General features: G+C 32.5%; 2 protein-coding genes across 4 annotated transcripts; both read left to right on the forward strand.

Moving 5' to 3' along the window:
• Window positions 1-3,136: 3,136 nt before the first annotated feature.
• On the forward strand, window positions 3,137-9,118 carry LOC127721474 (UPF0184 protein-like). The gene is made up of 2 exons (XM_052228221.1): window positions 3,137-3,321; window positions 8,441-9,118. The coding sequence occupies exons 1-2, from the start codon at window positions 3,180-3,182 to the stop codon at window positions 8,635-8,637; spliced, it is 339 nt and encodes a 112-aa protein (XP_052084181.1). The 5' UTR covers window positions 3,137-3,179; the 3' UTR covers window positions 8,638-9,118.
• A 4,548-nt stretch (window positions 9,119-13,666) lies between these two features.
• LOC127721441 (cytosolic 10-formyltetrahydrofolate dehydrogenase-like) lies at window positions 13,667-75,064 on the forward strand. Of its 3 annotated transcripts, none has more exons than XM_052228182.1 (24): window positions 13,667-13,747; window positions 24,269-24,410; window positions 28,698-28,932; window positions 29,855-30,020; window positions 30,346-30,450; window positions 31,616-31,705; window positions 32,740-32,874; window positions 38,758-38,886; window positions 39,466-39,551; window positions 40,077-40,224; window positions 40,786-40,905; window positions 41,136-41,198; window positions 41,559-41,623; window positions 42,204-42,354; window positions 42,692-42,762; window positions 43,189-43,294; window positions 43,628-43,809; window positions 47,271-47,370; window positions 47,606-47,704; window positions 49,171-49,336; window positions 50,861-50,966; window positions 51,689-51,888; window positions 69,115-69,184; window positions 71,006-75,064. In XM_052228182.1, the coding sequence occupies exons 1-23, from the start codon at window positions 13,733-13,735 to the stop codon at window positions 69,177-69,179; spliced, it is 2,745 nt and encodes a 914-aa protein (XP_052084142.1). In that variant the 5' UTR covers window positions 13,667-13,732; the 3' UTR covers window positions 69,180-69,184; window positions 71,006-75,064. The 3 variants fall into 3 exon arrangements, with proteins under 3 accessions (XP_052084142.1, XP_052084152.1, XP_052084135.1); XM_052228192.1 differs by lacking the exon at window positions 13,667-13,747 and adding an exon at window positions 15,354-15,486; XM_052228175.1 differs by lacking the exon at window positions 13,667-13,747 and adding an exon at window positions 20,457-20,564.
• Window positions 75,065-144,179: the final 69,115 nt, after the last annotated feature.

The raw sequence follows: 144,179 nt of genomic DNA on the forward strand, positions 1-144,179 counted from the left end.
TTGGAGCTTCGCTTTCACCCCATATGGAATTTACTGACCCCATATATATCGTTTTAGGTCACTAACACAGCATGTAACTAATAATATACGAGCACGCAAGTTAAGATAGATCTGAATTTTTATCAGATTGGATTTCAGCTTCCCAATAATGTTTGTGAACTTCCCAATTATATGTAGCAACATTCCAGCAACGCCTGCGTATGGAGTATATATATCCCAGTTAATACGATATTCCGGTCCAGATCTCGCGTTTCCTATCTTGATTCCCTACATACATTGCTGCTTACAAAGAAGCTATTTATTGAAGAAACGGTTCCAACTAGTAAAGTTGAAGTCATTCCTTTAAAAGCTTTACGGACGGCTTCACGAGTTTGTTGACCGAACGTTATGGAATATCTGTGATTCAGATGACCACGAATATGTTCCAGTGGTTGTAACCACTATCCCGTCCTCTTTTCCTCGATTGTGACATCCCCGAAAGGGACTTACCACCGAATTTGTTCTTACAATTAGCAGCATAATGGGTGCCACAGATGTAGATCCCCGGAGCAGGGTCTGAGATCATCTCTTATCATTTGCCATAGCAACATAATGGATGCCACAGATGTGGATCCCCGGAGCAGGGTCTGAGATCACCTCTCATCATTTGCCATGGCGTTCTCAGTTTTTCTTCGACTTTTAAATTATTAGTGTTCTCTTGTATTTTCCACCTCTATTTTGCTTTTTTTTTATTTATATGTATCATGTGATGTTGCATACCCCTAAAAGGAATGTCCCAAAGGGAGTGTATAAGGCCCGTTGAAGTTTTTATAACATACGTTAACTATATAATAAAATTAAATTAAATGAATCTGATTGCTAAAATCTCGTCACATTCAGATGATACGAACATTTTGTTTTCAGCCTCTTTTAGTATGAGCATCACATGAGTGCGGTTAAAAATGTTATTGAAATACAGCAACGAGTTGTAAAACATTGCCTCTGTGTGTGAGAATAAAAAAGAAAGTTTACTTTTTTGTCATGATTGAAAATTATAAAACCTTCTATACTTGAACATTTAAGCATTTCCGGTAAATATGACGGTGATTATTAGCTGTTGAAGCCAACTGTTGAAGCCAAACAAAGAATGTATCCATTGACATCATGGATTTTGATAGTAAGACCTACTACCGGTATATAAAATCCTTGGTTATACCATTGGCTATTATACTAATGTCAGATTATTATGTCCCAGCCTTATCATATCTGAGACTCATTGCCATATGCTGTTTTAGGAGTCCCAGGTGATATGTCCTGTATATGTATAAATATGTATACAATCTCTACTTTATATAACATTTGAGATAACTATATTTATTTGAGATCCAGATTTCATGGTCTATCTCCATATATACAACTATAATACGAGTTTTCTACATTCTATGATTTTTGACAGAACTACATATATACTGTTCTATTTCCACACTTCCTATTTACTACTACACAATATTATTCATATAATTGGACACCAGAAGAGAATAAACAGCTGCGCCATGAGCGCATGATACGCCCGTCGTCTTGTGTGTGAATTTTTATGCAATAATCATAAATAGTTTCTGACATACGACGCGACATGCGAAAAACCCCCTTTTTTTACAAAAAAACTCAATATCTCTAAAATAAAATTTTCAATCAAACCCAAAAAGTATACAGATCGTTAGATTAATATAAGTAAGAAGAGTGTAAAATTTTATGCAATAATCATAAATCGTTTTTGAGATACGGCGCGACACGTGAACCCCCCCCCCCCTTTTTAAAAAAAAAATCAATATCTCTAAAATGAAATTTTGAATCAAAACCAAAAAATTTACAGATCTTTAGATTAATATAACTAAGAAGTGTGTAAAATTTTAAGCAATAATCATAAATCGTTTTTGAGATACGGTGCGACATGTGAAAAACCCCTCCCCCTTTTTTTTTTTACAAAATACTCAATAACTCAAAAATCAAATTTTGAATCATCACCAAAAAGTATACTAATCTTAAGATTAATATAACTAAGAAGTGTGTAAAGTTTTAAGCAATAATCATAAATCGTTTTTGAGATACGGCGCTAAATGTGAAAACCCCCCCTTTAAAAAAAATCAATATCTCTAAAATAAAATTTTGAATCAAAACCAAAAAGTATACATATCTTTAGATTAATATAACTAAGAAGTGTGTAAAATTTTAAGCAATAATCATAAATCGTTTTTGAGATACGGTGCGACATGTGAAAAACCCCTCCCCCTTTTTTTTTACAAAATACTCAATAACTCAAAAATAAAATTTTGAATCATCACCAAAAAGTATACTAATCTTAAGATTAATATAACTAAGAAGTGTGTAAAATTTAAAGCAATAATCATAAATCGTTTTTGAGATACGGCTCGACATGTGAAAAACCCCTCCCCCTTTTTTTACAAAATACTCAATAACTCAAAAATAAAATTTTGAATCATCACCAAAAAATATACAGATCTTAAGATTAATATAGCTAAGAAGTGTGTAAAGTTTTAAGCAATAATCATAAATTGTTTTTGAGAAACGGCGCGACATGTGAAAAAAAAACCACTCTTGTATTAGTTACTAAGTCCCGTAACTCAAAAAGTTTTAATCTTATTTTCACAAAAAAAAGTATACAGATCGTTTGACCATCATAAGAAACAACTATGTTAAGTTTCATGAAATTTGGATAAGTCGTTTTCAAGTTACGGTGCGACATGTTTACGCCGGACAGACAGACGGACAGACGAACAGACGGCATTTGTATACCATAATACGTCCCGTCAAAATTTTGACAGTCGTATAAAAATATGTTTAAATGTTTTATCTTCTCTGTTTTCAGATATTATTGCTCTAAAAATTTAATATTTATACTTTGCTTTTTGTATTATTCATGTTATTTGAACTCTATGACCTGGGTCGTTATATTTGTTTCTTTCTTAAATGACACTCACACGAAGTATAATACTATAAATGATCACTGAATAGCGGTTTAGCTGAATGGAAATGCGTACATCTGAGACACGATTTGCGTAAAATAATTTGTAACGCATTCTGATCCGATTCAACGCTGTTACTGGGTCCTGGTTAAGGGACGAAGGGAGATCATAATAGCACAATTATACCAGTTTTCTTAACTATCACATGACGTCAAAATGGCTGAAGGAGATTTAGGGAAATCTGAATCTGATCAAAATGACAAACATGACGATACAAACGATCCTATAGCAGAATTAGAAGAAATGAGCTTAAACCCTCATGCAGACATTGAATGTTTAGTAGAAGATGCAACAAATGGTATATTTTTGAATTAGAAACTGAGATTACTATAGGATATGCTATACACCTTATCGCTAATCCCGCTTGACCCGAGAATCAGTCCCGCTCGAACTTTTGACGTCATACAACAATCACTTTTCCATTGTGGCGTCAGATATTTTCTATTATGACGTCAAAATTTTACGGGAACTTGTGTGATGTCCAGTAATGGCGGACAAATAGCGATAAGGTATACACCTAATCGCTATTTATTCCATTCCGGATAAGTTCTAAAATAACACAACTTTTTCATCCAGTTGACACTATCTGGGACCCTGTTTAAACAATGCACCGTGCATGATACTTTTTAATGAGACCTGTTTAAAACATCGTAAATACTTCAAACACAATATTTTTTTTACTATAATTTGAGTTTGGAATAAGTGGATCATAATCTATCAAAGTTTCCTATTGATCGCTTTCTAAATTTTTCCCTCCCTCAGCTCGTTACTGATGACCTTTGTTTGCGGCCTGTTGACCCAAACAGGAAGTTGTCTAAATGACTGTTTTTTCCGGATTGGACTAAATAGCGATAAGGTGTATTTTGCCGGGTTCTTTGAAAAGAGTGAATTCTAATCTCGAGGGGGGCCACTTCCTATATACAAGGTGATAGGACGTGCTGCTGGAATAGGTCTTATTTCCGAGCTTGAAAATATGCAAATACTCAAAAAGGTGGGGAAAACTATCAGAAATATATGATAAGGTCAATAAAGTTTCCATTACTTGTGATATGAAAAGCTCTGTCTTTTTTTTCACATCCCAAAGTCTCGCTGTAAGTAACCATTACATGAGGAATCTTAGCCTCAAATATTCCACTTTCGAACATACTACACGAAACCCAACTAATATGGGAAAAGGGTACATTTTTACCTACGAAATATATGAAAAGGGCATACAGTTTTAAGATTAAATTATATGAAAAGGGTGGGATAACAGAACCCCAGCGGCACCCCCTATCAATTAAGTATTGGAGTATTACTCATACAGCAGTGTTCCCGCCTGCCCTTTCTTTCAGTTTCAGCACTCCATCATAATATTGATGACTATGTGCCGAACATGCGTGGGTAAAATTTACAAATATATATTTACATAAAAAAATAAATAAAGAAATAATAACCTGTTTTTAGCTCACCTGGCCCGAATGGCCAAGTGAGCTTTTCTCATCACTTGGCGTCCGTTGTCTGGCGTCGTCCAGCGTCGTCGGCGTTAACTTTATACATTTTGAACTTCTTCTAGAGAACCACTGAATGGAATGAAACCAAACATGGCATGAATGTTCCTTATGAGGTGCTGACCAAGTGTTGTTACTTTGTAGCGGATCCATCATCCAAGATGGCCGCCAGCGGGGGACTTAGTTTAACATAGGACCCTATGGGAAATACATACAAATGTCTTCTTTTAGAGAACCACTGAATGGAATGAAACCAAACATGGCATGAATGTTTCTTATGAGGTGCTGACCGAGTGTTGTTATTTGAAGCCGATCCATAATCTAAGATGGCCGCCAGCGGGGGACTTAGTTTAACATAGGACCCTATGGGAAATACATACAAATGTCTTCTTTTAGAGAACCACTGAATGGAATGAAACCAAACATGGTATGAATGTTCCTTATGAGGTGCTGACCGAGTGTTGTTACTTTGAAGCCGATCCATAATCCAAGATGGCCGCCAGCGGGGGACTTAGTTTAACATGGGACCCTATGGGAAATACATACAAATGTCTTCTTTTAGAGAACCACTGAATGGAATGAAACCAAACATGGTATGAATGTTCCTTATGAGGTCCTGACCGAGTGTTGTTTCTTTGAAGCCAATCCATAATCCAAGATGGCCGCCAGCGGGGGACTTAGTTTAACATGGGACCCAATGGGAAATACATACAAATGTCTTCTTTTAGAGAACCACTGAATGGAATGAAACCAAACATGGCATGAATGTTCCTTATGAGTTGCTGACCGAGTGTTGTTACTATGAAGCTGATCCATAATCCAAGATGGCCGCCAGCAGGGGACTTAGTTTAACATGGGACCCTATGGGAAATACATACAAATGTCTTCTTTTAGAGAACCACTGAATGGAATGAAACCAAACATGGCATGAATGTTTCTTATGAGGTGCTGACCGAGTGTTGTTACTTTGAAGCCGATCCATAATCCAAGATGGCCGCCTGCAGGGGACTTAGTTTAACATAGGACCCTATGGGAAATACATACAAATGTCTTCTTTTAGAGAACCACTGAATGCAATGAAACCAAACATGGCATGAATGTTCCTTATGAGGTGCTGACCAAGTGTTGTTACTATGAAGCCGATCAATAATCCAAGATGGCCGCCAGCGGAGGACTTAGTTTAACATAGGACCCTATGAGAAATACATACAAATGTTTTCTTTTAGAGAACCATTGAATGGAATGAAACCAAACATGGCATGCATGTTCCTTTTGAGGTGCTGACCAAGTGTTGTTACCTTTGAAGCTGATCCTTCATCCATGATGGCTGACAGATGGGGACAATGTTTAACAAAGGACCCTATGGACAATACATACAAATGTCTTCTTTTAGAGAACCACATACTGAATGGATTGAAACCAAACATGGCATGAATGTTCCTTATGAGGTGCTGACTAAGTTTTGTTACTTTGAAGCTGATCCTTCATCCATGATGGTCGCCAATGGGGGGACTTCCTTTAACATAAGACCCTATGGGAAATACATACAAATGCTTCTTCTAGAGGTGCACTGAATGGAATGAAACCAAAACATGGCATAAATGTTTCTTATAAGGTGCTGATTAAGTGTTGGTTGAGAACAGATGTAGGAATCTGTTCTCTGAAGGCTTCAACTGTGGTGCATTGGACAGCAGTAACTGGTAAAAGGTTCCATTGGATGATTGTCCTTGGATAGAATGAAAGTTTATACATGTGTTTGAGTCTTTTTTTGCCTATACGTGCCTGAATGAGTGACTGTGAGTGTATTGTCTTGTTCGACTGTCTGATGGTTCATTAACAAGTTCATCGGGTATATTGCTACTTGGTGGTGTATAATTTTGATGAAAAATATAAGTCTTGTTCTTATTCATCAAGTTCAAGTGTTGGCCAGTTGAGATGGTTAAGCATGTTTGTCACAGATTTGGTGTTATGGTAGCGATTGCATGTATACCTGGCTGCACGTCTTTAGACCATTTCTATTTGTGATTTTTGTGATTTTGTATGTGGGTCCTTAGATGCAGCTACCATACTCTAGCTTTGGTCTCACAAGTGAGATGTACATGTAGGCCTTTTCTTTAACTGACTGTGAGCTGACTTTAATGTTTCTTTTGATAAAATTAAGTTGTTTAGTTGCATTTGCTGTGATGTTATTTATGTGTTTTGTTAAACTTTAAATCAGTTTGTATTGTAAAGCCAAGATATTTAGTAGATGTTTCTTGTTGCAAAGTGTGCCCATGTAAGATGTAATCATATGGGAGAGGGGTTTTCTTTGTTGTTAATTGGAGGACTGAACACTTATCCGGATGAGGACATGAGCCAGTCCTCTTCCCACTTTGCTGCTGCTGTTCGGTCTTCTTGTAATTTTTCTGAGTCATGTTTATTTTTTATGGATTTGTAAATAATGCTGTCATCTGCGAAAAGTCTAAGAGTGCCATGTTTAATATATTCATTCAGATCGTTTATGTACACCTGGAATAGGATAGGACCTAGTTCCGTCCCTTGCAGTACTCTTGATGTGACATGTATTTGTTCAGATTTGGTGCCTTCCAGTAATACCGTTTGTGTGGGAAATGAGAGAAAGTCTTCTATCCAATTCAATGTTTTGTTGTCTACACCATAGTGTTTAAGTTTATAAAGTAGTCTTTTGTGAGGGACTTTGTCAAATGCTTTGGCCCTAAATAGAAGGGTGGTCCGCCCTTGGTGCCCTTACCCCCACCCTTCTGCCCTCAAAAGCTAAAAAAAGTGCACCCCTCTGCCTTTTCAAAAATAAAATTTCAAAATTTCATGCCTATCAGCATTTCTTCCGGTAAAATTGTTACCTGATTGTGTAACACTCTAATTAACTGACAATGGGATAAAGTTAAATACCTTGCCTTAGGCAGTTTTATCACCTCTGTTAATGATTGTTTACTGCTAATTAGGGGATTTAAGATAATTAAACAAATCCTAGATATTTAATACAGAATGAAAATGTCCACATGTTATCCATTTGTTTATGTACAGGATGTACACCTGAAAAACCTCAGACAACTAGCACCCTTCTGCCCTGAGATTCAAGCTGGAACACTGATACAGTAACATTATTTGAGTTACATGTACATATTATCGTTTACAAAAATTTATGAGTCCAAGTAAAAATAAGAATTTGTAAGAAGAAATTAAAAATATTTAGCATCCATTTGTAGCAATGAAATCATATCAAAACATGTAGTTGAAATAACTTCTAAAATCAGTCACAGTCTAATGCAACATGCATGCATAAGAATGAGATCTCTTGATGATTTCACAAAAACATTGTAATTTAACTGTATGTTGTAAAAAAATAAAGTTAAATATCATATTGCATATAAATTTGATAAAACATTAAACAAGCTAACAAAATCAATCCCATAGCTTCAAAATCAAAAATTAAAATAAATTTGCAGAAACATATATATTGTTCCCAGAAATTTGCATTTAAAATAATAGTCAGATCTGTAAATCCATATTTGTAAACAAAATCGTTTTTTTTACTAGCAAAATTGGCTTTTCCTTACCTAGAGCCGACACAATACTTAATAGCCACTACTGCCTTATAGTAAATTATACTGACCACTAGACTTTAGAAAATGTTGTTTTCTGAATTTGATTTCTTCCAGCCATGCATAATTCATCCTACAATCTAGTACAGATCTCTTCTCAAACTTGCTTGTACAACATGTACAATAATTTGGTTAGTCAAATAAGAAAAAATCACCTAGTTTTACTTGTGTGTCCTCCAATATGGGAACCAAGGGAAATACAAATGTGACTAAAACTATTAAAATTACATCATATTGAAAACTATATAATGATTTAAAATTCAATATTCTTTACCTCTTTATGACTATTTCTAAACTATATTTTCAGAATATGAACATCTAAACAACACACTGGATGAACTTGACTCATGGATGACCAATATAGAAAGTAAAAATGATTCACTGTACTCTCAACTACAAGAATTGCTGCAATCTAGCAGAGAAACACGATTAGAATTACAACAATTAAATGGATCTCAGGAAAAGAATTTAGATTCCAATGCTGAGGACAAGGCTAAATCTTGATAAATCATCAACCATAGAATTTAAACTTTATACAGCACCTCTGCTAGAATTAGTTATTGTCAGTAGTTATTGATATTCAGAATGTATTATTCAGGGGAAGGGGAAAAAAACTGATGGTGGGTTATTCCTAAGAATATTATCTAACTTGCAGTCTGATTTGAGATCACAGTAATTTAAAAACAAAAACAAATGTATGAAATATACAATTATTTGGAATTAATTTCATATAGGTAAAAAATAAAACAGCTGAAAAATCAGATGAGAAGTTAAAAAAAAATCATTCCAATTTACTGCAATGTTAATTGTGCAAAAATGTGCAAAAGACATACGTGACCAAGTCTGTTATGTGTACTTTTATTTGTGTACTTTTATTTTTGACTATTATTTTGTTTGCACAAGAGCAGTGTAATTTTTTAGTTATTCAAATTTACTATAGTTTTGTAATTTAAATGTTGAAGTTTCTTTAAAAACTAAAACCATATATGTGTCTTTTATCATTTCACAGAGCCCAAAACCAATATGAATAGATGGACTCCCAGATACATATAAGTTAAATTTTAATGAGTAACAACCAAACAACCTAAATTTATCAACTATAGAAATGTAGATGTCACCATTAATAATACATGTAATAGGTCTTTAAGAATAACCCATTGTCTACAACATAATTTTGCATATTCAAAATTATCATTAGTTGAGATAAGTTGTGAATGAAATTAAGAGACAATTAAAGATCTAAAATCGAACACCAAGTTATAAGTGGAAAAAATTACCATAGGGAGACAGTGAAACCATTAATAAAATATCAGTCAGGCCTTGGACAGGCAACCTTTGTGAATATGTGAACCTTTGTGAATACCCCCTCCCTCCCCTCTAAACAAAAAACACACAAGAAAAAACAAAACACATCTACAACTTTTCACTATATTTGTTGTTCGGGAACGATCATTGAACTTCAAGGAGGGGTTATGGTTTTTTCCTAAAAAAATATTATGATCCCCAATTTGATGAAAAAAATATTGTGGTCAAGCAGAGGACAAAAAAAAATATTCTGAATCCAGATTTTTCCCATACCTTATAGTGCTAAAATATGAAAAAAATAATTTGATTGATAGCGTTGAAAAACTAAAAAAAATGTTCGCGCTTTGAGTCAGACAAAAAACCATAACCCCCTTGAAGTTAAATGGTTGCTCCCTTAGTCCCCAAGGTTATCACCATCCCCAGTAGCTAGGACTTCTGCACTGGCATTAAAAACAGGCATTGCTTAAGTGAAAGCTGTTATAAAATTTTGCATATCTCTGATTCCTTGTCAGAATTTGGCTTTACCAACTTATAGTTTTATCTGCTCTTCAATGTTTGAATAAAGTTTTGGATTTTCAAATATTTTGGACTCCGGCATCACTGAAGAGACATTGGTTGTCAAAATGCTCAGCTGGTGCAGTAAATGAGAAAAACCCACACCGTATATTCGGCTATAAAAGGCCCCGACATGAAAAATATGAAACAATTCAACAGAAAAAAACCAATGGCCTAATTTATAACAAAAACAATTTACAAAAAACAAATATGACAGACATGAACCAACGACAACCACTGAATTACAGGCTCCTGATTTGGGACAGGCACATAAAGAATGTGGCGGGGTTAAACATGTTTGTGAGCGCTCAACCCCTCCTCCCCCTAACCTGGGACAGTGGTGTAACAGCACAACATAAGAACAAAATATAAAAATCAGTTGAAAAAGGCTGAACTCATCAGATCGATACAAGCAGAAAACATCAAAGAAAAACACAGACCGGACGTGGCAGGGTATTTATCCATTGAAGTCCATTTCCAGAATACACTATTTACATATGTACATGTAATATGTAAATTAAGGACGTTCGCTCAATCAATACTTTATATATGGACCTGATAGATTATATTGACACTCGGACTTCGTACTCGGTCAATATAATTTGAACAGGTCCATATATAACGTATTTACCTCGTCAAAAGTCCATAATTGATAAATATACATAGCTCTATTCCATGTGGTATTAAACGTTATATAATATATCAAATCGCGTGCACTTACACTCATATGAGGCTAACGAAATCAGAGGTCTATATCTTAATTAGATTGGACGACAAAAATTGTGATCCCTGAAGTAGAATCGAAGTTAAGACTCAACTGTTGCTGTAGGGGTTTATTGTCTTTGTGTAAGTACACCTTGAAATGTTGGCAGGTTTATTCATTGGAGATGCATCAACCATTTCTGGTATCAAGCATCTATGATCACAATCCTTATACGCCTCTCCATGTAATGTCGGCTTTTGACACTCTGGTGCTGATGATGTATTTTGGTAGATATAACTATGTTGAGCTTAACACTTGTAGTTCGTCAATAAAACTTGAAACTAGGTGGACAGTTGTCTCTTTGGCAATCATTCAATGAACAAGAAAGCAGGTTTAGATCTCACTAATCATGGTTTAAAATCATGCTTTTTTTTTATAAAATTAATGTATCAGCATTTGCTATTTTAGGATGTAAACTTTTCTTATATTTTTATAACTTATTCAAATTTTGTAGTTTTCCTTTAGTAGTATTCGAGCTTGTCATACGTTGTAGGCGATGGTCTAGAAGGAAATTGTGGTAACTTGTTTTGTTATCCCATTGTCATTTGATAACATTACCTTTTGTTTATAACCCTTTTCTTTGTTTAGTCATTGCAATGATTAAATACAAAATACAGTTTTTGGTTCTGACTTCGCCATTGTAGAAGGTCCTACACTGTGAGGCTCTTTACTCAGCTATCTCAATACTCGCTTTTGTATTCCTCATATCAAGTTATAATCCTTAAAGTTGGTCATTCCGAAATACATTTCAGACTAACTTTTTAATTCCAATTTCCTATACTTCCTGCTCCACTAGTGGAACCTTTGTGTTTTCATGGTAGTTACAAATCCAGTGATGAGTCTCATTCGGGTAAGTCACAACTGAAAAAAGAAGTCTGGATTGTGGTTTTGACAATTGGAACATATCCGTGGTAATCTGTGACACAGATATTCCATAGCGTCAACCAACTCATGATGGCGTCCGTAAAACTTTCGAAGAGATGACTTCAATTTTACCGTTTGTAACCATTGGTTCAAAGGCTTCTTTGTAAGCAGCAACACTCTATCAAGGAGGTCACAATAGGAAATGCTAACTCTGGAATATAGTATCAATTGGGGAATATATATAAGCCAATATGCAGGCACTTCTGCAATATTTATACTCCCATTCATAGTAAACTTTGTTCTCAACCGACCCTCGTGGTGTAAGTCAGGAAATAGGGCAGACTTAACTGCATATGCGGTATTCTTCATTTCAAGTTCAATGGGATAGCTGCGTTCAATACAGTCGTCCAAATATTCAATTATTCAGTGAGAGAACATCATGTATCTATATAGCGGAACGTGAAGTTTAGAACAATGCTATTTATGATAAAAGAGATGATTTTTCATTTCCTATCGTTAACTATCCATTTTCAGATGGTGACGTTCCCTTGTCACCATCTTATGGTGTTTATATATCTCAACTTGTACGATTCGCTCGTGTATGTAACAACGTATTAGATTTTAGCGAGAGAAATTTATATATTACTGAAAAATTATTACACCAGGGTTATCGATATCATAAACTAGTCAAAACATTTACTAAATTTTATCATCGGTATAAGGACATCATTCGTAAATATAACTCAACATGCAGACATCTTATACGTTCGGGTATTTCACATCCAATCTTTTATGGTAATATTCTTTACAAAGCACAAAAATGTCAGTATTCACCTCAAAAGCTAACGAAACCTTTAAACAGACTTATTAAGAAGGGATATAGTTACGATACTGTTGTCAGGTCATTAAAGATTGCATATTTTGGCTTTAATATTGATTCACATATAGGGTCTTTGCATCGGAATTAAACATATTTATTCTAAAACCAGTTGTTGGCATGACACGGGTTATGTTCTTCTCATATATTTTATGACGGTATAATACTAAACCCCTAACAGGAGGGATTGTGCCTGATATTCATATGATGAAGACATAATCTTTCAATCAGTTTAATTGAGGTCTGGAGCTGGCATGTCAGTAACTGCTAGTAGTCTGTTGTTATTTATGTATAATTGTCATTTTGTTTATTTTCTTTTGTTTCCTATTCTGACATCGGACTCGGACTTCCCTTAAACTGAGTTTTACTGTGCGTACTGTTGTACGTTTGTTTTTCTACATTGGCTAGAGGTATAGGGGGAGGGTTGAGATCTCATAAAACATGTTTAACCCCGCCGCATTTTTGCGCCTGTCCCAAGTCAGGAGCCTCTGGCCTATGTTAGTCTTGTATCCTTTTTAATTTTAGTTTCTTGTGTATAATTTGGAGTTTAGTATGACGTCCATTATCACTGAACTAGTATATATATTTGTTTAGGGGCCAGCTGAATGACGCCTAGCTCCGGGTGCGGGAGTTTCTCGCTGCATTGAAGACCCATTGGTGGCCTTCGGCTGTTGTCTGCTCTATGGTCGGGTTGTTGTCTCTTTGACACATTCCCCATTTCCATTCTCAATTTTAATTTTAGCTCCTCTTCATTCTCCCTGAGAAGCTCTTGTATGAAGTCTGTTGAATATGAAAAAGAACAAGTCGGCAAGGAAAGGCGCACAGTGGGCTCCCATAGGATTGTGGATTGCTTGTTGAAAAACACATCCTACAAAAGTATCAAATATGCTGTAAATAAAAAAATCAAGTATCTTGATGATATCAATTTCAGAGATTTTTTTTGGTCGAATCAGAGTTTTTATATACGAAGTATAATTTATTCTTTCTTACAACAAGATATTGTGTTTTATTTTTTAGTATCCACATCTGATTTTATAAAGAAGATTAATTGTTTCACAGTAACTCTGAAGCCCAGCTTTGATTGCTGATAAAAAAAAAATATGTTAATAATTTGGAAAGCAGTATAACGTTGTTTTTAATGACATTATGTAACTTTGGTATCCATTACAGTGAAGGATCTCCATCTTTGGTTGAAATTCCAAAGGAACATATATAGAACAGACCTTTGATTGTTCATGATTTCCTGTTTTGTAAGTGTCGTGAGATTATATTATGTTGAGTTTCGAAGTGAGTTGTCATGAAGCAGTTTGTATGTAATGTGATTTACACACAATAATTTCAATTTGCGGTGACCAACGTATATGTCATGGATCGATCGAGGTAGTACATGTGCTTTGCAACCATTGGCCTTTAAAGCATGAGTGTTCATAGATCCATTAAGTTTTTTATTCTAATTTGAATCAACGACCTCACAGCTTGAACCCATTCGGAAATGGTGGCACAGGCAAAAGGGCGGGGTGGGGTGGAGGGGGGAGTGTCCTTGCGATAAACTTTCATTGACAAACGTCACAGATATTGTGTCCGTTTTTGAGAAATGATGCGTTGTATCTCAGTGAAATAATTTTATCGATATATCTTTTCTCTACGATATGTAGGTGTAAAAAATGTTGAAAATAACCAATTGAAAGTCGCTTAAGGCACGAACTTTTTATGCTGTTTGTTTATTCATCTTTTGTTATCATATTATTTTACTTCTGTAATTGGAAAAAAAATAAGTTTATGTTTATCATTTAACCCATACATTTGCTCATAACAATGCATTTTACACTTTGTGTCGCTCCTTTGTATCACATGATAAAAAAAGTTGAGCAGGGGTACATAATATAAACTGATGTTACACGTTAAAATCTGGGACTATACTAAGTGTTGAAGACCGTACTTTGACCTATATTGGTTTACTTTTATAAATTTTGACTTGAATGGAGAGTTGTCTCATTGGCACTCATACCACATCTTCTTATATCTATTAACGTTAGTATAATAGTCCCAGTTAAAATATGATAAGTAGAATAATATTATACATGTTTACTGAAAATTATCTGTTATACGTGTGTTTTTATTAAGGATGCACATAGTTTGTGCTTAACCTTGACAATAGTATCTCCTTACTTCGACATTCTATATGTAATACATATTTACCTATTATCGTACTTGTTGCATGTATATTCTTAATTACATATTTGCGTATGTGCTTGTTCTTGGTGGATTTTGTATGTCTTGGTGACATATCTGCAATTGGATTTCACACCAATAAATATTAATTGATTTGGTTTTATTCGTTAGAATAAATTAAGGGCCCATGTCTAAATAAATTACATATATCTCCGCAATAATACAAAACTATAAAAAGAGGTATACGTACACATCATATGTCATGTCTTGGGTTATCATATTTCGCTAATCACAAAGCATTCAAATATTTGATTGTATTGAATGCATGAAAATAAATAAAATGCTGAAAAAAACTTTTTCACCGACTTAGAGTTTGATCAGTCATGATCCCTCTTCTAGCTTTTTATATGTAATTAACATGTCGCCTTTTTCAAAGTGTTTTTTGCCAGGGTATTACTCTTTTCTTTTGTTACAGCTGATAATTATCATGGTTTATATCTTGATAGATGACCACATTATCTTGAGGGATTACCACATTGTGTCTTTCGTCACCGCTTTTATAGGATTACACTTAGAACAAATTAAACCGGCGATTAAACGTACACTTATTACACTTAAAGGATGTACACCTCTGTTTTCCCTCCCTTGTTCTTCTGATAAATGATATATATAACCTAGCTGTGACGAAGAAGAGTTGAAAGTTGAAAATTGGGACGCATAGATAAATTGTTTACCGTACAATATATTAACCTCTGTTTGTACTGTTGTTTTGTGCAGGCTTTTGCCAGGACATTTACTTAAATAGGACAATTTCATTGTAAGTTTTGTCTTGTTTTATTTAGAGATTTAGTGAAATAAGAAGATTTAGAAACAAGTATATCTGTGCATGTTAATCGTGTTGAGCAAACGCTATTTTGTAATGGTAGTTTCGCTAACTAGGACTAAGGTTACAACCTGTCTATATTGATAATACTTTTTTACATGCATTAATTAAATCTAAAGTTGTCGATAGGATGGTGTGTTGTTCTAGATGTTCATATAACATTGTGACAATATGCTTATTGGACTTATTGCTCATACAACAAAGCAATTTACGGAATTTTTTTTTCAACGAATTATTTCTCAAGGTTCTCAAACTTTTTCATCAGATACAGATATTTCACATTCGGATCATATCATAATGCATTCTATATATAGCTGATCCAGTCTATTCTTCAATGATCGTCTTAGTCACGGTTTCTACCGTTGCATTCATAAGTTATAATGCGCAAACATATAGAGTGGGTTAGAAAAGAGGTCTCAGGAAAATAAACGTATCAACCTGACTAATATAAATTTTAGCTGGGACATAATGTATTGTTTTATTCCCAGATTTTAGTACTCAAATGGTTCCATATATTTGTTGTCCTGGAGGTGTGTCTCTTTCGACCAATCAAAACTTATATTCTCGGAATTGGTACACACAAATTGCGGATTAAGAATCAAACTCGGCATACAAAAATCTACGACAACTTGTTTGGGAATTAATTAAATTCTTAATTAGGTCTAGCTGAGAAAACAATTTCAATTCAATTCAATAATTTATTTACGTCTCGCCTTATGCATACAAATATATACAATACGATAAAAAAGGAAGCATTATTTTGTATACATAAAGCAATCAGTGCATGAACAAAAAATCCGAAAAAAAAAACTGTTCCGAGAAAGAAAAAAAACATTTAGAGTGTTTTGTTATAAAGACATATCCCATACTCTTCACACTTAACATCTTTTTGTACCTATTCTTTAAAGACCGATTTTAGTTCTTATTTTTTTTCCTGATAAGCATATTTTTTTTACATGTTAATCGATCTTAAAATCTGGCAAGATTGTATTATATAGAAACCAATAAGAATATTCGTATTCCAATCAGAATGTACGCGTATAGAGTTACACAAGACATTACACACAGATGTCAAGATTTACACACCCATCGATAAGTTGTCATTAATCACGCATGTTGTAGCTGTGGTTAATTAACGGCTAGTTTCAGAAGTCAAATCAAGGATTTGTATAGTACTATACAAATCTTTGGTCAAATCATGGAAGTATTATATTGACAGGAACTCCAACGAAAAATTAGCACATTCCCATCCCACTGATTTCTTGAAGAAAATAAAAGGTTCCGACTCAGTTTGTCAAGTACGTGATAACTCCTTTGTGGGGTATCTGCGATGCCGCCTTCGCCTGTTCTGTTAACTGAAGCTGGTCTTATCACGTGATTTGGTATCGAGTGTCTTATCTACCTACCAATGTAAATAAACACGGAAACTCCCGTGGTTATTTGCGAATCGCCAAAGTAATAACGACACCTGTTTCCGTTCAATAAATAAAGACAAAAGCTGGAAAGATCGAAAAAATCGGTCCATATTTAACAGAATGACATAAGAAAATTAACTGCATTCTGAAAGAGGGCAAGCTTATTTTTAGTTTTGTTTAATATGTTTTAATCATTGAAACTTGGAAATCGGGAAATATCCGATATAAAAAATTACATGTACTTAAAGTCGGGTGTTTGCAGAAAACAATGTGATGCACGTGTAGTGTGCCGGATGCTGCCGGATAGCTTAAATTTAAGTTTTAAGGTTGTTAATTTTTATCGAATGTTACAAAAAAATTTATTGTTTTCTCTATCGTCTCAATTTGAAAAATGTTATTAACGTACGTATTAAACAAATATGTTTTAAAGACTAAAAGAGCTTTATAATTACACGCACGTGATGACCTCTACATAGCAATATCAGGTTACGAGACAGATAAATTGTTACACCTTTTATAATAAGTCCAAAGTTGTAAACAAACCTTAAACATTCAACCTAGTCCGAGATTACTCTGACGTCTGACAGATTTTTTTTACGAATGGCATTTATTAATTCTGGATCGGCATTTAAAGAAATTTGGTTTTTTTGTTGTTTTTTTGTTGTTGTTGTGAAAACAGTCACGGGGATTTCGTTTCTTTGTATTTGTTTTTACGCAGTAAAACCGGAAAAACTGACATGGCCGGTTAATGTCGTTTCCTTGACAATTAGGTACACATCCTGTTATTTCGGTATGTTTTGTAATTACGATCAATCACGAGGTTCCAAAAATTTGATCGGAACCCATGCATCCATATGACATGTCGAGTAAATTAACAAATACTTAACGATTTTGCGGCATCGCACTATAAACGTTTGAAGTCCGCTTGTTGGAGTTCCTGTCAATATAATACTTCCATGGTCAAATCAAGCTGTGAACAAATTTCCGCTCTAGATAATCAGATTCAGTAGCAATAATATTGCTGGGGTTAATTAACGGCTAGTTTCAGAAGTCAAATCAAGCTTTGACTAAAATTCCGCTCTAGATAATCAGATTCAGTAGCAATAAAATTATGTTAAAAACTATTTTGGTGATTCCGACTATATAGGGGGCAAGTGCCCCCTGTGCCCTCCGGTAAATCCGCTACTGAACATATAACTAGCATTATAAGAACACGTGGAATTTAAAAAATAAGAATAAAGGGGCATCATAAATTAACTACTGTTATTATAATATAGTGTGGACAGATACATGTAATACATGCATGGGGAAATTGAAGATGAACAACATTTCTTATTACAATGTAATAAATATTAAGATAAAATAAATATTCTATTTAAAATACAGCGAAACATTAACACTAATGAAAACATATCTCTATTGGTAAACAATAGCACAGTATTATTACTTAGACCATGGAAGTAATATTTAAATATTACTTCCATGCTTAGACTGTCTTCCTCTTTCATATCAGAGTGTCTAAATATATAAGAAATAGTGTAATAATATGTTATATTGATATGTAACTTTTTGTTTTATCATGTCAATTAATATAATTATAAATGCAATAGGTCTTAACCATTTATTGTAAATGAGTTTCTGCTAATAAAATATTTGTCTGGTATGCCGGATAAGAGCAGTAATTAACACATTAAATAAGTGAAACAAGTTAACGTAAGGGTACCCAAATTCTGGTATTATCGTCTCGTATTGTGTTTTCGACCGTCTTACGTTTTCGACCTAATTCTACATTCACTTCCCGTATGCTGCGCATGTCCGCGTGACGTCATACTCGGCTGCTATAATTAGTAACAATATCAAATAATACCACGTGGTGGTTAAGATGTTCCAAGTAAAGTTAATGTAATTAAGTATTTACGTTTTATTATTTGATATCACATTTTTGTACCCTTTTACTAATACTATTTTTACCTTCAAAAAGAATCTATAAAAAATAAACAAATATTCTAAAAATATGGCAGGGGGACTTTTTGCACGTGAAGTTTACATCCAGGTCATTAAGTCATATGACTGTCAGGTGGTTAGTTGTAATACTTAAAGTTATTTCAGTTAATACGGAAATCTGCATGATCCTTACAGCTTTTTACTAAAAAAATAAAATATCGATTAATTTTAATTTACAGAAACAACAGTCTGTCAGTGGAAATTACAGACAATACTCACTCCACAATGCCTTCACTAAAGTATTGAACAAAAAAATTACTGTATACAAGATCAAACTTGCTTCCAAAGTGCCTCATGTGAAATGTGTACAACTAGTCAAATAAAGATATCAAAATAATATTTTTTATCTTAAAGTTGTATATGTAACCATTTAATTCATTAAGTCATAAGTTTGATCGCCTCCTAGCAATTTAAATAATTTGATATAGACATTGGCATCAAATTTTAACCAATTCCGTATTTGTACGACATGTCATTTCCGACTTTGGACCAGTTTCTTAGATAGGTCGAAAACACAAGACGCTAGTTTTTGTCAACAAACGTGCCATCGATCTAATGAACTCAAATAAAAAAATAATTTAAGATCGAATATATTTCAGATACAATTATTTTATGCACAAGTATACTAGTGACTCTCAAAATATTAGGCATGTCTATGTTCAAACATATAAAAGGGAAATTCGGAGAAATATGTTAGTAGGTCGAAAATACAATACACGAGGATACTATACGGGTTAATATAATAGCGCCAGCGGCCAAATTGCTCCTTCTTTTTTTCATTTTTTTTCCACCTACGTTTATTCAAGGATTTGTTTAGTAATACGTACTATTATACAAATCCTTGGTTTCCGTAAAGTTTACTTTTTTCACTAAAGGTCTCATCTGTTGATATATATAATGCGACCGTTGTTTTCTATACAATTAGCGACCCCCCCCCCCCCCCCCCAAACCCATTATCTATGTTGAATTAAAGACGCGTATATATATAATATATGATGTCAAATTACAAAATTACAAATTGTTTTGTCTGTAATTAAGCTGAGATTACTATAACACATGGGATCTCCTATTTTTTGCAAAAGTGGACAGGTGCAATATCTAGGACTAATACATTTAAATATGTTAGTGTAATAGTCCCAGGTCGTCAGGTACGTTAAAAAGAATATTGATCGGAAAAAAATAAATCACAAAATAAGATAGGAAAGGGGGTCCGTTCCCTCAAGGACGTATATTAGTTATACGTCCTTGGTTCCCTGTAGCAACTGAACACAATTGAAAAATATTGAGAATTTTAATTTACAATATTAGTAAGGAAAATTTAGAATAGACGTATCTTAAGACTGATCTTTGACTGTCATACTAGTTCTACCGACATGCCTAGTCCAATCATAGTTAGCATGTCCATAAAAGGTAATTTACTGGTACCATATAATATTGCGTAAGAGATAAGGCGAATAATCCAGTTTAAACCGGAAACCAAATAAAAATAGGTCATGACTTTTGACCTGAAAGACCTGCCACGATCTTAAGTAAACTTCAGAGATAAATATGTTCGCTTCTCGACAATTAGTTCGATTATTTTCAACATCGCAGGTAAGATAGATAACAGAAATACAAGGTCAAGATCTAGATTAAATTTCATAAGTGATAATGTGGACGTATTTAACAATAATAAAAAAAAGTATGCGACTTTCAATCAACCTCAGATCAGCTGTGCAAAATTTTCCATGCGACTATGGAAAAAAGTACGATACTACCTCTTTATCAATATTTGTTTAGGCAAATAAAAAGTTTGCTGATGAAAAATAATTATATTCATACTGCAATATGACTTCAGTCCTTGTGTGAAATGGCATGACTTCGATGGTGCTAAAAAAAGGGGGAGGGATTGGTTGCAGATTGATAATCATTGCTTTATCATCAAACGAGGGTTGGAGGAAGAAGGAAAAAAAACTCTGAAGACAACTGAGTTGGGTAGGGAGGCAGCAAATTGAAAAAGGGGGTTGACAGCACTTTGTTTATGTTTATATTTTCAAGTCAGTAAAAGTACCTTAAGTTTTAACTGATCAATACCAGTCAATACTGGTTGATATTCAATGATGTGTATTATTTTGGCACATGTGTCTGAATGTTTGAGTTTTATTTTTTTCTTCAATTTATATATTTAAAAAATCTAATTGAGATTTTTGCAATTACTTGGGCTATTCCAGAAAATCCCTATGAGAATCTCATTATATTTACAGGGGTAGTTGAGCATGGAAATTGCTCAACTACAAAAAATGTACCCCCTATAAACATAATGGATTTCTATATTTTTTTACGCTTTCTATGCATATCTTTCATAGGATAGGGGGGACAAACTATTCATAGAATATCCACTTCTGGCCCTATCACATATAACTTGGCATTCTTTTTGCTATTCTTTGTATTATACTGATTTTTTTTACCCCATTGGCGTGTAGGGCAGCAACGAAGATTTTTCTTTACTGTTTCTGTAACAAAGATTTTTATTTATGCCGCAGACGCTAGGCAAAGGGGCATATAGGTTTGCCCTGACTCTGTAGGTCAGAACCTCCCAAAATTGGTTTCCGTTCTCTAACTTTAGTTTGCCTCAACCAATATATTCTGAAACTATACACAATGTTATTATCACCAAACACAAATCAAGTTAGAATTTGGGTAGCATCACTTTCACCGTTCTCAAATTATGTCCCTGTATAAATGGAAAAAATAGCTTAATTTGATCATGATGTGTCCATACTCTAACTTGACTTTACTGCGTTATTGTTTATGTACATAGCTTTTTTATTCATGCCCCTGCCACTAGGCGAAGGGGGATTTAGGTTTGCCCTGACCGTCTGTAGGTCTGTACGTCCAAAAATTGGTTTCTGTTCTTTAACTTTGTACCTCAACCAAATATTCTGTAACTTGTACACAATGCTTTTTTCAACCAAACACAGATCAAGTTCAAATTTGGGTTTTGTCAATTTCACTGTTCTAGTGTTATGCCCCTTTATAATATTGAGCTTTAAAGACACGCTGCTTCCTTTTCACACCAAACTGCCATCTAGTGGTGAGAGTGACAAGCACAGACATCAAACCACACACTGCACACATCACACTATCAATACAGCAGACACTAATTATTTGTTTTTTTGTTTTTAGTTGCCTGCCGTAGCGGAGGGGGCATTAAGTTTTACCCTTGTTCGTCCGTATGTCCCAAAGTTGGTTTCCGTTCTCTAACTTAAGTTTCCTCAACCAAATTTTATGAAACTTATACACAATGCTTATTACCACAAAACACAGATCAAGTTTGAATTTTGGTGGCGTCACTTAAACCATTGTAGAGTTATGCCCCTTTACAAATGGAAAAATTGCTGAATTTTTCGTTTTCGTTCTCTAACTTTAGTTTGCCTCAACCAAATGTTATGAAACTTATACACAATGCTTATTACCACAAAACACAGATTAAATTTGAATTTTGGTGGCGTCACTTAAACCGTTGTAGAGTTATGCCCCTTTACAAATGAAAAAATTGCTGAATTTTTCATTTCCGTTCTCTAACTTTAGTTTGCCTCAACCAAATGTTATGAAACTTATACACAATGCTTATTACTGCAAAATACAGACCAAGTTTGAATTTTGTAGGTGTCACTTTAACTGTTCTAGAGTTATGCCCCTTTACAAATGGAAAAATTGCTGAATTTTTTGTTTCCATTCTCTAACTTTAGTTTGCCTCAACCAAATGTTATGAAACTTATACACAATGCTTATTACTACAAAACTCAGATCAATAACAAATTTGGGTAGCGTCACTTTTATCGTCGTTCAGTTATGTCCCTTTATAACTTTATATGATATTTTCTAAATGTAAAGTCATATCAGATGTTTACATGGAATTTTTTGAATAGCTTTTTGGCCTTGATTTCAGGTACCAGAAAGTGAAAGCCGTATATAAACATTCAATCTTAATGTAAAGAAAACCATAAATTACCAATTTCATTACTGAAGACAAAGATGTTGTTCATTTGTCATTGAGGGTTAGGAAATCTCATAAGAAAAGCCTGAACAACAAAATAAAACAACAAAATTTGTTGTTTTACTAGTATGGTTCAAATTAAAAGGGAAAACAAACAGCCATATCAAACTATCTTTTTAGCTCACCTGGCCCAATGGGTCAAGTGAGCTGTTCTCATCACTCGTCGTCGTTGTTGTTAACTTTTACAAAAATCTTCTCCTCTGAAACTACTAGGTCAAATTTAACCAAACTTGGCCACAATCATACGTGTGGTATTTACATTTTTTATTTGTAGTTTAAAAAATGTGTCTGATGACCCCTCCTGCCAACAAAGATGGCCGACATGGCTAAAAATAGAACATATGGGGTAAAATGCAAGTTTTGTCTATTATTTTGAAAACCGATATAAAAAAAGGAATTCTGACAAGGGCAAAAATGTTCAAAATGTTGAGCTCTACCAATTGTTTTTGATGTCAAAACTGTCAGGCGACTTCTTATAGGAGTTATTGCCCTTAAATGACAAATTTTACCATTTTTTTTTCATTTTTGCCTTTTATCTTGAAAACTATCATAGATAGAGAGAAACTTTTTAAGTTTCAAAACTGATCAGCAGGACAAGATCTACGAGTAAGTATAGTAAGCATGCTCAAAATTGTCAGTCATCTCCTAATTAGAGATATTGCCCTTTGATGACGATTTTTACCAATATTTTGCGCTTTTGCCTTATATCTTAAAAAAAATAATAGATAGATAGAAACTTAATTAAGCAAGAATGATCAGCAAGACAAGATCTACATTTAAAACATATGGAGGAAATTTTCTGGCGACTCCTTATTGGAGTTATTGCCCTTTAATGACAATTTTTACCATTTTTTTGCATTTTGTCTTATTTATGATAAAAATTATAATAGATAAATAGAAACTTTTAAATTACAAAAATGATCAGCAAGGCAAGATCCACAAACAAGTCAAATTTTGCTGATATAGTTAGAAGACTGTCACTCTGTATAGGAGTGATTGCCCCTAAATGAGGATTTTTTTACCCTCTTTTGTGTTTTGAGCAAAAACTAAAGAAGATGGAGAGAAACTAAACAGACAAAATGATCAGCAAAACAAGATCAACAAACAAGAAATTTTTGTCATGAATTCTATTCTTGTCTACAATGTTGGAGAGAGTCCATTGTTGATTATGCACATAGACCTAGGTTTGCCACACAGGCTCTTTGGAGCCTCTAGTTTGTTTTCTATCTAAAATAAATGAATACGTTCTTGATTGTAGACATGGTACGACAAAATGAGGATTGCAATAATTGGACAAAGTATGTTTGGAGCGGATGTTTACAGACTCCTCCAGAAAGATGGCCACCATATTGTAGGAGTGTTTACTGTACCTGATGTCAATGGAAAACCTGATCCATTGGGTAAAAAACAGATTTATTTATACTCATTGGTATTACATATGCATATATATATATATATATATATAGAAGTCTATAAAAAGGACCAACCAGCAAATTTACTATGTACCGGATCGTCTAGAATAGACGATACTGTGCAGATAAGGAAAAAATTATATAAGTCTAGAGATTTGCACAACGATACTAATATAAGATGGTATTATACGAAGATGTTGTTAATAAATCGTGTTGACAAATATTTCGGCTTAACAAATAGCCTTCTTCGGTGTCAATTATTTTAACAATACTGATAATATGTATAAAAATAGCTCAATAATACAGGTAAGTTTTGGTCTATTGATTTAATCCAAAATCCTGAACATCATAATATAAAACAAAACTCAATACTCAAATATACGTGACTGTGTATATTTACAACCCAAAATGAGTGAAAAATAAAACTTAGTATTTTTTATTGATGCCGTTTGGATGATGTACATTTAGTTCCTTTATCCAAAAGCTTTCCCGAACCTGTCGCTGGGCATCACTCCAGTGAATGTTCTGTTCAATCACTAGGATCTTCATGCGGTTAAAGTCATCAAGTGTGTGACCAGACTGTCTGAAATGCTGAGAAACTGGGAGAAGTGGCTTCTTAGAGATATCACTCCTATGGCCATTGAGGCGTTTGTGGAAAGGCTGCTTTGACTCACCAACATATTGGAGGCCACAAACCGAACATTCTAGAATGTAAATAACATTCATACTTTTGCAGTTAACATTGCAAAATATCTTATAGTTATTTTCGGTTGCCTTACTGTGAAAAGTTGATGAGTGATGCATCTGTAGGCAGCATTTGCAGCGTTTTTCATCACACGAACGACATTCTCCAGAAGTACTTCTATTATCAGACACTTCAGCCCGCACCAGCAGGTTACGCAGACTATTGGGTTGCCTAAAAGCTATCATGGGAGGCTCGGGAAAAATCTTGGATAGTTTGGAATTCTTTTCAACTGTTTTCCAATGCTCACGAATGACACCGAAGCTGTTTTTGAGAGATGGGTGGTAAGTAAGAACACATGGAGTCCTTTTATTTTTCTTTTTATATTTGTATTCTAACAGTTTACTCCTTGGAATAGTTTCCGCTTTCTGAAAGCCTTTTTGGATAGTTTTGTGTTTGTAGCCCCTTCTCTTCAAGCGGGTTTCGAGTTGACGTAGTTGTTTTTTAGTTGTTTCTGAGTTGGAACATATTCGCTTGACTCTGAGTGCCTGACTGTACGGGATGCTCTTAGTACAATGAGCAGGATGGCAACTTTTAGGGGACAGATATTGGTGAGTGTCAGTAGGCTTAGAATATAGATCAGTGGATATGATGCCATCTGTGAGCGAGCTGGAGGTATCGAGGAAGGTGATTTTGGATTTAGATTTCTCATGAGTAAATTTGATACTTGGATGTATGTTGTTAGCATGAGTGATGAATGTATCTAAATCCTCGTCACTTTTATTCCATTTCATATCCACATCATCTATAAATCTAAACCAGGAAAGCGGTTTTTCGATGGAAGATTCAAGGAGTTGTTTTTCTAATTTGCCCATAAATATGTTGGCATATGATGGAGCCATTTTGGTGCCCATAGCAGTTCCATTAACTTGCAGATAATGGTCTCCATCAAAAGTGAAGTTGTTGTTTTTGAGTACCAGCGTGAGCATTTTGACCAGGCATTCAGTAGGTGGATATTTCACTGGTCGGGAATTCCAAACTTCTTTACATGCATCAATGCCATCTGCATGTGGAATATTCGTGTAGAGGGAGGTGACGTCCATAGAGACAAGTGTCGTGTCGGAGGGGAGTGGATTTAAGGCCTGCAATTTTCTAAGATAATCGGTAGTATCTTTGATGTGAGATGGTAAGTCCTCAACATGTTGACGAAGATGGAAGTCAACGAATTCCGATATTTTTTCCGTCGGATGACCGTTCGCTGAAACTATAGGTCTTCCTGGGTTGTTGGCCTTATGAATTTTAGGTAAAAGATAAAATCTGCCCGGTTTTGGATTTTCTGGTTTCAAATATTCTAGAGTCTTTTCATCGATGAAACCATCGTTGTGCATTTCTACCAAACTATCAGTTATTTCTCTGCTAAAAGATGTTGTAGGATCAGAGTCTAGTTTTTGGTAGAACCTTGCATCGCCAAGTTGTCGTTCAGCCTCTTGAATATAGGCAGACACTGACACTCACCAATATCTGTCCCCTAAAAGTTGCCATCCTGCTCATTGTACTAAGAGCATCCCGTACAGTCAGGCACTCAGAGTCAAGCGAATATGTTCCAACTCAGAAACAACTAAAAAACAACTACGTCAACTCGAAACCCGCTTGAAGAGAAGGGGCTACAAACACAAAACTATCCAAAAAGGCTTTCAGAAAGCGGAAACTATTCCAAGGAGTAAACTGTTAGAATACAAATATAAAAAGAAAAATAAAAGGACTCCATGTGTTCTTACTTACCACCCATCTCTCAAAAACAGCTTCGGTGTCATTCGTGAGCATTGGAAAACAGTTGAAAAGAATTCCAAACTATCCAAGATTTTTCCCGAGCCTCCCATGATAGCTTTTAGGCAACCCAATAGTCTGCGTAACCTGCTGGTGCGGGCTGAAGTGTCTGATAATAGAAGTACTTCTGGAGAATGTCGTTCGTGTGATGAAAAACGCTGCAAATGCTGCCTACAGATGCATCACTCATCAACTTTTCACAGTAAGGCAACCGAAAATAACTATAAGATATTTTGCAATGTTAACTGCAAAAGTATGAATGTTATTTACATTCTAGAATGTTCGGTTTGTGGCCTCCAATATGTTGGTGAGTCAAAGCAGCCTTTCCACAAACGCCTCAATGGCCATAGGAGTGATATCTCTAAGAAGCCACTTCTCCCAGTTTCTCAGCATTTCAGACAGTCTGGTCACACACTTGATGACTTTAACCGCATGAAGATCCTAGTGATTGAACAGAACATTCACTGGAGTGATGCCCAGCGACAGGTTCGGGAAAGCTTTTGGATAAAGGAACTAAATGTACATCATCCAAACGGCATCAATAAAAAATACTAAGTTTTATTTTTCACTCATTTTGGGTTGTAAATATACACAGTCACGTATATTTGAGTATTGAGTTTTGTTTTATATTATGATGTTCAGGATTTTGGATTAAATCAATAGACCAAAACTTACCTGTATTATTGAGCTATTTTTATACATATTATCAGTATTGTTAAAATAATTGACACCGAAGAAGGCTATTTGTTAAGCCGAAATATTTGTCAACACGATTTATTAACAACATCTTCGTATAATACCATCTTATATTAGTATCGTTGTGCAAATCTCTAGACTTATATATATATATATATATATGCCATAAGTATGATTGATTTTTCTCTCTATTCCTTTTCAAAAATTGATAACCATTATCAGTTAAGTGCAATGTCTGTAAACAAATGGTTAAAAAGTACATCAGAATATTTTACAATTTAAAAAAGAAATCAGATTTTGATTTCAAACAGAAGTTCATATAAGGTTAAAATTCCTCAGCAAAATTGTATAACTTGGAAATGGTAATTTCAAAGTGTATGAAAGTTACAACTGGGTACATGTATAAGTTATAACAGTACTGGGGTTCTATTCAGCTTTTGTTTGGTCATAACTTGTACCCAGTTATCTCCATTAAGCTTTCACAAGAATGTTTGTACACTGCATCTCGTGAATTTTGTCATATTTACTTTCCCTCCACATTAAGCCCACACCTGCCATTTTAACATTTTACCTCAGACTTTGTAAGAGGTTTTTTTTTTCAAAAAAAACATTTAAAAAAAATTCTTAAGCTGTTAGAATCTTTAGATGTGACGAAATAAAAAAAAAAATGATGGGCACAGGGCGCCACCTAGAATTTTTTTCACACTCTATGACAACTTCCATTGTGGACAGTCTGAAATGACAAAATTCGCCTGATCTGGATTAGATATATATGTAAACTTCATATCCCACAATTTGATTATATAGTACTCATTCTTTGCTTTAAAGGATGCAACAACATTCTGCATTTAATTTTTGAAGGTGTGTACCAATACAACAAAACCAGAGGATCCTAAAATATCCTTTAAATGGAAAGTAGAAACGGGGTCGTCAGATCCTTGTGAGCAGAGATTGCACACATGATCAGTATTTTTATCAGATTGTATATCCTATGGCCTAAAGGCCTTAAACATCAGAAAGTTCTGAATCATAAAAAAATAATTGTTACAATATTATCTTCTATCTTTCAGCATTAGCGGCATCAACTGATGGCATACCTGTTTATAAATACAAACGATGGCAGTTAAAGAAACAGGCTATATCTGAGGTCTTGGAGGAATACAAGTCTGTAAAGGCAGATCTCAATGTTTTACCATTCTGTTCACAGTTTATACCCATGGATGTGATCAACTTCCCAAAGAGCAAATCTATTATCTATCATCCCTCTATATTACCAAGACACAGAGGAGCTTCAGCCATAAATTGGTATGAAATCTAACAATTAAATATATTATATGCACAATGTATGAATCAAAGTAATCATACAGCTTCTGTTGTACACTACAGTCCATGTGGATTATGTCATATCTACCTACCCACTGAGGACAGTCTGCTACTGCCTACTTGTATTTTGTAAAAATATTGAATCAAAAGCTGATTTAATTTTTCCTAGATATACTGCATGTGTATATGCAAGTTATATGATAAGAGAAAGAAACTGCATATCTACTGAATAATATGCACACAAAAGACAACTATGTGCCAACTCCCTCCATGGACTGGTTGAAATGACTAAATCTATCTGAGCTGTAGTGTTTCTAGATTTACTTTCATCAGTAACATTCTGACCCAAAGGTAGAGACAGGGAAAGCTGGATACTGTAAAGTGGGAATTTTTTGAGAGGATTATTTTTTGCTGATTTCTTGATGCTGATAACATCATGAAAATATCCACTTGTGTTAATTTTATCTTTTAAAAGTAAGATCTAAATCAGGCACAAGAAAACACAAAAATAAAGCCAAGCAGACCAGTTTGACCCAGAAATCATGAAATACTTCATGACAATTAACCACTCGATAGTGAATACTTGGGGAACTACAGGCATTAATATAATAAAGAATAAAGGGACAAGACAAAACTATATAGAACCTGATAAGGTCATCTTTGCATGGGGGAACTACAAGCTTAGTTTTTGAGTGTTGACCCAATTCATCAGCTGAGAATTTATAGAAATGTAATAATCAAACACACCAAACAATTATACTCTCTCATTTTCATTAAACTACATTAACCAGTCTGTTGCTTCTTGAATAAAATTTATGCAGCTAAATACAGTACTGGTTCTCCAGATACAAAGGCAAATGAGGTCTATGTTTCTTGATTATTGATATTTAATTTTTGTTGATAGGACATTAATTCAAGGAGATCCCACAGCAGGTTTCTCTGTATTTTGGGCAGATGATGGGCTAGATACAGGACCAATCTTACTCCAGAAGAAATGTTATGTTGCACCAAACGACACAGTAGATTCAATTTACAATAGGTTCTTATATCCAGAAGGAGTCAAAGCTATGGTAAGAAGGACTTGTTTTGAAACTTACAATGACTGTAAGATTAAGAAATAATAATCAAGTAGCAAAACTGAAATTCAAAAATTATGTAAAAGAAACGGGTACGTGGTAAACATGACAGAATGAATGAAAAACTGCTGTATTTTTTCTTTTCAAATGCAGAATTGGGTAATTACTGGTCACTTGTAAATAATGATATGAATTGTCAACGGACATTATGAAATTGTTTTTTTTTTTAATTATAAATATATATTCATCATCGAGTTTTATTGCATTTAACAAACAAGTTTTGATTTTTGAAATAGTTATTTCTTTTACTATTTCTCAGGGAGAAGCTGTGAGACTAATTACCGAAAACAGAGCACCAAGTATTGTACAGACAGAGAAGGGAGCTACCTATGATGCCATGCTGAACAAAAAAGCACTTACAGAGGTATATTTGATTAGAAAAATGCCCTTTTTAACCCCTTACTTATATAGAAAGTTTTGAAGGAAATATACAACTCTTTGTAAAAGGTGGTTTCCCATGGAAGTCTCAGAAGGTCTCTCATCAGGTTATGTCCAATTTTAACTTCTCTTTTATTTATACAAGGAATTAATCCATATTCCATTGAGAGGATTGTTTATGTTACATCACCATTTACATATTCATGACTAGTGCCATGTTTTGGGGTTATGTCTTCTTACAAATGTAGTTGTAGGATAATCACTTGATAAAATTTCAGATGAGTTTAGAGCCTTATCATCTTTGAGGTAAATACTGCTCAAATTTCAACCAAATTCATATAGTCAATGACTGGTTAAATATTATCTAATCTCTACCTCTTTTTGTGAGTGCATGCAACATAATGCCTGTAGTGCTGTGAGGTGAACATTCCATGTCCATTTCAAACAATTAATAATATATTCTCCGATATTCAGTTTACAAAATGGTGTGTATATATGTATTACCATACATGTCTTGAAACCCATTTATTAAAATTTTACACAAGTTAGTTAAAATAGTGCATGGTTTATATTCTGCCTACAATTATGGAGAAAGGGAGATGACTGAATGAAACATATTGCCTAAATATGTTTCGTTCTGTAATGCAATGATTGTAAAGCAGAATGAAAGCCATCATTACCCATTTCTTACAAGTCGAAATCTAGAGAAAAACAAGATTACCGCTTTAAATGTAATTTTCTGGTAAAAACACATTGTAAAAAGGTTTGGAAATTTATATTGTCATTTCTACTAAAAGTCCAGGACGCATACACTTATCTTATAGAAACCTCTGTTTTAATTTCTAAATTAGATCCCAATGGTCATTGCTAAGCCTTCCTACAAATGTCTTAATGAAACCCATATCTTTCCTGAATGATTGCTATTTTTATATTGAGTTTAAAATGCCTATATATTGTTCTAAATGTTGCAAACAATTATTTGAATAGGTCTTTATCAAATTTAAATTAAACTGATGAGTTGCAATAATGTTGGTGAATAAATCAATGTTACATGTTGTTTAAATTGTAAAACACTTGCATTTAATTCAATCTAGAAGTATGCATCAGTCAGGGAACTTGAATAATTGTAAACAAACTGTATTTGTTTTCAGATCAAATTTGACCAGTCAGCACAAGATGTGCACAATTTCATAAGAGGATGTGACAAGGTTCCCGGAGCATGGGCTACAGTTAATGGACAGGTAAAGTTCATGTCATGGGATTCATTAAAAATCAATGGTGCTAGTGTAGAGTGAATATCTGTGACAAACAAACTTTAAAAAACTGGACAGGTTTAAATGCCGTTGGTTAGAATGCCTAAGCAATAGAATTAACTGGGAAAATCATTTTGAATTACAGATTGTGGTCCGAAATTTCAAAATGTGCTTTAGTCTTTTGGTAAATAGTTGTTTCATTGGCTATTCATTAATTTTCAAAAGTAGTGAAGGCTATAACGTTTGTTTCATTTGGTTAAGGAAACATATTTTATGTATAATTGAATATTATTGTTATATTAAATCTTAATAATTCAATTATGTGTTTGATATTCAAAAGCTGATATACCCTGTATGTATTTTGAATTGATAATCGAAGACTTTGAAACTTATGAGATGTACAAAATCAACTATGGCTAAAAGTGAAAAATGTATTTAAGTTAATTATGTTTTTGAAACAAATAGAGTTATTGTAGTACATATGTATATTCTCAATGACCCGGTTTGGATATATAAATGAAATAATTTTGGAGCCAAACCCATGCTTTGGCATAGTGTCATTCTATTGAATTTTCCTGAAAGCAGTAAAATACTAAATGACCCAACTAATTTTTACAAGCAATTTATTTACATGACTCACTTAAAAAAATAACACAAAAAAAAATCATCATGAATTTGTCCAACTTTATCTTCTGTTTTCAGAATACATTAAAAAAAATTGCAAAATTGCTAAAATAGATGTCCAAGAAGTCTTCTAGAAAAGGCTAACTTTGGAAGTGTCTGTAAAAATAAGTAGGTTTTCACCCCTCAACCATGTGCTGGATTTTCAGAAATGAAAGCAGGTGGTATGAATTTGTGAGCTCTACCAATAGTTTTTCTAGTCATTTAATCTGTACTAAATCTATTCTCTCTGTCAAACAACATTGGACATGGTAATGCTATAATGAGAGATTGACAAAATAATCTGACATCAAAAAAAATTTGAAAAAAATCATAATAATAAAAATGTTGTTTTATTTCAGAATGTTACTTTGTTTGGTTCCCGTGTGTGGGATAGAATTGAGCCAAGGGGTACCAGTGTAGAAGTGAAAGGATCCAGTAAGCCTGGTATTGTGCATAAATATGGACTGGTGTTGTTTGGTAATGATGGCAAAATGGTAGGTTTTGAATTTGTAACATTTTACTGGTTTTTATTTTTGGTCAATTGTCTGGCCTGCTTTAAGGTGGATCAACACTAAATATTTCTTGAGATGGATTTTTTTTTTATTTTGTGTAAATGCAGTTGATGAAATGCTCTTGTGAAAAAAACAATAAAAAGTTGGGGTCACCGTCCTTGTTTGGACAGTATCTTGATCCAAAATATTGCGTATTTTCGAGGTTTTTTACATAGATATTACAGGGAAATGGGCAATTGTAACCTTTTGCTAGTTGAGAAAAAATTCCCATGAGATAGATTTTTATTATTTTCATTAAAATTGTAGCCAAGATATAGATCTAAAAGAAAATAATAAAAAAACATAGGGTCACCGTGCATTTTAAAGAAATATTTCATCTTCTGCTTGATTTTTTCGAATTTTCAAGAAGGGGAGATAACTCTCCCCAGATCTACATTGAAAAAGATTGTTAGAAATACTCATGATAAATAGAAATAGAATAGGTCAACTCTCAGTCCTGATTATTATTTGAAACACTTTTGTGTAACATATTTCTGTTACAAAAATCATGGCCATAGTAACCAAGGATATCTCCATAGCAACCAAATCAATCAATCAATACATGCACTTTGAAATTATAGAACTGAAGAGAAACATGTAAATTTGAGCACGTTTATGTAGTCCGATAAGTCAGTATTGCCATAATTGATTTCACAATCTTTACGCACAGTGCAAAATTCTATTGAAGAAAGGCTCCATGAGTTATTTTGAGATATCTGGACCAAAATTTGTGTAAAACACATTTTTTTAATACAAAATTACAAATTTTGAGAAACATTTTTTTGTGCTTGAATTTCAACCGAATTGATATACAAGTTACAAAATGTTATCAAAATTGGATTTTCCACAGCAAAAAATAATTTGATCTTGTAAATTTTCTGTCTCAGTTTTTTTTTTTTTTTAAATCACAAATTTTATGCTTTTAATAAAAATTGACATACAGGTAGAATTAGATATTTCAAATCATATCCAGGTGTAAAAAAACCTTTCTGACCCCGTCAACTGGACTTGCTATGTATGTATTAGTCTCTTCATGTCTCATATAAATTTGCAAGTGGTTCTCTAGTTGTCATCTCCTTACCTTTTTTCATGTCAGTCTTCTTATGTTATGTTTCTATATTTTTGAATAATCTTAAATTCAGAATCTTAAACACCACAGAGACTGTGACTTAACATATATATATATATATATATATATAATTCGTCTAAACATCAACCCAACAATGTTAGATCTGTAAATTTGCTTTCGCAAATGTTTTGTTCTTCCCTCAATGGGATTCGAACTCATGCTACTGAGATATCGTGGCACCAAATCGCCTTGCACTATGCCCGACGCGCTAGACCACTCGACCACCTAGGCTCTACAATAATAAAGCTTTCGGTGGCCGAGTGTTATCTTTCCTCGACAGTTTTAATCTAGCATCGTAACACAGTACATAATATATAAGGCATGAAGATGGAATTGTTACAGATCATCTGAATTATCTATATATATTTTAATTCGACAAACTGGTTCTCAATAAGTTTTGTTGTTAAAATATACCAAGGTTAACATTTCAAATTTTGAAATGATAGACCACACAAAAACAAAAAAATTATCGACAAAAATTCAATGTCATGACATTTTTAGAACTTCTAAAAATATGTACGTGTAGGCCAAAATATAGATATTTAAGTCATAATTTACTTTTTGTTCTTCTTTAGACAAAAAGTCGGCACATCAGTATAAAATTTAACCGTAGAATTCAAACAACTCTCCATCAGAGACAAAATGGTGTAGAAGTGAGCAACTATAGGTCACCGTACGGCCTTCAGCCTGATACTTTTTTGTAAAATAACAAAATATCATGACGATATATCAAACTCTAAATAACTATCACAGGGGGAGGGGTTTATACATATACTAATTCCTCATCCTTTATATGTCTATTAGTTAAATATTAAAGCACATTCACTATGTAACCATTGTTGAGAATATATTATTCTAATTGATCCATTTGAACGAAAGAAATTTCAAATAAAAATATTTTATAAAATATTATGTTTCAAATTAGGTGTTAAGCAAGCCACAATTAATCAATATACAAAGTGAAAATTGTATGTATATAATATTCTCCCCTTTCTTGTATGATCTTAAAGAAAAGAACAATATTTGCTAAAATGAAAACCCAATCATCTTAAAATATTATAGATCTCTGGTTACGTTATGTTTATAAAAAAGGAGTTAGCAAGTTACGACAGATCTTCATTTTAACCATACTGAGGAAAAACTTATTTAGGGCATGACACATAGTGTTAATACCAAAAAATGTCTTCTAGATGTCTGTTTGGGGTTTTGTTGTTTGCTTGCTGTCTCATTGATGTATACCCCCGGCATCTCCTTTTATTCATAACTGTCCCGTATTAAGATAGGCCTGTTCACAACAAGACACACCCCTAAACGTAAAATAGTAAAGTGAGTTTATGATTTAGTAACTTTTAACAAACACGTAAAATAAAACTAACGCATCAGTGTTTCAATGATTTAATTAGATGATTTATATTTTATCTCTTTCGTTCAAATTATGGGAAGACCTTACAAAATTTAAAACATGGAGATCTTTATGCCAGTAGTTCTTTTATTTGCTATAAAATTTTCTTCTTTGCTATTCAATGATCATAATTATTTTATAAATTCCATTCTTACATCCCAACTTTGTCGATCTAAATTAAAATTACATATGTCCATTTCATAATAACCGAAAGAACTTGTATTAAGTTGGCAAAATCATGTAATTCCATGTTGAGGCTATAACAAAAAAAAACCTAGATTCTTATCCACATGCATCTGATATTTGGCTATGTACTTTCTTTTTGCTAACAGTTTTCAACCCAAAAAATTTATGAAAATTTAAATTGAAAGCCGAAAAAAAAGTCAATTTGTAGGGCATGGTTCTTTGAAATATCCAAACAGTTAAGGATGTATTCTTCTGACGTTTCAGTCTCGTTGAAATCTCGTTCTGGAATTATTCCAAAACATGTGATACAAGTGGAAAATATCAATGAATTTAAAAAATGTTATAATCAAACTTAACTCTGTAAAAAAATTGTGAATTTACAATGAATAGTTTTTGAGTAGTCAATTTTTCAAATTTTATTACCAATCAAGTCAGTCTTTTTAGCCAAAATTTTGAGAAAATGGGTGAGGGGTACAAGAAATGATTTTACCTAAAACATGTACATCCCATATCACTTTTTCCTTTTCAAATTTCTTAGATATGTATTTTTTCAATCATTTAAAACAAAGAAGTTGAAATAATATGCATTTTGTTCTTTAAACAGAGAAAAATCACAAATTTACAAAATTGACAGCATGGTAAATTTGACACAAAAAAGCATCAAAATATGATAAAACTTTCTTATATCAACACCTACCGATAGTTTTTTTTAAGTTAAATTTATTCAGATTGATCCACTTCATCTTTATTGAAAGTATGAAAAAAAAAAGTTTAATTGTGAAACTGTGATTTTTTTTCACGAAAATAGCCCAAATATAGGTAAAAATTGATGAAAAATGGGAAAATCATCAAAATTGGGTACTTTCAAAGGGCCGTAGCAAAAAAAGAAGTGCACCACCATATGATTTTTTCTTCACCAATTATTTTTTTATAGTCATAGAAACCCAAAAATCAGGTTAAGAAAAAAAGTTTAATTCTAGAAATTTTCGGCTCCTCAGAGGTGTACATCATTAAAGAGTATTTAAAGTATCACCTATCACATGCATAATCCTATGTCGAGCTTTGTGTATTTTTTTAGTAGATGTTTTTTTCTTTTTTCTCGCCTTGGTAAACGTACCGTTTGCTAAGACCTAATTTTTTTACGCTGACGACCTGCGTTCTGAAAATGTTCTCCTCGCTGTCGACTGACAAGACGGATGAAATCTCAAATAATGGCGAAGTAAGAATAATTAAACTTTACTGAAAATAATAATACTTATATGGGATTGATGGCATATGTGAACGTGAACATATTACATGATATATCACAAAAATGATAAAAAAAAAAGGAAAGAATTATTGTGCAGCCAATCTATTAATTCATGGCATATTGTTTAGTTGCTTGTGTAATGATTTTGATACGACGTTCAATTAATGAAGAGATATAATTGTAGAATAAGGTACTATTCAAGACTTCGACACTTTACTTCTGATTTTTTACTACAAAAGAGTAGATATCTTTTTTTTTTTTAAGTATTTTGTTTCTATAATAAAACCTTCTTTAAGTTAAATATATTTCAGCAAATATCAAATATATTTCAGGAAATCAGACTTTGATAGTATGGAAAAAGAATTTATGCAATCAATAACATTTTACACTATGCAAATCGATAAAACTATAATCGTTTTACAAGCCGTTGACTGTATAACACTTAGAGTATTTTCAAGTACCTGCAAGTTAGTTTATTTCGACGTTTCACACATCAACGTCACTTATAACACCCTTTTTGATGAGGTCAAATGCAGTAACAGTACATTTTGAAAATAAAATAACAATGTTTTTGTAATGTCAACTAAGTAATCATTTGTGTTTACAAAGTCAAATACATCAATAAAGGCATACTAGGTCAGGAATGTGTATTCAAAATGTGCAGAAAATATGCATTTTACCTCGAAAAAATTAGGGTATTTCATAATGAAAGTTATTTGAGACTGAGAGGGTTAAAACAATTTAGACATGACTCAAGGCCTTGGATAATAAGATTAATTTCAAAGAGGAATAATCTACAATAGTTGAGAGGTATGAGATTGTCTGGAAGGATATCAGTTGTGTCATAAATAATGTTTTCATCACCTCTGGTATTTGATACATTTTTAAAGTCAAACAAAAATCATGTTCTTTTCTAATTTTGATTCAGTCTTATTTTTCTGATGCGGTCTTTTTCGGAATGACTCAGATTTACTTATAGGTTTTTTGGTTGAAAATTTGCCCTTTGACGCTTTGTACGTTTCAAAAATACATTTTACAGAACTGCGTTTTTATCGACGCTGCGGGTTTCCGGTAGAAAGTCGTAAACATAAAAAGCGTTGGAAATAGGTCTTTATATATTAATGATAAAATTTTTGATCATCCTTAAAAAAAATAAATCGTTTCTTTAATAAAAAAACATATTTCCTTAAATGAATCCACAAATAATATTTCAACATCTTAGACCAACTTGCGGATCGTAGTTGCGCAAGTTACATGCGCCGTGGTATTCAAATGACTTACCTTAAATACAATATGGCATGTTAAGATAACTACATTTTTCTGTGGCTGCCCTAAATTATGAATCTGGCTGTTAAAGTCTCTTCATGTTTTTCATCTATTGAGAGTTTGGTGTTATCAATCTCTGTTGGTTTATTACATAGCAGGGTTCATATTCATATCACATTAACATGTTCTAAACATATGAATGTAATATTTGCAACTGGACATAAAAGATAAATCCATCATTATCATCTGACATCATATAGTTGTTACTTTTTATGTTACATTGAGCATGAAACTCACTATATGTTGTATAGTGATAGTTGATATCTATAGGTCTTTTCCTGATGATATGCAAGTATGCTAAAGAACAACTGTCTGCATTTCCTAAGAACCAAGTTTAGATTCAGTGTAACTACATGTACCAATTTATTTTTTTCCGTTTCAGCACTTTGTGAGGGAGGGTCTATTGTTTTCATATGTGTGAGTCGGAAACAACAGATAAAAAATTTTGAATGCAAAAAATAAAGATTACTAAAATTTATTACTCTTTAATGATTTTTATTTACATTTGTTATTGATAATTTGACATTTTTAAAGGTTAATGTCAGCCAGATACAGTATGACAATGGAAAAATGATCCAGGCTTCTAAATTTGGCAAAGAAGACACATCTCAGTCTAAAATAGAAATCACATCAGAAGAAGAAGGAATGATTAAAGCAATGAAGGTATGAATTAATATCCTGTTTATTTTATGTCATAAAAAGTCATAGAATACTTGTTCTGGAATGTAGAAACTTCTTTTTTATACAGATCTCCAAAAAAATGAATACAAATCTGAATGATATTTTTTAACAATGGAGACAACTGCATTAAGGGAGATCTTCGTTACAGTTCAGTGTTAGGTATATTTCTGACAGTAAATATAACATTACAGCTAGCTCAGAACATACTACATATGGGCTGTTGGGATGGAGCATTTAAATAAAAATATTACTTGTTTTAGATATTTTTGGGATTCAAGCTTTTGAAACAATCAAGTTCGAAATGCACAGTCTTCAAAAATACTGGGCCCTAGGCCTTGCAGTCATAAAAATTTCAAGCATGCTTATCGTTCTCAGACTCAGAAATCAACCACTTAAAATACTGGATTTGTGTTTTGAGCACAAATTTCCTAATTCGAGTACTGAGTTAAGTTTGATGATTAAGAGCTCAAGCTTAAATTTATGTCAGGAATATTGGTTGATAAAGAAACATGATTTCATTGCACAGTTATCAAAGGATTTGCATGTTATTTCTGTTTGTAGGATATATGGAAAGGAATTTTGAATACTGATGTAGATGAAACCACCGATTTCTTTAAATCAGGAGCAGGATCAATGGATGTTGTTAGGTTGGTATTTCTGAGAAATACATTTTAAAATATTTATTTTAAGTAACTCCAGTTTTAAATAAAATTTAAATTGCTTAAGACGTTTTCCCGATTTGTAAATTCAAATAACCATTGGATATAAGAGAATTTAAACTAGGGATATTTTCCCCAGAAAATTTTAATTTTTGAGATTGATTTAATTTTTTTTGGCAAATATAGTTTACAGAGTGCTTCCATTAAATTATTATAATAAAAAACAGCCGTCAAAGTAACAAATCTTTGCCTGACTACAATTGTTTTGTTGCAAAAAAAAACTAGTGAAGTATTTTTGAAGAATTTTGTGTAAATGATTGCTAAACTATCATTTATCTCCAATAACAAGTTGAAAATTAGCAAAGTATTTAGGTGATTTTAAATAATACCTGAAATATTATTTTAAATGACATATTTTGTGGGGGAGGGGGTGTAGCAGAATTAAAATTTACTTATTTCGAGAAAAATTGTATGAAATACTGTTTTGAATTGAACTCTGATTCATTTACAAAGATTGATCGAAGAAATAAAACAGAAGTGTAATGGCGTTGCTTTAGAGAATGAGGATGTTTACATGAATACCACATTTGAAGATCTGTCTAACTGCCTTGTCAAAAGAAATAGAGGAATAGATGATAAAGAACCACTAGTCTTTGAAGCTGTAAGTTGTTAATTTTGATATACATGTAGATATAAAGGTGAAACTATTTGTTCACTTAGTATTTCAAGTATGAAGCAAAACAAGAACACTACTGTTAATTAATTTCATGGTAGTTCTTGGGTCTTCCAAAGAAAATATTATTTCCCTTTGTCTATAGGTGATATCTTAAATGTAATAGTTTTAAGCTTAGGCATTACTGCTAATAACAGAACTTTCCATTGCTAAATTTGTTTATCCCTAACCAGTAGTAAAGAAATCATGTATAACAACCTATTATGGTTCAACTTGACAACTGATTAAAATACAGATCCTTTCTTCACTCCATGTTTACAAGTATCTGACAAATCTTTGTTCTTTGTTATGTTTTCAACAATTGAAATTTCTGCCTGCAAATTTTTGAAGGTGTTTATCATTACAACAAAACTTGAAGATTCTTGAAAAGTCTACTGAACAGAAGTAAAACAAAGCAATGTCAGATCTTTGTATGCAAACTGTGTACACAGCTGTTTATTTCTATCAGATTGATTCACATGATATAAAAATTCCATGTTTTTATTGTAGGTAAAGATGCATGTGAATGACATGGATATATCATTCCCACGACAACTGTTTATAGACAATGAATTTGTAGATGCCAGTTCCGGGGCCACATTCAATACAATAAATCCTAGCGATGAATCTGTAAGTTTTTATTGGAAAATTTTTGTTGAATTTATAATTTATTTTGTTTACATATATTTTTTACAGTTTGTTGTGGTATTGTTCATTAAATTTTTGTTATCAATAATTAATAGAATTCTTAAAAGAGCTGTTTTATTGTACTTCTGCCAGTTTGCATCAATAATTTATGAAAAAAGATGTAGATCAAGATTATGTTATCCATTCATATAATCTATCCTTTATTCATACAGGTGATATGTAGTATAGCTAAAGGAACCCCTGATGATGTTAACAGGGCTGTCGAGGCAGCAAAGGTAAATAGAGTTATCTCCCATCCAAAGAATAAGTTTAAGATTCAACATTATTTTAAGCCTGCTTATGCATTCTTTTTACTGATTGTTGTATTCCATTTTCTGAATAAAAAGTTTTTTTCAATTAAAACTGCAATATAATGCTTAATTTAGATCAAATTCAAACAATTAGAATTATCATTGTTTTTGTTTGTAATAATATCTTGCTCCAATATCTGTCAGCTTTACTGATGCATACATTTTCTTATACTTTTTAAAGTTATAGTAAAGAATGATATCATCTAGGAAACATTTACCGAATTGTGTTTGTCCTTTGGAATGATGAGTTATAAAATTAATGTGTTTATGTTTTACTACTTTTAGGTAGCTTTTGAGGAAGGAGAATGGGGAAAGATGAATGCAAGAGATCGTGGAACACTTATGTACAAGTAGGTAGATTGGGGATATAAGGATGATAAAGAGTAGCAATAAGGAGAGGGGAATCATGTTTCGCATATATTTCCATTTTTTAACTTTAGGTATAGAATAGAATATTTTTATTTCCCAAATTACAGGGCCCATAAAGGGCATACAGCCAGTTACAATTGATTGACATGATTGATAACAATAAACATCACAGTGTACATCTATATTTAGTATATTAGCATCGGTCAGAATCAGAGCCATCAACCATATAAATTATGAATGCACAATTAAATAATAAAATTACATTATATGCATTTGTTATAAAATTATTTACTAGTATCAGTATTCAGGTATAAAAGTGAGAAGCTACCAAGGGGCAATCAAAAACCATAGATAAATCATTAGACAGATAAAACCATGGCAAAAAGAAAAAAGACAAACAGACAAACAACAGTTCAACTGCACAGAAAACAAAATTTGGTAACACAAACCCCACCGAAATCTATTTTTGAACTCTTGACAGGTGATACATGCTGTGAATAATATTATGATAATATTACAAATGATTCAAGATATGATTACATTGGAATTTTCTATTTTAAGATTAGCTGATTTGATGGAGCAGCATCAAGAAGAATTGGCAACCATTGAAAGTATAGATTCTGGTGCTGTTTATACTCTGGCTCTAAAGACACATGTTGGCATGTCTATAACTACATTCCGATACTTTGCTGGATGGTGTGATAAAATCCAGGTCAGTGCTTGTTTATACTTCACGGTGCTGAGTTATTTATTCTTTAAAGAAGTTAACAGTTATCAAAGCTTTGATGATTTTGATTATCAGTATGACAGGAAACTTTGAATCATGTCTTAGGAAAACTGAGAAATAGCAAACTGTTTTTTTGCAGGAAATTTCTGCCTTTTCATTTATGTTGAGTTGTGGAATATTTCAGCTTGCTCACTAAGTTATTTTATTTTCTGTATAGCTTATCTTTGCAGATCCAGTAGACTTATTATTTTGTACTCTTTGTTGAACAAAGTTTGTAATTTATTTATTGGTTGTGCATCCTTTCTTCTATATTCTGTTACAGGGAAGTACCATTCCAATTAACCATGCCAGACCAAGTAAAAATTTAACATATACAAAGAAAGAACCTCTTGGGTAAGTATCAATGATGCATATTTTAAGCATTATTGTGGGTTGATTTTTCTTGTCGAACTGAAAGAAATATTGAGAAACAATTTTTTGGAAGGGGGGATTTTTTATTTTTAAAATTTCATGGCTTTATAAAGTCTGCCATTTTAATCAGTAACAAAAAGCTTATTTTACAGTGATTTGTTTAATGTAAAGTTTCACACCATGAAAACTCACCAAAAACAAGCCATGTAAACTCACAAAAGGATGCTTTTCTACAAAACGTGAAGATTTGAAACTGCCAATTAAAGCTATGTCACAGTAAGAATTTAAATGGAATGTAAATACATTATGAGTTGGTTGCTATGAGTATTTAGTGGGTAAGAATAGGTTTTAAAACAGAGAGGGCAATAGGGCTTTTTAGTAGAATTGATATGATTTTGCTCATTGTAGAGTATGTGCTATTATTACACCATGGAATTACCCATTGATGATGTTGGCATGGAAAATGGCAGCATGTTTGGCAGCTGGTAATACTGTTGTGCTCAAACCAGCTCAGGTAGGTCTTCTTCGCTTATATTTTTTAGGTCATTTAAAGCATATGAATTTCTGCTTTACATAGATAAAGGATATATAGATTATTTTATGTAATGTGTATGTTTTTTATTTCACATTTTTGTTCATAAATGTCATTATTGTTCTGGCATTATATTCTTTGCAAAAAGAGAGAAATGGTAACACACTTGCATAAAAAGTTCTCTTTCATTCTATTGGAAATTTTCTTTTTTCTAAAATTATGTATAGTATGATGATTAATTAAACTTGTTCGATTAACAATACTGTGTTAAATCTAAATTTTTCAGTGTACATTATCAACATGATTTGTTTACAGGTTACCCCATTGACAGCTTTGAAATTTGCAGAACTTGTTGTCAAGGCTGGTTTCCCACCAGGTGTTATTAATATCCTTCCTGGTCCAGGGTCATCTATAGGTCAAGCCTTGTCAGAACATCCACATGTTAGAAAACTAGGATTTACTGGATCTACACCTATTGGTAAAACAATCATGGAAAGGTAGGTCAGAGTTCATATATAGGTCAGCTCTGTCAGAAAACTAGGATTTACTGGATCTGCATCTATTGGTTTACTTGATAAAAAATTATTATTAAAGTTTAAACGAAAGGTCAGATTTGGATAAAACTATATTTTAAATACTTTTTATGATCTTCTCAATATTGAAGGAACAGTTGCAATGGATACATTTTGTCATGAATATTCAGTAGTATAACATTTATAATTAGAAATTTTTTACTTGAGCTGTGCGATGCTATAAACATGATAAAATATTTAATGAAAAAATAGTATTTTTAGGATAAATATGAAAATAAGAAGATGTGGTATGATTGCCAATGAGACAACTCTCCACAAGATACCAAATGACATAGAAGTTAACAATTATAGGTCACCGTACGGCTTTCAACAATGAGCAAAACCCATACCACATAGTCAGCTATAAAAGGCCAGAAATGATAAATGTAAAACAATTCAAGCGAGAAAACTAATGACCTGATTTATGTACAAAACAATGAACAAAAACAAATATGATATACAGCAACAAATGACAACCACTGAATTACAGGCACCTGACTTTGGACAGGCACATACAGAATGTAGCGGGGTTAGACATGCTTTCAGGTGCCAAACCATTCCCCTAACCTGAGACAGTGGTGTATCAGGACAACATATGTACAAACTATAAAAATCAGTTGAAAAGGGCTTGATTCATCAGATCAATACAAAGCAGAAAAATAACTAACAAAAACACAGACCGGACATGGCAGGGGATTTAGACATCCCTCACAACAAAAAAGACCCAAAGTACAGATCTGAGAGTACTCACAGTTACTGACAGCTAGTTCAAAGTCAACAACAACTAATAAAAACAAATATGTATCGCAGACTAAAGTATCAATCAGTACACATCCAACATCCAATGGATTTAGTGTAAAGATGTCGTTCACAGTCAGAGAAAAACATGACCTTGTACAATGGCAAAATACATGTATCTACAGATTATAGAACCGTGAATGTGCATATTATATTATTATTGTTTGACGTAAATTTTACATTGAGGTTCTGAAAAAAGAAATCACCAATTCACCAACATTCCAACTGACTCCATTTTCAGAAAACGACATCTGTAACAAACATAAACTTTTAGCTACCGCTTTACAAGCAGAACCAAATACAATGAAAGTCCTAACTATGTATTGGCTTCCAAAGCTACACAAAACACCTTACAAATATAGATTCATTTCGTCTTCAAGCCATTGTTCCACTACTAAATTGTCTATTCTTCTTACCAGTACACTTGGTACAATCAAAAACCTGATAATAAATTGTTCAAATAAGGCCTTCGAAAATAGTGGAATTAATTACCTTTTGAGTGTCAAGAACTCGTTGGAAGTACTTGATAAATTACATGCATATATTGGTGATTTTGAATCTGTTCAAAGTTTTGATTTTTCTACCCTATATACCACATTGCCTCACATTCTCATTAAGAAAAAATTCACACACCTAATTAAATGGGCATTTAAAAAGTCAGAATGTGAATATATATGTTCAAACTCTTTTAGGTCATTTTTTAGTAGCAATAAACAAAAAAAACTATGTCAATTGGACATGCTTTGATACTATATATGCCCTTGTTTTTTTACTAGATAACATTTTTGTTCGCTTTGGAGATTCCGTATATCATCAGTTATCGGAATTCCAATGGGGACTAACTGTGCACCACTTATTGCGGACCTTTTTTTGTATTGCTATGAGTTACAATTTATGACAAAAATCAGCAAAGACCCATCGAAACAACATCTGATACACAAATTTAATAATACTTTTAGATATTTGGATGATATTTTGGCTCTCAATAATGACGACTTCAGTATGTATACTAAAGAAATTTATCCTGTTAAATTTACTTTAAATAAAGCTAATACTAACAATGACTGCCCTTTCCTCGATCTTGATATCTATATCATTAATGGAAAGCTTAATACTAAAATATATGATAAAAGAGATGATTTTTCATTTCCTATCGTTAATTATCCATTTTTAGATGGTGACGTTCCCTTGTCACCATCTTACGGTGTTTATATATCTCAACTTGTACGATTCGCTCGTGTATGTAACAATGTTTTAGATTTTAATGAGAGAAATTTATGTATTACTGAAAAATTATTACACCAGGGTTTTCGATATCACAAACTAGTCAAAACATTTACTAAATTTTATCAACGGTATAAGGACATCATTCGTAAATATAGCTCAACATGCAGACTTCTTATACGTTCAGGTATTTAACATCCAATTTTTTATGGAAATATTCTTTATAAAGCACAAAAATGTCAGTATTCACCTCTGAAGCTAACAAAACCTTTAAATAGACTTATTAAGAAGGGATATAGTTACGATACTGTTGTCAGGTCATTAAAGATTGCATATTTTGGCGTTAATATTGATTCACTTATAGGGTCTTTGCATCGGCACTAAACACATTTATATAAAAACCAGTTGTTGGCATGACACGGGTTATGTTCTTCTCATATATGTTATGATGGTATGATACTAAACCCCTAACGGGAAGGATTGTGCCTGATATTCATATGATGAAGACATAATCTTTCAATCAGTTTAATTGAAGTCTGGAGCTGGCATGTCAGTTAACTGCTAGTAGTCTGTTGTTATTTATGTATTATTGTCATTTTGTTTATTTCCTTTGGTTACATCTTCTGACATCAGACTCGGACTTCTCTTGAACTGAATTTTAATGTGCGTATTGTTATGCGTTTACTTTTCTACATTGGCTAGAGGTATAGGGGGAGGGTTGAGATCTCATAAACATGTTTAACCCCGCCACATTTTTGCGCCTGTCCCAAGTCAGGAGCCTCTAGCCTTTGTTAGTCTTGTATTATTTTTAATTTTAGTTTCTTGTGTACAATTTGGAGTTTAGTATGGCGTTCATTATCACTGAACTAGTATATATATTTGTTTAGGGGCCAGCTGAAGGACGCCTCTGGGTGCGGGAATTTCTCGCTGCATTGAAGACCTGTTGGTGGCCTTCTGCTGTTGTCTGTTCTATGGTCGGGTTGTTGTTTCTTTGACACATTCCCCATTTCCATTCTCAATTTTATATGTATATATATATAACTATAATTTTAGTTTGGTTTTAATTTTGGTTTTAATTTACTGATAACAAAATCAATATTTATACCAATAAATACTTAAAGATCTAATTACTGTGTTGAATTGGTAACCTTTTAGAATAAGTTTATTTAAAGGATTGACAAGTTTACCGCGATCGTATCTTAATTTCCAGGTTTGGTAAACAACACCTCCTTAAAAATTAAGATGTGCTATCCCATTTGAAATAAGTTTTCTACAGGTAGAACCAAACTTCCAAACCAAATCTTTGTATATATGGAAGAATTTAGAAAAGGTATTAAAGAAGGTTAATAAATATTTCATTTCAGCTGTTCCAAGGTGAATTTAAAGAAAGTGTCCTTAGAACTTGGTGGTAAATCTCCTCTGATTATCTTTAGTGACTGTGATATGGACAAGGCTGTTAGAATGGTAAGTACAAAATATCAACCATGTCACAAGTACTTTTATCTTAATAAATTGATTTTATGTCTGATTAACTTTGGTAATCAACTTTAACCCAAATATAAAAAATTACATATTGTTTTTTCCAGTTTTTATGCAGAAATGCAGAAGCTTTTGTATATATATAGATATAGTCCATAGAATAAATAAAGAAATATAAATTTTACAAAGAATAGCTATAATTAGAGATTTTTTTTTACAGGGACTGAGTTCAGTCTTCTTCAACAAGGGAGAGAACTGCATTGCTGCTGGAAGGCTTTTTGTAGAGGAGTCTATACATGATGAATATGTAGAGAGATGTGTAAGTTTTATTTTATAAAACATTGATATTTATCCTACCGTAGTCTAAAATTGGTTATAATGTTGGTTCGTTCGGATTTTGTTATTGTACTTATCACACGGGAAAACGCCGCATTGACGTCACTACGCTAATACCAGCGTACAAAATTAGTGCAGAATACATTTTTTCTACTCTTCTAAATAAACAAACATTTCTAAAGATATGTTTTCATTGTTATTCTAAAGAATTGTACAAAAATGCCAATTTTCTAATGGCCTTTTCAAACCTGACTTCCGAATGCCTAAAAACATTCCAGAACTTCAGAAATCCCCTCTTCCAGCCTCCATTGCTTTGTTTACATTCCATTAAGCATCATCAATCTTAATGGCAGACCAAACAGGCCAAGCAAATCGTATTTTTAAGAATTTCAAAATGGCAAGTACCTTACGTCTTAATTGATTTTCCCGCGAAAAAAAAACCATCCAAAATGAAAGAAAAACTTTGGGAAACAAACGATAATCATGCCATATTTTTGTTCAGGAATATAGAATAGGTTAATAAAAAACAATATACATATATTTTTCTTTAAAAAAAAAATTGGTTCAATATAAAGAGATCGATATTCTGACCATAAGTAAATATTCATATAAAATTCCATTGATATCAAATTTCATGGCTAATAATGAGGTTTCCTATTGAATAAACCCCCAATTTATTGCAAACTATTTTAAAGCAGTATCATACAAACAAATAATATAATTGCCTTAAACTAAAAAATCACCTAATTGACAGTAGAGCAATTTGATTGGATATAACGATTCAATGTGTCACGTGGTTTTGAAGCCATTAGAATTTGAATGTAAACAAACCGGGTCAGCTGCTGCAGTATGGAACAACATCATACATTCAGTGAATGAGAAACAATTATGAGTAACCAAGCTTGACAATACACAGTAATAAAAAATCAAAGCTAAGTCTACAGAAAAATAAAATAAAAAATGGCCTTAAGTGCACGACTTACCAGCATTGCGGGATATAACAATGAAATTGTTAACATTATGTTTTGCCTTATGACATTTTGTTGGTGAGTTTTTACAATGTTCCTTTATAGTTGTTATGTATTGAAAGGCATGTGCTAAAGAAGAAATATTTAGGCAGACAGAAAAAAATGGCAGGAAAAGGAGCTCTCTTCTTTAACCTCTTTTGCTGTGTTGTAAATAGTTATTGTTGTTGTTATCTCTGTTACAGTACTGATGTTATGCATTGGCTTTATGAGAATAAAGATATGAAGACAGGGATTTAGTCAAGATGTGTTTAATAAAATTATGAAAAGAAACTGGGTGTTACTGGGCAATATTTTCTAATGCTATGACTCCACCATAAGGGAATAATTCAAAATAAAATTTAAAAATTATGAAGTCAAATTCAAACATATAAAAAACCAGAGAAAATTTTAAAAAATAAAATCTATTTTTTATTTACTTTAGGTTGCAGAAATAAAGAAAATGAAGATTGGTAATCCATTGGACCGATCAGTAGACCATGGACCACAGAATCATAGAGCCCATTTAGAGAAACTATTAGAATACTGTGATACTGGTGTGAAAGAAGGTGCCACACTGGTGTATGGAGGAAAACAATGTGATATGAAAGGTAGGAAAACTTTAAAAGGATTCCATAGAATAATTTATTTACCGGTAAGATATCTTTTATTTGAGAAATTCCTTGTTACTTTAGGGTGACATTGTCATACTACCTATAAGCATTATAAAAAAAAAAAAAACAAGGGTTCCTGCAGATAAAAAAGACCTTAGACAATTTTGTCTATTCCTTTTATGACCTTTTGAATACATTGCTTACCATAAAATCTTCCAAACTTATTGCTCTGATATTTGCTATGAAGGTTAATCTGGAAAAGCGTTTCAAACATAGCAGAATTGTTATATTTCATTTTAATACCATTAAAACAACTTTTGAATTAGCACATAGTGTTTTAAAAGTTGTTGTTAACACAGTAAGGAAGATTGATGTTTTAAATCTCATTTTGATTCTTCTCCAGATCAGATTCTAATGGCTCCCTGTGCCATATTTATAAATTATACATAGCACAATATTGAGGTGTTATGAAATTTTTTTTATTAGATGAGTGAAAATTATATGTAGATAGTTAGTGATGTCAACTCGATGAACAATTACTAATCGAGTATTTGTTGGTTTTATCGAGAGATACTCAAGTACTCGCTCGGAAATATATCTACCACACGGAAACACAAAAATACGTACTTTTATATTCTATGGTTTGTTGTTCAACGGACCAAAAACATCTACATAAGTATCTGGGAGAAGGAATTACACACCGTAATTAATAGGTCGTTACCTACAAGTACTAATTAAGTAAAAACAATAATCTAATCAACATAATTTAATGAACACCTATTTAAAATTTATAACAAGGAAAAACCTTATCAAACAATAGTATTTTGTAATCATTAAGAAAACACATTTACTGTTTACAAAGGCACAATGATTAGAAGTTTAACTATTCACTGAGGGTCATCAGAGGATGCAACAAATTTATTTTATTTTGAGACATTTTCTTGTCAACTATTATTGGGGACAGTCGGTTTTGCAACTTTGTAAATTACAGTCTTGCAGACGAAAATGTTTGCTCTGTCGGTACCGATGTTAGGGAATGACTAAGACATGTTTAATTTAAAGCATACGTATAGCCCACGTATTTTCGGAGGCATTTTAAATGACAATTTAGCACAAGCATTCGAAACAAAATGTATTTTATTTACTAGTATGATTAATCAGTGATGCCTATTTAATTTTCCGAAAGAGGATCTCAAGAAGATCAATTTTATATAAAGAAAACAGCAATATTCTAACCGATTAGTCGAGTATCGTTTTGGTAGTCGATACTCTGTACTACTGAGCGATACTCGAATACTAGAGTACTCGTTGACATCCCTAGTAGATAGACAAAACAAGACTTTCGACCGCTGTGAGAGAGTAATAATTCTTACTTTGTATTTTTGTCTAAATGTTACAGGAATCTATATAAAGGCAGCATTAATTGTTCAGCTGCAATGTTTCATGAGTCTTCTGTTCCTTTACTATATTCAATAACCTCATTGCTTTCATCTTTTAATTCTTTTATTTTATTATTTCTAGGACTGTTTATGGAACCAACAGTGTTTACAGATGTAGAGGACCACATGTTTATTGCTGATGAAGAATCATTTGGACCAGTTATGATTATCTCTAAATTCCAAGATGGGTTAGTACTGATTAGACGATTCGATACAAACGGACTTATAAAGAGTGACACCCCTCTACCATTAAGATTTATGGAGAACTTTTGTATGCACATAACAGTGTACATAGGTGTGGTTATAAGCCAATCAAATTATTGAACAGGTAACAACAGGATGACTAAAAAACCTTTTGACAACTTTCTTTCTACATTGACAAGTTCTGACAATAATTTCATGGTTCAACTAACAAACAAGAACACTACAAAATTCATGCAAAAAGTACACACTGAAAAAAAATTGACATAGCAACAGATATATTGTGTTGTAATTTGTGCCTCCCCTTTTTACATTTAGTTCCAATGATTACCTGCTTAAAAGATTGCTATGGTTGATCTCAAAATTATTTTTTAGATTATTTTAAAAGTAATGACTGAAAACATTAAATTTTGAAGATTTTCATTTTTGTCATTAAAAGTGATACAGAACTTTGTTCATACAAAGTTGATATTTTCCACATGTTGTTTTGAAGCTTGAGTTTGATGAGATTCTTTCTTATACAATTAACACAATTTTAGAACTATTGTTGAATCATTTCATGCGTTTTAACATGACGAAAAGATTTTTTTTTTTTTTTTAAAGTGTTCACACTGTGAAATAACAAATACATGCAGCAATTTCTTAAAAAATTCTTTTGGTAAAAAAATCAATGATAAAACTATAATTAAGATTATTAATTATTTTTCAGTGACGTAGATGGTGTTATTAAACGTGCCAACAACACAGAATATGGACTAGCATCTGGTGTATTTACAAAGGATATAAATAAAGCTATGTATGTAGCAGACCAAATAGACGCTGGAACAGTATTTGTTAACACTTACAACAAGACAGATGTTGCAGCACCATTTGGTGGATTTAAGCAGTCAGGATTTGGCAAAGATCTCGGTATGTTTCTTGTTGTGAATGGTTAGAAAGCCATTATGATTTTCTGGCCTTATTCTAAAAGAAGTTACCTGATACTTTTACCCATCTAAACAAAAGATAAGTACTTCCTGAATTAAGGTATTTTCATATATTAAGGTATTCATAGAATACATAAAGTACCTGTCAACATAAAAAATATTGAAACCCCTGGATTTTAAATAGACTCATTCATGGTTATATGAATTATATGCTTCAAGGCATTATGAAATTTTATGACATTTGAAACAACACCCTTCATTTCATGCAGACATATACTGGTAAGCTGTCCAATTTTACATTTACAATAGGTGATCAATGAAAGTTAGAGTGTCATTCTGAGACATCCTTGTCAGAGGCCTGTTACATATACCTTTTATAATCTCGAATGACTGTCAGTACAGCTTGTCTAAGTCTTTTAGCTTGTCTTTTCACTAAAACAACACACAATTATTAAGAAAAATAGAAAATACGGCAAGATCAATGATAATAATCAAGGGTCCGGAAACGGTCATATTTGCCAGTCATGTCCTAAGATGAAACTATTTGTCCTAAACGAGTAATTGGTATTTAGGACAAATTTTATTTTTTTACAGAAGTAATTTAGGTCATTTCATTGACTCAATGTTTGAAATCGGATTTTTAATTGCCATTTTGCACTTGTGATCGCTTGCTTTTGTTTATAACCCCTTTCCTGTAATAAAACTGCCACTACAGTAGTTTGATAATCCTGAGGGCCTTCCTAATATCTATATCAATGCCTCCGGGAAACATTGGCTAATGATCGCTAATCACTTTTTACCTCTGGTTTTAATTCACACCTGACAGTGATCACAAGCTCAGAATAATATCTTTAAAACATTAGTTCCCTGACAAGTGTAATCATTATTTATTTACTTTTCATCAAAGACAGTCATCAATTCTGATTTAAAAATTAAATCTAAATTTACGTAGAAAAAAGTATTTTTTCATGAGTAACACATGTGCTTTATTTACTATGTAATACGCATGCGTGAAATTGTCTTCAGCAAATTTAATATTTAATCTTAAAATGCAAATTGATTTCATGCTAAATTAAACGAGTGCAACTATTATCTGTTATATTCAATCACTTTTAAAGGTAATAAAATAAAAAAGCCATAAAAAGCGGGTGATTTCCTGTCAATTTGATAAACAAAACAAATCCCCGAAATGAATCCGGAATTATTCGTACTTTAAAATATCGGAAACTTCCGATTTTAACTTTTGTCAAATCGAAAGAAAAGTAAGCTATGTCTGAGAAATTAACCATTTTGAGTCATTAAAATCATTTCAATTTTAGACTGTTGCCTTCCCTAAACTGTCCTTCATGGTAATGGTAAGACATGTACTTAGTAAATGCGATGAAACAGCAATACAAGTTCGTCATGTTCGTTGATGCTATGAATATAGTCAAGTTGATATCAGTGTTCTCCCCAGGCCGATATGACGCTGCGGTGCCGCAGCGCCTTCTTAATATTTTTGTAGATCCCGCAGCGTCTTAATTGGCCGCTGTCCCTTAATACTAGATCCCGCAGCGTGTTAATTTTCACATTTTCATTATAAATGTTGGTTAAAATTGTCAAGTTACTGATCACCGCTGATGGGTCGGTCAGTGTTACGCAATAACTGATAATAAGTTTTACCTGAGCCACGCTTATCTCAGCCTTATCGTACTATATTATCAGGTAATAGCGTAAATGATCATCAAGAAGATAGATATTTTTTGAAGAAAATTAAAAATTTTAAAAACTTCAGTGCAGAAATTGAAGAAATAGATCGCAAATACATTGTATTTACGCTTCGTGTGTGTGATCACTTGACCATTTATATAACGAATTTTTTCATTGGTCGAGAAGAAGAATCTATTTAAACATGACCAATGAACGTGTTGAATACACATGATAAATTTGAATACACATTGCTAAAGATATTTACGATGAAAACTATGAATGAAAGTATTAGAAGTTGAAAAAATTAAAATAAAGTTTGATTAAAGATAACGAGGAGTGTTTTACTTTAATAGAAAGTGAAAAAATGTTGCTTGCAAGGTAAATTCGTCTGAAACTGTCATATTTTTAGAAATAAAATGATCATCTGAACATCGATCGTGAATCCGTGCGTCAGGAAATATGTGACAATCAACACGGGTACAGAATCGCCGCAGCTTCTGTATAATGTCACTGGTAAATAATTTCAATGGTTTTAACTTTAACGAATTTGTAAAGTTTCGTTTATATCTATCTGCCAAAGATAGGATTAAACAATAATACGCACGGAAGCGTAATGTGAAACTACGGAAACTGGTCAGCTGTTCATTTATAAAAAAAATAGTTTTAAAAAGTTGTATACCAAATATCTTAACCATATTCGATTTTATTAATTCTGAATGAACATGTTCTCTGCAAATAACAAAGGGGTGAATTATAAGCAAAAGGTAGATGATGGAAGTAGACGTTTTTTTCACACCAATGACTTCTAATGAAAAGGGGAATACACCTCTGTCTACACTGTCAGTATAAGCAGATTTCATTGCTTCTCCTAATCCCAACCAAGCTCAAGTTTTAGCAATTGATAAAAGCAAGCACCATGTTTCTGGTTTCAATGACAAGTGGCTGCATGACTGAGTTTTCATGGCTTAGAAATGTTAAAGGGGGTATAAGCAAAAGTTATTGTGAGTGGGGGTTTAATTTTTAACCCTGAAGAGGATAAAGACAAAGTTAAGGAACAGACTGTCCAACAAAATAACACTATCTTGAAACAATATCCCTAGAAGGAGCAGAGAGTAGAGATGAATATTTATATTTTGACTTCTTTAATTGACTGAATATAAATAACTTTTGTGTTTAAAATCAATTTATTTCATATATATATCCTTGTAATTCATTAATACTCTGCATTATTAAACACATAACACAAAGCATTATAATTCATATTGCATGTCATAATTTATGACTTATTGCTTCAGATCACAAACGTTCACTCTAAAAAAAGAGTTACGCGCCCTTGAATTTTGCGTCTTAAAAAAATCCTGGGGAGAACACTGGATATCAACAATTTGAAAAGGGGCACCAACTTTTCAAACATCTCAAAATGACCGAAATTGTCTGGAAAAATTTCCGGATCCTTGATAATAATAATCTTTCCACAGTGTATATATCTTTATTGAATAAGTCATTTCATGTATCTTTGAGTGACTTTTAAATCGTGTAAATTATATTAGAATTTGTTGTAAGGCAGAGCTATGTATAAGCCTGCTGAATAATTACAATGTCCATAGCTCAGCATGTCAGGGAAACAATTATGCTCTCATGAAGTGACATAAAGATTATTAGTCCCCTACCGACGAAGTCGAAGGGGACTTTAGGTTTGCACTCTGTCCGTCCGTCTGTCTATCCGTCAGTCCGGTAAATCAGCTTTCCACACTTTTTTTCTTCGTTCTTGAAGATATTGATTTGATATTTGGTATATAGTTTTGCCATGACAAGTTATAGATCAAGTTCGAATTTTGTTCCGGTCTGATGATTTAGTTCAGAGTTATGGATCATAACTCTGGACCATATCTAATGTTAGAGTACTATGTTAAACCATATTTCTGTACAAAGGGAGATAACTAATTTTTTAAAAGACATTCTTTGGTAAATTATTTGAAGAATTTTTGGGCAGGTGTGTTTGTTATTTTGTATAAACTAATTTTCTGAATGCTATATATATATATATATAAAAAAAAATTATGAAGTGAAATCCTTTAATTAGATAATAATCTATTTTTATTAATGTATATATTACATTACATTGTGTAGATAAAAATTGTTGACATTTTATAGATAAGTTACAAATCTATATTATTTTGTGACAAATAAAAGAAAAAATATTTGGAACTATTGATTATAATTTGAAAATAGATATACACTGTATTACATCATATCTAAAGTTAAAGTGTTTTCCACACTTTTTTTCATCATGCTTGAAGATATTGATTGATAATTGGTTTATAGTTTTATCATGACAAGTTATACAGATCAAGTTTGAAATTTTGTTTCGGTCTGATAATTGTGTGCAGAGTTATGGTCCTTGGACTTGAAAAATTCACTCATTTAATCAGTTTTCCACATTGTTTTTAGTCATGCTTGAAGATATTGACTTGATATTTTCTTTTTGTTTACACCATGACAAGTTATAGAACAAGTTAGCTTTTTGTTCCAGTATAATGAATTTTTACCTGGTAGGGGACTATGTATTGCCATGCAATACTCGCAGAATGCTTGTTAAAATAGTAATTTCTAATGTAAAACAAATTGTTTGAAATCAGACTTTTTCAGAAACGAAGAATATTGTTATGCATATTTTAGTTGACATTCAACATGAATGCTTTCCATAAAAAAAATGAAAATATTTAAGTTGAAAGCTTGAATTTGAACTCTGCAAGTTGAACCTTTTAAGAATGCTCTCATAGGATTAACAAACACACTGATGGCTTCATTTCTAAGGCAAATAGCTAAAATTATCAGTGTTTCTAAAATATTTTTGAAGCAAGGAATTATTAAAATGTGATTAACTGTCATACCATCTGAACATTAAATGCAAAAATATAATTATTGAAAAAAAAGTTTTTTGATACAAAGATCAGTGATTCAGCCAGTCACCAGTCACAGGACATTTGCCCACCTTATTTCTATATACATGTATCAGAAAGGAATTTGAAAATTAGCATTCACTTGAAGCTCCTAAAGTCTTGCTGGATCACTGATTAGTGAATTAAATAGATTTTCTAGCAGAAATTTTCTTTTGAAAATGAGAGTAGAAGTGAAAAAAGCTGTTGTACATGTGAAGAAAAATTAAGATATTGCAAAATACTATTTGATCACAATGGATTACCTCCCTTGAGCTGATACATTTGGAGCATATTAATGTTGACATTGGAAATGATATTTCTTTTTGAGAAGTGATAATAAGGTTGACATTTCAGTTATATTTTTATTATGTGTTTAATATATCGTTTGAATTCTGCAGTAAATTATTTGACCTTATTATATATTCAATTAAGAAAATAGAAAATGAGTAATATTCAAAAATAACAGTTTTATGTCTTTTTGTTAACACTTTGCATTGCATTGTGTTCGAAGAGATAGTAAGGTGGTATAGTTGTGAAGAAGGAAATGTTAATGGTCCCAACATTTTGGTGGCAGACTGGTAGTGGTCAATACGAGGCAGGTATTACCTGTGAAATAGGATGCATTCCATAATATTTATGATACTTATATATACAAATTTGTAGGTATTCGTATGCTGTATCAACTTGGCAGCCTATGTCATCAGGGTAATGCACAAGTGCAAATGTTTGAAAAAATATTTTTTGGAATCACTTGTATATTAACTATATTTATTATTTTTAATATTTATTGAATTCTTACTATTATTGAGGACTTTATCCTCATATAATTAGAATTCATGTTCCTGGACATTTTAAAGAAGTCTTGGTACCTACTCTTTGCAATGACATGGACAGGTTAATAGTAACTGGACCATCTCCAAAATAGATCCAATAATTTTAAATCGCTGTTAATTTTTTGTGTTTCTTTTCACAAAAGATCTTTTGATTCAGATGTCTCTGCAAAAATTAATTTGGGAAATAAAGATGTGTTTTTATTTAAAAGATTGATGGCTGTTTAACATTGCACCATGGAATATGTCATGGAGAGTGAAACAAATGCTTTACATTGATTAAAAGGAGATACTCCCACTTCAAATTTTCTTCAGTAGAAAATATCTCTATCTTAGCTTATTAAAGACATGTATTACCCAAATAAAGATGTGTGTGTTTGATGCAGGTATATTCAGAAGGTGAGAGCTTCAGATGTTTGGAAATGCCCATTTGTTGACACAAAATATAATGGAATAAGACTGATCATCTATTTATATAGGTATAATCTAAAACCCTCTATTCAAGGATGTGGTGCAACTTTCATTCAAATGCATTTTTTATCTGTCCTTGACAAAGATCTGCCACCTCAGCCATGCTCTATTGACTTTGAAATGTTTTCCTCGTTTACATGTTAAAGTTTGTGATTAGGTCAATTTAAGGGGAACCACTAGTGGTTGGTCAATGATATTTGGTATGAAGTTCTTTTAGCATTGTGACATCTCATTTCCATAGAGATAATTTGGCCCTGCCCTCTCAGTCATGGTCTATTGATTTTGTAATTATATCCCCGCTTTAAAAAAGTGGGGGTATACTGTTTTACCTCTGTCCATCCGTCCGTCCATCCGTCCCATGAATATCTTTCGTCGCATCTTTCTCAGGAACTACATCACAAGGATTTCTGAAATTTGGTTTCAGGATTTATATAAGTCAGCTATACCGTCTGATGTGTTTTCAGATTCATCACTCAACAACTTCCTGTTTAACAATTGCAAACACTTACATATTTTTACACTATTAAAATTATCCAGTTGCGGCGGGGGTATCATCAGTGAGCAGTAGCTCGCAGTTTCACTTGTTTTTCATAGTTTACTTGTTAAGGTTTGTGATTAAGGTCAATTCAAGATGAACCACTTATGGTAAGTCAATGAAACTTGCTATGCAGTAGTTTTAGCATTTGCTTGTCTCATTTCCATGGAGATTATATGGCACCTTCCCCTCATCATGTTTCATTTTTGTCTCGCCTTGACGGAGTCAAAAAGCGAGACATAGGTATGCTGTTTCCAGCGTCGACGGCAGTAGCGTCAACAATGTATCAGTTTGTGATTAGGTCTAGTTTATGGTGAACCACTAGTGGTAGGTCAATGATATTTGGTATGCAGTTGTATTAGCATTGGCACATCTCATTACCATGGAGATTATTTGGCCCGGCCTTCTCAGTCAAGGTCTATTGACTTTGAAACTTTTCATAGTTTACATGTATTAGTTTGTGATTAGGTCAATTTATGGGGAACCACTAGTGGTAGGTCAATGATTTTTGGTATGCAGTTGTATAAGCATTGGCATATCTCATTTCCATGGAGATTATTTGGCTCCGCCCCCTTAGTCATGGTCTATAGACTTTGAAAATTTTGCTAAGTTAACATGTATTAGTTTGTGATTAGGTCAGTTCAAGGGGAACCATTAGTGGTAGGCCAATGTTAATTGGTGTTCAGTTGTATAAGCATTAGCACATCTCATTTCCATGGAGAATATTTGGCCCCGCCCCCTCAGTCATGGTCTATTGACTTTGAAACTTTTGCTTAGTTTACATGTATTAGTTTGTGATTAGATCAGTTTAAGATGAACTGCTAATGTTAAGTCAATGATATTTGGTATGCAAATGTATTGGCATTTGCAAGTAATGTTTCTATGGAGATTATATAGCCCCACCCCTGATCATGGTTCATGGTTCATTGACTTTGAAACTTTTACATAGTTTACAAGTTAATTTTTGTGTTTAGGTTTGTTTAAAGGGAACAACTTATAATAAGTCAATGGTATTTGGTATGCAGTTGTATTAGCATTGGCACATCTCATTCCATGGAGATTGTTTAGCCATGTACCTTCAGTCATGGTTCATCGACTTTGAATATTTGCATAACTTACATGTTAAAGTATTGCTATTTTAATTTCAACATTTGCATTATCAAAATTACAAAAAGGCGAGACATATCTCTGTTTATGAAACTTTTGCATAGTTTACATATTAAAGTTTGTGTTTAGGTCTGTTTAAAGTGAATCACTTTTAATATTTTATTTATGATAAGTCAATGGTATTTATGTGCAGTTGTATTAGCATTGGCACTTCCCATTTCCATGGAGATTATTTCAACCTGCACCTTCATGGTTCATGATTGACTTCGAATGTTTTGAAGTTGACATTTAACAGAATTTCCATTTTAATTTCAACATTTGCATTATACTTCAAAAAATTGTATCAAAATTACATAAAAACAAGGAGTTTGTTGAATCCGGATTAATTTTGAATTCTGGAAAATTATAAGAAATATATGATGAAAACTAACCCAACTTAATAGAAGGTGCAGGTTACACGGATAAATTCAGTATGAACTAACTAACCAGGGTAACCCCATGTGCTATGCATGCTTGGCTAACCCTATTTAGTTGGGTTAGTTTTCATCGTACATTTCTTATCAATTTTCCAGAATTTAAAATTATTCCAGATTCAAATAATTCCTTGTTTAAAAGCTAGACACATCTCTTTGTAACAGTTTATATTATAACTTTGGTAATTATATGAATCAGGTATTCTTGATCTGTTTTCTGACTGTGGAGGCAACTTTTCATTGGTATAATAGTATTTCAGACATTAATAAAAAAAAATGTTATATAAATCGTAATATAAGTCTGTCTGTTTATGTGCCTTGTAAACTGACCATTTGAGACAGAAATTGAAGAATTTTTACACAGTTGTAGAAAACTACCTAGGGATCTTAATAAAGGAATAAAAAAATTGATAAAGGGGAGATAATTGAATTTGAAGAGTTTTGTGAGTTCACTCACAGTTATAGTTAAAATCATAAAAGATTGATTACTCCTATTGAAGATGATGAAGTTTTTGCTTAGAATTTTATAATAAGGAAAAAGAGATAAAATAAAAGCAAAAAAAAATCAAATGTTATGCAGAATGCTTAAAAATAGTGTTGAAAATGACTACCGTATTACAAAGAAATTACTGATTTTGAAAACAGTTATCTCTCTTAACTCAGGTTTAGTGCTTAAAAATCAGAAAAATTGCAAAAATAATGACACCATCCCTGTGTTCAAAAATAAATTATTTTTGTATGATCACAACAAATAAGGTCTTATTAAGTTTACAAGCTAATTATATTGTGTACTTATTGAATTAGTTGAGAATGATCTAATGTACTTTTGTGCCTGTAGACAGGTTTTGGAATGAATTGAACTGAAAACTGACATTATAAAAGATATGGAAGGTGCAGCAATGACTGTCAATTACTGGTATATAACAGCATGTCCTAATACCAACTAATCAAATTCAATTACATCTTGGTATGATTAAATAACAAAGATGACAGTGCATATCATCCTAGAAAGATGAAAGCACAGACAAGTTATCTTAAGACACAATTATCTCTTAGAATAATTCTCTTATACAGTGCAAACTATTATACAAAGGATACTGTTGAAAAGTAGATTATATTGCCTTCAGCAGAATAATAATTTAAGGATGATATTAGCATAGGACTGGTGGTAATTTGTTAAGTAGAAAGATATTGACTTTTGTTGTAAAAGGAAATGGGTTTTTATTGGCCTCAAAAGAACAATAAATTGCTGCAAAGATAAGTTTTTGTTATATAATAACTGCCAAGACTTATCAAAGAGTTCCTTGCAACAATTCACTTCAATTGATTGCTCTTTAAATTGTCAGTGTCATATATCTTTTATTTGCTTAGAATGTTACAGTAATTGTAGTTTCATTCTTTATCATCATTACAAATGATCATAGAAACGTTTAGATTTTCATAAAGAGTGCATTTTTTACATTGACTTGGAAAGGAAATAATCTTTTTCGTTTATTGTATTATTATCCTTAGAAATTATAAGCTCAATGAATTACATTACTCTTGATGAAGTGAAAGAATGTTCAGTACAAAACTCAAGTCAAGTTATATTTAGCTCACTTGGCTCTAAAGAATATAACTTGGCATCATTGTCTGTCATCTTTTAACTTTTACAAAAAACATTTTCTCTGAAACTACTACAATGCCAAATGCAACCAAAATGGCCTCAGTCATCCTTTTAGTTTTAAGTTTAAAAAATGTGTCCACTGTCCAATGATCTGTTTGCAAGCCAACATGGCTACCAAGGCTAAAATAGAACATGGGATAAAAATGCAAGTATTGTCTATTATCTTGTAAACTGTTATAGGTTGCACTTTGTAAATACAGCTGTTTACAAACTACCCCTTTAGGGAGATCAGTGTTCTCCCCAGATATTTAATTTAGCATCCTGGGAAACAGGGAAATTTGAAATACCATCTTATTTCTAGAAACTATAGCATCACATCCATAACATAATCTATAAGAAAACCACTTCAGATAGCATCACATTTAAGATTATAGCATCACATTACCATGATGTTATAAGGCCCTGGGGAGAACACTGGAGATATATATATAATATTCATAGATATTTTGTTTTGTTTACCTACTGGTTCCCAGATATGATTTCTGTGTTTCATCTCGTAGAGACATAACTTGGTAATGTTACCAGTATAAGTACACATGTATAGCGGCAACTCTTAGAAGTTTGGGGCATATAAATGTTGAAAATATGCCCCACAGCCCTATATTTTGACCTTTGAAAAAAATAGTAGTGCATATGAGCTTTCCATTCTAGGATATAATTTTTTACAAAACTTCGTAGTAAAAGTGGTACAGTTTTAGCCATAAAAGGAGTTCCTATGGGAAATTGCATTGTCTATATTTACAAAAGTGCAACCTATATTGGGTGAAAAAAGAGAACATGCAGAATTTCACCAAATCTGGTTTATCTTCAGAGTCTAATTAAAATTAAATCAAAAATAAAATTTTATAAATATTTCATGAAATTTGAGAAAATCCTGGGCTTTTACTCAGCATAAATTCACAGTTTACAGTATGCATAGTTTACCTAAAGCCCTGTATGCAAAGTAAATTCATGATATATGCACATTTGTAATTTAAATTGTTTAGAAGTGCTTTTATTTACTTTTCGCAGTCATTGAACTCTATAGATCATTAATAAATATTGTTGTTGGTGTGTTTTTGTCCTGTCGAAAACCCATAAGTAAGCCTTAAACCTGAATGTGCTTTCTTGTGACTGCGGCATAAAAAAAATACAAGCTAGAGATGAAAATATACCTCAATAAAACAAACAATAGTTTGTTCTATCCTAAAAATGTACTGAATATTCCATATACACAGAAACAGCAGAATTATTAAGCAAATTTGAGGCCCCAGGTGCAAAAACAGAAAAATTCCTAACCCCTGGGTAAGAAAACAGATAATTTAACCTATAAAGGCTATGATTTTATTATTATAAAGGTCTTTTGTAACTGTGCTTGGAATTTATGCAAAAAACATATTCCAGCAGTCAGTTCTATAAAACTTTTAGTGAATTCATATATCAGACTGGTAACTTCATATACATTTTATTGCAAATATTGCTTTGTTCAAACACTTCTAGTTCATATATTAGCCAAAATATGTTAGATATATAGTAAGAGATAATATTATTGTGACAAGATTTCTAAACTGACCATTTGAGGCAGAAATTGTGAACTTTTATATACCAATAGGCATACAGTAAGATGTGGACTGGAGACAGAGGCAGGATTGGATACTTTATATAATCTTGAATGTTGTAATGATGAACTACTACACTTTACATTTATAGTATCCTGAAATGCTTTCAATTTGTTATTAGAATAGTTTCATACAAGTTCTAGGCATTTCGATGTCAGAAAACATGCACATAGGGAAAGCTGACATTACCGGTAATTAAAGTCTTGATTTCAAATTCTTTAAAAATTGAAACAGGGGTGGGAGTATAAAATGTACTGTCAATTAAAAGTTAGAGCATATGCAGTGATTTCTTTTAGGCTATGATTCTGGTAAATAACTAGTGTTGTGAGAAAAAGTGTTTTTAAAGATTTTTCTGTTTGAATAAATGTTAGTATAGGTTGCACTTTGTAAATAAAGCTGTTTCACAAACCACACCCTTTTTGGGGAGATATATAATATTCATAGATATTTTGTTTTGTTTACCTACTGGTTCCCAGATATGATCTCTGTTTCATCTCGTAAAGACATGACTTTGTAATGTTACCAGTATAAGTACACATGTATAGCGGTGAAATTGAATTATGAGGAAGACCCAAAGTGAAGGGAGGTGTAGTACAGAATTTTTGTACAAGTTTAAACTGTTCAAAGTTCGAGGCATATTAATGTTGAAAATATGCCCCACAGCCCTATATTTTGACCTTTGAAAAGCGGTGGGGGCATTAAGTTTTACCCTTGTCCGTCTGTACGTACGTCCCGAAATTGGTTTCCGTTCTCTAACTTGAGTTTGCCTCAACCAAATGTTATGAAACTTATACACAATGCTTATTACTACCAAAGACAGATCAAGTCTGAATTTTTGTGGCGTCACTTTAACCCTTCTAGAGTTATGCCCTTTATAAATGGAAAAATTGCAAAATTTTTAGTTTCCGTTCTCTAACTTAAGTTTGCCTCAATCAAATGTTATAAAACTTATACACTATGCTTATTACCACAAAACACAGATCAAGTTTGAATTTTGGAAGCTTCACTTTAACCGTTCTAGAGTTATGCCCCTTTATAAATGGAAAAATTGCAATTTTTTTTGTTTCTGTTCTCTAACTTAAGTTTGCCTCAACCAAATATTATGAAACTTATACACAATGCTTATAACCACAAAACACAGATCAAAATTGAATTTTGGTGGCGTCACTTTAACCGTTCTAGAGTTATGCCCCTTTTTAAATGGAAAAATTGCAAAATTTTTATTTTCCTCTAAATATCAAGTATTTTTTAAAATTGGAGTTATCTTCCTTTGTCCATGATTATAGTTGAATCAACTACAATCAATGCTTTATACAATGCAATGTTTAATGTTGACTTCCACTGATAAAACACAGATCGAGTTGAATTTGGGTAGTGTCACTTTAACCATTATTGAGTTATTCCCCTTTATAAATCGAAAGATTGCAAAATTTTTAGTTTCCATTCTGTAACTTAAGTTTGCCCCAACCAAACATTATGAAACCTATGCACAATATTCATTACCACAAAACTAAGATCAAGTACAAATTTTTTGTTTCCGTTTTCTAACTTTAGTTTGCCTCAACCAAATGTTATGAAACTTATACACAATGCTTATTACTACATAATACAGATAAAGTATGAAATTTGGTGGTGACACTTTTACCATTCTTGAGTTATGTCCCTTTATAAACATAAAAATTGCTGAATTTTTTAGTTTGTCTCAACCAAATGTTATAAAACTTCTACACAACCATTCTAGAGTTATGCGTGTTTACAAATATAAAAATTGCTGAATTTTTAGTTTCTGTTCTCTGCTTAAGTTAGCCTCAACCAAATGTTATGAGACTTACACGCAATGCTTATTATCACAAAACTCAGACCAAGTTCAAATTTGGATAGCATTACTTTTATTGTTCTTCAGTGATGTCCCTTTTTAACTATATCATATGCAAGCGGGGGCATCATCTGTGTCCACATGTGGACACTATCCACATTTATTTGTAATGTTAAATTCTCTCTTATTATAAGTAGTAGGATAACTATATTTGGTATGTGCGTACCTTGCAAGGTCCTCATGCCAGTCAGACAGTTTTCACTTGACCTCGACCTCATTTCATGGATCAGTGAACAAGGTTAAGTTTTGGTGGTCAAGTCCATATCTCAGATACTATAAGCAATAGGTCCAGTATATTCGGTGTATGGAAGGACTGTAAGGTATTCATGTCCAACTGGCAGGTATCATCTGACCTTGACCTCATTTTCATGGTTCAGTTGTTATAGTTAAGTTTTTGTGTTTTGGTCTGTTTTTCGTATACTGTATGCAATAGGTCTACTATATTTGGTGTATGGAATGATTGTAAGGTGTACATGTCTTGCTGGCAGGTGTCATTTGACCTTGACCTCATTTTCATGGTTCAGTGGTCAAAGTTAAGATTTTGAGTTTTGTTCTTTTTTTCTAATACTATATGCAATAGGTCAACTATATTTGGTGTATGGAAATATTTTATGATCTATATGTCAGTCGCGCAGGTTTTATTTGACCTTGACCTCATTTTCACAGTTCATTGCTCAGTGTTAAGTTTTTGTGTTTTTGTCTGTTTTTCTTACACTATAAGCAAAAGGTCAATTATATTTGTTGTATGGAAGAATTGTTAGCTGTACATGCCTGCCTGGCATGGTTCATCTGACCTTGACCTCATTTTCATGGTTCATTGGTCAATGTTTAGTTTTCTTGGTTAATGTTAAGTTTATGTGACAGTTGTAATAAAGCTTTATATTTAGGACTATCAACACAATATCAGTGATTAGTAAAGAAGGCGAGACATTTCAGCGTGTGCACTCTTGTTTACAAAACTTCATAGTAAAAGTGGTACAGTTTTAGCTGTAAAAGGAGTTCCTATGGAAAATTGCATTGTCTATATTTACAGAAGTGCAATCTATAGATAAGGATCATCTGAGTTGGGCAGACATGATCAGAACTGACAATATTTTAACCAAAACTGTCATGCAGCTACTTTTATATGAGTTATTGCCCTTAAATGAGGATTTTTTACAAAGTTTTTGCAATTTTGGTTTTATCTTTAAAACTATAATATAAAATCAAAAATATAGATAAAGTGTTTGTAACTGGCAAAAATGATCAGCGGGACAAAATCTACAAATAAGTTAACTCTTTACAGAAGTTATTGCTCTTGACAGAGTGTATTTTACCCATGTTTTGTGGACACTTTAATAGATAGAGGGAAACAGTTAATGATCAGCCCGTAAATAACAATTTTTACCCTTTTTTACACAAACTATAGTAGACAGAGAGAAACTGTTAATGAGCTGCAGGACAAAATCTTCTAATCAATCAACATGTTGAAATAGACAGATAACTCCTTAGATTGAAGGACAATTTTTGCCCATTCCTGTTAAACTATTTTTTTTTTAATTTTCATTAGCCAAAACCAAGTTTTACTAGTCAAGGGTTTAGGGCTAGTTGTTTTTGGCACAGTCAGCATTTTTTGTGTTCTCTTTGTAAATTATTGTGAATATTCTTAGATATTGTATGTATCAGTTTTAAAAATAAGGCCAGGTAAGCAGCACAGGCTCCATTGAGCCTCTAGTTCTAATTATGATGTAATGTTAATATTCAGCGTAGAAAAGAAATGTTAAGTTTAAAAAAGTATCCAAATTTTCCACCTAACTAGTAGGCCAATTTATTGTATTTTTTTGGCTGTTCTGTAAAGACTCGTCTAGATTTGATACTCACAAGCTCTTGTAAATTTGGCTCTCCCAATTAATAGTCATGAGATTTAAACTGTACCTGTACTTGTTAAAAGTTTACATTGTGGGCATTAAAACTAGTGTCATGAATTTATTTTTGGATTCATTACGAAGGTATTATGAAGATTTCCATTTGCAAAGCTTCAGTACATGCCAAAATAAATGGTTTTAATCTTTTTCAATCTTATTTCAAACATGCCAGAGACCACCAGTTACACAATTCTAATTAAGTTGTAAAGTCCCTTTGACATAATTCAGGCTAAACAATTCAGTTTGAAAATTTAGATTGCTTGGAGATAATCATCGTGGTAAATTCTTATAAATTCTTATTCTTATCACATGGGAAACTGATTTTATACATTTGATGAATGTCAATATTAACACGTAGAGAGACATTATCCAATAATGAAAACAAACTTAACACATCACCATATTAAAATTTTATCAAGTAAGACCCAGAAGGATTAGAAATTAACAAATATAATGGATTTTTCTTAAAATGCTTTTTATTTTCCATTAAAGAATTGATGAAAGTCTTTTATAGTTTTTGACATAAATGAATTAGATCATTGATCATGTTTAACAAACACAGAAAACGCTAGTATATACCACTAGGTCACAAGAGACAACGTTCATTGACGTACAATTGAAAATGACAGCTTATATTCTTGCAAGGTCCATAACTTGTTAAATTGCATTTTTATAAATACTTGTGAAAGGTCCGTAGAGACTAAATGTTCTTGTTGCATACAAAATGGATGTTTCAGCCTTGGGATTGATTTGAATTTGGAATAATGAGTTGTTTATCCATTTTATTTATCAACTAAGCACTTGAAAATGGATCTGGCCATTGTGAAAACAGAAATTCAAAGCTGTACATGAGAATCCCACACATTCTGCTCTTATTATATTTACCAACAAAAAATTGCTTATAATGATCAGAATCAACTAATGATTCCATGATCAGTTTCTTGGAAGCGTCTTTACGCTTAATTTTTCCTTTCATAACTACACAACACAACATGGTATTTATAAATTTACCGAGGATCATAGAACAGCTGTTCACATGTCATGTTGACATTGAATATAAATTTGTTGCCTTTTGTGATTGTGGTTATCATTGAGTTTGAAAGTGATTTACTTAAAAGGCATAGTTGAATTGGGAAATGGAAATGAATACTTCATAAGCATGTGTGTTACATCTTCTGATTAGTAATTATTTTAACTACCAACTAAATATGAATTTGAATGCATTTCAAAAAACAATTAGTTTCATTTCGAAATATAGTTATCATATGTTTGTGACTTAAAATATAAGATAACTGGTAATTGGAAAAGGCTGTAGATTGTCATGCGAGAACATAGGAAAATACTGTAAAAATATTCCTGAAATTATAAATGTGCAACTTAGTACTGTCTACATCATAATTCACTACAAGGTCTACTAAAGGGAAATTTAAAATGCCCAACTTTCCAAATTGTTATTTTTAGATATAGATAAAGGAAGATGTGGGATATATGTTAATAATTTCAATGTTATATGTTATGTCTTATTTCATTGGTCAGCGTCATGGCAACCAAAAAGTTTATGCATATACATGTATTAACAATTTTCATGACATCATAAGTATTAATTCCTACACAAACAAAAAAGTTCTGTAAGTGTTCATGAAATATTTGATCTTGTCATGGTTGGAATTATAAGTAATAAAAGATTTTTTTACAGAGTTTATTGATGTGTAACCTCGACTTTTCACCATCTAACTTAATATAAGTTCAATTTTTTTATGTGAGTCTGTCAACCCTTAGCTTGTGAGTGTAAATCCAGCTCATGGTAAGGTGTGTTCAACCCTGACCTCTATTGACTAGGATTGCCAATTTACTTGCTGAAGGTTGGTTGTTCTTACTGGATACTCTGGCTTCATCCATCAATAAAAACTGGTTGCCCTGATGAATACAAGAGTGTTGACATAGGCATTAAACACCATCTGATGTTCACCTTAAAATTTAATCTCTCAGCAATCCAATATTGTTTCTATGGAATATCAAGTCAGTCTTTAAGTTTTTTTTCTTCGTCCTTTTAAATTGTGATCCATATGACATGACAGTCCTCAAATCAAATTTTAATGTTTCCTATTTTTTTTTCAGGTGAAGAAGCCTTACATGAATATCTGAAGACCAAAGCTGTAACAGTGGAGTATGGACAGCAGTAAAACAGGTAACCTAAATTCTCACTTTTATATGACATACAAGAGTTATTGTTATAAAGTTTGACTTTTTTTTTTTATAAATGCCATTGTTCAACATTGCACAAAATTTTAGATTATTGCAATTTCAGGAAACACTGCATACAAACAATGCTATTAAAATTAAAAATGTGAATTTTGTCGCAGAAAGCTCGAATAGGGATAGCGATCCGGCGGCGGCGGCGGCGGCGTTAGCTAACTTCTTAAAAGCTTTATATTTTAGAAGATGGAAGACCTGGATGCTTCATACTTTTTATATGGATGCCTCATGTTACGAAGTTTCCGTCAGTCACATGTCCAATGTCCTTGACCTCATTTTCATGGTTCAGTGACTACTTGAAAAAAAAGTTCAGATTTTTTGTAATGTTAAATTCTCTCTTATTATAAGTAATAGGATAACTATATTTGGTATGTGCATACCTTGCAAGGTCCTCATGCCCGTCAGACAGTTTTCACTTGACCTCGACCTCATTTCATGGATCAGTGAACAAGGTTAAGTTTTCGTGGTCAAGTCCATATCTCAGATACTATAAGCAATAGGTCTAGTATATTGGGTGTATGGAAGGACTGTAAGGTGTACATGTCCAACTGGCAGGTGTCATCTGACCTTGACCTCATTTTCATGGTTCAGTGGTTATAGTTAAGTTTTTGTGTTTTGGTCTGTTTTTCTTATACTGTATGCAATAGGTCTACTATATTTGGTGTATGGAATGATTGTAAGGTGTACATGTCTAGCTGGCAGGTGTCATCTGACCTTGACCTCATTTTCATGGTTCAGTGGTCAAAGTTAAGTTTTTGAGTTTTGGTCTTTTTTTCTAATACTGCATGCAATAGGTCAGCTATATTTGGTGTATGGAATGATTGTAAGGTGTACATGTCTAGCTGGCAGGTGTCATCTTACCTTGACCTCATTTTCATGGTTCAGTGGTCAAAGTTAAGTTTTTGAGTTTTGGTCTTTTTTTCTAATACTATATGCAATAGTTCAACTATATTTGGTGTATGGAAATATTTGATGATCTACATGTCAGTCACGCAGGTTTTATTTGACCTTGACCTCATTTTCAAGGTTCATTGCTCAGTGTTAAGTTTTTGTGTTTTCGTCTGTTTTTCTTAAACTATAAGCAATAGGTCAACTATATTTGTTGTATGGAAGAATTGTTAGCTGTACATGCCTGCCTAGCATGGTTCATCTGACCTTGACCTCATTTTCATGGTTCATTGGTCAATGTTTAGTTTACTTGGTTAATATTAAGTTTATGTGACAGTTGTAATAAAGCTTTATATTTAGGACTATCAACATAATATCAATGATTAGTAAAGAAGGCGAGACATTTCAGCGTGTGCACTCTTGTTACAATTATAAAAGATTCTAAAAAGTTTATGAATTTTACAGTATATTATATTTTGCATAATCATTTATTCATCATCTGTTGATTTTGAAAACAAAATGTGGTATCTTCATGCCTATAAATTGAATAGTGCAAATGTTTTGAAGGGAAACATGATCAAATTCATTATGTTGCCATTTTACAGTGTTAATTACACTGCTGTTGTTTCTCATTAGATTGATTTGAAATTCAAACAGAAGCTTTTCCAATACAATAATTCAATATTTATTTAGTTAGTTTATAAAATGAAAGGCTAAGCTGTTTACAAACTTTTAGGAATTTGCGTAGGTTGCAAATTTGAAGAATTTTTATGTTTACAAATACTGAAAACTTTCACAACTGATTAGGAAAGATTGAACGATGTTGTTTTCTATATCAAGTTTAGTTTGTGTTCTCTCTTTTCAGGTCTATTTCAGTGACAAAAGTCTTTCATAATTTGGTTGAAACAGACATGGCAGACGACTCTGTTGATACTATAAATAGAAACAGTTTTCACACCACCTGTCCCTAAGGACAGTTATCATTTGCTAATATATGATGTTTCTTTTACACTCCTTCAAGATAGACAAAAAAACAATAATGCATTCAGATGTGTCTCAAGTAAATTCTGAACATTATTGGAATAACAATCACCTGGGCATTGTTTATTTATGGAGCTGTTTATTTTTGTTCTAGTCTTGTTTATCTCATCTGAAATATACAACAAAGTGAAATTGATATTTGTCAGTATGATAGCTGTTAGATGATATAATTCTTAAAGCTTTTAGGGAATTATGGAGATAATTTCACAAAACTTTTCAATAGAAATTGAGTTCAAGCTTATTTGTTTGTGTTAAAAGATATTATGATATGTTTTAATTTTAATCAGAGGATTTAAATTTTAAGTGTTTAATATATGTACTTAAGTTTAGATTGCAGTTTTGTATTCATTAGTGTATTACATGTAGACATATTTTTCATGGCTAAGTTATCTAAAAATCAAAATCAAAATTTTATGGTGTGAAAGTGAATTTAATGTTTTTTTGACCATTTAACTTAGCTATGAGAATTTCATGTTTTTTCATTAATTTTATGATCCTTAAATATTTTGCTTAGTTAAGGTTCTGAACACAATGGCTTTCCCTTAATTTGCATAACCAAAATGTCAAAAAGAACACTTTACAATAAAAACTGAAGGTGTTTTTTTTATCTTTGAGTAATATATTGAACAATTTTGTTAAATCATAACAAATTAGTTGAAAAAGGAAGAACCTTGATAACAAAAACAACAAAGAAAAAAAGAAAAGAATGCTTTGTTATTATTTTTATGCCCCATTTATGGGCATTATGTTTTTCGGTCTGTGTGTCCATTTGTTCATTCATTCGTCCGTCCGTCTGTCCCGCTTCAGGTTAAAGTTTTTGGTCAAGGTAGTTTCTGATGAAGTTGAAGTCCAATCAACTTGAAACTTAGTACACATGTTCCCTATGATATGATCTTTCTAATTTTATAGAGTTTTGACCCCAATTTTATGGTCCACTGAACATAGAAAATGATAGTGTGAGTGGGGCATCCTTGTACTATGGACACATGCTTGTTCATTGATGTAATGTGTTTTATTAAATTTTTCTTTATATGAAGCAAACTGTTTTGATTTTGCTTACATTTTAAGGTGTTTTGTAATGGCAGAAGGGGCTTGAGCTTTTTAAGAATTTGAAATTTTGTATGATGGATTTCAATGAATGTTTAGCCTATGTATATTAATCTAAGATATTAGTATTGAATGAAAAGTTAATGATTTATTATGATGAATTGTTATGTTCAGAGGCAGCTAAGTATTTGCAGATTTTAGTTGCAACTTGTACATTTTGTGCAACAAATTTTGATGATCCACATATGATTACTGTAATAATGTTAGGTTGTTTTTGTATTCAAAATAAAAATAAAATCTCTTTGTTTAATATGTTTTGTTTTAAAGCAAGTTACAAATTGTTTCAGGTTTCAGTTTTTTGTGCCACAAAAGGTCACATGTTTCAAAAAGGCCAGCTTTTGAAATAGTATATCAAAGCTGATTTAATTTGAAATAGTTCGTTGTTAAGCTTAAATTCTAGCTACTTACCAATTATCCTTAAGTAAAGTATCTAGAACTTACATATATATTTGCGTATAATATGTTTGTATGTATATAGCTTGCCTTGAAAGTTAGTAGAATTATGTATTGAATAAATGTATTACAACTTTAGAGATCATCCCTTAGTGACTCCATTCATAGTTGTTATCTGAATCAATCTATCTTTTGACTGATGAGTTTGATAACATGAGACAATTGTTCATTTCAGACATGTTAAATTTAATAAAAATTTAAACAAAAGGATGTTCTCAATGTTGTGATAGAAAAAAGTTTCCCTGTAATTTTGATATCATTATAGAGTAACGATATCAAAATTACAGTGAAAACTTTCCTACATGTCAGTTATTAAGATGTCACTAAAGTACAAATTGTTTTGAATACTTGGCTCTTTTATATGTACATACAATTTAGATATTGTGAATAAAAGTAATGCATACTTTCCTTTTAAAACACATGTGTAGTGAACAATGTATTTCAATCCCAAGTAAAAATTCCAAAAATTAACTACATTGTTTTTAAATTGTGTTCATGTTGTTTCATATATATTTTTGTACTTCTTTTGGGGATAAATAAAGATACAACACCATCAGTGAAATTCTAAAAGATAATCATCAATTGATTATAGAAGGTTTTATTTTATGTAATACCCTTCATAGTTTTTGACATAGTTGAACAGCGGTATACTACTGTTGCCTTTATTTGATTATTTTGATTTTATTTCATGGTTTTGAGTGTTTATTGAAGTCTTGGGTGGGGTCTTGTGATATTATATATGGAGCACTAATATGCATAAAATATTTGCCACTGGTTGTAAATCAATCAATCAATCAATCAATACATCCAATATTAAATGTTTCTGACTAATAGTATGGGGGATTATGAAATTCAAATGAAGATTGATTTATTGATATAAAAAAAGGTAGTTACTAAAAACAAAAAAAATATACATTATCGAAATTACTTAACTGGTATCAATATTTTTATACAAAAGTTTTGAGGAAAATGAAAAAAAAAACAATTTGTCTTTTATAACATTTATATTGTTGATTATACAGTAATGAAACAGTTGTTGATGGTATATACAATTTTATGCTTGTCATGCATATTATGTATGTGTCAGAGGCATCATCTTTATTTGATTGCTTAGATTGATGAGAAACTGAATTTTAGAAAATTAAATTTAAAATTTGACCAAGCGATATTAGATTTTATATTCTGTAAAGTGTTGATGAGCTGTCTAGATTATGTAACCAGAAAGTGATAAATCTTTAAAGAGTGGTTAGGGAAATAAATGAACTTCATGTTGTGTTTGAGTAAATGTTACATTGTATGCAGATTGATATCTTATTTTTGTAGAATTAATTACAGTGTCTATTTGAAAGGCTTTGTCCTTTTGAAATACCAATTGGGCAAAATCTTTTTTTTTTCTAAATTAAACCTTCAGTGCATTTCTTCAAAGTGATCATCTGGGTAAAAATTTTAGAGAATTTTAAGGGAAATTTTGTTAGCATGAAGCAAAAACAGTGTAAAATTGGGCTTAAGTGTTCCCCAGTTAACTAGTTTGAAAACATTCCTCTGAAAAATATTTTGAGGAATTGGTATTGGTTTAATGACAAAACCTTTCAAATAAGCACTGTTAGTTGAAAGTAAAATGCATGTAAACTGAACATCATTCTATTATTTTTATATATAATTGTTTTGGGTACAGATTTAACAGCATTACAGTTTGTTTGTGTCATATCATTATGTTAAATAACGATGTTCCATTCTTCAGTGCCAAACTACATGCCCATTTTTTTTATATAAATACAAGGTATCCATCCTTGTGTCAGTCCGTATTGTAAGGACACACATACAATTCTTTCCAGATTTTGAGTTTTGATGTGTTTGATAATCATCACAGGTCAACTATTTTACAGAAGTTATGTCCTTTGGAAATAAAAATATAAAGACATTGCATTTTAATGACCTCACGCATACATTTCTTTATGAAAATTTTATAAAAGAACCCAAAGTTATTAGTCTTAGACAGATTAATATTTGAATTGGCCGTTGACATTGGGACACTGTTTTCTTACTTTTTTTTTTGAATGGAAATTTGCTTTTCACCTTATACCATTTTTAACTTGCACTGGATTTAAATCATAACTATAGTGTGTTTTTCTTAACATATTTTATTTTAGTTTTACTTTTAAAATGTGTTTTGTTCTAACAACAACAGCTGTTAAGAAGGTGACAGAAATTTATAGAATGTCAATGAGACAAATTGTAATGATTTGTTTTGATATAAACAGTTTTCATGGATCGATTGTTAAAGTTGTTAAATATTAATCTGAATAAAGGTTATGTCAATTTCTGTTTATATTACTTTTTTTTTGGAGCCAACCCTTATCATCACTAATTGTATGTTGCAAAAAACCTGTATAAAATGTTTATAGGTTGCACTTTGTAAATACAACTGCTTCACAAACCACACCTCTCTTTGGGAGAAATATAATATTCATAGATATTTTTTCGTTTGCCTACTTTTTCCCAGATACAATCTCCATGTTTCATATCATTAAAGGGATAGAAGCTACGATTTTGACAAAATAATGACCAAGTTTTAAAGCTGCTAAAATCAAAGATATGTACTTTAAATTAACAATAAGATCGGTGGAATGTTTATATAAAGTACAGAAGTGTTAATAATTGATAATTAATATCGTGTAGCGTGCCTTTTCATCTCATTAATTATGCATCGGGTTTACTTCCCGAACTTTGCCGACACAGCGAGTGAGATGACCAAGTTATAAATAAATATGAACACGTGCTTTTGTTTTCTTACGTATTTGACAATTTCTCTAGATTAAACATACATATTTGAAACCATTTATCAAATTATGTAATCAACAAAATATACCAAATGCCTGCATATTATTCGAACCCAAGGTTCTCCAACAATGGCGATATTATACACTTGTTTTATATTTGTATGACAAAACAATGCCGATAACGTATACGCGTGTTTGTGAATTGAATTGGGGCCTTCATGCAGGGTACACCGGAAGAATAATATTAAATTGTAAGAAGTTGATTTTTAATGTCTTCTAAGTTGTGAGATCACTGCTCTTAAAATTATAAAGATATTTTGGACAATAATGATTTGAACACGTCGCGATTTATTTTAATGTGACCTGGATTCGAAAAGTTCAGAAATGTTTTTTACATTTCGCAAACCGTCGTAACGTGACGGGTGTTTGTAAATGATTCTAAATGACCGTTCTCATCGCCGTTATTTATTTTCAATTTACAATAACTAGTCTGCACCTCTTTACTGTTTCTTTTTCTCGCAGAAACTGTAAACACAATTCCATTTCCGCGATAACATTCCTCTGTTCGACATTTTCCCTTCGAGGGACAACTTGCGATTGCGCATTGGGAACTGCGGAGTTAAGGTCAACATAGGTCATATGAATAAGGGTTGGCTTAACATCGAATTTTTGTCTACAGACAAAAATTAAATTCAGGTGTAAAACATTAAAATGCTTCTAAATGCTAATTGGAAAGTAAACAGTGATGGTTTTATTCATTCTAAATAAACCTTTTGTACAAAATCCGGCATATAGATTAGAAAAATAATTTTAATGAAAATCGTAGCTACTATCCGTTTAAGACACAACTTGGGAATTTTACCAGTATACATACTGTTCGATAGTGGACAAATTGACTTCTCAAGAAGACTCAAAGTAAAAGGAGGGATAGTACAGAATTTTAGTATAAGTTTAAACTCTTAGAAGTTCAAGGCATATAATTGTTGAAAATATGCAGCACAACCCTATGTTTTGACCTTTGCACAAAAAAGTAGCGCACATGAACTTTCCAATCCAGGATATGATTTCTAAGAAATTTCATAGTAAAAGTGCCACAGTTTTAGCTGTAAAAGGAGTTCCTATTGGAAATTGCATTGTCTATATTTACAGAAGTGAAACCTACAAGGATTCTTAAATCATACATGAGTCATGAGAAATAGGAAACATTGTCTAGTTTATGACACTATAAGTCTAACTATGGAACAAATAATCACAAAAATATCAAAATCATTAGTTATGACATTGGCAAAAAAATATACATCAATATTTGCCTTGTTTTTAATGATTAGAATTATATAACTCTGGAAATACTGATCTGAAAATCTTCCAAAATTAACCAAAAAGATGTTTTACACATTATCATATTTGTAAAATACATTGTATTGCAAAATATTGTTTTGGGTAATTTAAAAGCTGTTGCTCATATCTAAAATGGTAAAAACAAGGTCTCAAAATGAGGCTTTTTTTTGGCAGTTTTTGCTATTTTGTTCTAAATGTAAGACGTTTGAGGCCTTAATGCTAATATTATTATATAATAAGACAATATTCAAAGATATAAATACTGATGTCCTTCAGAGTAGTGTCTTATGAACATCTGAATGATGTTATAATTATTTGGTAGATTTATAATACATTTTGATATCCGAATGCACTGGACAAAAAAGGTGGCCTTATCATGCCTTCTCCTTACAGTTTTGACCCCAATTTCATGGTTTACTGAACTAAGTCATGTTGTATAGTGTGAAATTAGTAAATTCTCAGGTTAAAAGTTTTTGTTTAGGTAGTTAACCATGGAGTTGTAGTAACATCAACTTGAAACTTAGTGTGCATGTTCATTATGAGGTCAGTTTTTGAATTTTTTAAGCAAAATTACAATTTTGACCCCAATACAAAGGTTCTCTGTATGTTGTCTTATGGACCATATGTCAAACATGTACCAAACATGGTTGATAGTCCCCCATGATGTGGGGAAGACTCGTATAGATTTTAGGACAATAGTTGGGAAAAACTTTGGTTTCAAAATGTTGTCTTTTTAACTTTTGTTTAACTTGTACCAAACTTGGTTAGTTATTTTAAAATAGGATATGTGAGACCATTATTAATCTTAGGGTCAATAGCTCACAGTCTCAGCAGCTATTGATAACCTGAAAATGGTGGTTTCCAGATGTTCTTTTGAACTATTTGTTCAACTTTAGAGTAAGAAGAATTTTTTAGGGGTCAAGGTCAAGGTCACAGCAGCTAGTGATAGAATGAAATTTGGGTATAATATTTGTTTTTGAATGTTGATCTGCATGACCAACTTATTTTAAAAGGGTCAATAGATCAAGGTCACAGCAGCTTTTGAAAAACTTACATTGGTGGTTTTGATGTGTTCTTTTGAATCAAATGTCCAACTTGAACCAAATTTTTTTGATAATGCTCAATGGGGTGATACAGCTCCTTTTGATTTTTGAGTCATTAGATCAAAGGTCAATGTCACAGCAGTAATTTAAAAATTGAATTTTGGGCAAAATATTTGTATCAGTATGTCATCTTTTTGAACCTTATGTCTGACTTGCACCAATCATGGTTTGATAATCCAAATTTTGTTGCGGAAGACTCATATAGATATAAAGGGTCAATAGGTTAAGGTCACAACAGTTATTAATAAACTAACATCGGTGGTTTTGAGATGTTCTTCTGAATCAAATGTCCAACTTGAACCAATTAATCAAAGAAGATCAATACAAAAAAGTGTATTGCAATGCACCTCGTTGCATTGATTCAATGACTTCCTAACTCACATCTGGTTGCTTCATACCTGGTATTCAGATACCTTATGTTACGAAGATTCCATCTGCTATTTGTCCATTGTCCTTGACCTCATTTTCATGGTTTAGCGACTGCTTGAAAAAATCTATAGTCCGTCAGACAGGGTTCATCTGACCTCGACTTCATTTTATGGATCAGTAATCACGTTACGTTTTCGTGGTCAAGTCCTTATCTCAGATACTGTTGACAATAGGTCAACTATATTTGGTGTATGGAATGATTATATAAGGTGTACATGGCCGACTTGCAGGTTTCATCTGACCTTTACCCAATTTTCATTGGACAATGTTTATTTTTTGTGGTTAGTCTATGTCGTTGATACTATAAGTAATAGGGCCACATATATTTGGTATATGAAATGATTGTAGGGTGTATATGGCTGTCTGGCAGGATTCATATGACCATGAACTCATTTTCATCTTTACTTGTTCAATGTTAGGTTTTTGTGGTTTTGTCAGTTCATCGGATACTATAAGCAATAGGTCAACTATATTTGGTGTATGGATTGATTGTTAGGTGTAGATGTTTGTCTGGCAGGGATATATTACCTTGGCCTCATTTTCATGGTTCATTGGACAATGGTTAGTTTTTGCAGTTTGGTCTGTTTCTCAAGTACTATAAGCAATAGGACCACTATATTCGGTGTATGGAATGATTTCAAGGTGTACATGTGTCTGACCTTGACCTCATTATCATGGATCATTGATAAAGATTAGTGAATGTGATACTTGTAGATATAACAGACTTTCAACATCAATTCAATCAAGATAAGTAAAGCAGGCGAGACATTTCAGCGTGTGCACTCTTGTTTTTTTTTTTAGTTATGACATTTATTAAAAAATTCTATCAAAAACGTTTTTATGGAAACGGCAAGTACATATAGTTAATATCATAAATTGTCACTAGAGAAGTAGTGCTTTCTGTAGACATCCACGCAGCTGATTTAAGTTAAGAAATTTGGTTGGCCAGGTGTCTCCAGTCTGGTAAAATATCTGTTCGGCGAAGAGAGATGTCTGTTGGATTCACGTCTAGTCGAATGGGAACAGGCAGTAAATTCATCCTTCCTTAGAATAGCAAATGGCAAAGCAATTGTTTTCAGATGAAACAACCAAGTTCTTAAGATGTCCCGTTGAAAGTCAAAACTTGTTTTCACTGATGCTACCCAATCGACCCTATTATTTAGGGACAAAGTCGAATATTTCAATCATTGTCTGTCGACCTACCTTGTCAGCACAATCTACCTAGCTAATTTATCATTTATAAAAATAAGATTTTTCGTGATAGACATTGTCCAAACAATCAACCATACTGTAATCTGCTTCTAGCATTTCTTATGTGATATGGAATTCGTAAGCCACCAGATTTTGAAACATCTGACAAAACAAAAACAAATAATCTTAATTATTACTAAACGGGTTGGTTAAAAATTAATAAAACTAGATTGGGCTGTGGGCGAATGAAAACCCCTCCAAAATGACAAAGAAGTGAAGTGGTCGAATGGGAAAATTTTCAGAATTAAAGTGATATATAATCATGTTAATGTAAACGATGAGCAGGTAGACTAAACCTTAAGCTGATCTATATCTCCATAAACGGAAAATGTTTGCACCTAAAATACTTACAAGAAAACCAAATACAATATATTGTCGTTCTGTGATCAAGTACTAAACTAAATGTTTTATTAGGCCATTCCCTTAGACAATGCAATATATTTTACACGTTCAAAAGTTTAATGAAGTGGTAAATTGTTTTGTTCAATTTTTGTCTCGCCATATGCATAGAGATTACTATTCGGCGGTGACGGCGTATACGATTTGTATAAAGCTTTATATTCCAGAAGGTAGAAAACCTGGATGCTTCATACCTTGTATGCTGATACCTTATGTTAAGAAGTTTCCGTCTGTCATATGATATGTCCATTGTCATTGGCCTCATTTTCATGTTTCTCTAATACTATAAGCAGGAGATCAACTAAATTTAGTTAAAGGATTGATTGTAAGGTGTACATGTTTGACTGGCAGGTATAATATGACCTTGACTTCATTTTCATAGTTCATTTGTCAATGTTATTTTTTTGTGTTTTGGTCCGTTTTTCAATTACCATAAGCAATAAGTCCACTTTATTTGGTGTATGGAATAACTGTGAGGTATACATGTCTGTCTGACAGGATTTTTATGACCTTGACCTCATTGTCATGGGTCTTTTAAAATGTTAAGGTTATGTGATACTTGCAGTAAAACCTTTATCTTTAAGACTTTTAACATAAAATCAATGGCCAGTAAAACAGACGAGACATTTCAGCGTGTGCACTCTTTTTTCATATATTGGAGAGTAAATTTTCGAGGAATTTCTAAAAGAAATACTATTAAATAGGGATGTCAACTCGGTGAAGATTTACTAATCGATTACTCGTTGTATTTACCGAGCGATACTCGGTAAAACATTTACCAAATGGAAACACAAAATTATACCCATTGTATGTATTGTGGGTCGTTGTCTTATTAATGTTAAACACTCAATATTATTACCTAGGACTAGATAATAGTCCAAGGAATTTTATACCATAATTTATAGCTCATTTACGTACTAGATGTACTAATTGTGTAAACTGGCAATAATCTAATCAAGTAATTAATTAATATCTTTAGAAAATGATTACTCAAACAACAGCATTTAATTACCAACAAAGGGGTCATGATTAGAACTCACTAACCCCTTTTATCATTTTCTGAGGGTCGTCACAGGGTCAACGAATTTGTTCTTATTTTAAAAAATATTATCTTGTCAACTTTTTCTGGGACGAGGCGATTTCTCAACTTTTTTAGGTAACTAAAAGTCCTGCTGATGAAAATATATGCTCTGGCGATACAGAGGTGGGTCAATGACTAAGATTAGCTAAATGTGTAATCCTCTGAAAAGTGCTTTTGGTTATATATCCTACCTCTGTTTAGAGGAATTTTAAATGCAAACATTTGAATCGTATTTTAACTTTTATTAATTTTGATTAATATTTAATTTCCCGGGCGGCGCTCTAAAAAAACATGTTTTTTTTTTTAAGTTGAAGAAAGCAACAACATTCTAACAGGAGACCGATTAGTCGAGTATCATTTTGGTAATCGATACTCGGTACTACCGAGCGATACTCGAGTACTCGAGTACTCGTTGATACCCCTACTATTAAATGAATTTTAAAATACCTTCACGATCCTCGTCAAAATCCACCATTTTTAGTATTTTTTTCTACATGAGCTTCATCTAGAGTGTTGTCCATGCTATGGCTATGCATTTTAAGAACGGAAGCAAACTCCGAGGAATAGGGAGCTTAATTCTTCTTAGGTTAGTCTAGGGCAAGAATCGAAAGGCCAGGCCTTGCTTGAGCTTCTCTGTTTTTAAATACAAAATAAACTATAAAGATGTGCCAGTGAGACAGCTATCCACCAGAGACTAATTATGTAAGCATCTATAGGTCACCAAACGACCTTTAACAATAAGCAAAACCCACACCGTATAGTAAGCTATGACAGGCACAGACAAACACTTCAAACGAGACTTCAACTGCCTGATTTATGTACAAAATAACAAACGAAAAACAAATACGATAGACATTAACCAACGACAACCACTGAATTACAGGCTCCTGACTTGGGACAGGCACATATATAATGTGACGAGTTTAAACATGTTCGCGAGCCCTCGTTTTTTCCACTCCGTAGGAAATAGAGGTGTTTATTTAAGCAATTCATTTATATTACAGCAAATTTTCTTCAGCAACTGATCATATGGATTTCTTTCGAGACGTCCTTTTGGCATTTTACGATATTTAAATACTAGTACTCAGTTAGAATAGGGTTAATCGAATTTGAAACCATATGCTGCACGATTGCCAACCTACTTAACAACTCCTTGTCGGGACTGGTACTAGAAAGTAAATTGCAAAAGGATGATGTTTGATATATAAGAGTCATCATGTTGCCCCTAAAATGGTAATAAAGTAAAATTATTTCAGCATCTTGCAAAGTCATTTATTTTTATTTTTAGGTATATTGATGATGATCTGGCACTGAATAATCCTCATTGCTAACATCTCAATATTGCGAGGCAATAACCTAGTGAAATTGAGATTAAGGATATTACCAAAAGTAGAATGTCTGCTTCATATCGTGATCGATCTTTTTCTCGATATTGACATAAATGGACGACTTTCGACAAACGTGATGATTTCAACTTTCCAAATGTCAACTTCCCATTCGTTAGCGTAACATACCCTCTGCTCCTTCGTATGGCGTTTACATATCTCCGTTAATAAGTTACGCTCTTGCATGTTCACAGCATAGATATCATAACCCGGGGTGTGCTCCTTACACATAAACTGCTCCAACAGAGTTATGAGGAAGAACGACTGAAATCGAAACTACATAAATTTTACGGTCACATAAGAAATTGGTTGACTCATACAATATGTTGGTGTTTCAACTCACTAGCGACATCTTTTCGTCTTTTTAGATCTTTAGATACCAGTAAAATAGTCTAATCTGTATTTTTACCGATTGTAACATTTTGACTGAATGTGAATGTGCATGGCGGGTGAAACTTAATAGTTTGTTCATGGTCATATGCTTCCTTTGCAAGCTTTTTTTATAACTAAAATATAACCTTGCAAGTCTGACTATGGTAGTGCAGTATGGGTCTACGAAAACGGTATAGAGGATTTTATACTCCTGTGAATGTGCGTGTTTTTTATTATTATAATCATATTTTTATGTTTTTTTTTCTCAATTAAGTGTTTCAAGCTTTAAAATCCTAAAAAATCACTGCATTAATTACCGAGTTAGTAAATTTTACTTAATGTATGTGCTTTTTATCATTGCCTTGTAAACGTATAAAAAGCATAATGTTGGCCACCGTGGAATATTGCATACATTGTGGAATTCATTTCATATTGTGATGTGTAAACATTCTACTCCGTAATGTATTGCAATACATGCAATACCTATATTTTGTCATTTATCTGACAATATTTTCCCTTTGCATTTTTATTCAGATAGAACTGATTTCAGTCTACTGTTTGGTCATATTTATAGATAATTTTACATGACCTTCTACTGTTAGTATATTGCGTTGTACTGATCAAACTTAATTGTCGACTTAACATTTTTGTTTGAATTTGTGCATGCGCATTTCATATAAGTTGTATATTAAAATGAATAAAAGGTGTTCAACGTGATTTTTTCTTTCTTGGGTTTACATTATTTTCCAGCCACTGAAAGAAGATCGACGTAGAGAGTCGCTCATAATTCGCCCCTTAATTGATGTATTTGGATTAGTCCGGATATAAACCAAATCTCCATGGTTCAACTCTGCTACAATGATGCCAGTAGCTGTATGATCATCGTGGATTTCCTCACTATTGGAAATAATGCTGCCAAATGGATCAGAATTTATAAGTATTTCAGAATAAATATAACTATGGATGTCTGATGTTATTGTCCACGTGAAGACGTATGTTCCGTGATCTGGCGTAGTGAACACTCCACTGTGTTTACTATAAGATGATCCAATATTTGTCTTTACCACGTCGAAAATCAGAGTCTGATGGCGCCCTAGATTTGCTTCATGTGTGTTCATGTACGCATAGAAAGCTACTGGAGTGTCAGGATCTATATCTACAAAATATATTTTTGAAACCGATTTAGTTTTTTAAGAAGTAATATGAATATGCAATATGTATTTTTCTGACCACTTACTTTTTTCATAGATCAGCCTTTGAGTATGACAATAAATTAGTATTATATTGTCGTCAATTTACTTTACTATGGTGCTCTTTTCAACCGATTTTTATTATACAAACCATGCCATCCAATCGTGCATAAAAACGTACGAATACACATGCCGTGTGCAAGAAAAAAAAATTGACAAATAAAGTACAGTTGGGATCAGTTCTTACATCTCTTAAAATCTTCCAGATAGTGTCAGTAGTTCTCCTGACAATATCCGATCAATTCAAATTCTGTTCGGACATTTATACCCTAGAACAGATTATGGCAGTTCCCCTCTAGAGCAGTTCTAGTCTTGAACTGTTCTAGAACACTAGTGTATCTAAGAATACAACCCAAAGATTCTTGTATGAACACCAATTAATATTGTACAATCATGATACATACATTAATAAAGTGTATATTAAATATGTACTTATTTGGCGTCTTTTTCTAAAGTGTTCTCTGTCCGTGATATCTTTCTTCACCACGTTGCTTCTATCAATTAAATGCTTCTGCCCTCCTTTGTGAACCAATTCCGCAATTATGTTAAAACTCGTTGTTGGTGTTTTTGAACTATCACTAAGGTTATTTTTGGAGTCAACCAATGATTCGCTATCGAAGTTTGAGTTAATAATCCGTGAATCTTCTTTAAAACGTTTGTGTTCGTAATCGTCCTCTTTATTAATGCATCTTCCTTTTAAGTTCCGAATTTGCTTGTTTTGATTCTGAATCGTAAGTTCAAGTTCACGAATCCTTTTGTCTTGCGTTGTTTGGTGTTTCCATATTTCCTCAAATTGAACGTACATTTTGTTTTGTACAATGCTGAACATCTCTTGGTATTCATTTTCATCGCAATATATTACTGGGAAGATAAAAAGTAGAAGGGAACACGCAAGGTTTTTGACCATTTTGCAGGTTAGTAAGTATTACGTGTATATTCAAGATAAGTTATGAACATCTGCTGTGTCTCAATAAAATTGCAGTGCATTAAAGATAAAGCTTTCAGAGTTGAAGAAGTTCATCATTCCAGTCACATAAAATAACATTTGAACCTAGGTATTGATATACTTGTAAAATAGTTTTGGTTACAATGTATGTTTAGGTATAGCACGAAAGAACACGGAGAACATTGTGTATAAATTTACGATTGTCATTGGGCTTCATAATTTCTGTTTTTTTCCTTTATTGTACAGTTTTAAATTTATGATTTTATGATATATTCCACTAATATAAATCATATAGAATCGAGCATTTGAAAGCTAGATGTTTAGATCGCCAAATGTTATAATCGTCTAAATCGATGACCGTTCTAGTTGCTACAGATTCTTTCACATTACATTAGTGATTTTTTATTCAATAATTTGAAGTGATCGACTAACATTAATGGTATTATTAGTAAGAAATTTCGTTATCTAACAGCTCAACTTTCTTTACTATTCATTATAAAAATAAGGAGATGTGGTATCATTGCCAATGAGACAACTATCCACCAAAGTTAAAATGAAGTAGATGTAAACAATTATGACAACCGTACGGCCTTCAACAATGAGAAAAACCCATACCGTAAAGTCGGCTATAAAAGGCCCCGACATGAAAAATTTGAAACAATTCAATTGAGAAAACTTACATGTTTGCATTACTTGATATTGATTGATTGATTGCTGTTTACTCAACCGATAGAAATAAATATTTCATGCTTATTTAAAACGAGAGCAAAAAAGAAAAAAAACAAGGACTCCAATAAGTAGGTTTGTGAAAAATGAGTCTCCGGAATGAAGTGCGGAAATTTGGACTGAGCTGATAATGAAGTAATGCTAGATAGGAACATGAATACTGCCTTGTACCAGGCCACATACGTTCCCTAAAGCGTTTTTGGAGTGAACAACTGTTCAAACATACAAAATCTGGCATTACCTAATAACAATATCTTTACTTCAAAAAAATTTTAAATAAAATTAACCATTCACGTAGATAGCAGAAATAGTAAAAACAAAGCTATATCCCCTGTTATACGCATTTTTTCGACCCATATACTGTATTCAAAACTAGAATCAAATTCATAACAGTGTTGACGAGACCATTCGTTGACTGGGTCAGATCAGGTAATCGTTTGTCTGTTACGCCTACTTAATATGTTGTTTTTACAAGGGACATTTAAACGTACGGGGTCACCAAAGGTTTCTCGACGCCTGAAAATAAGTAACTCGTAAAAAAATACTACAGGCGTATTGATTAACATTGAATATCTTGACATTCTTCACCGACAATCGATAATCAAATTATTTATCATACCGCACGTTATTTAAACATTAAAATAAAATTTCACTAGCTTCAAAAGTAGTGATGAATGTGTAAGCAATAACCCTTTTCGGACTTAAAAGCGATTTTACAATTGTCGCTTTCTAAAATTTGTACTGGCTCTTCAGTTTCGTATCTTTCAACTTTGATCTTGTCTAAAAGTATTTATTTTTAGAACAAATTCATGATAACTGTAAATCGTGTTGCAATTAAAAAAACGAAAAAAAAATATTTTCGTACTTGTAAAATATTGAGCAAAATATAGGACAGTAAAAAGCTACATGTATTTGGACCTAGCTTAATACAATTTGCATTTACTTTATGAAACAGGAATCTTTAAATTCAATATCTAAATATAAGTAATTGTTGAATAAATTTATTTATTGGAAAGCTAGAATTTAAATTAGTTGGTCAAACGTTCTACTGACTGACTAGATTATTTAGAATAATACATAATAGTTTGATTAATGGGAAACTTTACTTGATGAAAACCCATGCTTGGTTGCAGAACCGTATTCCGAATTAATGATTACGGAGGGGGGGGAGGATTGGTTCGTTTCTTATGAACATACAGGTACAATATTTTTTTATCGCAGTGTCGTATTTCTTTTTGCCCCTTATTCTTAATTGATATTAATTAGTTTTTTTTCACGTTTTTTCCTGAATGATTGAGGATCGTTAAAAAAATATGTATCCGAAACATAAATACATTTAATCAGGTCGGGTACACTATCATTCATTGGCATACTAACGTTCGCTAATATAATTGTTTGCTTGTATAATAAGCAGTATTTTTTGAATTAGAGAATTGACCAATCCATTGGATGGGTTGCAATGCATGATGGACTACTACGTACTTTATCGAGAACATGTGTGTTTTTCAGTGACCTACAACTCCCTTTTTCTTCTTTTGTGTCTACGTTTAATAAATCATAAGTAAAATACCAAACGGAGAGCTGATGAACTGTAACACCTGATAATTTGTAGTTTACTACGTCAACAAAACCTCGTAACAGTGTTATAACCTATGTTACAATTAATCTGTTTAGTATGAGGCTTTTGCATGGTTAATTATTCTACTACCAAGACAATGTGAACACGTTATTTAATAGATATAAGAACATGTGGTATGAGTGCAAATGAGACAACTCTCCATCCAAGTCACAATTTATAAAAGTAAACCATTATAGGTCAAAGTACGGTCTTCAACACGGAGCCTTGGCTCACACCGCACAGCAAGCTATAAAGGGCCACAAAAATTACTAGTGTAAAACCATTCAAACGGGAAAACCAACGGTCTAATCTATATAAAAAACGAGAAAGAGAAACACTTATGAACCACATCAACAAACGACAACTACTGAACATCAGATTCCTGACTTAGGACAGGTGCAAACAATTGCAGAGGGTTTAAACGTTTTAATGGTACCAAACCTTCACCCTTATCTTAAACAATAGTGTAACATCAAAACATAGAAAGACACACTATAAAATATTAATTGAAATGGCTTAACTCAATCAAAAGACATATTAACACAAGTGAACATACACTGAACGAATAAGTTTGATCTATGATACAATGTAAATACAAAATCAATAAAATAAGGGATGAATAATTAAAGTAACAGTATAATACAGCTGTGAAATGTTAAACAATTTCGGAAAAAAAAAATAACCTTAAACAAAAATTCGCCATTTACAATAATATTATACACAGGTAAATGACAATAATTTTGTTGTTAGGTATACAGTTTAAAAGGAGAAAAGAAATATTTTTTCAAAATAAATAACTTTGATGTTCATAGTTCGAAGAAGTGAAAATTTATAGTAATACCAAACACTTATCAAAGCTGTACTGATATAGACCAGATATAACCCTGAATAAGTAAACATTAGATAACAAAAAAGCATTACAAATAGTATCAACAAGTCAAATTAACAAGAAAGTACGATTTGAGAGTACTCGCAGTTACTGACAGCTAGTTAAAAGCCAAAAACAATTAATAATAAAAAATCATGCACCAGAGACTAAAATCAACTGAAACACATCCCAGGAATTTAGTATTTTAACGTCATGGACAGTCAAAGAAGACATGACTTGTGCAATGCCAAAAATAAATGTATCGACAGGCAGTATGATAGTTAGGAGTTAAACTCTTAATAGATAAAAATTAACGTGGATGTGTTTTTATTCATCCCGTTTGAAAATAATACAAATTTAGTTATGTTTTAATTTGCTGATGACAAAATCGATATTAGTGCCAATGCAAACTATATTCAAAGATCTAATTACAACATTGGTAAGATAACCTTTACTAATAAGTTTGTTTAAAGGTTCGATGAGTTTACACGGATCACATAGTGATTTCCGCGCTTTTAGTACAATAGTACCGTAAAATTTAGGATGTGAAATACTGTTTTTAATAAGTTTTCTACAGGTACAGCCAAATTTACTAATCAAATCTTTGTATCTATGAAAGAATTTAGTAAAAGTTTAAAGTAATTTATGGTAACGAAATCTCTGACTTAAAAATTTACCGGTGATGCATTGATTACGTTCGTTAAAATCTATGATATCACTACACACACGGGCATAACGAACGAGTTGGAATATATAAACACCGTATGATGGAGCCAAAGGAACATCGCCGTCTAAAAAAGGAAAATTAACAATAGGGAATGAAAAATCGTCTCTTTTGTCGTAAATTTTAGTATAGAGTTTCCCTTTAGAAATCGAAATGTCTAAATCTAGAAAAGGACAACTACTGCTGTTTATGTTAGATTTAGATAAAGTAAGTTCTTTTTGGGTAAATTTCGGTAGTATATTTAGAGAACTCTGGATAATTTAACGAAAAAATATCATCCAGATAACGGTAGGTATTGTTGAATGTATCAACCAAATGTAACAATGACGTGTCTTTACTGAGTTTGGTCAAAAACTGAGATTAATAGCAATACAGGAATAAATCTGCTATTAAAGGGGCGCAGTTAGTGCCCATAGGAATACCTACTACCGATACACTTTAACGCCGAAACGTACATATATGTTGTACAGGAGAAAATTTAAAGATTCAATCATATCTTCACACTTTCAGTAAGTGTATCTAGCATACTTTCCTTTTTCGTTACAGAAAAAGGCTTTAAACGAGTTACAGCAAATAAATTTGCAACGAGATTTCTCAAAAGACCATTCAATTAAATATGAAAACTTTTTCTTGAAAAGATTGTGTGGAAGTGTAGTGTAGAGAGTAAAAAAATCATAACTGTCAACAGAATTAAAAGGACCATCAAAAGCACGTATTTTATCCAAAACCTCTTAAGAATTTTTAACACTCCAAAAATAATTAATACCATTATTTTCACAAGCGTTATTACAAAAGTTAATAACAAGTTCTTTGATAGTAGTAAGGGAGGTAGTTAAAAGCACTGATAGATTAGTAGTAGAACACTTACTAGAGATGAAACGGAATTTAAATGTTTTTTTTTGTGCAATTTGGGTAACCAGTGCATAGTAGGGACTTTCAAATGTTCGGAAGAGGCTTTAAGCTGGGTAGTGACAGTGATATGCTTGTTTACAATTTGACTCTCTGTGGAGCGTACGGACCTGAATGTAGAAAAAATGATAAATTCGTTTTGGAGAACTTCCGTGTAGTATATGCGTCACACCACCACTACATTATTGGCTGCTTTGTCTGCCGGTACGAACACAAACCGCTTTGCGAGTACTTGGAGTTTATTTTTTATTCTAGAAATGGGAATACCATGGACCCTATTATTAATTTCAGAATTGTTTTCGAAATGAGATATACGAATATTAACAGTATTCATAATTTTATTCAAATAACTGTCTAGGCTGTAATAATACGGGTGTATTCATACAACGGGCTAAAAAAAGAAATTTTATCACATTCCAGAAAAATAGCATATAATTTACTTATTGGTATCTGACCCAGTTTGCATAATACTTGATGTCTGCCATTATTTTTTATTATAGATAACAGATCAGCAAGTGTATGATTTATACGATGTTAAATACGTTGATTACGGTTTTTGCGTTTACCATGAGACCTATTATTTCTAAGTCGTTTATCGACAATATTAATGACATCGGTAGAAGTTTTAGATATGTTCCCCTGTCCTAATATTTTGTCATTGAGACCGAGAGGACAAGCTGTTTTAAGTCTTTTTATCCAAAATAATTCGCGAATTGATTTCTTCTGTAATACTCTCGTCCCGACTGTCCCACATATTGATTACCACACTTAGGTTGGGTTCAAGTTACCACATATATAAGGTTTTGAGTTTTTCAGGTAATGTCACAGGAAAAGGAGAGCGAAAAAGCTCTCCCGTTCACTGTTGACCTTACAGTATTTTGAGAAGTTAATCTGAAACAGGTTAGTCACTTTTTGGCATTGCACGGGAAAATTTGTGGATATCCAGGTGCATTTTTGTTAAACAATATGGCTGTAGAGGCATTACAAATACGATTGTTTTAGCACGTGGATATCCTAGAAGTTGTGTTGTTAATAATTTTCTTTTCATTACGTAAAATCATGATAATTAAATAGGGGTATAGGAAAAATAAAAAAGACCTGAGGTTGCAACATTGAATAAGGATCACAATTACGGAATAGGAAATAATAGGCAAAGCAGTAAAAGAACTCTTACAAAAACTGTTATAAAAGGCACGACGTAAAGACTTAAGTATTACAAAACTGACAGGCGTGGATGAGTATTTATACATCCAAACAGCATAATATATAAATTAACAATTAAGTACAAAGATATAATAAACATGTGAAAGCTCTCTCACAGGCAAACAACCCATAATTGAAAAAATATAAGGGCATACCCCACAAGCACGGGGACACATTCTACTGCATCCACACAGCACGAGCAACAAACCCTGCAGTAAATAGATATAAGAAGATGTGGTATGAGTGCCAATGAGACAACTCTCCATCCAAGTCACAATTTATAAAAGTAAACCATTATAGGTCAAAGAACGGTCTGCAACACGGAGCCTTGGATGAATAGATTAAAATAAAATGTAATTACAATTCTTAATAAGATTGTTGTGATTCAACTGCTGCAGTTAACAGGTCGGGACATTTCCAGAGGCGGATTTAAGTGGGGGGAGGGGGAGCGCCCCCTTTATGGAGCTTCACACATGGTTAATGCATAGACTTTTTACTTGTCCTACTCCTAACGTTGTCTAGTTTGGCCCCTCCCCCCTCCTTTTCAAACAACTGGATCTGAATCTGATTTCCTTATACGGATATGCAATATTTAGCATTCTAATGCATCCGCCAATACATGTATCTGTGTTTGTTTACAAATAATGCATTTTTTCTGGGCGATTGACCGTCTTATCCACTGAATAAGTTGCAATGCATGATGGACTACTATGTTTATACAACGATTTAAAACTGCATGACATACAACACAATTTTTAACACATTGCCGAAAAAAGAATTCATCTGTATACCTTTTTTCATTTGTGTTTACATTTATGATACAAAATATTTTTTTCTGTGTTCAAATTAACGAATAATTACTTCGTTGCTATATATATACATACAAAGTGTTTAAATACTAGAACCATAACCACTTATACTATTAATATAAACAAAGAAAATTTACAACCACAAGGATGAACACAGACTAAATATATTCGTTCCCAAATCAGCAGCAAAGACATAAAAACTCAACCGACAAATAAGTGAAGCATCCAAGTTCCGAAAACGGGAGTCAGTCACATGAACTTTTCAGTAATTTAGTAAAATTGGGAAGCGATTGTCAAATTTCTGTAAAATGGACTAAGAATTGAAAAATGATAGGGTTCTTTTTGTTAATTTATTACTTCTTTTGTTTTTTTTAATTTATCCATTCATTTCCCATTTCTGTCTTTGCTACTAATTAACTTACAAGTTTCCCGTTTACATAAAGCATAATACAAATAGAAAAGTCTTTTAGTTATTCAGATATACCTTTAGAAATGTACCTTGATATTATTGAATAGTCTAGTATGTTTGAATAGTCAAAGCAAACTGACCGTACGAGTCTTCTAAATGACTGAACGATTCAAATGATGTGCCATGCGAAAAACAGGAAGACATTTTTTTCATTATCCTGAGCTCTTTTCACAAACAAATCTTATCCATTGAATAAACGGTAGGTTATTCTTAAATGTTCCAAACGTGGAAGTATTTTTTTCTATGTAAGATATTTTTTTGTGAAATACACTTGAAGTTTTTTTTCCAATAAAAATCGACATGTTTTACATTTAATATATTTTTCTATAATTCAATGATATAAGTTCTGCACATTTATTGTTATTTCAAGTGAAACTGTTGGGTGAGATGATAAAACAAATTCCTTTTAAATTTTGTTGAAAGAAAGCTTAATTTTATGTATCGAAATGTGAAACAAGAGATTATTTAAATCCCCACGGGAAGGCCTCTGACAGACCGAGTGAGCGTAAAATCATTGTTATCGATGACCCGATGACAAGCAAGTTAAAGGTAAATGATTCAGTATTATTAAAACATATGTATTACGGTTGTCCACACTGTTATGGGATTACCTCTATGGTATTAAGGAGTCCTATTTCTTTAAAGACAAATATTTCCTAAGTGGACACAAAACCAACTTTATACCGACCTTGAAATTTTCAGAATAAATTTAATGAATAAACTCATCAACAAAGGTTCCAACACCAAACATCAACTGATCGATTTGAAATGATTTGAAATGGTCATATATCTGCATTCTTGTTGATTATGTCTAATAACTGATCATGGCAACGTTTATTGATGATATTAAAACACTTTTGTTTTTTTTAAATTATCGCAAATGATAGATAAACTATTAGGAGAGTTCCGGGATAGTTATTGTTTCAATATGGAGATAGAAACAGTCGTATCACGTGACATTTTTTATGCACATGCCTAGATTTTTACACAGGCGAATAAAGCAAATGTATTGATTTAATCAGATTTCCACCTAAAAAAAAGTCGACCAGGCTGTAAGGTGACATCGTCCATATGTTGATGTTTTCGTGTAGAGGATGTTTCACTGATCCCAACACTGCATAGATTTCAGAGGTTATCATGTGACGTTTGTATGTAAAATGAAATTGGACACGGTAAAACGAACTATCTCGGAACTTAAGTGCAACATTATCATGAAGAGCTGGTGAGAAATTTTGATGATAAATTTAACAGCCTTTAAAATGTACTTAGTAAACACACTTTTCCACTTTTTACTTCATTCCTATCTTTAGACAAACAGTACAATAACAAATAAACCAACATTTTAGACGTTTAATTCGGTTGCTTCTTTCATGAAATGTAGAATTTAAGTATAAAAGGTATTTGCAAAGCACATACATATCAGTTACAAATCTTGTATGGATATTAATTCTTGAGCAATGATTTCTTTTGTTTTTTTTACTTTGTGTCTTTAACTAGTAACTGTAACTGCTTTTCTCCTGCAACCTGACCATACATCTAGTTCATTACAGGAATTTATGGCGGAGAAGAAATAATTAAAACATCGAATCGATCAACTGGCACACGAAAATGAACAAATTCTAGATATATTAGCAAAATAGCTACACAACAAATTTTCGATCCTCGAATATAAAATGAAAGAAACAGTAAACCAAAAAGAGACCTTGGAGAAGTCAGAAATATTAGAAAATAAATTCCGTAGTATTGACGAAAACTATACGCGTTAAAACGAACTCGTGAAGTACTACAACGGAGACTTAATCTACAAGAGTTAGAAATAATCTTTAAAACAAATCCTTGGAACTAGAAAAGGAAATGTCAATGATTGTACACCTGAAAACTATAAATCAGTCATTGAACTTGTATAATGTGCAAAACGAAATACTAGAATTCAAGCCTTCTAAAAGTAACCAGAGCGCTAGAAACCAAGACTTTCTTGCACTGTATAATATGACTCTCATGTCGGACAAGAACGTACAATAACAGTTTCTGCAGATTGAGTCATCAGAATCTGACCTTTGGAAACGCTATTTTGCAAATAAGAAATAATTCTAAACAGTTGGATATGATTAGTCATTAACATAAAACATCTCTTTCGAATGTATTTTCTCATATGAACATGTTGAGAGGTCAAGTTGAAGACAACAGTAAGAACGATTATACTTCATGCTGTAAAGGTATTGTTTAAATAACAATAATTAATGAAGAACTATATATGAAATTCTTTTGATTCAGTTTTTTAAATATAAAAAAAATGACCACTTGACTATTCGAATAAGCATATACATAGTTTAGTTCAAATAAATAGTAACTATATAACTTTTTAATAGCTTGAAATGCACGCAAATGAAGCTCAAGTCGTGTGTTACCAAGTGTACATGAATCATTAAAGTAATAAAGACATTGCAACCATACTATTAGTTACATGGTGCGTTAGTGACCCAATACGATATATATGGGGTCAGTAAATTCCATATGGGGTGAGAGCGAAGAGATACAAAAAAACAAATGCCAACAATAACATTTTGTTAGCTTTAAATTTGTTTTATTTATTTATTTCAATCGTTCATTATCAATTTCTTCGTCTGTTGAAACCTTTCAGATTTCTTTTTGTTTTGAAAGGGAAGTAACCCCATATGGTAACTAACCCCATATTGTTTAGTTACTACTGGAAGTGTTTAACGACCTTGACTGGCTGTTCAGCCCTCGCACGGTCGGCTCGGTGCCCGAAGGCGTTTTGGTGAGCGTTTAAATATTTTTGCAGTCGGACAGGAACAGTTGGAATTCGCCATTTTGGTAGGCGGCCATCTTGGATTTGGTGACGGTTGTTTTGGTTTTGTTTGTTGACTATTTTGTTGTTTACTTCACAACGGCTGCTTTCAGGGCCAGGTTGGTCAGCTTGGCAGCCCGCTAACCACGATGATGGAGTACTGGTCGATGGGTCTCGGACATAGTAATAACGATGACAGGAAGCATTATCAGGACCAAAGTCGTGAGACAGTGAAATGGTGGTCCATCATCTAACACCTAGGGTACAGCCCTCGGACGTCACTCGGCATACCACTCCCCCATCCATAATGGGTTTTGGAGTGTATGTTGACGCGGGAATTAGCCCTACGCGGATTATAGCCTAACGTAGTCTGTACAGCGTTGGATTGGTTTCTGTCATCGATAGTAGTAAGTCATTGATCCATCTAACAGTAAACCCTCATCGAAGATAGCGGGTAAAGGAGAGCTGACCCAGCACGTCCGTTCACTTGTAATGACTGAGAATCCAATTTTTTTTTTAGGACACCCTATATCAAATATATGTAGTCATCACGTGTAGTCCTTTAACCAATCATATCCCCAGAAATCTGTAGGAGGTAAGATAAACATAATTATGTTCATGCATTGTGTAGTGGGTCGTTGTATAAGGTCCTTAAAAGACGATTTTTATATCTATGCATTTGAAATGTAATTTTGCATTAACGTATTATTTATTTTTAATTGCAATGGCTTTAAAATCTGTGAATGTCAATGGAGTTCATCAACATATGCTATATCTGCAGTGCTCGAGGTACAAACTAAAGATTAATTGTATTTAAAGACATCTACATGTAGTTTGTATAATACTGATTGCTGCTATTCATGTCTTACAGTCATAAAATAAAGTTAACTACATATAATCAAATATTTGATAGCCTATAAAACTTAAATAGTCAGGAACGAAAAATTAATTGTGATGTAATGATAAATAAATGATAAATCTTTGAGGAGCGATTGGAAAAATGAATGATCTTTGTACTTATTTTTTTATATAAGAAATTATAATGTTAGCAGATTTATGTTTTATTTTCATTGTATTTTTTAAGTCGACCAGCTTGTTTAAAGTAGTGTTAATTAAACACCATTAAATTATTTCTAACTTATATTATTTTTGGGTACCAATTCACATCATTCAAATTTTAGTTATATCATTTGTAACATAATGAAGCTCCATTTCTATTGCCAAACTACAAATCCGTACTATTTTGGTTGAGTGGTTGAGTGAAAATTTGTTTTCCCCTTTTTCATATTTTTTATTGCACACGACTATACCTATAGTGTGTTTTCATTACCGAAAATTCTTTATGATTTGTGAGGGTAATACTTAGCAGATTCCATCGGTAGAGGTGAACCACAACAAAAGTCTGATTTGTGATAGGTCTGTATATGGACAAAACCATGAAATCAAGTACGTATACCTTGATAAAAGTTTACATTAGTGTGATTTATTTTTACATCGGCAACAATAAGAACATTGTTAGAATTGTTAATGAAAATGTGACAAATTGCAATAATATGTTTTAATATTAACATTTTTAACAGTTTGTCAATGCTGTTTAATAAAATTCTTAATAAAGAAATTGTCAAAATCAGTTCGCACAAGTCTTTCTGAACCCAACCTGATTATCGCTTAAGTGTCTGTTGCCAATAATTTGTAGAATAAAGCAATTTTGTGGAGTTTTTTTTTTTTAAATTGTAGCCAAAATCTTTGTGAATACTCTAAGCAAACCCTGCTTAATGGAAAAGGTAAAAAAAGATCTGTAGATTGTCCCTTTGAAAAATTATACTACATTTGTAGATGGATACTCGTGTAGAACATAACCAATCTTGTAAATACTCCAGTTTTGGTGGAATAAGTGCCACACATGATTGGTTTTTAATGACCCCAATTGATGTTTTTTAAATTTCGTTTTAGGAAGTCTTGTGATTTGCTGTCATTATTTATGATTGTCTCTGTATGGTTTGACCATTTTAACTACGTTTTCGACTAACCATTTTGTATATTTCTTCGTTCTTTTTAAAAAATTGTCTTGCATTGTCCTAAAATGATTATAAACAGTCTTAAAAGTACTACATAGAAAACTAAAGCCCGATAATTGTCAACTATTAATTACTGATATCACTGTGTTCGACAAAAGCAACGCTTATTTGTGAATTTATAAAACCAATTTCTGACAATTTGTTTTTCAAATTGTCCTTTAATGTATAAATTACGTTATATAGATACAATGGATAAGCGTTGGTTCTTGAAAAAGAAACCATGAGCCCGGAGGGCGAATGTTTTGTTTTTCATTAATCAACGCTTATCCATTGTATCTATAACTTAAACTATTGTGTTAATGTCTTTTCAAAATTAAAGCCTTTTCTTAATTAGAAGGTATTGTAAGTGAGTTTAAATAACCATGTTATCGTGTCCAACGATGCATTAATAAATCTAAGATCATAATTAATTGGTTAAAAAAATACAAACATAACACAACACGTCTGCCTTTAAAGATCTTTATATTATCAGGCATCTGAATATTATCTGTTTTTATAAAATAAGACATATTCGATCTTATTTCTAATAAGATTGAGAATTGAAATGGGGAATGTGTCAAAGAGACAACAACCCGACCAAAGAGCATATATAAAGTATATATAATAGGTATATGTTACCGACATTTCCAGCAAGAAGCCTAATTTTAGGCACATCATGATTTTCTCGCATAGGAATCTGCGAATAAACATTTGTAAAATTATGTAGCAAAACAGATGAAATCATACTTTATTTACAAAACTCGATATTATTACAAAAATATCCACAATAACATACAAAACAAGAAAACAAAAAACAAAAACAACAGGAAAACTAAGGAATAGGGACAAAAAAAGAGAATACAGGGATTCGAACCTAAACCGACAAGTCCCTACCTTTAACTCGTTGATCTTAACCATGCTAATCTCGCGGTTACCAACTTATACTATAGGATTGCCTATTATGTATATATAAAGGTACAAGCCCTGTGTGTCCGTTGTACCGATGTATATAATATGTTCATTTATATATATAAAATAGACATTTAAATTGTAACCGATTGGTAGCCGAGAGGTTTCGTCGATATGTTGATGTCAGTCACACATAACAGATTTCAAGGACGGATTCGATTCCCAGTGATGGCATATAAAAATAACAAAAATGAAAGGTAAGTTTTTAAATTAATTCCATTAGTGAACAGAAATCAGTAAATTAGCCAATTCAAGCTTAATGAAATTAGACACACAATTGAAACAATTGAATATAGTTCGGTGAGTCCATTTCAGCGACAGATTTAGGAAGCGTTGATTCTAGAAAAAGAATCCACGGTAAATGAATAGGCTGACGTCACGACAATGGTTTAATTACTTTGTAACATAACCATGACCTATAGAGTATGGCTTAGATGATACATTTGACAGCAGAGATAAGTCAATTAAAAATGTTTTGTTAATTTCCTACTCATTTGTGACCATACAAAGGCCTTAACAGTTCAATAATAAATGCAAATCAGTTGCTATGTTATTAAAATACAGAATGTGTATAAAAAGTGTTTGCAAGTCCCATTTATGGCATTTAAAATACTGTTTTGATCCATACGTCTTAAGCAATGATTTCTCTTATGTGCCTACTTTGTGGGTTATGCCAACCGAATGTAGCTGCTTTTCTTCTGCAACCCGACCATTCATCTAGTTCAAATGCAAGTAGACACAATTTTCTTTCCGTACAGGAATTTATGGCTGAAAAGAGAGAATTAAAACATCGAATCGAGCAACTGGAACACGAAAATGAACAAACTCTTGATATATTAACAAAACAACTACAAGACAAATTTTCTATTCTCGAAGATAAAATTAAAGATACGGTTAAACAAAATAAGACACAGGAAAAGTCAGATATATTTGAAATTAAATTTCGTGGTTTAGAACAAAATTATACATTTTTGAAACAGGCTCATGAAGTACTACAGCAAAGATTCAGTCTACAGGAGTCAGAAATTACAACCTTAAGAAACAAATCCGTGGAATTAGAAAAGAAAATATCAGAAATTGAACAACTGAAAACTATTAATCAATCAATGGATTTGCATAATGTGCAAAACGATATACTACAACTCCAGCATAGCACTAGCCTCCTCAAAAGTAACCAGAACGCCAGGAACCAAGATTTTCTTGCTCTTTATAATATGACTATCATGTCGGACAGGAACTTACAAGAACAATTTGAGAATCATCAAAATCTAACGAATAAAAAAGTGTTTTCGAAAATAACAAATAATTCTAAATTGATGGAAAATCAACTTGACATGTTGACTCATAAACTCAATGCATCTCTAACAGATGTATTTTCAAAGATGAACATGCTAAGTAGTCAAATAGGAGAAAACAGTAAGAAAGGTAATTATGACACAGTAAAGATATTACATGAACCTCACAAATTTCGTAATAGTTACTTTGTTTAGGGGCCAGCTGAAGTTCGCCTCCGGGTGCGGGATTCTCTCGCTGTGTTTAAGACCCGTTGGTGGCCTTGGGCTGTTTTCTGCTCTTTGGTCGGGTTGTTGTCTCTTTGACACACTCCCCATTTTCATTCTCAATTTTACTAAAGTCATCTAAGTCATCTGCGAAAATCTTTTTATTTAACTTGTGATGATATTAAAAATATAATATCGCCCAAATGTGAGCAACCTTTTAGATAAGCACAGAGATCGTCAAGTTACAAAAAAAAAAATAACCAATCCTTTTTTAAAAGCTATAAATACACGGGAATTAAACTTAAGCTGTCTGTTAGTATAAATGTAGGAAAAAGAGATATTTCATTCTTATATACATGCAGCTTCTAGTTGGGAATTTAACATCTTGAATAAAACCATTGTAGTATTTTCTATTTGAAATGTATATTAGTTTTTGTATTTGATGTAGGTTATTTTCTTAATTTTAGTTGCTTTAACAGCGTGTACAGTAGCCGATAAGGATATCAACGGAGTTGTAACATTTCCTAAAATATACACAAGTGTAGGGATCACCAACCAAGCAGCATTTCAGTCCACTGGAAAGTTTGTCTGTGATGTCCCAGGATTGTATTACATATCGTCCTATATCAGAACACAAACTGCCGGCTTTGGCTAATACGTAATGAAGAATAATGTAGCCATATCTAGATCCGCAACAACGGCTTGGCCAGGAAATCCTGGTTACTCAACAAGTGTCATAACAGCAGCAGTCGACATACAAAGAAACGATGAATTGTATTTAAAAACATCTAATTCGTATCGTATCCAATACGGCTATTCATGTATATCAGTTATAAAAGTAAAATAAAACTACATATAAAGCATAATATCGATATTATGTTAACCTGCAATGTCAATATGAGGTAGAGTAGCGTAATTAAAAATATCGCTACTTTACAAAAGTTCACCCAAACATATTAAAAGTTCAAAATCAACAAACTTCGAGACTTAACTTTCCTATTCAAAACATAATAATACAGAGATCACAGCTTAATATAGTGACAATGTTTGGTAATATCTAATACGTTTAATATTAAAAAATTTCCATACAATCTAAATTTACAAAATTAAAATATATTTAAACATTTAAAATTCGTTCCAATGAATCTCTTACAACTAGGAAATGCATCCTTGAAAAAAATGAAAACAGCACGCTATAAATTTCATGCGTCCGAAGTGCTTTTCTGGATTTACTTTCATTATAAACGCTCAAAGCCAAATATTTTAAATCCAAGGATGTATAAGAACCGAAACCGTCGAAGAGCTTTATATATATGATCAAAAAGACCTAAACAAAATATTTTTTTTTTAAATTGCCAAATCCATCTAAGGTCAACTTTGCCTGAGGGAGTTGAAACCTTATTTTTTTTTTCATTCAAACTTTATAAATGGACAATTTTAGAAAGGTCTACACTGTCGAATGCATCATTACATGCAGTCATTTAATCTCTTTCTTTTGTTTTCATGGATAGTTATCTGACTGGCTGTGCCAAAGCTCCTTCTTTTTATGTTTAATCATAACGTGCATTTTTCGAATTTCATTATTCTATTAGAGTTTTATGTCTTGAAGTTGTTTTCCAGATGGATACCACGACGTATTTTAATTATTTTTTAGGGGTATGTAAATTGTTTGCCAGATGGTAACACATTTTAAACTAACACCCGAATTTCTCGCCTGATGCAATATTAAAATTAATTAAAAAACACGCCCTTCAAATTCCACTCACTGGTCAAATGAAATCATGTTAATGTACTCGCAATTGATTAACATGAAAAATATTTACAAACTATCATATATAATTTCCAATGTACAAAACAAATCCAAAAGCTCGAACAAGTATCTTCTGATACAAGAGCTATATATGTTAGTAGATATGATAAAAAGTGTTAATCTGTCTCAATATGGTGTAATGGAAAGAATTGTTGTTAAGAATTAACTAGTAGTTTCAAATAATAAACTGGTTGATTGTGCGAGTCATAAGGTTGAATGATTCAAAACACTGTGGGTTTTCTACTCTCCGGCATACTGTTACACTACTGTCCCAGGTTAGGGGAGGTTTTGGCGCCAGCAAACATGTTTAACCCAGCCACATTCTGTATGTGCCTGTCCCAAGTAGAGAGCCTGTAATTCACCCGAAGGTGTCACCAGCCCAGTAGACAGCACTTTTTTGTTGAAATGAAATGTCATTGATATGTTTATTTTTAGTTTTAAAATGTTGAACTATTCAGATCACTTAGATTGTCCCAAGTAGGGAGCCTTAAATTCATTGGTTGTAATTTGTTGCTGTATATCATATTAGTTTTTGTTCTTTATTATGTACATTAATCAGGCCGTTAGTTTTCTCGTTTGAATTGTTTTACATTTGTCATTCCGGGGCCGTTTAAAGCTTACTATGCGGTATGGGTTTGGCTAATTGTTGAAAGTCGTACGGTGAACTATAGTTGTAAACTTCTATGTAATTTGGTCTTTGGTGGAGAGTTGTCTTATTGGCAATCATACCACTATTATTTGAAACTACTAGTCAATTCTTAACAACAATTCATTCCATTACACTATAATATTTGGTACAACTCTTCGGATTTTTCGTTTTTAGATGTTCTTTAACTTAGTATTTGATTTAGCTTTTAACTTGATTATATTCGAGCATCAGAGTAATGGGTTATATGAAGACTAAACGTGTCTCTCACGTACCAAATTATAAGCCTTGGATCTTTGATGTGCTTTTATATAAGAAACAGGAAATATTTATACTGGAGTAGTCGAGTTAAATTCTGATATCCTTTCTGAATTTCTTACCACAACAAACTGCATTCAATTAACTCCAATTTAAACTTTGAGTTCGGCATTATCAGAAACAGATCTTGAATTTTAAACAGAATTTTAAAAATAGGGCGGTGTGTGTGTCCGACATTTTTTACTGACATTTCTGTTAAAGGAGAAATGACTGTAAATGTTTTTTTTTTACATAACTGAGAGCATCATATTAAGAAAAGGTAGTCCTTAAAAAACCTTGGAAAGTACAGCACTGCTATGTTTCTTACATCTTTTGCATGTGTAGAAACTATCTGACAGACTTCTCGCTTTTAAAATACAGATATTAAGTTGAACATGCTTTTATCGGAACTTCAACTTGAGTGTAATGAAATAAAAGGATACACCAGACCATACCAACCACCAATGACTGACTGCGCCGAGAACAAAGACGTACACACTGAAAAGGAAGAAAAAAACCGTATCATTTGTATTGAAAGAGAATGTCATATAGATAAATAGAATTGTCACACCAAAACAAAATGGAGAAGGCAATCAAAATTATTGAGATGTGCTATAGACTCCTTTCATTTTTTAATAAAAGAATTTATGGAGTATACGTCAATGACAGCTACACAACGGCATAACAAAATGACAGCTTTTTTTCACGTAAAAAAAAATACCAATTTACAATAGAAACATTCATTGTTTGTGGTTTAAATTTCGTGGTTTTCAGGTTAAAAAGTTATATTCGTTATATGTAAGTTTTTCGTTAGAGCTTTAATTTCGTTAAAACATTTATCTGAAAACCACGAAAAATTCATTAAATCAATACCACGAAATTTAAACCAACAATATTGTTTGCTTGATTCTAAAATAAACTGAAATTTAGATTTTAAATTTCAAAGCCCTGAAACCGTTATAAGGTATCTGTATATTTTTACTACCGAAAGGTTTCGCAAAGACGAAAATAATTTAAAAAAAAAAAAAAAAAAAAAAAAACTAAAGTTCTAAAACAATCGTTTTTTTTTTTATATCTATAGAGGTACACATTTTACTTTTAAGAGTGAAAATCTACTAATTCTACAATGTCAAACCAGAAGTTATTTTGGCTATCCAGCTCATTTGTTCATCACTGTAAAGTAAACTGGAAAACCAATATTGTCAATCATGTGGTGTATGGCTATAGCTTTATGCCAAAGAGTAGGCTGGCCTGGCTAAGAATGATGACCCTTATTCATCCAACTACAGACGATTCATTGCTTTAAAAAAATGAACCAAATTGGTCACAATGTAAGATGGGTCATTGATTCTTCTTAATAATCTAGTTGACAAAAAGTATTGCCATGAATATGTAAAAGGAAAATGAAAGTAGAGTATGACAATGTAGCTCAAGTTAACAGTTTACACAATTTGTTTAAATAACCAACTTCTGTACATCAAGCGAATATGTAGGAGGAAAATCCAATCTTGTCTATGTCATCTGAAATGTTTAATTTAAATCGTAATTATTGGTATTAAACTTTTGCTGCCTCCAACGGATAATTCTTCTCAATTTTTTATAATTAAATACATATATAATGATAGTCTGATTGTTTTAGATTGTGAAAGGCAGCATTAAGAAAATGAGTTTTAAACTTTTTCCAAATGTTATCGTTTTATTACAGCATTTTATGGTCAATAAAGTATTCCATCGATAGCCTAGATTATATAACCCACAAATAGAAAAGAGTATTTTGGGGAAATTCAAGGTTGAAAATTAATTGTCTATTTTATTCTGCAAAGTTAGGAGGATTTGTATCTTAATTAAGATGTGTTCAACAAAAATCATTGATACATTAATTCGTCATTTTTAACATCTTTTCTATAGCATTGACAATTGCTACTGGATACGAGGGTTGACCTGAGTTTATTGACTTCTTCCAACCGGGAGTAAAATCCATGCTTAGCTTCTTTTTGTCTGTGTACGATGTATAAATACCAAGCAAAATCCTACAGGTGTAGAGTGGTTAAATTCTATGCATCTATGTGTATGGGGAGTACTAAGCTATCTGTACGTTGAAAAATCCTTGCAGCAACTCATTTGAAGGTTCGTAGGTAGTTTATCTGTAACAACATGGCGTCATCTTTTAGATGCAGCCACCAGTAATGGCTTTTATTATATTCTTAGTAGTTAATAAAGGTAAATTGTATGTGCAATACACTTAATGGCAATCGTATAGCAGTCACGGTTGCAAACACTTTATCAAACCCTAATCTGTGTGATGTCACGTAATCGATATCAGTCACGGTTACACAGGCTTTATCAAACCCCTAATATGTATTGCGTCATGTCAATAAGTTGTTCTTGATGTACATGTATATAATAAAGTGTATACAATATGGCTTTTCAATCACACTCCGTATCAACCCTTAACCAATATAATCCCTCGAGCAGAGCTCTTGGGTTTATATTGGTGTTTCGAGTTAATACGGAACGGTGTGATATTGAAAAAGCAATATGATATTCTCTTTTTATCCCACTTTGTAGAACTTACTTATTTCGATTTATTTTATAATTTGTTCTCGTCGTTAATATTCATGAAATATTTGCCACTGAACGTTAAGCCAGCAACTATCAATCAATCCATCTGAATATGATTTTTAAATCGCAAGACAGACGAATATATGGTCATTCTGTCGACACACGAACCAAATCGCAATCCAGTTGGATTTTTGGCGATTTCAACTATTTTGCGTATCATATAGAAATAAGGAGTCAGTTTACAAGGAATAGTCTAAGTATTTATACACACAACATTTCTAGGATTAATAAAATGTGCACGTATTGCACATTACACTTTTACTCATTCTTAAGAGCGATCTTTAAAAATAAACATAATATGCATTCTTTATAGAGTTAGCAATCATTCACTATTTTATGTTGTACTCGGATAGTATCAAAAAACAATAAAGATTTTTTTCCAATACAAAACTTGTGACTTATGGACTAGCTGATTGAAAACTTATTCAAATTAATCCAATATTCCACAGGAGACAAATCACTTAAGCATTGTCCAATTGCTTTCTGTATGAAATACTGCAATTTCTATCAGTTGTGGTGTATGATTATAGTTTAAGTTGCCAAAGAGTCAGCTGATATAACTGTGACGACCCGTAGTCGTTCCTCTTCTAAACGAAATTGTATGGATTTTTTGTCCAAACTGAACCAAATTGGTCAAAATTTAACAATTATGCAATGTAAATATTCTATTAATTGTCAATCGTTGCATGTTACCAATGGTAATTAGAAATTTAAGCTTGCTTTCTGTATACTTGTCATTATTCCTTGATAATATGCTATACATAATTTTTTTTATTAAACTGTTTTTTATGTCTTCAGAAATTCATTGGAGAAAAGACTTAGAGTTAATCTAATGTTGAATATATTTTATTGTATTAAAAAGTTTTAAAAGTTTTAATTGTTTATCCGCTGACTGCACCCTGGACCCGGTCTCTTGTTATTCTTTACGTAAAACTTTAGGCATTGCACTATTCATAACGTCGCACTATGACATGAATTCGGAAGTACATTGGCCGATATTGGAGTGCAAAAATGCGTTACTTCTGCATTCAGCAGATTAAGTGCTTTATCATTGTTTCTATTGTCGCAGTCGATAATAGTTTCGAAATCACCCATGCGAAATTATTTCTAAACTTGCAGGTTTTCAGTCCATTGTCATCGTGATCATGCAATCATTTTAAGCCTAGATTTAGTAAATCTACAAGTGTAGCTTATTAGCTCGAATGCTATAAAAATATATTCCATGGACTCTTTTCAAAGGAAAATTTCAGTTTCAACATTAATCGACCCCGTAACATGTATATCTATAGGTACAAAATATAATACTTGAAATAAAGAGTGTCAAATGTGTGTGTGGGGGGGGGGGGGGGGGGGGTGGGGGGGGGGGGGGGGGAGAGGGTATCGCAGAATATATTTAGCAAATTCGATTACCTGTCAAAAGATGTGGTATGTATCATCTTCCTTTGACGTCCGTCCGTTATATGCGCCGATGGGTTTGTGTCTCTCATTATTAAACTTATCCTTGTATAGTTAACTTGAAATTTCTTCCCTATTTTAAAACCGTTTTCTGTTCAATTTGTTATGTTTTACAAATGTATATATCTTATTTCGCCTTAATTTCACAGACGTGTCTCGGAGAAAATACTCTACATACCTTTAAAGTTAACGGTATATATTTATATTTGTCAGAGGCGAGTGCATGTGCTCCATTTTCAGAATTGTCAGACTATTGACGTTAAATTTAGTACATCTAGATATGATAAAAAATAGTTTGCTCCCATCTTAAGGCGTCGAATACCTTTTTTAAAGATAGTACTTGTTAATATAAACTGCGAGCTTCCTGCGATATATTATTTAGTATTGTTTTACCTGTACCTGCTTTTTTATATCTCGAATAATAATAAGATTGTGCTTTTTCTGAACTAATTTTTACTGTATGGTCTTCATATATCTTTTTTGCTTTTTCTACTTTACGCAATAAAAAAAGAGTCTTTTTTCAAGTTCGTATATTGTCCTCTTGTGTTGTAGTGTTACTGTCGCATTGATGTATAGCCCACATTTCCTTTTATTCTCGTTATACATTTGCACTTAGCGTCTTTAAGAATCAATATTCCTTTTTCCATAGCAAAAAATCAAATACACTAAAGTAGAAACAAATCCTTTCAGAATTTAAGTGCAAAGTACCATATCTGATCAGCGTTATGATTCGTTAAATCTTAAATAATACGCCTTCATGAAGCTACTTAAAGACTATTCTACACATAATGTGAAGTGGTATGTAATAAGGATGAGAGAGCTATAAATTCTTTTTAGAATTTAATGCATTGATGATATACTATGATAAAGTTGATGCGGTAATATTAATTCATAATAATTAAAGCGGTTGATTAGGGGTTGTCTTGCTACGACTGATTTTTCCTTGAAAAATTCAGATATAATTTGTATTTCCAGAAAATGAAAATGAGGTCTCTTTCCTTTTGTTGATCTTTAATAGGTTGTTATAATTCATTTTTGGTCTGGAAATAGATCAAATTTGTTTTTTAAAACAATACAATAACTTTGGCCAGGAAGTCATGAAAATGGAAAAAAGGTAAAATTGAGAATGGAAATGGGGAATGTGTCAAAGAGACAACAACACGACCAAAGAGCAGAAAACAGCCCAAGGCCACCAATGGGTCTTCAATACAGCGAGAAAATCCCGCACCAGGAGGTGTGCTTCAGCTGGCCCCTAAACAACAATATGTACTAGTTCAGTAATAATGGACGTCATACTAAACTCCGAAATATATAAAAGAAACTAAAATTAAAAATCTTACAAAACTAACAAAAGCCGGAGGCTCCTGACTTGGGACAGGCGCAAAAATGCGGCAGGGTTAAACATGTTTTTTGAGATCTCAACTCTCCCCTATACCTCTAGCCAATGTAGAAAAAACAAACACACAGCAATACGCACAGTAAAACTCAGTTTAAAAGAAGCCCATTTTATGCAATGAATTCCTGATACATATTTAAACTAAGAGATTTAAAACTTTCTTGCATGCTTGTGATTGTAGATATGATTGAAATTTTTATTGTTCAGACCCATATGACAAATTTGTTGGGATAAATGATAAAGCTCCAATAGAAATCACCAAAATGGCACTGGAATATGAATTACCCTATGAGAATGATCTATATTCACATGGGAAATAATACTTTTTCACAGATTGCAAAAGCGAAGCAGACACCACAATGGACTAAAAAGAAGACAAGGTTAACAAAACACTACACAGAAATATAAAGATTAAGCAACACGAACCCCACCAAAAACGGCGGTGAACTCAGGTACTAAAGTAGGGTAAGCACTTCCAATTCTTATAGAGCCACAGTCATGTTGTTCACGGCTAGTAAAACAAATACGGTGAAACGTCGCACTCGGTGATGTCAAAAATACTAAAATCAAACATGCAAACAATTTACAAAATGACGTCTCATTGCTTAATATATTGACTCTTTTATCCAGGAATCATCTTTACCTCATGGATTCAATAGTAATTTCCTGTCCGTGTCTACTTCAACATGTTTTAAGTGTCGTATTTAATCAATAGAGAGACATAACTGATCCGCATAAGGCTTCAATATGGCACTTTTAGGCAACATTTTCTATATACAAAATAGCTTTCCGGATATATTAACATGGGAAAGACAACACTTTGACAGACCATGTTAAATTTTGAAATGAGCTTGAAGCATGATTATTAAACATTAGGTTTCATATGTGATTTTGAAAAAAGAAGGTCATAATGTTATTTTTCTTGAAATCAAAGAGGGCAGTATAAAGTTGTTATGTAAATTATTTTTTAAAACAATTGTTACATATTATTTATTTTGTTTATCCATTATAGCATAGAAGTCAGATTCTTTACTGTTATGTTTAAATTTTAGCCTAGCAACGAATCATTGAGAGACATGCAACACAACGGGCAATCCTGTTCGTGTAAGGAGATGTTTTGTTGTGGAATCATAATTGATTGCACATAGGGAAGAATATTTAAAAATAAATGGGGAATGTGTCCATTGGATACAGATGATTCGCCCGCTTGCATATAACGTTATAAATGCACATAACTAAAGAACTGTAAAAGTGACGGCATCCAAATTCGAACTCGATCTGTGTTTTATGGTAAAAAGCATTGTGTTAAAGTATCATAACATTTGGTTGAGGCAGACTATACATTTGTAGTTAGAGAACGGAAACTAATTTTGGGACATAGTTACGTACGGACAAGCGTAACTCTTAATGCCCCCTTTGTCGATACGTGGGCATAAAAAATGGTGAGTTTGAGTGATTGAATCGAACTGATTTTATATTGTTTTTTCCTAAAAAAATTAATGCAATTTGAACAGAACATACTATAAACTTTTATATACATATATACTTCACAATGGACTGACTCACTGATAGCAACGAGTTAATATACGGTATCGCTGATTATACAAGACGTTAGTTTGGAGTGTAAGTCATAAATCAGATCTTAACATCATTCGCCTTGGAAAGAAAAAGACTCCTATTGATTTTGAGGTCACTTGGTCAACAGTAAAGTACTGTAGCAATTTATATAAGGATATTCAATTAAATGCAAGGTTTTCTAATAATTTTTTAACCATACGTCATATCATTACAAAAGTTAGCTTCATAAGACAAATCTATTCACGCAGTTGCCCCGTTAGTATTTGCTACCATTTGACCTATATTTTAAGTAGACTTTACGGTCTTCCTTTAATTACATGTACAGAAAGTACCGACACTTTTAACTTTTCTTCTACAAATCCCTTGGCGCTACTTCAATATTTTTCAATCTCAACTAATGATTCCTAAGAAGGTCAAAATAAGAAATGAACAAATGAAAGCTCAACTTGGATGATAGAAATAAATCCCTGTTCCAACCGTTTTTGAGCTACGAAGATTGATAACAATAATTACGTACTTTTCAATAGACGATTATAAAATGTATATATTTTTCGTATTTAATAATGTCTAGTGGCATTTAATAACAACATTGCTCTTTCCCTTAGGCGTTTTCTGTCGTTTCATTTGATATGTAGGATACAGTCCAGACGATAATTGTTCGCCAAGCAACAAAATCATCATTACAGATCTTAACAAAATAAACAGGGGACTCAAAATTAGAGTTGCGTAATACTTGATATATATACCGATGGTCTTTGATTGATACTTTAGGCACCTTTACTATTAATAAATTATGCAAAATATAATATAATTTAGGTTGCAACTTCCTCCGACAACGTTGTCCCAAAACCAGGTTGTGCTGCACTGTTGGTTTTGAATGAGACTTGTACACTATTTTTCTTTAGCAGTAATTTATACGCTGATGATGCGGAAATTCAATCAAACATTACCTCTTCGATAAAATCTTTACTGCTTTGGATTTCAAAAACAGATCACAAGCATCATCGAATGAAAGCTTCAAGAAATCCTTGATATAATCTCAATTGTGTTTCATAACTAAGCAAACTATATTTTTATACCTTACAACAAAATAATTTTTATTTACCTGTGTACATTTGTACGTTATTTTATTTGGCGGCATTTTGTCCAAGGTTATGGTTGTCTTTCTGATAATGTTTTACATCTAATCCCCTTATTCTATTAATTTTGTATTTACAGTGTGTCATAGATCAAATTTATTCGTTCAGTGTATGTTCACTTGTTTTTGTTAATATGTCTTTTGATTGAGTTAAGCCATTTCAATTGATATTTTACAGTGTGTCTTTCTATGTTGTGGTGCTGCACTATTGTTTCAGGTAGGGTGAAGGTTAGCGCCTATTAAAACGTTTAAACCCGCTGCATTTGTTTGCACCTGTCCTAAGTCAGGAACCTGATGTTCAGAGGTTGTCGTTTGTTGATGTGGTTCATATGTGTTTCTCGTTTTTTATATAGATTAGACTGTTTGAATGGTTTTACACTAGTCATTTTTGGGGCCCTTTATAGCTTGCTGTTCGGTGTGAGCCAAGGCTCCGTGTTGAAGGCCGTACTTTGACCTATAATGGTTTACTTTTACAAATTGTGACTTGTGTGAGAGTTGTCTCATTGGAACTCATACCACATCTTCTTATATCTATTAATCTCTCATAAAAAAAAAGTGCCTATTCTTTTTTTTTTAATTGTTGATTGGGTTTTCCACTATCACATGAAGATTATCTCAGTAACATGTATCGTGCGTACTGAAAACGGTTCTAAATGAGCATGGTCAACATTTTGTCTGATTTCAAGTCTGCATCTCAACTGACGAGTGCCATATTTTCGCGGTCTTGGATCTTAAGATATCTGAATAGTGGTCTGAACTGTGAATTTAATAATAAGACATATTCCCTATAGTGACATTTTGACTGAGTCTTGCTTATTTGAACTTTGGTGGATAGTTGTCTTATTGACAATCGAGCAACATCTCCTTATTTTAAATAACAGGAGACGTTTACCCTTGTCGAAGCACACGGTGTTGATCCATTTGGGTTGTTTTGTAATATAGTAGTTTTCACTTTGTTTGTATATTCAAAATGGATTTACAAATTTTAAACCCATAATTAATGATGAAGGTAAATTTCACTCAATTTATAGAAAAACAGGCCCTTTTTGAACCTACTCCCAGCATTTGTCATACACGTATTTACCTAAAAATATTTCAAATCGATTGGATGATTGATCGATTGTTGCCTGCTTAATGGCAAGTAGAAAATTTCATGCATGTGTGTATTCAGAACGGGAATTAACATTAGTGCAATATGCAGAGTAGGCGAGAAATTGAGAGGGCCGCTTATAATGAGGATAATTTTTTTGTTGGAAGGGGCAGACATTAAGCCTTACAACAGGCCCTATACGGACCTTTTAATGACCATTGAAAGAATCGTTAACGAGGAGAAAGCGAGATATTTTAGTAACACGAGGCAACATATCATATAATTAACGTGAGCATTCTAACCGTACTGGCTGCGTATTTATGAAACCCGCCCACAGTTTTAATCCCCATTCTGACCGGACGTGGCTGTGTATTTATTCATCCAGAACAGTCAAATAGACACCATATTTGGCGAGAGTTTTACTGTCGGTCGGGAGTCCAAGCTATCCGCCAGTTCTGTCTTTTTGGAGCTGAAATCATATTTTGTCGTAAAGTTTTGTTCTCAACCGACCCTTATGGTTAATTTCTAGATGTAAGTCACGAGGCAATTAGCTCGTATTTAGAATGCTTTTTTTTGTCTCTTCATTTATTTTTTATCTCCTCGCAACCTTTTAACGTGATTGTCCGTTCGTAACACACGTGTGGACACTACATGACTTGTTTATCAACCGATCTTCACCACAATATAGGAAGGACTAGAAACCTAGGTCACATGGCCATTTGTGTTGCGACGGAATTCTTCGCTTCTTTGTTCCCTTTTAAATGTTGAGATACTCAATTAATGAATTGGAAACATGTTGGAATCAACTCCAATTCCAAATCTCAATTTATACGTCACTAGAGTTTGTTGCCATTACAGAGACTCTCCGGACAGGGCCAACATGCTGACTCAAACAGGGGTTTGTTGTCCCACGACTGAATCCCTTTGCAAATTGTAAGGTCGTCATCACGAACAGATTGACCGTTGATCAGAATAATTTCCATCAATTAACATTGATGCTAAAAACTGGTAGAGATGGTCCACTACATTTCAAAAAAGACTGAATCGAGTTCTCCCGGAAGATAAAATAAACCCAAATCGCAAACCTTTTTTTGGTAAAACATTTTACGACACCTCAGATCAATCTTAAACCAGAATTTGTGAAGGAAAGTGTCGAAAATTTAATTGATTTGTCTCTGAATGAAGAATTAAGTCATGTAAGTTGAATATCAAATTGGTCACGGTGAATTAAAAACTATAAAGAAATATAATAGAAGCATCAGGCACCAAATTAATATACATTGTAGAGACATGTACTGCCCTTGTCAATAACTTGTTTGATTAAATATTCATTACAAAAATACAGGTTATATTTCATTTTCCCAATATCATCAAGTAAGCTAGATTAAATAAATTAGTGCGACTCTTCCAGCCTTTGTTAAACACGATTTAAAAAGTATACTGATTTTTAATTCACAAATAATTTACAACCAAATCAAAAGTATCGTTATGGTAAGTATAACAGATATGCAGGTAAAGTTTTTTTTCATATATATGATACGATAATAACTATTTTTGAGACGACCCCTACATCTTACGTTCTTTCTCCTGTCGGTGTCGTGGTCAATTGTTTTAGGTGTAGATAATTGTTGAAAAGTTATAATAACAACGACACCTCGTAGATATTGTGATCTGTCTGCATTATTTCCCATATTGAGGCAAACTGCAAGGTAAAATTTTGTATTCTGGAGGTAACTTTTCATATAAGCAGTCTTCTTCCCGATCGCATTCAACAATTATTGTTTTTCAGTAAAATAGTTGTAAAGTAATGACTCGCTAAATCACTGTGTCTAAACTACCCCGGCAAAAAATGTTTGGACTCGATGGTATCTAATATCCGGCACGGTGACGGAACATCAATAGACAGAGAAAAGGTAGTTTTCTGTTTATTTATTTGTTATTGTTATGATATTGAAGAATATTTATACATATATAACTGTTTATTATTGTGAGATGTAATATTTTCTACAACGGTTTTAGATTAACAGAGAAATAAGTAAAAATGCACGTCAAAATGACGAATTGAGTGAACCTTGCCTCGAATTTGTTTAATTTCTCCTTAAATTGTTCACATGGTACGGAAAGAAAGGTACGGGAAGAAAGATATTGACATGGAGATTGCAAAACTAGTCACTTTGAGCACCTCAATACTTGTATTTCTGCGTATGGAACGAAAGAAATGGGTCATGTCAAAATGGAAGCACCCGGTTTTGTCAATGTGTACAACCCGGTTTTGTCCTAGATTTCACAAGGCAGAACCCGGTTTTTTCAAAGAAAAAAAAATGCATAATCGCATAACATAATTAAACTTCAGCAGTTTGGTGGCTGGTTGGAAAACGATTTCTTGCAGAGGACAACCTGTTATTTATTTGAATCTGTAAACTTAAAATTAGAGTTTATGGTCTTAAAATTGAAGGACGCACATTTGATATGTGATTTTCTTGCACAACAGGATGGTTATCTTTATAAGTAATCCAATCTACCTAGGGGTGTAATATTTCCTATGATCGTTTAAAATAAATCTTCTTAAGACTAAATGTTCATTATAAGGCATGATAATCAAACAAATGTATATATGCTTGCAGAATCGCCATAGAAAATGAATGTTTATGGTGAGAAAAGGATTACAATAATCATGCATTAAAAATCTAATCTATCTATCCCTAATTGTAACTATAATACTAAGTATAAATTAGTATTATAATAGTCTCAGGCCATCGAAAAAATGCAATAATGATAGTTTATTAATAGTTGTATAAATAAACGGTTCTGTTATCTCTCCATTGTGTTATGATTATCGTACATTGATAAATCAAAATATTATTGACAATATATAGGGATTCAGGTTTTTTCAAAGTGGCCGTAATTCAAACAGCTTACATACCGCAGAGTGCAGCGAAGCGAACAATGTTTTGGACGAATTATGCTAAAAAAATCGTTACTTGAAAAAAGATTTAATTTTTGGGGCCATCAAAGGCGGGGTGGGGGCGTGTGACTTATACGCCGCAAGAAATAAGAAAGGAGGGACACCCGTGAAATTGATTGTATGTGAGTAGGATTATCATTTTTATTCTAAAAATTCACATTGATATTTTGGAATTGTCGGAATGCGAGACCAAGGGATGCAAATTCGTGGCGGCTTGAACTATTTGTATGAAGTTTCATATGTCAGAAGTTAGAAGGCCTGACTGTATAAATAATACGTAGTATTTATTTTTGTAAAAAAAAATCGCAATTGAAGTTGTTTTGCCATGTCTGATTAGTTTATCTCATTCGTGTAATTAAGCCTTAATTATGAAATGTTAGACTTTTTTTTAATTCAAGAACGGTGCAATCTTGTTTGGAATTCTTGGTTGGTTTTAGCTCAGCTGACCTTAAGGGAAAAGTGAGCTTTTTTCATCACTTGGACCCCGTCGTCCGTCGTCTTCCGTTAATTTTTTACATAATCTTCTCCTCTAAAATTACTGGGCTACAATACATTTAACAAACCTTATCCACAATCTTATGTCGGTTTTAAAAGGTCTAACGAACTTATGTTTAACAGTTTTTCATCATCATTTGGGTATCTAGTTTAAAAAGTTTTTGATGACCCCCGCTTGTCAGCAAAGATGGCCGAAATGGCTTAAAATAGAACATAGGGGATGCAAGTTTTGTCTATTATTTGAAAACAGCTATAGATAGAGAAAATTTAACAGGGGCAGATATGTTCATAATGTTGAACTCTACCTTTTGTCCATACACATCAAAACTCTCATACGAATTCTTATAGAAGTTAATGTCCTTGAATGACAAATTTCTCCTTTTTTCCATTTCTGTCTATTATCTTGAAATATATAAAAGTTATATAGCAAAAATGATCAGCAAGACAATATATACGAATAAGTCGACTTGGTCGATACCCTTGTAAGAATTATTGACCTTTAATTACGATGTTTACCATTTCTTTGCGTTTTTGCCAATTATCTTACAAAAATCTTCTCCTCTTTAACAATTTAATTAAACTTGGCCACACGCTTTATTGAGGTATCTGGTTTGGAAACCCACATGATCAGCGATACCAGTGTTAACGTTGTTTTTCATAAAATAAACAAAACCGGGTTCTATACATAGACAAAACCGGGTCATTGTGTAGAAAACAACATTGACAAAACCGGGTGCTTCCATTTTGACATGACCGTTTTCTTTCGTTTCATACGCAGAAATACAAGTATTGAGGTGCTCAAAGTGACTAGTTTTGCAATCTCCGTGTCAATATCTTTCTGTCCGTGCCTTTCTTTCCGTACCATGTAAACAATTTAAGGAGAAATTAAACAAATTCGAGGCAAGGTTCACCCAATTCGTCATTTTGGCGTGCATTTTTACTTATTTCTCCGTTAATCTAGAACGGTTGTAGAAAATATCAAATCTCACAATAGAAAATAGTTATATATGTATATATATTCTTTGATATCATAAAAATAACAAATAAATAAACAGAAAACTACCTTTTTTCTGTCTATTGATGTTCCGTCACCGTGCCGGGTATTAGATACCATCGAGTCCAAACATTTTTTGCCGGGGTAGTTTAGACACAGTGTAAATTGGCTTGACTATTGTTGGAAATTTAGCTGACTGACCACGGAGTATAATAGGAGTATCATATCTTTACTGACAAAGGAGTATTATATATTTGGAAATTGTTGCAAATGTGGATTTCCTCCTACAGACCAAAATGTTTAAAAAAATGGTCTGTATATGATTTGTTAAGTAATCACAAGTTTAAAGAAATATATAATTCTTTTCAATAAAATTTTGCTTACCACATACTTTCAATACTTTTTTATGGATCCATTTACTCTTACAACAGTCATAGTACTACGTGGTTAGACTGTTATATAAAGATTGTATATGTGAAGGTTAACATTTTTTTTTCATCGTTTCTATTTTTGATTTTATATACCCTTTTTCTCAACAAACTTTTAAGCATACTCCGTATGTTTTCTATATATTAAGGTCAGGGCTTTTTCGCCGGCCAAAGCATAGTTGGAATAATTAATTGTCTCTTCCACTCCATGGTAGCTCTAAAAAGGTAAACTCTATAACTGGCCATAATCTCAATACATATAAAAATTAAAATGTCAATTGTTCGTGAACAATTGAGAGGTCTTTCCTTTTCGTTATGTAAAACATATGTTTAAATAAGCGTAGAATAGAAATAAGAAGATGTGGTATAATGTATTGAAAAGCTCTAAAACACACATAAAATCCTTAAAATATGATAAAAAAACATACTTCGCAATTTGGGACATTACCTTGACTTTTGACCTTATGATCTTTGTCAAGGTCATTGGTCCACGATGTCATTGCAAAAGACCCCATGGGTCTAGGACCTTTGGTTCAAGAGTTGAAGCTAATTTTGTCTTTCCAAAAACCATAAAGGGAGGTTATGCCCCTTACGGATAGGTCAAATCTTTTCGGTCAAAATGTTTAAAAGTTGCGCCTCAATGAAGCAAACATTTTTCACTATTCACGATTTCTGTAAGTATAAAGATTTTTGAGATATCCCATAAAAAATTGTAAGGTCAAAGATCAAGGTTAACCTTAAAAAAACTTTAAAACACAGTTATAACACTTTAAATAAGGTCAAAAACACATAATTTGCTATCTGGGACATGACCTTGACCTTTGACCAATAAACCCAATGGGTCTAGGACCTTTAGTATAATAGTTAAAGCTAATTTTGTCTTTTCAGAAACCATTATCTGGATTTATGCTCCTTACGGCAAGGTCAAATCTCTTCGGTCAAAATGTAACAAAGTTGCGCTTTAATGACCCAAACATTTTCCACTATTCAAGACTTCTGTAAATAGATATAGGAAGATGTGGTATGAGTGCCAATGAGACAACTCTCCATCCAAGTTACAATTTATAAAAGTAAACCATTATAGTGAGTATGTTGGTTTATGTGATTACCCCATAACAAGGTGTAAGGTCAAAGGACAAGGTCAATGTAAAAATTTGACCTTGAGGCATTTTCAAGGCAACCAAGTCAATGAATTTTCCGTACATTTTGGGGAATGTAGCATTGAAAAAACTACTTTGTAGGCATTCTGAAGCAAAACCAGATCTTATTTAATGATATTTGTTAATATTTTTCAATAACATGAAACTTAACAAACATAACAGCAATGTCATACATAAATAATATTTTGGCTGAATATTGTCACAACCGTAGGAGCAGAGGTAATTTTTCATTGTATTTGTGATGGCAAGTTATACACATTTAGCTTGAATAAAATATACAGTTTTGCACCGAACTCCATTTAAGTTGTGGTAATAAATATAAAGTATCAATGTCTCTAGTCAATAATTTACAACAAAATATTTGGGATCTAGGGTACTAGGATGGTTGCTATGGAAACCAAAATGTGTCATTTTTGTTTTTCTTCAGAAATTCGACCATGCTATTAAGATTACCCGAAATCAGTAATTACTATTGAATGACTATGATGTGAAAACTATTGAGCATTAAATGCTATTCAATTTAACCCAAAGTCAAAGGTCAAAGATGACCTTGCGTATATTAGTTGGATTTTGTAAGAAATGATAACAGAAAGAATCAAACAATACGTTAGGAAAATTTTCAGTATGAATAAAGCCACTGTTTTGTTTACAGGTCAACAGTAAGAAGTCAAGTTCAAGTCATAAGTGTTTAGCAACCACCCTTATTTGATAGAAAAGAACCTAGTAACCATACATGTTTTGATTCAGGACTACATAGACCAGGGTCCGATGTGACTGTTATCCCACTAGTCATTAGCAACCATTCATTTATAGTGTAAAAGTGCCTAGCAACCATTTATTTATATTGGAAAATTGCCATGCAACCATTTATTTATATTAAGAAAATGACAAAGCAACAATATATTTTCGGTTTCATTGAGACAAAAAATCAGAAAAAAACTGATATCAAACATGCAGTTTTCTTTTAAATTAGTAATCCCTTTGAAGAACACACATTGTATGTACCGAATTGTTGAATTACACTGACTTGATTGTACACATGTATAATCAAGAATAGCTAATTATATGAAAAATTCAATATCAAGGTTAAGAAAATAAGGGTTTGATTACAAATCCAAATACAAAAATAAGATGTGGTATGATTAAATACAAAAATAAGATGTATGATTGCCAATGAGACAACTCTCCACAAGAGATCAAATGTTATATTTAAGACAGGTCCTTTGAATCTACAAAAATAAGGCGAAACGGACAAAATTGCTTAGAGAACGACCAATTTACTTCTTTGATTATAGTTGGAATTTTGAGTAAGAGGTTTTGCGTGGACAGAATAATCAATTTGACCCGTTATAAGGCTGGATTACTTACACACCTATTTCTCTTTTCAAATCGTATGTGCATCTGAATGTACAGACCATAATGCATTCATTTTCAGCATGTCTTGGGCAAAATTATTGATCTTCAGTTCTAGACACCATCACATTCATTTCATTCAGCATCCTTATCCCCTTCACAAAATATAGAATGGTCCTTCCCTTGCTAATAAAACTACTCTGAATCCGCTCAATTGCTACTTTTGTATTCTGTAGATAAATTTCATGTAGATTTTATCTAGGTGTTCACATTTTCTCCCTATCTATTATAGTTTTAAAGCTAATATGGTAAAATCTCAAAATCTAGCTAAAAGATTCTTTTCGGGAATAACTGCTAAAGAAAGTTGATTCACAATTTCAGCAATATTAACCCATTGGTAAATCTTATCTCTTAGTTATGTCAGCGTATTTTAACTCTTTTCTTGTTGATCTGTTTTTCTGAAAGCATATCTCTATCTTTTATCAAATGATAAAAGTTCTTAAAATAAAACCCAAAATGCAGAAAGTGAGAAAAATCGTTATAAAGTGAAGTTTCTAAAACAATAGTAGAGCCAAATCTATACGATGCCACTGGAAAAATGTAGTTTCTAAAACAATAGAATAACTCATTTATACCAATGCCACTACAAAACGTAATTTGTTAAACAATATCTTAACTCAGTCTATTCTATGCCTTTACAAAGTTTCTGTTTTTTTGTACAGTTTATGTTTTTTTATTTAATGACAATTTGTCGCACCTGGGAATTACATGAATAATGCAGTTGCTTGGTCCCAGTTTGTTTATTCCTTTTTTTTTTAAACATCAAAGACTACTAGCTAATTTAATTTTTAAAGAAACAAATTTTTTATCAAAATGATTATTGTATTTCGATACTATGCGAATAAAAATCTTAAATGTGTTCATCAAAAGAAACATTTTTTTATGGTGTATAACAGGAGTGAGTTATATTGTACAGTGTGCAAATGATTACTTGTTTTATCTAGAAATATAATCTTCATACTATAACAATAAAATATTGATATAATTTGTACTAGAATGGACATGTTGTGTACTGTATTTTCTTTTTTGTATGAATTATATCTTTTATTTCTAATCACCTGGATACAAAAACAATAAGCAGTCCAGGGAATCTGACAGAGGGGGTCCCTGCTTTAATTTTACATATCCCATTTGCCAGGGAAAATACAAATAGGTGAAAAAATATACTCCCTTCATGATATATTCAATATAAAAACCAGCATCTGTTTTCAATTAGTTACTGAATTCTACACACATTAAAATCTTGCATTTTCATGTAGATTTATTCTATTTAAATACAATTATAAAAATATATATAACTGTTTTTTTTTTCTAACAATTTGGTATATGATGAAGGTCTAAACAATACACTAGTTCAAAGTGTGCCTTTTTATTTCAAATGATAACTATAGCTATAATACCGAGTCACAAGTTATTTCATACAAATATATATTATAATATGTCTTGTACATCAAAGTTGAGCGTTATATCTATGCACAGAGATAGCAATCTTTTATTTCTTCGATGATGTTTTGAATTTTATAACAATAACAGAATAGATGATCTTGGGTTTTAAAAAATGCCACATAGGTTACATAGGCTATCGGACTTTCGCATTTGGTACAACTTAAATTCAGTATTTGGCAATTGCATTCCAACTTTGTGTTGGACATTCTAAAAATGCTATAAATTAATTTTATATGTTTGCTTTTATTAAACTTTCCAAACTGATAATTTTGATCTCCCTAAGCTTTCATCTGGACAACATAATTTTCTATCGACAATGCTGACTTTAGAACCCCAATCAAAATCCCAGAAAAGTGAGTTTATTTCTTTTTCACACTCATTAGATATACCCCACATCTCAATCTTGTATCCCAAAATAGGTATTAATTTGGAGTTTAGTATGACGTCCATTATCACTGAACTAGTATACATATTTGTTTAGGGGCCAGCTGAAGGACGCCTCCGGTTGCGGGAGTTTCTCGCTGCATTGAAGACCCATTGGTGGTCTTCGGCTGTTGTCTGCTCTATGGTCGGGTTGTTGTCTCTTTGACATATTCCCCATTTCCATTCTCATTTTTATTGATTTGTTTTTTATGACCAATACTTTACCTCTGTAAGTTAAATTTCTTGTTTTCCAAACGTGAATACAGACTTTCCGTTTGAATGGTTTTACACTAGTATTTTTTTGGGGCCCTTTATAGCTTGCTGTTCGGTGTGAGCCAATGCTCCGTGTTGAAGGCCGTACCTTGACCTATAATGGTTCACTTTTATAAATTGTAACTTGGATGGAGAGCTGTCTCATTGGCACTCATACCACATCTTCTTATATCTATTTATCTTTATTAATTTTATAACCATGTTGCCCCATTGAATCAAGCTTTTATGTTATCTGTTTTTCGTTGGTATTTTGATTCCCTGTATTGCTACATTTGCGCGAATGGCACATGTCATTGGTTCCGCTTGTATTATGAATAAAAGGGGGCCTATAGAAGAGGGACGTAAGATACCAGAGGGACAGTCAAACTCATAGATCGAAAACAAACTGACAACTCCATGGCAAAAAATAAAAAGACAAACAGACAAATAATAGTACAGATGACACAACATAGAAAACTAAAGACTAAGCAGCACGAACCCCACCAAAACCTGGAGGTGATCTCATGTGCTCCGGAAGGGTAAGCAGATCCTGCTCCACATGTGGCACCCGTCGTGTTGCTTATGTTATTACAAATCCGGTAAATAGTCTAATTCGGTAAGTTACATTCGTGAAAAGGGAAGGGTATTGTAGTTACGACATAAGGAACATATCCGATATCATCTGTGAAACGGTTATTCTATAACGGTCAACCAACTCGTGATGGCGTCCGTAAAATTTACGGACTCCTTGTCTTACTGATTTGCTTATTGAAAAGGATTTCTATATATTCAATAATATCTTGTAAAAGTCTATTTCCATCACTTACATTTCTCCCCTTTACTATCCCTTTTTAATTCGGGTGAATAGATTTATTTAAAAACGGTTGTAGACACTCTGCCAACATCTTTGATATAAATTTATAATCCGTATTCATCAAGCTTTAAGGCTTCCAGTGTTTTTTTTTTTTATTAATTCTTGTTCCCCTCCCTTATACAGTAAAGTTAACATTCCCTGGTATTGCGATTTACTGAGTTCATTTTCGTCAAATACTTCCTTAACTACTTCAGTGAAATCCATTTTGATAAGGTCCCATTATATTTGACAAAGGCAACACACCTTCTAAAAATAAAGTCTGAGAAGCTCCAGTACGTGTCCCGTAAAATCTTAATAGGCTGAGGAGTAGTATTATCATCAATAGAAACAAACCCATCAGACATAAAGGGATTATAATCCTCCATGCAATCACAAAAAACTGGACCTAAAAACCTGACTCGCAGGACATTCCAACTTATTGGTAAAAAGGGGTGTCGTACAAGCACTGGACTTGGGATTATTATCTCTTTCATTCTTCTTCTGGAGTCTAAAACAATCAGCCATCAGGGGACCATTTTTCTTACAATAAGCACAAGTTAGTGACTTCTCAAAAGTATCAAATTTTGGACTAGACATATTAAAACTACCTGACTCTTTTTCTGTGCAACAGGTTTACTATCAGTGCGCCCAGTTATTTGATTATTGTAATTTCCGCTCGAAGTATTAAAATTGTTTTGAAACTTCTTTTATGTGAAAGGGTATAATTATCGGAAAACTGTGGTTTTAAGTCATAATGAACACACTGCTTGAACTCTTCTAATAACAACATTTATCAAAATTGTTATCTATTTTATTTGACGTTAGCCATTTATCAAATAGATTTTCCCTAGCAAATTCAACATAGGTTTGTGAATCAAACTTTATATAAAACCTAAATTTCTGTCTAATATATGCTTCTGGCACTAGCTCATAAGCTTTCAAAACTTCCTGTTTTACCGTATCATAATCAGAACTTTTTTCTGAAGAAAGTGCTGAGTAAATTTCAGCGGCCTTGCCCTCAAAAACACTCTGCAGCATTGTAGTCCAATAAGGCTTTAGCCATTTAAATTTTGAGAAATTTTCTCAAACTAAGGAAAAAATTTATAAACTTTTCTTTTTTTTTCACAAAATTTGGGAACCAAACGTATAGTTTTGCTGCATCAAAATAAAAATGTTCTGAGTTTGACACTACTTTAGTGTTGCTTTCTTCCTTTATCATTTCAATTTCTATTTTCTCCATCTCTAGTCTTTCACTCATTTCAAGTTCTGCCTGTTTTAATTTAAATTCATCTCCTCTTTCTTTTATTTTCTCCATCTTAAACCTTTCCTCTATTTCAAATTGTTTTTCCAATTGTATTAATTTAAATTCATGTTCTAATTCAAGCTGTTTTAATTTGAAAGCATCAACATTTTCTACCTTGAGTTCAAGAGCCTCTTCACCTAAAGTTTTGCATCTAATTTGTCGATTGCCAATTTTTTTATAATTTGTTTTCTCATAGATACTCTATTTTCAGATGTTTAGCAAGCAACACTAACTCCTCTTTCTTTAATTTATCCAATCCCTCCAGGTCTGGCGTTTTCAAAAATTTACCGGCATGGAATGCCATTTTGTAGAATTTTCTTGGCTAATTCAATAAAAATACTGGAAAAAATTTAATATTATAATATATTAACGTTCTCCCGGACGAGCCCCCAATTCTCTCAAACGGCCAGAAATCACCTTTAAATTGTAGCAAAAAAAAGACACAAATCAAAAATTAAATTTTACAAGATTTATTATACACAAGTTTACCAATATTATACAAATTGAAATGTCAACTGTTAAAATATATGTCCGAACCTTTTGTCTTTTCTTTATCCGAAATTCTTCTCTTCACTGTTGCGGGAATCCAAACAGAATATTGTGTCCAATAAGTCACAATCTAGTATGATGTAGTTAACGTAAATAAAAGTGTCAATCCAACTGAGAGAACTTCTGAGAATACCAGTTTATCAATGTCTAATCTGTTCAATTTCGGTTTTGGTATAAATAGCTGTCACGGAAACATCTAGAACACAATAGAAGGGAAACTCCTAGAAAACCGTAGAACGGAAACTTCTAGAATACGGTAGAAATTAAAATTACATATCGTAAATTATGATCATTCTGGAATCATTATGTAAGACAAATAGAAAGTTCTAACCATTCCATCAGTATCTATGATTGTTCCAGTGATTTCTAAACTGCACAGTTACAACATTATTTTGTAAACAACTATACATATTATGTAACTATATTATACATGTTATAAGGCCACACAAAAAAATTAGGCCAAGATAAATAAACATGATAATTCCAGTATTATAACACAGTCTTCAATAAAGGGCATCACGCCTATTTGGAGTCAACAGACAATTTCGGTCATGTTGATTAATTAGTCAAGTTGGAATTTTTGCTATTAAATTTTCCATCTATCTATAAAAGTTTTCAATACAAATAACCAAAATTCCATCCGAGGCCTTAAGGATGCTGTATGATTCACCTGGTATGTTTGCGTAAAATTGATACAATAAAATTAGAATATCATTTCAAGCAAAAAAAAAAATGATTGTAAGGTTTATATGTCTTTCTGGCAATTATCCTATGACCTTGACCTCATTTTCATGGTTCATTGGTCAATGTTAAGTTTGTTTCTAAGATACTATATTTGATCCATAGAATGATTGTAAGGTGTAAATGTCTGTCTGGCAGCGTATGCACTCTTAAGCTTGTTACCTGTACCAGCCATATTTTTATTAGGTGGCAACAGAATATGGGCTCTTTACAGAATATATGCTATGCATTATTACTGTTAAGTTTAATAATATTTGATAATGCAGTTTCAAAGGGAAATATTTTAGACGGACAATGTACAAATGATGACAATGACGAACGCCCAGTGTTTGTATAACCTTATAAAGCTCTAAAGCGCTAGATGAGTTTGAAGGAAAGATCTCTAATCATGATCAGAAAATGTTGTTTTACATGATGTCCTCAGCATTACAAAAAGTGATGATTGATAGACATTTTCCACGATATGAGAATGGCTACAAAGTTTCATGAACACTAAATACACAGAAAAATATCTATGATGTTTTTAAAAGTCAGTACAGGAGACAACGTGGCTGATGATTAACTGAAATACTCACGAGTAGAATCATGTCATTAACTTAGTTCTGTTCTTAACAGGAATTTGAAAATCTAATTGAAAGTAATTATAACATTTTAGTTTCAAAGTTTTTCAATTTTGTGACAAGGGATCAAAGCATTGATGATTGCTAGACATTTTCCAACTATATGCGAATGGCTACTTAAGTCTTTGGTAACGATATTGACCCCTCACCCTTCAATAAGGATCTATATAACATTTTAGATTAGTCTGAACCAAAATATGTTAGGTACTTTTATATCAAGTAAGGGTCATTACAAGAAATTTTGACATGACCTTGACCTCTGGCATTAAACCTTGTTACCAAATAAAAGCAAAAACCGTTCTGAACATTTTTTCTATTCAAGGTATGGGTATATTTTTAACCATTTCTGATTAAAAAAAGAATCAAGGTCGAAGGTGAAGGTCATCAACAACCTTTTCTATTTAGATCAAACTTAAGGTCAATGAATGCGCAAAATTTTCAATTGATTTTCATCCTTTATTTCTCATAGTTTATGAAATATTTGAAAAACAAGGTCAAAATAATTTTACAAAATAACAAAAAATTCTCTTTAATGTTCCCTTAGCAACCTGAATCCCAAACATTAAGACATTAATTATAAATTATTACTAGGCAACAGTGTTAGTTCACTTTAATAACTTCGGGTGTGTATGCAAAAGTGTGTAATTAGTTTATGCAAAATGACTATAATTTTCCTCTTGAATACAATGAAAACTCCCTGATCTTCTCCCCTTTTTATTTGAATTATTTTTTGTCTTTGATCTTACTGATTAGATGTTATATTTTAATAATCAAATATCTTACAATATTCATGAAAATTGAAACGTGCGCATGATAACTGGCTGAAAAATTGGTAATTTCTCTACCTAAAAAAAATGCAATTTTGAGCCAATATCCAAGGGGATCAGTAACCATGGCAACGGGTACATAAACAATTTTTTTGGTCAATATATTTCTTATATGTTTGTCGATAGCTATCAACAAACACAATTTCCAAAAAATCCTGAGACTATGCGTGCCGCAACTTGGTTGGTGGTTACAGAGAATTAACAACAAACTTATCTTGTACTGGTTCAATGTACACCTAAAGCATCATTCCGTAGGGTTGGGGCGTTTTAAAAATCAACTTCCAAGTATATAAAATCATTTTGAAAATATTCGAATTTCACTTGACGGAATCATATTTAAATAAACCGATTCAGACGACGAGTTATAACAAAAATAAAATGCAATCTGAAACTGAAAATTATATTCAAAAGTTTAAAAAAAATCATTAACGTTATGTCAGCTTCAAGTTCTACATCTTACAAAATAAATTAGCCTTGTTTTATTACTGCAGGGAGAAATCTTTTGTTTCAATTTACAAGACATGTTTTCATAACATTTCATACATCCCCCGAAACTAATTCAAAAGAAATGATCGATTATTTGATATTGATTTTTCTGATTAGTTTTCATCATAATAATATGAAAAGAAATAATCTAAACTGATCTCTAAGGGTTTTGACTAATTGTTTTTTGTTATGTTAAAAATTCAAGACAGTTCATAACAAAATCAAATTTTCAATCGTGTTAGATTAATTGCATGTTTGACTGTCTCGACATCTCCTTTAATTAGTTTGTTACATGCCATTTAAACAATTGAACAAGAACACAGGACATATCATATCAAGTCCGAGCCTCCGCGAGGACTTTAATTAATTGGGCTTCAGTCGTCAACACGGTGTTATAATCTTAATCGCTAACCTGTTTCTCTAATGATTATCAAATGAATTTCATTTTCTATAAACAAAAATCCCCTTTGAGTGCCTTTCACATTTTCTACGTCATACAAATAAAAAGTTGTCAATTTCACTAATACCTGTTAGCACATTTCGATTCATCCAGAGAGCTGATAAAGGTTATAACCTTTAAATTAGCAACTCATCAACTGAGATCATCGTCAACCACAATTTGATTATTTAAAAAAAAAAAGGGTCCAGAAATGGTTACATTGCCAAAGAATTAGAGAAATAAATATATGTGTGTTTAAAAATATACACCTTATTGCTATTTAGTCCAATCCGAAAAAAAAAGTTAGTATACAATTTTCTGATGGCGTACAGTGTTGTAAAAACAAAGGTCATAAGTAATAAGCTGAGAAAGGTAAAAAGTTGTACGCCAGACGCACGTTTCGTCTACAAAAGAATCATCAGTGAAAAGTTTAATGCACAATACATTGTTTAAACGGGATCCTAGTTAGTTTTAAGTGGTTTGCGACATCATGAAAAAGTTGTGCATTTTCAGAACTTATCCTGGATTGGAATAAATAACAATAAATAAGGCCTATAGATGTCGTTTGAGAACAACACGTCTGACTCAGAAGAAAACGAAGAAAAAATTCTAATAGAACACTATGTTCCATTTAGCTCTTTCTATGCAATTTTGTTTCCAGTCTGAATCAAACTTACCAGTTATAATAATTCACCTATGTCTTTAATAATACCTTTCAATTTGAGTAAAAAACTCAGGAAAAAAACATTCAAAAGAGTTATGTTACACATGCACGTTTTAGACCCTTAGGAGAAGTTGATTGTAGATTAATTTAGCTATACTATTCAGGTCCATTTTGGCGATATAGATCCTCATATTGTCAGATATAAAACATCCTGGGATGTTTACTTCCCGACATCAAATCCAGAAACATTGCCGTTATACACTATATCTGCAATGATAAAGTATCTGTTGTGGAAAACACGAAAACAGTTTCAGACAGACCAACTGATATAGGACAAAATCGTCAGTCCTAAAAAGAAAAGCAAACGAAGTGGAAGATACTTTCCGTTCAAAGTAAATTGACCACGGAACAGCTGGAGCACCAAGATGGTGAAATTAAAGAGACAACAGACCGTTCAAGAGACGTGAAACAACTACAAAACGCTAAAGCTACAAAAGTAGCAGAAAAGCGAATATGCCATTATGAACTTATATAAACTGGCATACAGTTTAAATGGTTTCATCTGTCTTATAATTACTTATCCCGATTTAGTTGTCGGAAAGACGGAGATCATAAATCTTCTTAATGAAACAATATCTTGAAATAGACAAGAAGTTTTACTTTCGTACGATACAACATTTTGTCTAGGGGAATTTTATGTATCCCCTTTGTTGTTCTGCTTTTGATGAAAATCATATTGTTCCGGCACTGTTCTTGTTCCAGTTGAGGTAGGTTAGCTGTGTTCATCAACTGTTTTCTTTACAGCAGTAGGTCTTGTTGTTGACATTGAACAAGGAATTGTCAGTGCCACACGATCGCAAACAAGTCAGATATAAGGAGGATGTAGGAGACACTTGAGAAAAGATGTACAAAAAAAAAAAGATTGCCGATGGGGTACCGTTGAGTATAGGAAATATCATCACTAATATTTGTATCTATTGTTGAGATCTGTTTCACAAAATGAAAACAACACCCAATTAAAACTGTTTTCGGTAGATTGGCCACAGTGTTTTTTTGGATTATGGCATTTGAAAGACAAATTTTGAAGATATTGTACAAAACACGATATTACAACTAATCAATCCGAAATGTTTAAATGGTTGTTGCATGATCTTTAGGATTGCAAAGAGGCATCGATAGACTGCGTTATTCTTAGCTTTTACATGTTGCAATCTTAATACCTCAATGAAATTAGACGTGGCAAAGCTGGATTAGGTACATTTTCTTTACGCACTGATTTTAAAGATTTGATGGTGGAATTTGATTCCTACACTACTCATATTTCAACTGTCAACCAACCGGTATATCCGATCAATGAACGAGAGGAAAATTATCATTCAAGATTATAATGAAAAACCTCAAGAGAAAAAAAAACTGTCGTAACTTAAAGTGTGCCATCAGACTTCCTTAAAGATTTCACCCTAAGAGGTTTTTTTAAGAATCGTAAGTATATCTTGTATCTCTATAGAAACAATATGACAGATTTAATTCTCTTTAATTTCTTAAAGTGACAGGAGAGCTTAGACGTCGATTACGGTGTTGGTGATAATACGGGATTTGCTTTCCAGCACGCCTTTATTGTATTTGTTCAAAGTTTCGGAATTGATATTTATGTACATGTATATATCAAAATGTGCGTAATTTAAAGTAGAAATAGAATATGTATTAAAATCAATAATCTAATTCATTTTGTAACTTCAATGATCCCTGATAACACTGATTTTGTGCTTGTGGAATAGTAACACCGCAACATATTACAAGCGTTGTTTTAATGCTATTCTCGTCTTTGTTTTTCGTCTGACTGTGACGCAAAGTTCATTTTGTTTTGTGGACAAGCCGACAAAAGTAAACAAATATGGATAGGGGAGAAGGTAAGAGTTATATTGAAAAAAATTCAAATAGATTATTTTGAAAATATTATATCATTTTATTCAGTAAATAAAGGCAACAGTAGTATACCGTTGTTCGAAATTCATTAATCGATAGAGAAAAAACAAATCCGGGTTAAACTAAATCCGAGGGAAACACATCAAATATAAGAGGAGAACAAAGACACAACAGAAACACTATAAAGCAACACACACAGAAACGAACTATAAGATAACAATAGCCATTTTCCTGACTTGGTACAGGACATTTTGAGAAAAAATGGTGGGTTGAACCTGGTTTTGTGGCTAGCCAAACCTCCCGCTTTAATGGCAATGTTAAATATAACACTAAAATGACAACATCACATGACAAAACTACAATACAAAACGATAAGAAAAAAAAAATAAAAAGTTTTGTTTCAATATTTCAAAAGATCGTCATAGAATTTACGATTATTTGAAGTTTTTGATTCTGTCATAAAACACAAATCTCACATTTCATAAAGAGCTCTTCAAATTCGAACGAATGCTACGGACACAAATCACAATTTTCATATCCACCCTTCCTGTGTCTTAATTAGTTATATACAACAAATATAAAACTTTCTATGTTTTCCATTAGTAAATAGTATTTTCCCTAAATATATCATGCAGAACCATGATTTTTGAGTTTTTTTTTTTTTTTTAAAGATTCTCAACAGATTTTTATCAAATCTAATTAAAATCAATAACTGTATCCGTTTACTTGTTCAAAGTTGAGATTACTTTTCCTTTTATTTGCAGTTGGCAAATTAGATTAAATTATTTTTGTTGTAAATTTTGAATATGCTTTCAACAATTGATTTGAAAAATGTTATCCAGAAACTATCAAAAGCAGATAAAAGAAAACAGCAATTGTCCCGGAAATCAAAGGCCAAAATCATGACACTGATATCGAAGTTCCAATTTATGAACTTGTGTCTTAATTTATCATATTTGCTGTCCTTTGTGACGATGATGAGTTTGATTACTACCTATTAACAGCTCAAACTGAAAGTTGACCGTTAAAGAGTCGTGAAACTCATAGTTGAGAGTGTCTTATCAACCTTGAACTAAAGTCATCAAAGGAAACTATTTTATGCAAGGTGAACATCCACTACATTTCAAATTGATTTAAAGAAAGTATGGCCTCGTTTCTTCAAATTCATGATTTACTGAATGATGACCAACTTATAGTCTGCTATCGGTTTCAAAGGAGATGCATTATGGAATTGAGGGATACCGTCAGGGACTTGATTGAAAGGCCTACTGTCAGATCACATAATATGAGGCAGGCGTTAAATACGAAGAGGACGAAGTCTATTACGAATTTTATTTTCATTGTATTGTTGTCATTATTCTTTTTGGTAATCAGTTATACTATTTGCGGGAAATTGTATGACTTGCAACTTTGCACCGTCCGTCAACAGAACAGGAACATACCGGTAGTATGCGTATTGATTGTTTATTTATTTTTCTACTGTTTTTGAGGACTTCGTCCTCATAACATTTCATATTTGAAATTTTTTTTAAGGAAATAAGAATTAAATATTGATGTAATTGCATTGCTTTGATTCGTTCTCTTCACCATAACACAGCAGATAAATCTTGACCAACCTGTAATGGATTTTGATAATTATAAATGGAACCAGTTTTTTGACATGTTTTACTATACGATAATTTCGTACTTTAATTATATTCCGGAAGCTTAAAAATATACATCCCGATTTATCATCAACCCCCGTATTAAAAAAGAAACTTACAATAAAGTAAGTTTGCTAATTACCCTATTGCAAATGCTTCATGCTTATCAGACAATTTCAGATATACTACTTTCTACATATAATATTTAAGATCTTGAACAAATCAATGACGTAATTCAGTAATGAATATGATATCAGTCAATGTTGCATTAAAAGCATTAGTGAGATGTACAAGTGTAAATGTTCACTATTTTTTATTTCACTATATATCACTTATACATATATATATATACAACTAATGAGTTTTGTTCTGAGTTTGAAGACCATCCAGGTTTTGACTTTTATATCAATGATCCAAGTTAAGTTCGATCGAGATGAAGGGTTAAATTGGAGGGAAGGTACACTGCCTTGCAACAGGGCACTTGCGAATTTCCCAAAGATTTGTTCAAAGATTCTTAAATTCTCACATATATGTATATATAATAAAAAAAAACACGGGTGATGATCCCCAGAACAATGAAGAGAAGAATCATGGATAAAACTCTTCTTACATTCAATATATAATACCTGACTTAAAAATGTTTACTTTAAATAGAAACATAAATTTTTAGTTATAATTTATTACTGTCATATAAGTAAACAAGATACTGGTAGCCCAATTTTGTCCGGCATAAACAATCGTAAGCGGAATTTGATCGTGAGTTTACGAGTAGCAACTAGCACTCGTACGTTAAAATCAGACAAAATTGCTGCGTTCTTGATTGTACACAATGAGGGTGAAAGACTTGGGAAAGAAAGTACCTAAATTTTAACAACTGATACATTTACCACTTTTTTGTTAGGGTGTCTATTTATTAACCTTGACGGGAAATTGAGATCTTTGAAGCAATTCGGCGAAATAAATTCTTAAAGATAGCTCTCGTACATTAAATTTAAACGAAACACTTGGCATCAGGCACTAAAGCCCCTACAATGCAGAACAATATTGGCCTGCAAAAAAAATGACGTCATGTCCATATTACCAACCGGTTATGACAAAAGTCTAATATTTGAGTGTTTACAAGAAATGTACCATCGGCTATACTGTTATCACCTCCATTAAATTCGATGATTATGGATTAAGTATGTAGATAGTGACCTCGCCATTGAGGTTATCTATTATTTCCTTTAGATCAGCATAATTTATAACAAACCTTTCTAAAATTGTCCGTTTAAAAATTTTGATATTATAAAGAAACTAAGGTATCAAATCCCTCAGGCAAAATTGACCTTAGATAAATGTGGCTATTTTTTAGGTATTATTTGTCATATAGCTCTTCAACTGTTTCGGTTCTTACACATTCTCGACTTTGAACGTTCCTGATGAAGTTAAATTCAGAAAAGAGCTTCGGACGAATGAAATTATTCAACGTTTTGTTTACATTTTTTATATAAATCAATCAGTTAAAAAATAAACATTGATAAAATAAAATAAGTTTGAGCTTATCTGCTCTTCTACTATCACAAAATGTTCACTAATAACTTTGAAGTATGTATTGTTTCTTATGGCTACTATTAAATTTTGTTAGAAATTTTAATTTAGCAACACAGGTCATAACATTAATAACTCCGAGGAACTTTCAACCAGAAACCATATGGCGAGTATGTAAACAACTATATGTTGCTTCCATTGTGACTCTTGTATATACAGTTAGGTTTACACATAACTTATTAGGGGTAATTTCTTTTACTAGTGTCTAAATCTACCATATTTGCTGTCATTTGTTTATGCAAGGTGAAAATCCACTACATTTCAAATTGGTTTTAAGAAAGTATAGCCTCGTTCCTTCAAATTCATGCTTATATATATGCACTGATATTTGTGTACGTAGTGGTGAAGTTAAACTTTCTGAAGATATTAACCAGACTATACTTAAATGTGTTGAAATGAGTACGTAAGTATTACAGATCATTTGAATAAAAATTCAAAATGTTGGAACTATGTTCAAAACATGGACTAAAATAATCAGAAATGTGTCTCTTGGAGATATTATATAATAAATTATCTGACAAAAAATAATACATATATTTTTTTATTGGCATAAAAAAAATAGTTTTGAAAAGTTGCTCAGCATTAACGCAATCACAATGGCACACATAGACATTATTTAAACTGCACGAAATGAAAGAAGTACGACGTTACTTATACAATGTATGGAAAATAACGTCAAATTACCGTTACCAAAACTAACACCAACACCGTACACGACGTCTATTTGCAAAGACGCATTTTTCGCGATAGATCTGATGATCTTGATTTACTGAATGATGATCAACTTGTAGCCCGCTATCGGTTTCAAAGGCGCTGCATTGTGGAATTGAGGGATACCGTCAGGGACTTGATTGAAAGGCCTTCTGTCAGATCTTATAATATGAGGCAGGCGTGAACTACGAAGAGGACGAGGTCTGGATAACGAATTTTATTTTCATTGTATTGTTGTCATTATTCTTTTTGGTAATCAGTTATACAAATTTGCGGGAAATTGTATGACTTGCAACTTTGCACCGTCCGTCAACAGAACAGGAACATAGTATGCGTATGGATTTTATATTCATTTTTCTACTGTTTTTGAGGACTTAATCCTCATAATATTTCATATTTGAAATTATTTTTAAGGAAATAATAATTAAATATTGATGTAATTACATTGTTTTGATTCGTTCTCCTCACCATAACACAGCAGATAAATATTGACCGACCTTTAACATGTTTAAAGGATTTTGCCAATAATAAATGGAACCAGTTTTTAACATGTTTTACTATACGGTAATTTCGTACTTTGATTATATTCCATGTACATCATCCCCCGTATTAAAAATGAGACTTACAATAAAATAAGTTCGCTAATTACCCTAATACAAATGTTTCATGCTTATTAGACAATTTCAGATATACTGCTTTCTTCATATAATTTTTCAGACCTTGAAAAATTCCATGACATATTTGAGTAATGATTATGATATCAGTCAATGTTCCTAATGCTAATGCAACATTGACTGATATCATTATCATTACTCAATTATGTCATGGAATTTTTAATAAGGCATTAGTGAGATGTACAAATGTAGATGTTCACTAATTTGTATTTCACTATATATATATATAACTAATGTTAGTTTTGTTCTGTGTTTGATGACCATCCATATATCGCCTTTTAAATCAATAATCCAAGTATGTTCAGTGGGGATCAAGGATATAATTGGAGGGAATGAACACTGCCTTGCAACGGGTCACTTGCGAATTTCTCAAAGATTTGTTTAAAGACCTTAAATTCTCAAATATAGAATGAATTTCATAACAGTGTGGACATGGACACCTGATATTTAAATGATATCGTGTCGGTCACTGGCTGGCGACAACAAAGACTTCACGCAATTACAGTATGTCAGGGGCTTCTCAATGGGGGTATACATAATTCCTACTTTACGTTGTCAGTTTGTTTTCGATCTATGAGTTTGACTGTCCCTCTGGTATCTTTCGTCCCTCTTTTACACATGTTCATTCATAAAATTTTGCTTTTGCATGAAAGTTTATAGGAATTTGTTTTGAACATATTTATATACTCACAGCAAAAAGTTTCTTTTGAAAGAATGAGTATATTCAGAGGTGATTTCACCAAGTAATCGAGAGAAAAAAAGTAAGAACAATTCTTTTCTCAGTCTGGCAATAAGTGAAAAATTAAGTAGCGTGTCAGTTATAGACAAGTAGTCCATCATGCATTGCAAATCATTAGGTGGATAGGTCAATCGCCAAAATAAATACATATCCATATAAAAGAAATGTGCCCGACCTGTTAAATGCAGCTGTACTGTTGATTTGAAAAACGAATGGACGGATCACAGCGATTTAATTTAAAATTGTACTTATTTTTTTTAATTTGTGTTTCAGTATCTATCCATGAATTAAATATGTTCACAATACCTTTTATACTAGAATATTAAACTAGTGCACCCAGTTTAAAGGTGAATGTTATAATGTTACTGTTATGTTGACACACTAACCTGTACATTATATCGTGTTAGAGTTGACCAGTTTAGTCTTGTGCACATGATTTATTATTCGTAAAACAGATGTATTGTGAACATATCATTAAAAAAAGGGACGAAAGATACCAGAGGGACAGCCAAACTCATAGATCGAAAACAAACTGACAACGCCATGGCCAAAAATAAAAAGACAAACAGACAAATAATAGTACAGATGACACAACATAGAAAACTAAAGACTAAGCAACACGAACCCCACCAAAAACTGGGGGTGATCTCAGGTGCTCCGGAAGGGTAAGCAGATCCTGCTCCACATGTGGCACCCGTCGTGTTGCTTATGTTATTACAAATCCGGTAAATAGTCTAATTCGGTAGGTCACATTCGTGGAAAGGGAAGTTTATTGTAGTTACGACATAAGGAACATATCCGATATCATCTGTGAAACGGTTATTCCGTAACGGTCAACCAACTCGTGATGGCGTCCGTAAAATTTACGAAGGGATGATTTCAACTTCACCATTTGGAACTCTTGGTTTAATAGCTTCCTTGTGAGCAGCAATCCTCTATCAAGGAAATCATGATAGGAAATACAAGCCCGGGAATATCGTGTCAATTGGGAGATATATACTCCGTAAATTTATGGATATATATTGAAACACAGAAACCGAAAAAGAAGTGAGTACAATTTCAAATTGTAATTGTGGCGACCATTCCTAATTCAGTTAAATTAAGGGAGAGGGTGGCTATTCAAGAGGCTTCTTACATTCAACAGATAAAAATAGATACATGAATTATTAGTTAAATTTATTACTGTCATATAAAAAACAAGATAGTTGTACCACAATTTTGTCCGGCTAAAGATGTATATGCATCCGTTAGGCTGTGCGGGATGTACAAATACACATCCACATCCGGTCAGAATGGCGACGTTAAATCCTGTCTCGTATAAACTTGCACATTAAAAAATGAAGCAACTCTTTAAGGGGTCCGAAAATGACCCTGTGCAGGGAAAATTACATCGTGGTTTCCTGTATCTTTAATGTACCAAATATTGCCAGTCAGGTATAATTTGTTAGGCTTTAAAAAGGTTCAAAGTGCATGAATTGCATGTATTGCATTGCTTAAAGGGGCACTAGCTGTCAAATTCATGTTCACCGATTTCACTTAAATTCTCATATTTGATTTATAACATACTAAAACGTATATTCAAATTACAATAAGTCTGGAATAAACAGTTATCATTGCATGTACTCGATAATATATATCAGAATGTCGTGTGTATTTTAGTCTAGACGCCATCTAATTAACTTTCGAGATGACCATCGGGGACTGCCGATTGTCATATAACCCGATATAAACATAAACATGAATATAAATAAAAAGCGACCTCGTGCAATTGGATTTTTCTAGGTCTGTTTGATTTCATGTGATAGGTTAAATAAAATGTTAATTATCGTTTTTACCTGTATAAGAATGATTTTTTTTTTGTGGATCTAATCAGTCAACAAAATGGTTCACCTTTGTTTCACTTTTAATGTTGACATTCTTTTCCTTTTAATGGTTGACCATGATTTATACATGCGTAACCATTAAGGATTCAATGAGGTCGAATTATTCACTTGCAAGTGAATAATTCATCAGCAATGTTTCTTTGCTTATTTTGACAATATTAAACCAAATTGGTTGCTAAAAACGAATTATTATTTCATCATTTCACTTATATTTATGATTGAACCAAACACAATCATATTCATTTTGTTTTCATATCTCGTAGCTAGTCTCCCTTTAAACGATGTTCAGCAATTTCAACTTCCTTTATATCAAACCAAAAATAAGAACATACAATTTACAATGTACAAAGAAAAGCTTTCAAAAGCTTTCAATTTTGTAAAACATAAATTTAGATATTAAATTTTAAAATTGATGTGCATGAAAAAATCTTTCAATATTGTAACAACAGTTAAATTTGATGAAGTGAATTATTATATAAAAAAAAAGAAGCTATATGCATAGCTGCATAGACATTGGCATAAGAACAGTACATAATCATACAATGACATACACAACAGACACGAGAGGTCTCTGAGTGTTACTATGTATATCTTATTTTTCGATCGTTGCATTTCAACATGATTTTTCCTATTGTCTTTGTTTTGCTGCAATCAAATATAACACCAGGCCATCGTTTTACAAAAAATCGTGCGACAATCTTACTTTTTACGTCGGTCGTACGTCAAATCGTTTTTGACCGTTTCATAAACAAACGTAAATGGAATTTAATCGTAAGTTTACGAGTAGCAGCTAGTCCAGCCCTGGCCTCGGTGACTTATTTTCATTTTTTTGTTTTTTTCTGTCGTCACTGAGTCTAGCTCGCTCTCCATTAGCTTCAATGCTGCAAGCTCCCGGGGACGATTCGGACAATGTCAGAGTGCTCAAATGCGAAAAATGTATAACAAATGGTAAATAAACAAGTTACACACCATAAATACTTGTTCACTGTTTGGAAACTCACATTAACAGGAGGAAATCCCTCGAAGTCGGAGTTGTGGAAATCTTGTTTACATCATTAACGCTATATTACGGAACGTGACGAAACGATTTTTTGTATCGATAAAGATTTTCAACGTTCAAACTCGTTAAATCAACGATTTTGTACCTCATCCTTTTGTACGCGGACTTTACATGCACTGAATATTGCTGGAAAATAATGGTACTAAAAATTATTTGTACCTTGTGTTGTTTAGTTGAGGATTGCTGATTGTATTCTATTTCTTCCAAGTTACAACAAGTAGTTATGATGCTACTACAGTTACAGCGTTTTAAGTTTCCAAGTACATTGATATGTATCTATTTCCCATGACAATTTACAACTATGGTTAACATTAAGCCAACTGAATTACACGATCATTAATCTTTATATGAATTATAAAAATTCTGACCTCGATTTAAATGATCACATGTTCTTTCTGTGAATATCCATTAATAGTGAAATATAAATTTTAATTAATAATTGTATTCAAAATTTTTCTATTAATTCCCTGAATAATTTTCAATATTTTATACATTTCTAATGGTAGTATACACTTATTTAATTTGACTAGGGAATATATGAATATTTGTTCACCCAAGAAAATTTATATTTCCTCCGTCAATGTTTCCAGACTATCCATGTTACAGGTGTAGCAACACCGTGAATTTACAATAAGATTCACTGAGGTGGCTCCAGGAATTGTATAATTTGCGACAAGAGTAGATCTTCGTACACATGATGTGCTTTAACCATATTCACAACATCTAATGATGTGATATTTTTATACAGAGATCTTGTATATGAGTAACAGACAACAACGCCGTCTTTTCCATCACGCGCACAACGACCTACTTCTTGCAGGAGGAGGGGGATTTTTCCCGATTGAACATTCATTTTTTAAGTTTGGCTTAGCCGTATCTTTTATTTTTCGAGGCTTTAATATAAAGATTGCATTAAATCATAGATCTGCTGGGAAAGATGTTTCAAAATGTTTTAATCACGTAGTGGATTTACACAAACAAGTAACGGACATATTCACCCTTTTGTTCTTGATGCAGTTGATGCAAATAGATGATATAGACGGCATTTCACCTGATTTATCAAAAACAGAATCCGCTCAGAAAGTCAACCAACAAAGCAACCCAGCTGGTTGAGTCAATTTGGCATACATGTGGCGCGGAAAGTATCGATCCGGCCGAAATACCTAGAGACGATAACTTTCAAATATGTAACTTCGAAGATGACAAGTGCAATTAAATGACTGTTAACTTGTTTTGTAATCAAATACTATTAATTCTTTCAACAATTTGGATCTTCTTAGGTCATACATTTAGCGGAAGTAATGCCTGTCTCATTGGACAAAAAATGATACCCTGTAACAATTTCCACAAGGTTGACAAACTGAAAGTCTGTTGTTATTATAATCTGTTTAATGTTGTTGTTAAATAAATTCGATGTTGGAAGTGCATGATTAAATGATCACAAATAAAAACGGAACCGTATGTTATTATCAAGGCGCGTTATTAATGTTATAAGAAGTCTATGTAACGCTGAAATATAGTACACAGTCATATTATTTTATCACAATACTTTGACATATGACATAAATGTAGGGGATACATTTAAACAATTCCATCATCTTTGGCAACTTGCGACATTTCTCTATCATTTTAACGTGAATATGTCTGACCACATGATGAAATGTTTGCCACTAGACATTTATAAAGCAAAAATCAATAAATCATTTATTTTTTTATATTTCTAAAACTTGATGATACCATAGTCCAATGTACACATTCTTTCTGCACAACAAGACATTTTCACCTCAGCTCCGAAATTTTCCGTTGGAAATCGGGTTAAAACATATCGTTCAAATAATAAAGGGGTGATGATTAATTGATGATGAGATTTCTTATGGTCCCATCATTTATTGAAAATTTACTATGGCATGAACAAAATAATCATGTAGTTATAGATATTAGTTTGATAGTCCTAGAAAAGATGGCCAACTATAATAACATTCCTTAACAGATGCGAATGGTTTTTTACCTTAAAAATTACAAGAGGATATGGTGTGGAAACCGAACTGTCAATTCTCAATAAAGATTTTATAATTTCGTTACACATGACGGGGAAAATGACGGACGAAACGATTGACATACATGGGAAGCAGGCATGGGGTAATGCAAATTTGTAATTGTAATGCATGGTGATGCATTACATTTTTCCAAGTAATTGCATGTAATGTGTAATGCAGCAATTTGTGCATTACATGTAATTGTAATATAATGCATTACTTTAGCAAAAAGTTGTGTAATTTCATGCATTACATGGCATTACTTTTTTCACATACTACATCTTTAACATATTGTTGGAGTTTTAACTAAACCAAATTTAAGATTTCTTGATTAGCTAAGAATATGTTATTCATTAGAATATATTCTTTATTTCATCTTATTTCATACATTTTCCTGCATAAAAAGATTGATATTTGAAAAGCATAGCTGTATTGTTGTCATAAGATCAAAAAATATCTTTGTTTTGCTTAAATAAAAGATAATTAAACTTTGTTATAAAACACTAATTAGTTTGTTTAACAATCAATATTTTCACCATTTAGACAATTGTTCATTAATTAAGGTCTATGTTTATTTTATAATTAGGGTAGTAATTCACAGTAATTAAATATTTCGTTTAAAATTTAAAAAAAACCAACAAAAAATATATTTATAAAAGTAAAGTCAACATTAAGTTAAAATAATTAGAAATTGTAAAAGTCAAATTAAATAGACTTTTTACATGTATACTTATATTCAATTCATGGAACAGTTACTGCATATGCTAGAATCTTTTGTGACTTCTAGTTGTTTTTCAAAATGTTTAATTTTTCTATTCACTAATGAAATTTTCAAATGTAATGTGTAATTCAAGGCATTACTTTGCAAAAGTAATTGTAATATAATGCATTACTTTGATAAATGCATGTAATTGTAATTGTAATATAATGCATGGTTTGGTCAAAGTAATTGTAATATAATGCATTACTTTGATAAATGCATGTAATTGTAATTGTAATATAATGCATGGTTTGGTCAAAGTAATTGTAATATAATGCATTACATTGCAATGTAATTCGCCCCATGCCTGATGGGAAGATATATGTAGTAGGCGGACTGTAAAATGAGATTAACGGAATATATGAGAGGACGAAGAACACGACATATGTAGCAGGAGTTGTAATAAAAGACGAACGGACATACTTGAACTTATCATTCATTTAAAGAAAGAAGATCTGTTTAATTATCACGAGAATCGAACTTGTAAATCATTTCAAAAATTTACTTTAAAATCATGTAATTCAATTGGATCCATGTTAACAAAAATTGAAAGATTGTTTAAAAAAATATATAGAAGAAAGCGTATTTTATAAATTAAATTCTTTCGATTTTATAATGTATTGTTTATTTCTTATTGTTACACCAAAGAAAATAAAGACCCCACAAGTCGGTCAGTCTACTAGTCGGCATATATACACATAATATGACTGAAATATAAAAAAGAGGCGAAAGATACCAAAGGGACATTCAAACTCATAAGTCGAAAATAAACTGAAAACGTCATGGCTAAAAAAGAAAACGACCAACAGACAAACAACAGTACACAAAACACAACATAGAAAACTAAAGACTGAGCAACACGAACCCCACCAAAAACTGGGGTTGATCTCAAGTGATCCGGAAGGGTAAACAAGGGATCCTACTCCACATGTGGCACCCGTTGTGTTGCTCATGTAAAAATCAATGCATCAAAGATTAATAATGATCAAAAGAACATTACAAAAAAAAAAAACAAAAAAAAAATTGTTGACGGAAGGAACCATGATATATGTAAATATATATAATTTCTTTTAGAAAGCATTCAATATATAATTTACCAGCAACATTCAGTGCATGTAAAGTCCGCGTACAAAAAAGAATGAGGTGCAAAATTGTTGATTTAACGAGTTTGAACATTGAAAATATTTATCGATACAAAAAATTCGTTCCGTGTACGTTTTAGCGTAGAAACGTCACGTTTCTTAATATAGCATTACTGAAGAAAACAAGATTTCCACATCTCCGACTCCAAAAGGATTTCCTCCTGTTAATGTGAGTTTCCAAACAGTGTACAAGTATTCATGGTATGTAATTGTTTATTTTATCAAGTTTTACCATGTGTTATACATTTTTCGTATTTGAGCACTCTGACATTGTCGCAATTGTCCCCGGGTATTCTTCATCATTAAGGCTAATAGAGAGCGAGCTAGACTCAGTGACAACAGAAAAAAATAAAGAATGAAAATAAGTCTCTGAGGCCAGGGCAGAACCAGAGTAGCAACTAGCACTCGTACGTTAAAATTAGACAAAATGGCTGCGTTCTTGATTGTACCCAATGAAGGAGAAAGACTTGGGAAAGAAAGAACTTTCAGGGAGCGATCGACCGCGCTTGACATTTTGTCAGACAGGGAGTTGATACATGTAGAACGTTATCGTTTTCCTCGTCGGGGAATTTTGTCTTTAACAGATCTGGTAAAAGAGGTTATAGAGAGACCAACAGCAAGATGCCACGCAATTCAAGCTTCTCTACAGGTATATTTTTAATGAAACAAGTTGAATATTACCCCCACACCATGAGTGTAAAGACACTAAAGCGACGTTTACATCTGATTATGTCTAATAACCTTGGTTGACAATGTCGTTCCTTGCGTAACTCGCACCCAAGTTTTAACACCTGATACATTTATCACTTTTTTGTTCGAGTGTCTATTCATTATGAAACCATTTAGAAGTTACAGTTCATAGTCAGATTAATTATAAACATATATAACGTTAATAGTTCGTTGTGAAGGTTGAACTGAAACGCTTAAAACTTATGATAATCTATTTTAGACCGTGACATGTTGAGAAACAGGGTCAAAATCGCACATTTCTTTGCATTTTTTGTTTCAGCATAAAAAGATCTACGAAGGATCTTATTGAGGAAGCCATCTTAGATGATAAAAATATATAATCAATACTTAAATCCTCAGGTAACGCAAAAAACATTTTGTTTGTGAAGCATTACTAAAAAAAAGATGATTAAGCAATTCCATTTAAACTTTGATTTGTTAATGTTTTGTCGCCATTTTTTATTTATCGTAACTAAGCAATTCAACGAAATAACTTCTTAAAGATAGCTCTCTCGTCCATAAAATTTAAACGAACCACTTGGCATCAGGCACTAAAAACCCTAAAATGTAGAACAATATTGGCCTGCAAAGAAAATGACGTCATGTCCATATTACCAACCGGAAGTGTTTACTTCGTGTCGTTTTTCTTACAAGAAATGTACCATTGGCTATACGCTTAGTACCTCCGTTAAATTCGATGATTATGGAGCAAGTATGTAGATAGTGACCTCTCCATTGAGGTCAATGAGCAGTTCCTCCGTGAATTGAAAATACACCAGTCCGTTTTTAATACTACTTATGCATGACAAGGTGTCGTAAATTTTTTTTACCACTGGGACCTTCGTGTTCCTCATTGGCCACCCAGAGCAAATGATTGATAAAACTTTATTTGTGGGAATGAGACACCAAAGACATCAGTCTTTGCTGACGCCTTTCGTTATAAATTGAGAAGTCGGGGATGCATTGCAGGAAAGACTTCTCAAAGCGGAGAGAGTTGAGGTACCAATTGTAGCCCCTTTTCCATATCAGCTACATAATTAGCTCATTTAACAAGCTTTGGCCGCGATAACAGTTGTCGCACAAACTACATTATTTCAATAACAGTATGTTGACAAAGTTATTCTTTTTTTCCCTTATTTATATAAATCAATCAATTTAGCTTATCTCTTCTTCTACTATTATGAAATTTTCACTCATAACTTTAAAGTATGTATTGTTTCTTAAATAGATATAAGAAGATGTGGTATGAGTGCCAATGAGACAACTCTCCATTCAAGTTACAATTTGTAAAAGTAAACCGTTATAGGTCAAATTACGGCCTTCAGCACGGAGCCTTGGCTCACACCGAACAGCAAGCTATAAAGGGCCCCAAACATGACTAGTGTAAAACCATGGAAACGGGAAAACCAACGGTCTAATCTATATAAAAATCGATAAACGAGAAACACTTATGAACTACAT

The sequence above is a fragment of the Mytilus californianus genome, unplaced genomic scaffold, assembly GCF_021869535.1.
Source record: "Mytilus californianus isolate M0D057914Y unplaced genomic scaffold, xbMytCali1.0.p SCAF_1, whole genome shotgun sequence".
In the NCBI taxonomy this organism is placed as follows: Eukaryota; Metazoa; Mollusca; class Bivalvia; order Mytilida; family Mytilidae; genus Mytilus; species Mytilus californianus.

Excerpts from the sequence above, each read along its gene's own strand:
- LOC127721474 (XM_052228221.1), top strand. The coding sequence starts at position 3,180 with ATGGCTGAAGGAGATTTAGGGAAATCTGAATCTGATCAAAATGACAAA. Across the intron at positions 3,322-8,440 it reads AGTAGAAGATGCAACAAATG|AATATGAACATCTAAACAAC; the intron begins GTATATTTTTGA and ends CTATATTTTCAG.
- LOC127721441 (XM_052228175.1), top strand. The coding sequence starts at position 20,520 with ATGTTCGCTTCTCGACAATTAGTTCGATTATTTTCAACATCGCAG. Across the intron at positions 40,225-40,785 it reads AACCACTAGTCTTTGAAGCT|GTAAAGATGCATGTGAATGA; the intron begins GTAAGTTGTTAA and ends TTTTTATTGTAG. Across the intron at positions 47,705-49,170 it reads ATGAATATGTAGAGAGATGT|GTTGCAGAAATAAAGAAAAT; the intron begins GTAAGTTTTATT and ends TATTTACTTTAG.